This window comes from Rosa chinensis, chromosome 7 (assembly GCF_002994745.2).
Source record: "Rosa chinensis cultivar Old Blush chromosome 7, RchiOBHm-V2, whole genome shotgun sequence".
NCBI lineage: Eukaryota > Viridiplantae > Streptophyta > Magnoliopsida > Rosales > Rosaceae > Rosa > Rosa chinensis.
In genome coordinates, this window is record NC_037094.1 from 47,509,807 (window position 1) to 47,653,985 (window position 144,179).

At 40.4% G+C, this 144,179-nt stretch overlaps 8 protein-coding genes and 2 pseudogenes across 23 annotated transcripts; 2 read left to right on the top strand and 8 right to left on the bottom strand.

Moving 5' to 3' along the window:
* Positions 1–8,679: 8,679 nt before the first annotated feature.
* On the bottom strand, positions 8,680–81,598 carry LOC112175597 (disease resistance protein RGA2). 14 transcript variants are annotated; one of them, XM_040510809.1, is made up of 12 exons: positions 78,230–81,598; positions 77,996–78,116; positions 77,827–77,894; positions 77,351–77,441; positions 77,089–77,164; positions 76,731–76,816; positions 76,378–76,561; positions 76,131–76,261; positions 75,582–75,752; positions 75,321–75,440; positions 74,785–74,876; positions 74,000–74,412 (listed from the first exon to the last, which is right to left on the bottom strand). In XM_040510809.1, the coding sequence occupies exon 1, from the start codon at positions 81,096–81,098 to the stop codon at positions 78,234–78,236; it is 2,865 nt and encodes a 954-aa protein (XP_040366743.1). In that variant the 5' UTR covers positions 81,099–81,598; the 3' UTR covers positions 74,000–74,412; positions 74,785–74,876; positions 75,321–75,440; positions 75,582–75,752; positions 76,131–76,261; positions 76,378–76,561; positions 76,731–76,816; positions 77,089–77,164; positions 77,351–77,441; positions 77,827–77,894; positions 77,996–78,116; positions 78,230–78,233. The 14 variants fall into 14 exon arrangements, with proteins under 14 accessions (XP_040366744.1, XP_040366743.1, XP_024169056.1 ...); XM_024313288.2 differs by having other exon boundaries at positions 76,131–76,202; positions 77,089–77,169; XM_040510806.1 differs by having other exon boundaries at positions 76,131–76,255; positions 77,089–77,169.
* On the bottom strand, positions 12,120–15,641 carry LOC112179250 (putative disease resistance protein RGA1). Its single transcript, XM_040510805.1, has 2 exons — positions 14,686–15,641; positions 12,120–14,553 (listed from the first exon to the last, which is right to left on the bottom strand). The coding sequence occupies exons 1-2, from the start codon at positions 15,223–15,225 to the stop codon at positions 12,130–12,132; spliced, it is 2,964 nt and encodes a 987-aa protein (XP_040366739.1). The 5' UTR covers positions 15,226–15,641; the 3' UTR covers positions 12,120–12,129.
* Positions 16,556–20,325, bottom strand: LOC112179252 (annotated as a pseudogene).
* On the bottom strand, positions 22,813–23,844 carry LOC112178033 (ATP-dependent DNA helicase PIF1-like). Its single transcript, XM_024316253.1, has one exon. The coding sequence runs from the start codon at positions 23,842–23,844 to the stop codon at positions 22,813–22,815; it is 1,032 nt and encodes a 343-aa protein (XP_024172021.1).
* Positions 23,851–25,818, bottom strand: LOC112178034. Its single transcript, XM_024316254.1, has 3 exons — positions 25,064–25,818; positions 24,804–24,952; positions 23,851–24,443 (listed from the first exon to the last, which is right to left on the bottom strand). The coding sequence occupies exons 1-3, from the start codon at positions 25,816–25,818 to the stop codon at positions 23,851–23,853; spliced, it is 1,497 nt and encodes a 498-aa protein (XP_024172022.1).
* Positions 33,174–35,927, top strand: LOC112178035 (annotated as a pseudogene).
* On the bottom strand, positions 52,805–53,768 carry LOC112178036. The gene is made up of 2 exons (XM_024316255.1): positions 53,618–53,768; positions 52,805–53,502 (listed from the first exon to the last, which is right to left on the bottom strand). The coding sequence occupies exons 1-2, from the start codon at positions 53,766–53,768 to the stop codon at positions 52,805–52,807; spliced, it is 849 nt and encodes a 282-aa protein (XP_024172023.1).
* Positions 69,098–70,761, bottom strand: LOC112175598. Its single transcript, XM_024313296.2, has 3 exons — positions 70,680–70,761; positions 70,419–70,538; positions 69,098–69,510 (listed from the first exon to the last, which is right to left on the bottom strand). Exons 1-3 carry the CDS (start codon positions 70,738–70,740, stop codon positions 69,305–69,307), a joined length of 387 nt encoding a protein of 128 aa, XP_024169064.1. The 5' UTR covers positions 70,741–70,761; the 3' UTR covers positions 69,098–69,304.
* Positions 81,599–81,717: 119 nt separating the features above from the next.
* On the bottom strand, positions 81,718–86,930 carry LOC112179850 (2-(3-amino-3-carboxypropyl)histidine synthase subunit 1). 3 transcript variants are annotated; one of them, XM_040510814.1, is made up of 2 exons: positions 85,508–86,930; positions 81,718–81,732 (listed from the first exon to the last, which is right to left on the bottom strand). In XM_040510814.1, exon 1 carries the CDS (start codon positions 86,846–86,848, stop codon positions 85,508–85,510), a length of 1,341 nt encoding a protein of 446 aa, XP_040366748.1. In that variant the 5' UTR covers positions 86,849–86,930; the 3' UTR covers positions 81,718–81,732. The 3 variants fall into 3 exon arrangements, with proteins under 3 accessions (XP_040366748.1, XP_024174107.1, XP_024174106.1); XM_024318339.2 differs by lacking the exon at positions 81,718–81,732 and adding an exon at positions 82,067–82,322; XM_024318338.2 differs by lacking the exon at positions 81,718–81,732 and adding an exon at positions 82,329–82,795 and having other exon boundaries at positions 85,508–86,929.
* A 19,552-nt stretch (positions 86,931–106,482) lies between these two features.
* On the top strand, positions 106,483–108,059 carry LOC112178037. The gene is made up of 2 exons (XM_024316256.1): positions 106,483–106,659; positions 106,830–108,059. Exons 1-2 carry the CDS (start codon positions 106,483–106,485, stop codon positions 108,057–108,059), a joined length of 1,407 nt encoding a protein of 468 aa, XP_024172024.1.
* Positions 108,060–144,179: the final 36,120 nt, after the last annotated feature.

Sequence of the window (144,179 nt, forward strand, 5' to 3'; positions counted from 1 at the left end):
GATTTCCCCCCATTCCCAATCAATTTTTCTATAATTTCATCCAAATATAATAAAACTCAACTCACATGACTAGAATGAAATTTGTCCAAGTAACTTCTTAGGTGTGAAAAACACCAAACTGCATTGAAATGTCTAGCATGTCAGTCAAGCACTTGAGCTTGACAAGAAATTTGGATTGAGTTTAAAGAAAACAATGTGGTGAAGGAAGTAATTCTATTATATATTCTTCAATGCAGTTGTCTACAACTTATACACACTATGCTAATACTCGATCCACAATTCTAGGGAATCAGTATGGTAATACAACTCAGACTATCAATCTAGGATATCAGAATAACTACAATCCTAATCCAGGATATTACAATTATTCCATTCCTAATCACACGGGATTCTTTCCCTCAATACTCCCCCTCAAGTTGGAGTGTATGTTGATCACTCTCAACTTGCTCAGTAGCATAGTAAACTGGTTTGAGCTCAACGGTTTGGTAAACAAGTCAGCGGGTTGCTCCTTGGTTTGGATGTGCATTGTCTTGATCAGTCCTCTTTGCACCTTCTCACGCACAACATGACAATCTATTTCAATGTGTTTTGTACGCTCGTGGAACACAGGATTGGAAGCGATGTGGATAGCAGCTTGGTTATCACAGAATAGCTTGGCCGGTTGTGTATGTCCAACATTCAGATCCTTGAGTATGTTTCTCAGCCACGTTACTTCACAGCAAGTGGTGGCCATGGATCGATATTCTGCTTCTGCACTTGATCTTGACACTGTGCTTTGCTTCTTGGTTTTCCATGAAATGGGCACTTGTCCAAGAAAAATACAGTAACCGGTTGTGGACCTCCTTGTATCTTTACATCGAGCCCAATCTGCATCACAATATGCCTTAAGCTCTAATGTTCCCGTCGAAGGCAGGAGTATGCCTTGTCCTGGTGTTTGTTTAATATATCTCAGCACCCTATGAGCTGCCTCAAGATGGGGCTGCCTTGGTGTGCCCATGTATTGACTCAAGATATGAACAAGATACACAAGATCAGGCCTTGTAATGGTGAGATAGATGAGCCTCCCTACTAGCCTTCGGTACTATGCTAGATCCTTCAATAAGCTTCCGTCTCCTTGTGTAAGAACTAGATTTTGTTCAAGTGGGAATCGTGAAGGCTTGGCCCCCAAGAATCCAGTATCTTCAAGAATTTCCAGAGCATATTTTCTTTGACACAAGGCAATCCCTTGTTTAGATCTTGCTACCTCTATTCCAAGAAAGTATCGAAGCTGCCCCATGTCCTTGAGTTTAAATTGCTTCGAAAGAAACTCTTTAGTCTCTATGATGGCTTTCAAACTGCTTCCTGCCAAAATAACAGCATCCACATAAACTAACAAGGCTGTGAAATGACCTGATGTGTTTCGGACAAAGAGAGAATAATCTGACCAAGACTGTTGAAAACCGGCAAACTTGAGGGCTGTAGAGAGCTTCAAAAACCATTGTCTTGAGGCTTGCTTCAAGCCGTATAAGGACTTATGAAGTTTACAGACACGAGACTCCCCCTTTCGTCCGAAACCAGGTGGAAGTTGCATGTAGACATCTTCATAGAGATCGCCATTCAGGAAAGCGTTGTTGACATCTAATTGATGGAGATGCTAACCTCGTAGAGCTGCAAGACTTAACAGAACACGGACTGTAGTTCGCTTAGCAACTGGAGCGAAGGTTTCTCTATAGTCAACACCCTCAACTTGACTAAACCCTTTAGCAACGAGGCGTGCTTTATATCTCTCAACTGTGCCATCAGGATTGTATGTGATTTTGTACACCCATTTACATCCAATAGGTTTCTTGTGAGCCGGGAGAGGGACCAAACTCCATGTTTGATTTTCTGTAAGGGCTTTAATCTCATTCTGCATGGCCTCTCGCCATTTTGGTTATTGAACAGCCTGTGAAAAAGAAGTGGGTTCTCGCTGCATAGTAAGCTTGACAGTGAAGGCTTTGTGAACAGGGGAAAGCTTATCATAAGCAAGGACAGTGGAGAGAGGATGAATGGTACCTGAGGAAGGAGTCGTGACCTCGTTCGAAGAAGACGACGGGACAGTACGTGAGGGAAGAGCCGCCTCAATATGGAAGTCCTGCAACTTGGTGGAAGGCTTGGTTGGACGAGAAGAGTGGCGTGGAGGTGGTGGTGAGGTATTGGAATGGGAAGCTTCTGTACTGTGTGGGAATGAAGATGGGTTTTGAAGAATATTATCTGGTGATGGAACAAGGACGTGATCTTGTGGAAGAGGTGAGACCGTGCGATTCATGTCAACAGAAGAGGAGGATTTGTGATGAGTAATAGGTGAGAGATTAGGGAGGAGAGTGACAGATTCACATGGTGATGAGGGGCCATGTGACGCAGAGTGTGGAGGAGAGGAATGGGAGGGACCCGAAGAAGGGAAAATCTCATAATGTGGTGGAGAGAGATTTGAGGGATTAGGTAGAAGATTTGTGGGAATAATGTCAGAGTCAAATGGTGGTGAGGGACCCGAAGAAGGAAAAATCGGTGAGAGATGTGAGGGATTATTATGGATAGGATGGGAAGGAGAAAATCGTGGAGAATTGTTTTGAAAAGGAAAGTCATCTTCAAAGAAAATCACGTCTCTGGATACAAGAATTTTCTTACTGACCAAGTTGTAAACTTTGTACCCCTTTTGCCCATGTGGGTATCCAATGAATATACACTCAGTGGATCTAGGATCAAACTTGGAAGGACGAAGAGGATGAGTTGACACAAAACACCGACACCCAAAAACTCGTAAATGTGAATAGGTTGGCTCTTTGTGAAAAAGTTTTTCAAAAGGTGATTTGCCTTGAAGAAGTGGGGTTGGTGTTCTGTTAATTAAATATGCAGCAGTGAGGATAGCTTCTCCCCAAAAGGGCTTAGGTAAATTTGCTTGGAAGAGCAGCGCTCGAGCCATATTTAGCAAGTGTCTATGTTTGCGCTCAACAACACCATTTTATTGTGGCGTGTTGATGCAACTAGTTTAATGCAAAATGCCCTTGGAGGAGTAAAATTTTGTGAGTTTAAACTCAGGCCCATTGTCACTCCTAATAACCTTCACTCTTTTCCCAAATTGATTTTCGGCTAAATGAACAAAGTGTACAAGAAGAGTGCGTGTATCTGACTTGTGTTTCATTAGATAGACCCATGTGCTTCTAGAGTGATCATCAACAATAGTTAAAAAGTATTGTGCACCAGAAAATGTTGGGACATGATAGCCACCCCAGATATCAACATGTATGAGATCAAAACAAGATTCACTCAATGTAACACTTAATGGAAAAGGTTGTCTGGTTAGTTTGGCCACAGGACAAACAGAACAAGTACTTGCATCGCAAGTTTTATTTGCAAGGAAAGGAAATAATGGAAATACTTTGCTGGAGGGGTGCCCTAGTCTGCGGTGCCACAAATTTTGAGGTTTGCTGTGCACCATATTACATGCTCCCTTTTGTGGTAGATTAAGGCAGTAAAGTCCTTCACTCTCAGTTCCCGTCCCAATCGTCTTCCCCGATCGTAGGTCCTGTATGAAGCAAACTTGTCTAAGGAAAATGGTGATATAAAAGGAATCGAATGCAAGTTTGCTTACAGAGATGAGATTCAGGTAAAATAATGGTACACAAAGAACATTATGGAGGATGAAATGTTGGGAAAAAACAACAGTCCCAATGTGAGTGACAGGAGCAGATTTTCCATCAGGTAATTTTACAAGACGATTATGAACAGGCTTGAGTGATGTAAGAAAATGAGAATGGCAAACGATATGGTCGCTTGCACCACTATCTAATATCCAGGTTGGTCCATTATTAGCATGAGAAACACTAAAGCTTTTACCTGAAAGTTCCTCATAATTAGGAACATTACCAACAAGGTTGACTGCAGATGAGTTAGGCTTGTTCAAGGCTCCTAGCATTTGGTGATACTCATCTTGGTTGCTAGCAACGGTCTTAAATTTGCTTAGAAGACCAAGCATTTGATTACACTCCTCTTGGGAAAAGGGAAAGGTTGTCATTCCCTCTTTGTTGTCACTTGAAGAAGCTGCATGGTTGACCCTTGCTCGTTGCCCTCCTTCCATTGCATTTTTCCTCCTACGACAATATTCGTAGGTATGTCCTTTGCCATTACAATAGGTGCATTTGAGATGTGACCTGCAATTTTTCGTGCTATGATTTGTCATGTTGCACTTTTCACATTTCTTCTCTCCTTCTGTTGAATTAGGAGCACGATGGAACTTAGTCACAGAGAAGGCGGACGCTTCAGGTGGTGCAGCTGTCTTCCCATTAGAGACCTCTGCCTGTTTCTCATGACGCAAGGCCATGGCATAAGCCTTGTTTACATTTGGAAGTGGATCCATTCCAATTACATTACTGCGAATGGCTGCATAGCTCTCACCAAGTCCCATCAGAAACTTCATAGTCTTCTATGTTTCTAGATAGGTTTTGACTTCAGCAGCCACTTCACATTGGCATGGTGGAAAAGTACAAAGGGCATCCTTTTCATCCCAAAGACTTTTAAGTTTTGTGAAAAATGCTGTAACTGAATTGGCACCTTGTTTGCAGTCATGAATAGCATTCTCTATATTAAATAGTTGAACTGTATTCGTGTGAGAGAACCGCTCCTAAAGCTCAGTCCACATACCTCTCGCTTCTTTGCAGTGAATAACGCTGTTTGAGATTTCCTTTGACATTGCCCCAAGTAGCCAAGTCTTGACAAGGGTATTGCATCGATCCCATTGTTGCTGCTCGTCAGGATTGTGTGTTGGTCTCTTGAGAGTCCCATCAATGAAGCCTTTCTTATTCTTGATAGTTAGGGCCATGCTCATAGACTGGACCCATGTGTTGTAATTATCTTCCATCAGTGGTTGTGACACAAGAACTGCTCCAGGTTGATCTGAATGATGGAGAAACAGAGGGTGATTTGGGTTCTCCCATGATTCGGGGTTTCTCTGTGAAGCAGAGGTTGAATTCTTGTTCTGCTCTATCTTCAAAACGTCATCTCCTGCCATTGAGGAATTGGTTTTGGTTTTCTTGTTTTCAGATTATGCCTCAGAGTCGGTATGCTTTGATACCATAAAGAAAACAATGTGGTGAAGGAAGTAATTCTATTATATATTCTTCAATGCAGTTGTCTACAACTTATACACACTATGCTAATACTCGATCCACAATTCTAGGGAATCAGTATGGTAATACAACTCAGACTATCAATCTAGGATATTAGAATAACTACAATCCTAATCCAGGATATTACAATTATTCCATTCCTAATCACACGGGATTCTTTCCCTCAATAGAGTTATAGAAAAATTGACCTCAAATTGACGATAGGAGGCCAATCGCCAGAAATTTAAAATAAAAAAAAAGAGTGAAAGTTAGGAGGCGAATTGGAAAACATGGGAGAAATTAAGGGGCAATTCAGCTGGTTTTCCTTTCAAGTGTCAACCTTTTAAGTTGTAGTAAGTTAGCAACCACTAGGCCATACCTGTATAGTAAAAACTAGCTTAGGATAGAATAGTGTAAGACAGCGCATTTTGTTATGCAGTGAGTAAAGTTAGAAAGGAATTTCAAGGGATAATTTGGCATTTTACTCGCTTGAAATTAGCCAAGTTAGAAAGAAATTTCAAGTGAGTACTTACAATAGTGTACATCGTAAAATAGAGCATTTTGTCATCTCTTGACCAGAAGCTGAATAATGTGTATTCACAATTCTTCAGCCACTATAGGTGATACAATGTATACTACATATATGAAAACTAAAAACTCTCATGTCTTCTATGTGGTCTGATTGAATCGTAGCCAAATTACACATGGTTGTAGAGTCCCAAATGGGATCTGTTCAAGTATGAAGAAATTAGTCATGGGGCTAATGATAGTCATTGTGTCCAAGTTAACCATAGTCCAAGCTCCTTCACCCCCATCTCAACTTTCCCATAATCTTCTTCGTTCATCTCTACAATATGATGTTGGGGATGATCTAAAGTTGCTAAAACTTTATTCCAATTCAAACTAAAGTTGCCAAAAGTTTGAAAATTCAAAAGTTCGACTGCGCGTACGAGTCAAACAACCAACCGGGAGGATTTCCAGGACTATTACTTTACTGTTTCAGAAATTTCTTCATAGACGTGATAAATCCTTACCTCCAGAAATCCACAAAACGTTTCGAAAGAATACATGACAACATGAAGCACTCCTTTTGGTAAAGATGATACATATAACAATCCAGTTTACTGATTCTAAGTTTCCTCTATGCTAGTTGTTTCTGTCTACATAGTGATCAGCCTTCCAGATGAATGGCTTGTTTTCTTTTCTCGTTTCGTATTAACTTGTACAAATGGTATTTACATAATGATTTAAAGACACTTTTGCTATTTGTTAAGCAAAACAATAAAGGGGCCTGATTTGCAATTGGAAAATGATTTGTGGCCTCAATGAGGCCTAAGATTTGTGGCCTCAATCCTAGGTGTCATGCCATGTCACCTACACACATCACCTATTTGTCAAATCATGCCGTGTAATTCTTGAGTAAAAAGACTATCTTATCATTCCAAAATCTAATGGCTCTAAATTATTTTGGTTTCATCTAAAAATAAAATATATTATTTTAATTTTTTTTTCTTTTTTCGTTATATATATAATTATATATATATATGTTTGTGAAATATATATATATATATATAATTCGTCAAAAAAAATTATATACAAATGTGTTTGTGTGTATAAATATATATATATATTCACAAACATATATATATATAATTATATTATATATGTATATATATAATTCGTACAGAAATTTATATATGTGTATTTGATGTAGAATTAATATGGTGTGTATATATACATATATATATATATATATATATATATTAATGTCATAGTTCTAACCCACAAAATTTAAAAAAAATATTGATTAAGAAAAAAGTCAAATTTAAAATTGATTCCACAAAAATGGAAAGAAAATATATTAATATCTTAATTATAACCCATCAAATTTGATAAATTGAAGTAATATTCAACTCTTTTAATAAATGAATTTAATAAAATTAAGAGAAAAATGCACCATCAGTCCCTCAATTCTTGTGCACCGACCAGTTTGATACCCAGACTCACAAATGTATCAATGTGATACCCGAACTCAAAATTTCGTATCAGCACGATACTTCCGTCAGTATTCCGTTAATGTTCCATTAAAAATGATCACGTGTCATACATGTGACTAAAATTTTGAGGGCAAAATCGTACTTTAAACATTTAAAAAAAAAAAAAAAAACAAGAATTATTGGCCTTTTCAACTTGGACCTGACAAAAAAAGAAAAATATCCAAACGAAAAATCCTAAGCTAGGAACCCAGATTAATTCAATGAGTTCAATCCTCTCATTCTAAACTTAATTTCACAGCCAAGGCCAAATAAAAATCCATCAAAGCCGGGGAAATCAACAATAAGTTCTAGAAATAAGCTTAATGGATAGTGCCTCAAAATAGGCAACTGATTTCTCGGTGTTCTTCCTCGCCTCTTTCTCTGCATTGTTGAAGTATCTCAATTCATGAGTACTTCATACAGGTTGTGGTTCTTGTTAGATACAATCACAAGAAGCCAATCCCTCACGTACATTGTGCTTCTAGATTATTGGAACTACTAGAAATATTCATCCTTTAGAATTAGAAGGTGAATGGTTTAATACTCTCAACCTTCTCTATTCTCATGGCCAATTCCTTAGCACAATCATAAGCCCAGAATCCAAAAATATACAGATTCACATCAACATCAATTGTCTTGTCTTTTTGGAATTTTCTTTCCATCTTATGTAGAAACCTTGAGCTTTGATTGGATTCTGGAAGAAGTTGTTGATGAGTGGGTGGATGAAGATATCCTTGACTCTGGGCATCAATGTTAGTTTGTTCTTATTGAATTTGCTGACGATCCTCAAACAATGTTGCCCACTTCTTGATGAAGCAGTGGATCCAGAAATCCTTGTGCAAAGTTGCATGTTCTTGATCATGTCCAAGGTTTTAAATATCGGTATCTTCATATCTATCGGTACTTTGAAAAAGAGAGATATTGGAAATATCGGGGATACAGAGTACGAAAATATTGTTTTTGAAAAAAAACAATTTATTAGAAATTTAGAACTACATATAAATACATATGAATGTCAACTTCATCTACATCCAAAAAGAGACTCTAGGCGGTTGAAAAGCCGCTCGCTGGTCTACGAAAATGCAATAATCAGACCAAGACATATGATCCATATAGTGCGAATTCTAGTGATGAACATGATAGTTATAGATCTCTTTAGAGCTGCCAACTGTTTCCCTTATAAGGGAATAATAAGGATGAACCCAACTGGATGACTGATCATATACTTCTCCATATTGATTATATCCATAAGCATCATAACCAAATTGATTGTTGCCTTCATGAGATTCATTTGAGATCCCACTGCGCTCTGTGCCTAAACTGATAGAGTCAAAACTTACGGCAATTGAAGAAACATCAAATGGGGTACTTTGATCATCAGTTGCACTTCTAGTTCTCCTCCCATATCGGGTCTTCTCTTGAGCACCATGACCAACTGTTCTCACTCCGTGGTCTTCATCTTGGGTGGCATGATCAAAATTACCTTCACAGGTAAATTGGAATCCTCCATCCACAAAAGATTGTCCATATTCATATCTTTCACCTCCACCACCTGTTCCACTTCCACCCTCTCCACCATCGTCAAAACTATCTGGAGTTGCTGTACCACCCCAGGTATCATCACTATCTGAATTATCTTCTGGGATTTTAATAACTTATTCAGATAAGACTCTCTCTACATTGATGTCAGCATTAGTTGCAGTTTCTACAACTTGTGGAAGAGGTCTTCCAGCTTCATCATCGAGGACCTAAACAACAAAATGATTTATTTTATACTCATTATATAAATTCTACTTAACATAATTGTCCATGAAGAAATATGTAAATACAATACAACATGTAAATACAGCTGTAGTCAACATGTTTTGAAAATGTGAAGAATCAACTTTGTTAAAAGTGACAGCATCATATATGTTATTGAGCTCTTGTGATTTTACAGAATCTTGAAGAACATATTAACAATGCAAGTCAAGGATATGATCAAGGTTTTAAATCTCTACGATATTTCTGATATATCCCCCGATATCTCCTTTTTTCGACGGACTGATATATCTAGGGGGTAAATATCTTATCTTTTACCGTTTCTGTGACATTGGAGTACTATGGATCTAGACACCATATATATTTACCTTCAACGAGATGATATTGACTGAGCTTGAGTGAGACGATGCCCAACGAATCTTCAGAATACGTTTACCTTGGCTACTATTTGATAGAGATTGCACAAACAGCTTCCAACTCCCATTAACTAATCAATATCCATTCAACAAAAAGTTTCAGCCTAAGATATCAAAGCTAGTAAAATTCGATTATTTGATAATTTAGAAAGTACTTGTATTCAAGACCTAAAACCATATATTGGATTACTTAAAATGCTGATAACATTTACCTGGTTTGGGTAAGAGCCACATAAACGAGTCAAATGGATACCATCTTTTTGGTGCGTACCAACACTGCTGGATAATCCTCCTTCATACAATGTGTTCGTTTCTCCAACTGGAGTTAATGATCATTTGGTGCTTCAACAGATAAGCAACCAACGTCTGCGAGCGGCGGATTTCAGTAAAGCAAATCAATGAGTAAACAATGGCACTCTAATGATGCATAAAGTATCTGAAACCCAAATATGATACCTTAATATACTACTTGTATTCATGAGTAGAAAATAGTTATAACTAATTATCAGTCAGAATTAGACATCAGTGATTCAGCATAACATACAAAAGCTTTAAGATTTGATCTTATAAAGAGAGAAAGCAGGGGACCTTAATGATCAATAATAGTTAACACCGAAGGTCCCTAGAAATCAGTACTAGTTTCAACAAAAGAACTAAAAGTTCCTTGTGATATTCGTACAAAGAAGCAAAATAATTTAAGAGTATCAGATACACCAGGCAACAATTACAAGGAACAAAAACCACTCACCACTCAACAGAATCTTGTAGCTCCAGTTACAAAACCCCATTTAACTTCAACTGATTTTGCATCTTCAAATCCCTTGTACAAGTAAAACACTTATCAAGCTTCACACTGAACTTTTAACATGAACCTGTAACTATTACGCACACATATGTATTTACATTCATAAATTTGCAAAGTTAGGGCCATATTTCTCAATCAGGGTTAGACTATTTGCAGGTGTAGCTTAACATAATGGATCTAGACCACACTACCTTCGATGATGGTGAGGTGATAGGGTTTGGTGGGGTATCCAATAAACCTTTCAGTCTTGAGTTCACACCATTTATCGGGCTCCATGTTTATTGTTAGGATGCAGATTATACAAAATATTTCAAGTCCCATTTACCAAATCCCGATCAGCATTAACGTCCATTTCACAAAAAGCTTCCGCCTAAGACACGAAAAATCATGCCACGCAAATTAGATATCAAACCAAGTCAATTTAGTTTTACAACAAGAAAGTGCATAATTTCAAGCCTTTAAGTTTTATATATATTGGATGTGGCATTCAATCAATCAGATGCATACCAAATTTCCTTTGTGGTGAAAGTCCGCCTGATACATATTCCGTCTTGCATAGAATGTGTTCATCAAAATCAGATTCATTTCTCCACCTGGAGTTAAATTTTTAGACATTTCAACAAAATTAACAACCAACTCCTGTACCTAAGAGGCTGATAAAATGAAATCATGACATATAAAATTTGTGAATTAGCAAGTAGTTCACCCAATATTGTAAGTGCCCTTCAACTAAGTCAGTGAGTAATTTTAGTACTTTAATGTGACATTTTAGTGTGCAATTGTTCTATCTTGAAACATTACAATATAACATAATGCAACTGCTACATACCTTTGAAACATTTAAGCTACTGAAGAATTGTCCATACCTCCATACACCAACCATGTTGCATAAGCACATGAGATTGGATGAACTCTATCTAATCTCACAAGTCAATTTAGTCACTACCTTTGCTGAGAAGAAGAAACAGTTTCGATATCAATTAGTTGTAACAGTTTATGGTCGAAATTTTCTTTCTCATCTCGGAATAAGGAGTTAGAAAAGAGACATGAATAAAAAGAAGAAAAGATTTAATATCTGATCGAATGGAGAGAAAAAGCAGAGGAATGATATTGAGGTGTATCTAGCTAGAATACCTCTATCTAGAGAGCTTCATCAGCTTGACAACTCCAATGACATTCTTAGTCCTAGAAGCTTCAATGTGGTCCTCAAGTGTAACTTAAGATACTCTACAAGGAAGGAATATTTTATAAGAAAAAGATTACAAAAAACTAAAATGAGCAGAACAATGGTTCAAGGAGATGTATTAAAAAAAAAAAAAAAAAATTCAAGGAGATGCCAAGACTTCACAATGTGGTGCTTCATTAACGACTCAAAAATTGGAAGTAACTTTTGACCTTTACATAGATAGTAGCAGTCTTTTACTGAATGAATATCCAATATATCAATTGACATTTTAGATAGAAGCCAAAGCAGATTCTACACAGGTATATAAGAGGTATACTCCACTTTTCTACCACATAAACCTTAAATCATGTTTGCCTATCTAAGATGATTCTGTTTCTTTCCCAGCTTAAATTTTTTAATGAAGATGACCTCCAAAGTTGGGTTGCTTACCAGTTACCATATCCGGATTGACTGGCGCACGTACATTCCATTTGCATTTGCAAGTTCTTCAACATAAAATTTCAAAATAAAAGATTCATATTTCGATATGGACATTGCCAAAACCATGGATTCAACTCCTGACCTGAGTGCAGTGTGCATCCATCAGAGGACATGGAAGCCCATCATTCAGAAGCACGCCAAGTAATTAAAGAGAGAAAACACATCCTCATCCAAGGCAAAATTATATGTTGGTGGGATTTTCTCTGTTCCAAAAGAATACAAAATTAGAGTAGTAAATCTAAAGATTGAAAGAAAATAAATTTGATACTAAATGTAAAGGTCCGTTCAGAATTTGCATTTGGTGATCGATACCTGTTCAGCTTCATGGAGATTCAATTGTGAGGTTTGGGATGTGAGAAAAGTTGTGCCACTCCTTCCCCACGCCTTTTTGGTAATCTCGTTCCAGAATTTCACAAGACGTGATCTTCAAAGTCCGCAGTGTTGTTATCTTGTAGAGGAAGTTTGGCAGTGCTTTTAGCTTTGGACACCGAACAATTTCCAAGTTAGAAAGCCATGGCATTATTGTAATTTCAGAAGAATCCTTTATTATTCCTTCCCATTCTTCCCAGTTGGGCATGCCAATAAAAGAGAGCTCTTTCAATTTGGGGAATAGAATTCCTGAGACTTCTTCTTCTTTTTCTATTCCCAGAAATTCAACTCCCACCTTTTTCACTTTCTCCATCGCCCATATGCGCAAAATTTCAAGCGATGGCAATTTTCCAAGAGGAGGCAAAAGTTCACAAAACTCCCAATTTAAGAGATCAACTTTTCTCAAGTTGTGCAAAGACTTGATCCAATAGAGAGGCTCGGTGGTGCCATGGCAATTCCAAATGGATAAAAATTCCAAATTTTGAGGTGGTTGCAATGCATTCAGTATTTCTTCATGACCTTTTCTCTGCACTGCTGCTGCATCTCCATCTCCATCTCCATCTCCATCTCCGACCTGGAAACCTACTCCCAAATGAGAGAGGTGCTCCTTATTCCTGAACTGAGCTTTCTCAATCTCACTCGCATCATCTTTCCCCAATCTTTCTATCCAAAGGCTCCCCTGAAGCTGGTCCATGGTTCCGAGATCTCCTAATTTCAATGCTTCGTCATTACCCTCACACACATAAAAGCAATCTAGTGCTTCCAGAATTTTCAAACTCCCAATCCCTTTTGGTAAGTACCTCAGCTTATAACAATTCCGAACATATAGATGCTTCAAGTTAATCAACTTTCCCATTGCTTTGGGTAGTTTCTCAAGTTCTGAGCACCCCCCAAGGACCAGAGTTTGTAGATTGTATAAATCACACACAGCATCCGGTAATTCTTTCAAATTGCCACTGTGAGACAAATCCATGTGTCTCAAATGAATCAATTCCCCGATCTCTTTTGGAACTTCATTGAGGATTTTATGACTCAAATTCAATGTCCTAAGACATTTCATTTGCATAATTGAACCAAGGCTTACGGTTGTAATGCTTGAATCAGGGAGTGTGAGGGTACGCATATTTTTGCAATTGTAAAATGAAGTAGGAAATGAAAGTGGACCTTCGGGTAAAGTTGTTAAGGTCAAATGACGAACTTTATCACCCGATAGCTCCATTCTTTGATTAGCACCCTCAACTGCTTCTATAATAATGATTTCTTGTTCAGCTAGAGAGTGCACAAAGTCATGCACAATATCATGCATCTTACACCCTATAATATTTCCCATATCATCTTTTCTAAAATCTTGAAAGAAAGACCGCATTGCTAGACTTTCAAAATAATTTTGACCTATTCTTCTTTTTTGTTTGTTTTTCTTTGAATTAAGATAATCTTGTGACATCCAAAGCTCAATCAAATTATTTTTTCCTAACTCATAATCTTTAGGAAATATAGCACAATACAAAAGACACCTCTTAACTGCTGGGGTCAAATCAGAATAACTTAGTAATAGTGGTCTGAAAACTTGTTCCTCAACTTCTTCTAATTCCCATATCTTACTATTCAGAACCTCCCGCCATTCCTCTCTTGTTTTCTTATGCCACACTAGACTGCCTAAAGTCTTTACCGTAAGAGGCAAACCTTTACACTTTTTCACAATTTCCTCACCAATAGCTCCAAACCCATTAGCCTCATCTTCTTCCCTATCCCAAAATGCGATGCTATTGAACAATGCTAGACAATCCCTATCCCTCAACTTGTCTAAAAGGATCATGCTACTAGTTGCCCTCATCATTTTAGCAACCCCTTGTTTTCGCGTGGTTACCAGTATTGTACTGCCTTCAGCACAACTTTGCATTATTACTGGTAGTTTCAAATTTTCCCACTTGGTTTTGTCCTCTGTCCACACATCATCTAGGACGAGGAGAAACTTCTTATTCTCAACGTGTGACCTTATACATAGAAGTAGAGTTTCCAACTCATTTGAACTGCTATAGGCCCCACCCAGATTTTCAATGATCGCTTTAGAAATCTTAATCTCATCAAAAGGATCTGAGACACAAACCCAGACTTTCTTATCAAATTGGCTTGTAACCTTTTTATCGTTATAGGCTAATTGGGCAAGAGTTGTTTTCCCCATCCCTCCCATCCCTACAATAGGGATGACAAGGAACCTCCCCCCATCATGGTTACTATCTCTCAATAACTTGCTCAACAAACATTCCTTTTCTTCTTCTCGGCCAAAGATTGTAGATATATCGACCAAAGATGAAGTTTTTGGCCGTTGAATAAGCTGCTCATCAGTGCCACGTATTGTGGATAGATGAAAGTCATACTGTTCTTTTTCAGCAGCAATCACAGTTAGTTTCTCATTCAGTTTCTTTATCCTTGTAGCAATGTTATGATGATGAATTGTCTTACTGACTTGGCCAAAACAAAAGCAGTTGGCAGGAGTGGGGAAACATACCTTCTTCTTGGTAACAGAAGCACTTTCACCTTCCTCCACTTGTTGTTTGAGAATTTCAGTGTTCCACTCGTCTAGGACGTCGTCCATCTCATACGATACATCTTTGAGCTTCTCCAACCAGTCTCTCACCCTGGCCTCTGTCACTTGTTTCTTTTCTGCATCCTCCAGTACAGCTTGGATGGCATTGAGATGGCTGCTGAAACTATGAACATCTTCCTCAGCATTCAAAACGAGTGTCACCGCTTGTTTTGTGTGTTCAAAAACTACTGAAGCCAGTTGCTCCAGAAGCGCGGAGATGATTGCATCAGCCATTCTTGGCGTTGGGAATTGGTTATAATTGAAAGGGAAAAAGAACAGAGATGAATATGAAATTGTTGGATGTGTGCTCTCACCTCTCATCCAAGTATATAGGGTCGAAATTAGATTAGGGACTAAGGAATGTGCCTCAATTATTAGTTCAGCAGAGCATTTTGAATATTCCTCTTTAATAGTAGAAGCATATATGAAGAAACTAGAACCACAGGATATGAAAAGCAGCATTCTTTACCGAGGGAAAGAAAGAAAGCTTATGATGGGTCCATATATATTGTTCTTCTCTGCACTCTTTAAAGCTGCTCCATTACCAACAGTGAACCTTGGAATCCAACCAAGTGGCAGCTTCTCTTAATCTCTCATCTCTTATCATGGAATCAAATTCTTTACATGTTATCTCTGCTATTAAGATTCCAAAGTTCTGTATGGATTGAACTGTAGCTCATTTAATCTGGAAGATCCTTTCATTTAGCTCTTCTTTTCCAGGAATTAGCTGCTGTTGGCTGCAGACCAGCCGATAGGGCAGCGGATTTCATTGCTGCTTTGGCTTACAGGGGAATGTGTCCGATATATTGGGTATCCGATCCACCTTCCTCCTTTTCTGAGTCTGATGCTTCCCATACTTTTTCCCCAGGAGCTTGTTCCTGTTGGTTTTGATGGGGTTAGTTACTTTTGCATTCTTGTTCTGTTGGTTTTTATTAATTTGTTTCTAGCCAAAAAAAAAAAACACCCATGCGCAACTGTTGGAAATATCTTCACATTCCTACTCAACATAGTTATCTGACTCGTATTTGAGCTTTTGGGGGTTCAAATTGTGTTCTTATGTTTTTTAAACGATTACGGGTTTTTCTGTAGATGGTACCTTTTGGCCTCCTCGAACATTTCTACTCTTGGTTTTGAATCTTGAATCTTGAATTATTGACATAGCTAACTGAAAATAGAGTATACTTGAATAGAAACTTCGTGAAACAAATAATAATGAAACACATGAACCAACTTTGTTATTATCAGAACAAAGCCTTCAGCATTCGGTTGCTTAAGATGGCAACTCTTTCAGTATGTCCCAAGTGAGATATAAATGAGAATCAAGCAAAACCGTATCTGGGTAAATAAGACAACTGAGACAATTACCAGAAAAATTGAATTGATATAAGCAACAATTTCCAAGCATCGTCAAGCAATTTTCTTCAACTTCACATTACATCTTTCTCAAGCTCACCATCTGGAACACTGGAACAGTGTTGAGGAATTTTATAAGTTGCTGGTGGAGATGGCAATTGCAAAGAGAAAAGATTTGCTACAAATACATGTCATGAGATATTACATTGGTTCAACTCATCACATCAGAATAGCCATGTGATGCCCCGGTTATACAAAACTGAGAGCAAAACTTTTTGGTGTCATTTGCGGCATTGCTAGTAGAAAATGGAAACAAACCGATTTTAACTATCTTGGGCCTATTGGAACCTCATATCTCTCTGAACTATTTGTACTATAATTACCAAAAAATGAAAAACAGTCCTTGAAGTTTTGGTTAATTATCTGGAAACTGATATTCAAGAAATCAAGGCAGATATCAGGCTAACTTTTCTCTGCGGTTGGAAAATTGTTTCTGGTCATCTTAAATAGCTATAACGAGTCCAAGAAACTCAGTCCCTGACTGGATAAGCTTGGCAGAATCAGCTCACACTATTCTGTTGGAAAGTGCACAAAATACATAATCAGTTTCCTAGTAAAGCTAAAAGATGAATAGGTGCTAACATCCATAAAAGTCGGAACTAAAACTTGAACACAGATGTATGAATATTACAAATACATCTGCACAGGCTTAGCAATAATGTAATGACAAACAAAATAACCATCATACGCTGTGGAAGAAGGTATTTCAAGGTAACATCTTATACAAGATTCAACTAGTAATAGGCTCATCCAACCGATTTCACATGGAAGATTGTTAATGGAGTGCATTCCAAAAGTAAGAAATATAAAGTAGCTACAGCGATGCACAGAAATCTCTGTATTTCGAAACATACAAATAAGGTGTTGTGTGACTTGTGTCAACTAGTATAACGCCTGTTCCATTTGAAATAAGGGATGCTAAGAAATTGATGATAAAAGTCTGATTTCAAAATATCAATGTATTTGATGGTTCCTTTTCTAAAGTGTCAACTCCGGTGTAGTTGAATTCGATAAACTAATTATATGGGTGGCCTTGTCCTCAGGTTGACAATGCATGCAAACTAGGGTGGCATTCAGTATGATATGGATAACATGACACAAGGCACATGCAAGTTTAATAACCAAGTTGTGTTAATCAATGGAACAAGGTGACCAAGGTAACTGTTCCAAATCATGACTGTCACCACTAGACTGTGGTGTAGTCATAAAATACGAGTCCCATCCCTAAGTCCTAAGTGATGAAAATAATTGACTGGAAGCTTGTGCCAACGAAGCTTGAGTTTATAGAAACACCATCATGTTAAACTTAAGAAGCTATAAAGTATGCACTGTAGCACCTCTTAGTGGATAAAAATTGATAACATCAAAAACACCGAAAAAAGCGTTCGTGTAAACATAAGAAGCTGTACATATATTATATTTATTGACCAACACCAATACAGCAAAAAAATATATGTCGAGGTGCATGTGAGCTATTTTCTCCTTCTCGTATTTGCTACCAGAGACATTGCTATCTCCCTTCTTTATTTCACAATGTTTAGATTGGTTTGTAGTTTCCACCAAAAGCCTTGTAGCTGCACTTCATTCATTTCATTAAAGTTTAATTTATCCCAGACTATCTATTTCATACACTACAAGGAGGCACTCCCACATTCTCAAATCATATAGTCAATCACTGCTCCCACAGACCAATATGTTCTATGGTTATCATCTACCCTACCTTTAATACCCAAACTTTCCCCAGAAACCAGTTAGCTTCTGGACTCCTAAAACTCTTACAGGATCAGGATATCACCGACTCTCATGCTAACTCAGAACAATGAATTGGCACTTTTATGCTAACTCAAGAAACCTGAATTGGCGCTTTCATGCTAACTCAAGAAACCATGACATGTCACATGTCTTGTTTCTACAAGTTTATATTGGAAGTCTACAAGTTTAAATGTCAATGAACACATGGGCATCAAAGAAGCATGATCCCTTTCTTCTTTTAGTTTGTCAACTAAATACAAACCTAAGACCTTCCTACGAGAGTTGATATTTTCACAATAACTTCTCTATCCTGAGATGGGCGACAGCTACAGATAAATACCAAAGGACAGCACTTTAACTGTTTCAGTTGCCCAAGTATAGGATGTGAATTATATCAGGCAGGCTAAGTGCAAAAGAAACAAGAACTATAGTTAGAAGTTCAGGAGTTGCTTAGGCTTATGCTCTGCAAGTATGAGATTGGTAATTAATGTTGTGATGCACTTAACTTTTTCATAAACAAAGTTCACTTATTCTCAATTTTAGGTAAAAGCACAATAACTAATGAAATTTAACAACTTCAAATTGACTGTGAGTTTCTAACTCAAGGAGGGAACCAACAGAGATGGAATACAAAACTAACTTTCTCTCCAAGATGCAAATCATATCTAATCTGTGGTGGCAGTATCCTGAACACATTCGAACCTCATGGAACAATGAATTGCCGCATTTCTCATTTTTACAAGTTTATATAGCCCTACAAGCCTAATGTTGATAAACACTGAGAAATAGGTACGCATGTGCTTCTAGTTCTTTCCTTTCATCAACTAAATACTGGCCTAAGGCCTTCCTGCCAGACTTGCAGTCACAAAATCTATCCAGACGTGCAAGGAACTACAGGCTAACACCAAGGAAAAGCCGGTTGCCGAAGGCAAGGTTGGATATCAGAATAAATGCAAACAAAGTGAAAACCGCACAAGCTAAATTTGAAGTTTGAGAGTTCTTAGTTTTATGCTTCCCTAGAATTACCGTTGAATGCAGTGAAAAAAAAAATTCAAAAACAAAGATCATATGTGATCAATTCTAGGTCAAATAAACAATAGAGTCTACGTAAAACACTAAACATTAAGAGTAAAACAATAAACTTTAGCAACTTCAAACAAGATGTATTTAAATTTCTAACAGGGAATTGACCAATGGAGATTGAAAACAAGACTAACTATCTAGTACAAAAAGTCAAGAAGCAAAGCTAACCTATTCAATGTTGGCAGTTGCCAATGCGGAATCCCTGCAAACAGGGCGTGTCGGCTTGTTGACATAAGAGGAGTTCCACTCCCCTCCATCCGCAGCATAGTAATCCATGGGATAGTCCCCTACAAGGTCTTCAGCAGTCCCATTGCCATTACCACAAGCACAGCACCCCGAATCACTTTTCTTATTCCTCTCCCACCAACCAGGTATGAAGCCAAGAGCAATGTCACTTTTCTTTGGCTCTCAACACGGCGCTCTTTCTCGACTCCCTCATCCCTTTGTGATCATATTCCTCCAAAAACAGCTTCCCCATATAAGGATCATACCGAAACGCCTTAACCCCTGGATTTGCTATCATAAAAGCTTCCAGATGAAACCGGCCGTCGGCCACGAATACCAGAACAGTGTCTCCACCGTCCTCACCGCCGTGGTTTCGTGAGATTTTCGGGGCCGTACACCCCAAAACCTCGCCGGCGGACAAGGGCTTAGACTGTGGGACCAAGACCTTGAAACCCCGGGCTTCAAGCTCGGGCTTCGCCGCCCGAATCGCCGAAGCGAACTGGATTGTTCCGGCGAGGACTAGGGTTTTAGGGAGAGGGTTTTGGAGGTTGAGATGGACGGTCTGGATTAACCGGCCGACGTCGATTGAGATTTCGACGAAGACGTAGAGGCAGGGGATGGAGGTGACGTGGAGGGGGACGAGGCAGCTGTGGCCGAAGTGAATGAGGAGGTCGGCGTTGAGGGCCTTGGCGGCGAGGTCGTCGACGCAGCACGCGCCGTAAGTGGCGTCGCCGAGAGAAGCACTGGGAGGCGCCTCCGAAGGTGGAGAGAATATCGGAGAGGACGAGGGAGCACATCAGGAGGCCCTCCGGCAGCTGGAGAGCGACGCATGAGGCGTTCGCGAGCGGACGCGCCAGACGCATTTGTGGACTTCGAAGTGGTAGTTGGAGGGGAGGAGGCTTATGGCGGCGTTGAGTGCCGGGTCGTGGAGTATTGAGTCGGGGATTTGGCTCCGGACGAACCGCTTCGGTGCTTGTGGCTTTCGCTGTTCTGAGTCGCCGAGAAGCGCGAGACTAGGTTTTTGCGCCTCCTCCATCGGCGACGAGGTGGTCGTCGGAAAACTGGGTTTCTTGGTTGCAGCGGCAGGGTCCAACTCGTACTTCCTCTGATATTTGAAGCTGCTTCAGTTTCATAATAGACCAAACGAAGGAGGAAAATTACAAATGAGGCCAATTACTATTTACTGTCTAACTGCAAAATTACTGAAGTATTATTTATCATCTTTATTAATTAAACCAATTCCTGTCAGAATGGTTAAATTTTTGAAGTATCTGTAATGTCCACGGTTTATTAAACTATACAGAATATTTAAATACTGTACGAGGGATACGGTGGTAATTCTAAAAATAAAAGGCAGAACAAAAACTATGGGGACAGAATTCTACGCCAGAGAAGAGAAGAAAAAAGAAACATTGCCCGCCTTCGCACACGATCTCCAGACTTGAGGAAAACTGCCAGGCCACGATCTCAACGCAGACAGACACTCAGGGCGACGTGGGAATTGATCGCAGTACAAATGGATAAATCAACACTCATCCCTCTTCCAATTTACAGTTCATACGAAAATAGAAAACAGACAAAGAAAGAAGAGTAGAGCAGAATCAAACGCAAAAGGAGGAGAAAATTCTTAACAAATCGGCTGAGATCAGACTGGATAATTGTCATTGGTAAATTTCAAATATTGTTTTCCATTGATTTTCAATTTCACTTGGTTTTTGTTTTCCTTAGGTGTTTGAATTTTTCAGTAATATGCTCCGAGGTTCGCTGTGATCCTTGGGTAATTGATTTTATATCAAAGCAAATGTAGTTAGGTTCAAAATTTTAGTTCTCTCAGTTTCGTTCAGTTTCATTACATTTATTTATCTTTGGGTTTTGTTTTCCTCAAGTAGTGCTTCAGTTTCTGTTTCCTAATGTCGAGTGCTGTATATGTCAATACGTGTTATCTAATCATCAAAATTTATATGTGGTTTAGGCACTACATTGACTGATCTGGTCGGGAGAAATTGGTGTTTTGCATTATCATTATTTACTGAGTAAAAGTGCTTGAAGTGGAGATGGGCATGCCAAGAAGTAGGAACATTATACAGAAATATATATAAACACACCCGTCCACCAAACTCTCTCAAACCGTTTTGGAGGTTGGAAGACTCTTTCTCTTTTCTTTTTTGATTACTGTATGGTGTTGCCATTGATGTGTTTCTCAAACTTATGTAATTGTCTTTACAACGGTAAGATCTTTATTTAGTGGAATATTCAAAATGCATCAGTATTGGTATTACATATATATTTGACACAACACACACAAACACATGTGGAGCATAGTTGTAGAGAGAAGAAGGTGATACGACAATGGAGAATTAGCTGTTAAGTTTGCTAATGTGCCCACCAAGTTCTTTTGGCTATTAGATTAATCGCATCTGAGCAGGTGTTATAATCTGCAGGAATGGTTCTGGAATTTCACAAAAGAATGTTGGTGTCTTGCCTTCAAGTTGTGTTAGATCGATGTACTAATTTTATTAGATAGTTAATGTTTTTGTCTGTCATGAGCAGGTGGAATACTAACCTGGGTTTCAAATGAGGAACCAATTATGACAAAGTTTATAAGCGAGAATATTAATCATGCAAGTTTCAGAAGTGACAACCATAATAATGTTGACAATGTAATTGCACCATGACAACTTTCTGTTCTCAAAGATAGTCATTGATTCAGTTGCAAATTCACTGTCTACAACTGAACAAACATTTCCTTCCTCTTTTTTAATGTGACCAGCATATATATTGGTCTGATTACTGAGTCACTATAATGGGGTTGGGGTTTCACTTCACTTGCTCTCAGTATCAGATTCTAGATCCCATGTTGGTAGAGATGTCTCCCATGATTCTTTTGTCTTCAGTTCTGTTTCTCTCTTTTTATATGTCTAATCCTTTAATTTGTTTTCATTAATAATACAGGTGAAGGAAAAAAATCTCAGTGATCAAGCAAAACAGTCACATTATTTGGGTTCGCATTATCACAGAGGTGAGGGACAAGAATATTTATATGGTTTCTTTACACTAGCCTTCCTGCACGCGCATGGGCCGCGCTCGCGCGTGCGTATTATCCTTCCTTCTTGCTACGCATGTTTGAAAGTTACTCATGAGTGCAGTATAATTTTTGTATTGCATATCACCTAACTCTAACCCCATACAAATATTATAAAATATTGTATATGTCTTGCGCAGTGCATTAGTAAAAAACATAAAACTCTGTACAAAAACATATACATAGATTAAGAGTATTGGAATTGATTAACTACCACAAAAATAAAAACATATTTAATGGAAAAGAAACAGAGCTTAAGAGTACATACTGTGTATGCTTCTTTTTGTTCCACTCTTTCAAAATAAGTTTACTGAGACTTCAATTTTATTGATTGTTTTCATGTACCAACCGCATGAAAATATGGAAACACATCTCCTAAAGCTTTTGTCTTAACCATTCCTACAAATAGAAAAAATTACACAAAGTTACAGATTGTAATATAAAAAAATTCAATCCAATATGTACGTTTATAATCAATTAAAATATTGATGTACCTATGAAGACGATCGATCATTTGTGTTTGAATGAAGCAAAACTTCTTTAAATACGACATTCTTCGTAAATACGCCATCTTCACCAACTATGGATCCTTTTTTAACCAGAACTTTTGTGGTTGACTCTGATACTCCTCTCGACAATGCAACATATAATTGTCCATGACTAAAAACATGATCTGGGAGGTAAACACCTACATGTGGGATAGTCTGACCTTGAGATTTGTTTATGGTCAAAGAGAAGCTCAGTTTGACTGGAAATTGCTTTCTTGTTAGTTGAAATGGTAGCCCAGCATTTTCTGCACTTTTCAAAGGAATTCTTGATAGAAAAACTCTAGTCCCAGCAAACTGTCCTGTTAGTATCTCAGCATCAATCAGATTTTGGTACGAACCACGACACAACAATCTAATACCGTTACACAATCCCAATTTAGGGTCAATATTCCTTAAAAGCATGATTGGAGCACCTACTTTCAAAGTTAACTTGTGGGGTGGCAGCCCACCTACGGTTATTAAGTTCAGAAACTCTGGTTGGTACAGATTTCTCATGTCATCTTCAACAGAGTCAAATGAGTACAATGTAATTTCTTCACCTGGAAACATATTGATTATCTTTTCATTCAACACGTCCACATCATCGTTTATAGGAGTAATCAATGCTCTGTCCACCATATATCTTGCATCATTTACATGATCACCCAAATTGGGGAAAACTTCATCAATAATTTGATTGATAGATTGGTCACTTTCCCATGGAACCACCATGCATTCTGGTAATCTTATCATTTCGCCGTCAATGACTTGTTCACTCCCATCGCCAACACGAAGTAGAAATTCTGCAAATTGGTGGTCATTTATGGATCTCATATTCTGCCTCAATCTCAATATCATTGTTTGTGCCCAAAATGTTGCTTTCACAATGGAGGCTTGAATGAGTTCAGACTTCGTTCCTTTAGGAATAACAGGGAGAACTTGACGAAAATCTCCCCCAAAAATCATTATCTTTCCACCAAACGGTAATTCGACATCCATTATGTCTCAAAATGTTCGATCAAGTGCTTCAAACACATGTCGATGTGTCATAGGTGCCTGATCCCAAATAATTGCAGTGGAATCTTGTATCAGTCGTGCTAGAGCAGACTGTTTACTTATGGAACACATGGATGATGCATCTACAATGAGTGCAATCTTGAATCTAGAGTGAGCTGTCCTCCCGCCGGACAATAAATTTGCAGCAATTCCAGATGATGCTGTGGCTAAGACTATATGATTCATTCTTCTCAAGTTTGCTAGCAATGCACGATATAAGTACGTCTTCCCAGTACCTCCAGGACCATCAATAAAAAATAATGCACTTTCTCTTCCCTCAACTGCGGCCATTATGGTGTTGAATGCAATCAGTTGGTCGTTGTTAAGGTGGTCAATTGCATCAACATCTTCTTGCGGGATATTTATAGAAATTTCGTCTTCAATACATCTCGGTATTCCTAGACTATCTTCTGGCTCACTTGTCATTTCAGGCAGATCAAATTCTCCATTGCCCTTATTAAATTGTTCTAGCATTCTGTTTAGATCTCGAAGTAGCCTGTTTCTGACAGAAATATCAACAATATCACTTGAAGAAGAATAATCTTCAACCATGAAAGGATAAAATTCATCTCACAATCTTCGAACACCAGTTGGTTGACTATACACCAAAATTGTGACGAATAATCCTTTCAAAGCTGATGGCATTCTAATTGCAGAGGCCTCTAACAGACATTGTCGGATGCTATTGTCATCTTCCAGCAAACCTCATTTCTCTGCCGCTTCCTTAAAAGTAGTTTGCAGAACTCTATTAATAGTAAGCAAATCACGAAATGATCTCGGTCCTCTTATATGATTAAGAAGGTCACGTAGGTAAAATTTCACACTTTCTGAGGATGAAACACTGTATATTCTTCCAATTACCTTATAGTTGTTCCTTCTTTTCACCCAAGCTTTGTGCTTACTATCCCACCCATAGTATTGAGGGAATTCTTGATACAGATATCGTCTTGCTTTCGAATCCATACGGTTCATGGTGAAATATTCAGTAAGCATAGACTTCTGTGCATGCTCATCTGCTAGACTGTCTTCTACAGTCTCATTTGCATCGAATCTGATTTGTTGCATGTTTGGAAGATGTATTTGTAATCTGTCGACTGTTGGATATATTATGTTCATTACAAATTTAAATATCCTTCATAAAGCCTCTGGTGCACAAACCCACCTTGCATCGACAAATTGTCTTATTTCATCGAACTCCGGGTCAGATTGCACTTGAACTGCAACTCTATCAGGACCTTTGTAGACATACTTATATAAGTATTTGACACTCTTTATGCTCCCACAAATTTCAACATTGATGTGACAATCATACCGTAGCAACAACCACGGGTTATAAGGAACAACCCAACTATTATCCGCCATTGTGTCTCCAGATCTACGTAGAGGGACTGGTAAGCGACTTGCTCGTCTTCGATATATAGGATATGCATTGTTTCCTTGCACAGTGAAATTTGCAAATGATTTTGGATAACTTTTATTGCATCTCCCATTTTTCATACATGAAGACTGTTGGTTTAAGGTTCCACATAGACCGTGAATCATATGTTTCAACACCAGATCATAAAGTTGAGGCTCTTCATCTTTATCTGATATTTCTGCTCTAACAATGCTGTCATAATCTTCAGGGTTATTAAGCTTATCATTTTCATCCAACATGACCAGCATGTGTACATGTGGTAGGCCCCGTTTATGAAATTCAACGACGAAAGCATGAGCAATAACTCTTCCCAATACCCCTTTGGTGATGATGTCTTCTTTTAGTTGCTCAAGTTTTGAATGAAATACCCTGACCTCTAAATCTGGACGATCTTGTGATGTTTGTCCAGGGAGTAGCTCACTTTTAATTTCTTCCCAATTCGGGTTACATGTCATAGTGATAAACAAATCTGGTCTGCCATACTTTTGAACCAAAGCCATCGCATCTTGGTACCGTTGGTATATATCACGTGGACTTCCAACAAATGATGATGGCAGAATTGTCCTATGACCGACGTTACCTAAGAAAATGTGATCTATATTAAATATTTCTACAACTGTACAATTGAAAAACTTACATATCTGATATATAGGTGAAAGTAAAATATTAATTTTTACCTGCATTGTTTTCCCCTGCAATAAAAGAGTCTTGAAGTCCTTGATAAAATTCTTTCCTAATTGTATCTTGGCTACTGCGAAGCCATCTGAGTTTTTGTGATTCAATTTTCACGTAATTATCTACAACATACTGTTGTAGGAGCCGTCCGCCTCGAGGTAGAGGATTTTCATCACCTGGGCGCATCTGCACAATCAATTTTTTTATTTATTTAGCAGGTGTTTAAGTATGACTTTTTTTTTTCATTTAATGCAATAGGAACTAAAGTGGAAAAAAAAAATGTACTAACCTGTAACATATATGCATAATAGTCGCAACATGACATAGGTCTTCCATTCTCATCATGACTATTAATATCCCACCCATATGTTCCATAAGGTAATAACAAAGGATACTGCATGGGGTCGTAATATCCGACTGAGTCTTTAACATTCCAGAGTCTTCCACTAATTGTTTGGACAATTAAATCTCTTCCATTCGGATTGATGTCATCCCCTCCTACTATAATAGCAGCAACTTGTGATGCAGATGGTAAACAATACTGACGTTGATTAGAAGGCTGCTCTCTTATGATTAGCCTGCAATTGGGCAAGTCTTGGCGCTGTCCGAGGTTTCGAAATTGATGGACAAATGGATTATAGTGATTCAATATCTGTTGTATCTTTTCAACCAGTGCCCTATCTAAAACTACACTTTCAGACAATCGATTGTCAAGTTCATGCTCGGTGTCATATATGTAAGCTTGTAGATATCGTGGTCTCGCCCCTTCACTTGGTAAAAGCCCACCAATCTTATGATATATAGAACCTTATGCACGAAAAGTATAAATTTCACGACCTTGAAGATTAATGGATTCATCAACATGCACACCCATTGAAGTGAACGCAAACACATTATTATAGGCTCGGATATTTTGTCTGAATTTTCTACCCACATCTGTTTGGTTAGAAAAGAGCTGGATAATCTCAGGCGGAGAGGGTATTAGAGGCAGAACAATATTTCCTTTCTAACAACACAAATTGAAGGTCTCTAGATGAAATAACCGTGCATTGCAGTATGGACATGTTCTTAGTGCGGGCAATCGACAAAATGGGACACCCCATCCCTCATTAATATCTCTAGCGCAGTTGTAATTTACTACTACTCTCCTTGTACGCCGCACTGGGTCAACACTGCTGCTGCGCTGATCCTGTGGGTTATTCTCTAGCTCAGTGTTGTTGTTATGATCCTCATGATTATTCATTATATGCTCGTTGTTATTGTGGTTCTCATCGTGATTATTCATTGTGACATTAGGTATCTTTATTTATAAGTGAAAATATACAATTTTAGCAAAAACACCTAATAAAAATTCACTTATGTGAATGGGTTGGATATAAATATTTGGTAAGCTTACCGTAAGGCACAGAATTCTGAATAACCACATTGTTCGGTCGAGAAGTAGTCGAACGGGCTAATTGTCTTATGTGGGTCAAGCACACCCTTGTAGCATCTTGGCCATGGTTTTGGGAATAGGATGAAATTCTTGAACTTATGCTCTTGTTGTCGGAGGGTACTATTAACATAATAATAAGCAATTGTCAATTATTTTAATTCCAACTATTAAGTTTAGAATTTTTGTTTCATGTTATTAATACACATATCCATATATCATGTAACGGTAAAGTTTAGCGATGTAGCTTGTAAGTATTAAGAGAAAAAAATAAAAATAAAAACTCGTAACAGTGGCATAGTTAAGAAATACAAAAGTACCTGGAGCTAGCCTATTCCTATTACTTGGGCCCGCCTCTTGTCCATGGTCACTTACATTTTCCACGGCTAGTCGCTTTCCCCTAGCATGAGCTCGCCGCCGTGCCAAATAGGCTTCATGTTGTGTAGAACTCATCGATTGTCGCCATTCTTGATGGCTAGCACGTGCACGCTCTCTATGATCCATTTGTGTCGTGCCTGTTCCTATAAAAATATAATAAAATATTAATATTTTTCCAAAGGTGTTGCTCCGTTCATCTCTCTTTCTATACTTTTCAGTGGAAGATAACAAAAAGATCTTTAGCAAAAAGGGCTTAAAGTAGATTATTAATTTTCATATTATGTTATTTTCTTTAGTTTTTTTTTTTTTTTTTTGATGACTTGTTATTTTCTTTAGTTTGAATTGTGTTGATACTTGACATTTTATTTTTATTTTGTATTATAATAGTATCTTTTTTTTTTTTCGATTTTTAGTTTGAAAATAGTAATGCTTGAAAAATATATTGTCCTTCCTCTTCACCCACTCAATTTCACTGTGCCGAGCAAGTTAAACCCCTTGTTAGGTTGGCACAAAAACTCTTCTAAAAGTAACATTTAAAAGCTCCATATTTTTGAAAGCTCCATATTGTTGCCACTGCATCTAGTGTGCAATCATGGATTGCAATCCAAGTACATTTTTCAAATTCATGCCTTCTTGCCACGAATGAAACATAAGTCATTCTGAACAACATGACATTATCCCTATCGGTGATTGAATCTGGTAGGTTCCTCTAAACTGTCATGAAGCATAACATCACATCTTCAGGAACTCTATTTGAAGATCGAAGATAATTAACCTGCGCTGCGTCTATGCCTCCTTAAATGACTGTGTAGTTATCATCTTCCAAGCAATATTTATGTGTAATTCTCCCAGAGAACCTAGGTGAAAAGAACAATATAAAGTAAGTTAAGAGAACGACAAAGCTGTGGAGCAGTATTTTTTTTTTTTTTTTTTTGAATTTGTTTCTCACCTGTGTGAGCCACCAAGAAACCCTGTGTAGAGAGAAAGAAATCAAATTTTTTCTGGTTGAATTCACGTACAGAACTGATGAGCTTGAACCTGTGTAAAAGGAAAACATGAAGTAAGTAAGTGGTAGAACATTAGTGTGTATTCTGGTTGGAGATACTTTCTGTTTCTGTGTACGGAACCATAGAAATAACTTTTCCTTTTTCCTTCACCTCTGTGATTGTTTCTTTGCGACCAAACTAATGTTATTGATGTTGTTGACCTCTGTGATTGTTTTCCTCCAACTCTATGGTTGGTTTCGTGTACCTGCCCCTGCTTTCCTGCACCTATATTGAAAATAAAATAAAGGGAAACAAACTGATGTGAAAAAAAGTGTTTGACCTGTGTAAAGACCCAAAGAAATAAGTTAACAGTCAAATAACTTCACACAATCAAAGAAAGAACAACAATTAATGTTAATCTTCAACAGAATAATGCTAAATAAGGATTCAACAATTTAAAAACATAATAAGGCTAATAGTAAAAATCTTGTAACTTAAAAACAATATTTTTTGCATAACTTAAACTGAAGCAATAGTTTGATAGCATTGCTATTGAATAAGGATCACACAATCTAACACAGAGAGACTCAAAACAGAACCCTCTTAAGCAAGATTTATCTTTATTTTGCTTTCACTAAGCTTCCTTCTCGGGACACAGGAAATTGGACAATGAAACTTTCAAGTCTGGACCTGCAGCTTTAAAGCAATAGTTTGATAGCATTGCTATTGAATGAAGATCACACAATCTGACACAGAGAGACTCAAAAAAAAAAAGAACCTTAAGCGAGATTTATCTTTATTTTCCTTTGGGAAAAATTCACCAACGGTGTCTGGACACTTAAGGGACTTTCAGAATGATACCTGAACTTACAAAGTTATCAATGTGATACCTGGACTCATTTTTTCGTATCAATGTCGTACCTATGACCAATTTTCGTAACGGCTCCGTGACGGAAATTGGCCGTAGGTATCAAATGTCGTACCTATGACCAATTTTCGTAACGGCTCCGTGACGGAAATTGGCCGTAGGTATCACATTGATACGAAAAAATGAGTCCAGGTATCACATTGATAACTTTGTAAGTTCAGGTATCATTCTGAAAGTCCCTAAGTGTCCAGACACCGTTGGTGAATTTTTCCCAATTTTGCACGTGAGTCACTTAATGAAGACAAAATGACCGATTTACCCTCAAATTCTTTCTTTCTTTTCTTTTCTTTTTTTCTTTATTCTTCTTTCTTTCTTTCTTCTTCTTCTTTTCTGGTTTCTTCTTCCCCTGATTTGAATCATCAAGATTCAAATCATCTTGCTCGTCCGATTCCCACCGCCGCTGCGTCTCAATCCACCTTCATGCACCACAGATGTTTCTGGTTCCCCCAACTTCAAATCCTATAGCAAATTGAAATTGTGCATTGAGGCTTCACCGCACACTCCGAGTTCATCCCCGCCGCCGTCGCCAATGACTTGACCACAACAACCTCCACCACCGCACAACAACGTCATCCTCCACTGCTTCTCGATTGGGTTTGGGGATAAGGACTGCTTCTTCCTCCACCGCTAGCGAAATCGTGGAGGCTCAAGGCCACATTCTAAAGGCCACCGGCCGGAAGGACAGCCACAGAAAGGTTTGCACCACCAAAGGCCCCAGGGATCGCAGCATCAGGCTCGTCGCCCACACCGCCATTCAATTCTACGACATGCAGGACCGGCTTGGATACGACCAGCCTAGCAAGGTCGTCGATTGGCCGCGCAGGACACGCAGAACGTGAGCCTCAATTTCTCGATGGTGGAGGCTCCGAGTCCTTTGTTTACTAATCGGCGAGGCACAATGGTGGGTAGCAGCGGAGTGGCAAAGCTAGTGAATAAGAACAGCTCGAGTTTTCTGCAGGTGAGGATGGTGTTGAGGCCGAAGTTGTTAATCTTTGTCTGCCTAAAATTGCCTCTGATCGAAGTTCGGCTAGAGGCCGAAGTTGTTGGCTAAACCGATGAAGTTGCAGGTGAGGATGGTGTGGAGGTGGTGTTGCATGTCGGGAAGAAGGAGAGGATGGAGGGGTGTGATTGGAGCTGTGATTTGAGAGTGCAGGGCTGGCGGGGTCTGAGTTTCTGATCAATGGTGTATAAAAGGGGGTCGGAGGAGAGAACGAGAGTGGTGGTGGTCAAGTCATTGGCGGCGGCGGTGGGGATGAACTCGGAGTGAACGGTGAAGCCTCAATCCACAATCTCAATTTGCTATAGGATTTGAAGTTTGGGGAACCAGAAACATCTGTGGTGCATGAAGGTGGATTGAGACGCAGCGGCGGTGTTTGATCAGCGATCGGCGGTGGGAATCAGACGAGCAAGATGATTTGAATCTTGATGATTCAAATCAGGGGAAGAAGAAACCAGAAAAGAAGAAGAAGAAGAAAGAAAGAAAGAAAGAAGAATAAAGAAAAAAGAAAAGAAAAGAAAGAAAGAATTTGAGGGTAAATCGGTCATTTTGTCTTCATTAAGTGACTCACGTGCAAAATTGGGAAAAATTCACCAACGGTGTCTGGACTCTTAGGGACTTTCAGAATGATACCTGAACTTACAAAGTTATCAATGTGATACCTGGACTCATTTTTTCGTATCAATGTGATACCTAAGGCCAATTTCCGTCACGGAGCATCCCTTAAGTGTCCAGACACCGTTGGTGAATTTTTCCCTTTTCCTTTAACTGAACTACCTTTTCGGGACACAGGAAATTGGACAATGAAACTTTTCAAGTCTGGACCTCCAGCTATACCTATACACAGAACGTATAAGTATTACAGTAAGGTGCCGATGGAGAACCACAAAGTAAATTTTTTTTTTCCGCCGTATTTGTCTCTCACCCATGTAAAGAAACCATATAAATATTGCAATGCACGGTTATTTCATGTCCATACTGCAATGCACGGTTATTTCATCTAGAGACCTTCAATTTGTGTTGTTCGAAAGGAAATATTGTTCTGCCTCTAATACCCTCTCTGCCTGAGATGATCCAGCTCTTTTCTGACCAAACAGATGTGGGTAGAAAATTCAGACAAAATATCCGAGCTTATAATAATGTGTTTGCGTTCACTTCAATTGGTGTGCATGTTGATGAATCCATTAATCTTCAAGGTCGTGGAATTTATACTTTCCGTGCATAAGGTTCTATATATCATAAGATTGGTGGGCTTTTACCAAGTGAAGGGGCGAGACCACGATATCTACAAGCTTACATCTATGACACCGAGCATGAACTTGACAATCGATTGTCTGAAAGTGTAGTTTTAGATAGGGCACTGGTTGAAAAGATACAACAGATATTGAATCACTATAATCCATTTGTCCATCAATTTCGAAACCTCGGACAGCGCCAAGACTTGCCCAATTGCAGGCTAATCATAAGAGAGCAGCCTTCTAATCAACGTCAGTATTGTTTACCATCTGCATCACAAGTTGCTGCTATTATAGTAGGAGGGGGCGACATCAATCTGAATGGAAGAGATTTAATTGTCCAAACAATTAGTGGAAGACTCTGGAATGTTAAAGACTCAGTCGAATATTACGACCCCATGCAGTATCCTTTGTTATTACCTTATGGAACATATGGGTGGGATATTAATAGTCATGATGAGAATGGAATACCTATGTCATGTTGCGACTATTATGCATATATGTTACAGGTTAGTACATTTTTTTTTCCACTTTAGTTCCTGTTGCATTAAATGAAAAAAAAAAGTCATACTTAAACACCTGCTAAATAAATTAAAAAATTGATTGTGCAGATGCGCCCAGGTGATGAAAATCCTCTACTTCGAGGCGGACGGCTCCTACAACAGTATGTTGTAGATAATTACGTGAAAATTGAATCACAAAAACTCAGATGGCTTTGCAGTAGCCAAGATACAATTAGGAAAGAATTTTATCAAGGACTTCAAGACTCTTTTATTGCAGGGGAAAACAATGCAGGTAAGAATTAATATTTTACTTTCACCTATATATCAGATATGTAAGTTTTTCAATTGTACAGTTGTAGAAATATTTAATATAGATCACATTTTCTTAGGTAACGTCGGTCATAGGACAATTCTGCCATCATCATTTGTTGGAAGTCCACGTGATATGTACCAACGGTACCAAGATGCGATGGCTTTGGTTCAAAAGTATGGCAGACCAGATTTGTTTATCACTATGACATGTAACCCGAATTGGGAAGAAATTAAAAGTGAGCTACTCCCTGGACAAACATCACAAGATCGTCCAGATTTAGAGGTCAGGGTATTTCATTCAAAACTTGAGCAACTAAAAGAAGACATCATCACCAAAGGGGTATTGGGAAGAGTTATTGCTCATGCTTTCGTCGTTGAATTTCATAAACGAGGCCTACCACATGTACACATGCTGGTCATGTTGGATGAAAATGATAAGCTTAATAACCCTGAAGATTATGACAGCATTGTTAGAGCAGAAATACCAGATAAAGATGAAGAGCCTCAACTTTATGATCTGGTGTTGAAACATATGATTCACGGTCCATGTGGAACCTTAAACCAACAGTCTTCATGTATGAAAAATGGGAGATGCAATAAAAGTTATCCAAAATCATTTGCAAATTTCACTGTGCAAGGAAACAATGCATATCCTATATATCGAAGACGAGCAAGTCGCTTACCAGTCCCTCTACGTAGATCTGGAGACACAATGGCGGATAATAGTTGGGTTGTTCCTTATAACCCGTGGTTGTTGCTACGGTATGATTGTCACATCAATGTTGAAATTTGTGGGAGCATAAAGAGTGTCAAATACTTATATAAGTATGTCTACAAAGGTCCTGATAGAGTTGCAGTTCAAGTGCAATCTGACCCGGAGTTCGATGAAATAAGACAATTTGTCGATGCAAGGTGGGTTTGTGCACCAGAGGCTTTATGGAGGATATTTAAATTTGTAATGAACATAATATATCCAACAGTCGACAGATTACAAATACATCTTCCAAACATGCAACAAATCAGATTCGATGCAAAGGAGACTGTAGAAGACATTCTAGCAGATGAGCATGCACAGAAGTCTATGCTTACTGAATATTTCACCATGAACCGTATGGATTCGAAAGCAAGACGATATCTGTATCGAGAATTCCCTCAATACTATGGGTGGGATAGTAAGCACAAAGCTTGGGTGAAAAGAAGGAACAACTACAAGGTAATTGGAAGAATATACAGTGTTTCATCCTCAAAAAGTGTGAAATTTTACCTACGTGACCTTCTTAATCATATAAGAGGACCGAGATCATTTCGTGATTTGCTTCCTATTAATGGAGTTCTGCAAACTACTTTTAAGGAAGCGGCAGAGAAACGAGGTTTGCTGGAAGATGACAATAGCATCCGACAATGTCTGTTAGAGGCCTCTGCAATTAGAATGCCATCAGCTTTGAAAAGATTATTCGTCACAATTTTGGTGTATAGTCAACCAACTGGTGTTCGAAGATTGTGAGATGAATTTTATCCTTTCATGGTTGAAGATTATTCTTCTTCAAGTGATATTGTCGATATTTCTGTCAGAAACAGGGTACTTCGAGATCTAAACAGAATGCTAGAACAATGTAATAAGGGCAATGGAGAATTTGATCTGCCTGAAATGACAAGTGAGCCAGAAGATAGTCTAGGAATACCGAGATGTATTGAAGACGAAATTTCTATAAATATCCCGCAAGAACATATTGATGCAATTGACCACCTTAACAACGACCAAATGATTGCATTCAACACCATAATGGCCGCAGTTGAGGGAAGATAAAGTGCATTATTTTTTATTGATGGTCCTGGAGGTACTGGGAAGACGTACTTATATCGTGCATTGCTAGCAAACTTGAGAAGAATGAATCATATAGTCTTAGCCACAGCATCATCTGGAATTGCTGCAAATTTATTGTCCGGCGGGAGGACAGCTCACTCTAGATTCAAGATTCCACTCAATGTAGATGCATCATCCATGTGTTCCATAAGTAAACAGTCTGCACTAGCACGACTGATACAAGATTCCACTGCAATTATTTGGGATGAGGCACCTATGACACATCGACATGTGTTTGAAGCACTTGATCGAACATTTCGAGACATAATGGATGTCGAATTACCATTTGGTGGAAAGATAATGATTTTTGGGGGAGATTTTCGTCAAGTTCTCCCTATTATTCCTAAAGGAACGAAGTCTGAACTCATTCAAGCCTCCATTGTGAAAGCAACATTTTGGGCACAAACAAAGATATTGAGATTGAGGCAGAATATGAGATCCATAAATGACCACCAATTTGCAGAATTTCTACTTCGTGTTGGCGATGGGAGTGAACAAGTCATTGACGGCAAAATGATAAGATTACCAGAATGCATGGTGGTTCCATGGGAAAGTGACCAATCTATCAATCAAATTATTGATGAAGTTTTCCCCAATTTGGGTGATCATGTAAATGATGCAAGATATATGGTGGACAGAGCATTGATTACTCCTATAAACGATGATGTGGACGTGTTGAATGAAAAGATAATCAATATGTTTCCAGGTGAAGAAATTACATTGTACTCATTTGACTCTGTTGAAGATGACATGAGAAATTTGTACCAACCTGAGTTTCTGAACTTAATAACCGCAGGTGGGCTGCCACCCCACAAGTTAACTTTGAAAGTAGGTGCTCCAATCATGCTTTTAAGGAATATTGACCCTAAATTGGGATTGTGTAACGGTATTAGATTGTTGTGTCGTGGTTCGTACCAAAATCTGATTGATGCTGAGATACTAACAGGACAGTTTGCTGGGACTAGAGTTTTTCTATCAAGAATTCCTTTGAAAAGTGCAGAAAATGCTGGGCTACCATTTCAACTAACAAGAAAGCAATTTCCAGTCAAACTGAGCTTCTCTTTGACCATAAACAAATCTCAAGGTCAGACTATCCCACATGTAGGTGTTTACCTCCCAGATCATGTTTTTAGTCATGGACAATTATATGTTGCATTGTCGAGAGGAGTATCAGAGTCAACCACAAAAGTTCTGGTTAAAAAAGGATCCATAGTTGGTGAAGATGGCGTATTTACGAAGAATGTCGTATTTAAAGAAGTTTTGCTTCATTCAAACATAAATGATCGATCGTCTTCATAGGTACATCAATATTTTAATTGATTATAAACATACATATTGGATTGAATTTTTTTATATTACAATCTGTAACTTTGTGTAATTTTTTCTATTTGTAGGAATGGTTAAGACAAAAGCTTTAGGAGATGTGTTTCCATATTTTCATGCGGTTGGTACATGAAAACAATCAATAAAATTGAACACTTCTTATCTCAGTAAACTTATTTTGAAAGAGTGGAACAAAAAGAAGCATACACAGTATGTACTCTTAAGCTCTGTTTCTTTTCCATTAAATATGTTTTTATTTTTGTGGTAGTTAATCAATTCCAATACTTTTAATCTATGTATATGTTTTTGTACAGAGTTTTATGTTTTTTACTAATGCACTGCGCAAGACATATACAATATTTTATAATATTTGTATGGGGTTAGAGTTGGTGATATGCCATACAAAAATTATACTGCACTCATGAGTAACTTTCAAACATGCGTAGCAAGAAAGGAAAGATAATACGCACGCGCGAGCGCGGCCCTTCCACACGCGCATCGCGCGTGCAGGAAGGCTAGTCTTATATAATTAAGTTCATTCTTGAGGGAATGGTTAAATTTTTGAACTACCATATATGCCCTCATATAATATAGAGATTAATAAATAAATTATTTCTATACGGGGATAAGATAGTCAATTGACTATATCATATTTAAAAAAATTGCAATACTTCTCATGAAAAAATGAGAAATTTTCCCAACATTAGAACTTCAAAAGAGAAACTATTGTAACTTTTTAAATTTTAAAAAATAAAAATCTTATATAATTAAGTAAATTCTTGAGGGAATGGTTAAATTTTTGAACTACCATATATGCCCTCACATAATATAGATATTAATAAATAAATTATTTCTATACGGGGACAAGATAGTCAATTGACTATATCATATTTCAAAAAATTGCAATACTTCTTATGAAAAAATGAGAAATTTTCCCAACATCAGAACTTCAAAAGAGAAACTATTGTAACTTTTTAAATTTTAAAAACTAAAAATAAAAGCCAATTGACATGTGCGGAGCACATGTTAAGGGGCTAGTAGAAAATTATGCGCAAGTGTTATTCTAAGGTTTTAATTGTTCATTAAGCCGCGTTATTTTTTTGTGCTCGTAAGGTCATTTTAGACTCAAAACTCGTTCGATTCTGATATTCATTTTCTCAGAGGTGACAATTTTTCTCTTTTTAGTGAAATGAAGTTGATACTACTTTATATTTAAATTTGATGGTCGTGCTCTCTCTCTCTCTCTCTCTCTCTCTCTAGTTTACCCTAACTTAGCTAGCTTCCCAATTTTCTTCCATCGATGATTTTCTAGATTGTTGAAGTTCGTTTCTCTGAGTTTGAAATTTGAATTTCATCATCGAGGTTTGATTTCATCTCTTAAAGTTGTTTTCGACATGTAATCCAATTGCTCCGCTTTTTTTTTTTTATGATTGTTGATGTGTATGATTTATGTTTAAAACGATTGATTGAATTGAGTAGCTTATAGTTTTTGAACTTTTTAATTCAATTTGAATTTGAGTATTCTGTTTCTTTGTTGGCTTCTCAAGCTATTGCTTCTCTGCAAATTGCTCGAGGCAATTATTTTCCAACTCCGAGAACCACTTCATCATATTCTTGGTGTTGGTCAAGATACAGGTGAAACACAAAATCTGCCATAGTGATAATAGACGAAGTAACTTGGGTTATTATCAGAACAAGATCTTCACTATTCAGCAACTTTAAAAGCAGTTTACATCCCAACTCCCAAGTGACATAAATGAGAAATAGAATAAAGCAAAATAGTTGCTAGGAAAATTACATAATAGAGAAATTTACAGAAAAAAAGAACAAAAAAAAAAAAGAACACATACACACATATATTAGAATTGATGTAAACAATGATTTTCCAGCAGCAAGGAAGGTAAAAGACTGTCAAACAATTTTCTTCAACTTTATATTATAACATGATTCTCATGCATCTTTTGGAGCTGTTGTATGTATAAGTCATAGGCATTTTATCATATGACACCTTCATCTCAGCTCTTGAGAAGGCATCTCTGATTGCGGTGAAGACAATGCTAGTGATGGAGAAGAGGGAGATGGGGAATGGAGTAGCGGAAGCAACGGAATATTTAGTGAGTTCCATATTGTTACAGTTAGAACCGAAGGCTCTTGTTAGCTTTTGAGTGAGAGAGAGAGAGAGAGTGAGAGTGAGAGACGTACACGATTTATAGTGGTTTGTCTCCCGCCTTAATTAGTGGGAGACTACGTCCACTTGAAGTGTTGCACTATATGAGATTGGGTCTTATGGCCCAAATGGATTATAAAGTATGTAATGAGATGTTGAGTAAGTAGGATGGAGTCTCCTTTTCTAGGGAAGGGAGGCTCCTTCCTTTAAATTTTCTTCTATGTGGGACACAAAATGCCTATTCTAGTGTAGAAAGCTTCATTGTGAAACATATTGGCAAGGCCGAGAAGGTTGCTTCCCGATGAGTTCTTGGCCGCTTCCAAGTACCACGGGGTAGGTTGAATGTCAAACTGCGGAATGCATGTCGCGGTTAGGCCCCACCGTGGCTTGTGAGACCCCTAAGAGGCTAGTGTGTTACTTATGCTTAGTAAGATAGCAAACTAGTCATGCTAGTGGGAGGTATTTACAAGTCCCCGAAGTCCCTAAGTAAGCGGAGCCCCCGAAGTCCCTAAGTAAGCGGAGCTTCTTGGTTGGGGTGTTATACACATGATGTCATCAAACATAAGTGACGTCCAGGCGGCGCTTACCCCCTACAAGCCTCCGAAATCTGTAAGCAAGAAGGGACTTTATTTTAACCTCCAAAACAAAGATAGAAGCATGCGTGTGTAGAATGCTTGTTGTATTGGGCAACATATGTGAGTTGCTCCGATATATCATGTACGAATGTATGAGGTGCATTATACATCATGATGTATATATGTGAATGGCGCCGAGTGTGATTGGTTAAGACATATAAGTGCGAGAATGCACATGGTTGTGTGAGCATACTAAGAATGAGCATATGAAGTGCATATGATGCATAAATGAATGATGTGCGCAAGAAAATGAACAAGGTCAAATTGACGATGTTACGCCCGTGAGGCTTAAGTTGCATGAGTGTCGTGAAGGTAAGAGTTTGTGACTCATGAACAATGAACATGCAAACGTTTGTGTTAGCTAGGTATTCGCTTGTATTAATGGAACGTGAAAAGAATTCGATTGTTGCAAACAACAAATGGTAGAAGAATTCAATGTTTCATTAATGTGTATTATGTTGAGGAGATATGAGTGTAAAGCTCAGAAATGCCAAGAAGGTGTGAGCATAATACATGGGGTGCTGGGAAGGCAAAAACGTTAAAGCTTGGGGTTGCCGGGAAGGCAAGAGCATTAAAGCTCGGGGATGCCATGAGGCATTAATGGATAGCTCGAAGGTGATACCATGAGGCATGAGCATAACCGTTGCTAATTATGTTGCGCTGTATGCACGACTCCCGAAGTCCCCAATCAAAGAGGGTTTTCTTGCGGGGGTTTGATAACAAAGCGTGGCCTCGCTCCTGGCTATAGACCTCTTTACAGTTGGAAAATTATAGACCTCCGTATGGTCAGAAAATTGTTTGATGAGGGGAGCTACGTTTAAGCAATGGGCGTTAGGTAGCGAACCTAATCTTTGATACCTAAGCGTCAGGGGTTAACTACCAGATCAATGGCTGTCGTGGGCTGCGTTAACCTGTCACTTTATTCTTTCTTGGTGGAGAAATGCTTGACTGCATTGCCGCATAGCAATCATCGTCATTACGAGGCTTGATACAACATTGAACCACAAGAATTGTTTCTAGATCTGGGCAATATAATAAACCTTCTTATATAACATTTACTGTGGTCAACTTATAAAGCTCATCACCCTTACTGTAATAACCATCAATCAACTAGCACTCTTATAAATCATGACACCTAGCTACCCACTGCCACATTGAACCACAAGAAAGAGACTTATCAAGGATATACTAAAATTAAGAAAAATATTTTGGACACAATTTTTACCATAAGGCGCATGAAACAACTTGAAGATGAACTATCAAACGAATCTGCTATATATCGAATCTTATGATGTTGGATTTATGCATTGAAGGTCTGCTCCCACATGAAAAATTTGTCAAACTTTATCAATTGTATTAGCTTAGATAAATAAGTTTGAACGATTATGTTTCAGATGATAAAAATGATTATAAGTTCTAAAAAGATTAAAACTGATTTACAACAAGAACTTGACACAGAGAAGAACTTGACGCAGAGAGAAACGTTGACGAGAAATCACCAATATATATATATATATATATATATATATTTTCTGGAGCTAATAGACAAGTTATTTGGCCTAATCCCGTATTTATATAAAAAAATTAATAAACAAATAAAGTTGGACTTCAGCGTGATTTTTGTGATTAGAATTGTGTAATTTTTGTGAATTTTGGATTTTGTGGCTGGCTTGGATGGGTAATTTTGCGGGGAAATGATCATTTACCCAATTTCAGCTTCAAAATTGCCCACTTGCTCCACTAACAGTTTTTCTTAGGGATTATTTCCCTAATACTCGATTAATTCTTTTTTATTCTTTTTATTTATTTTTGTGACTTTTTTGCCCTCTCCTTCTTTCTCACTTAGAGAGAGAAGTCGTCGGATACCTTGCCGGACTCCGGTGACCAGTGGACTGCCGCCGACTCCGGTGATCGGAATCCGGCGGCCGATGACCGGAATCCAGCGACCAATGACCGAAATCATATTATTGCCCTCTCAATGAATTGCATAATCTCCCAAAACCAAAATGAATACACTACAGGCACAATTGATCAATTATTATGCATATTATTGCCCCCTAAGAATCATATTATTGCATTGTTGAACAGATAGTAGATCATTGGCCTCCAATACAAAGTCCAATGTCTCTACTGCCCCCCAATAGACCACCAAAAATGCACTATTTTGTAGGATTCACAGATAATTTGACTTTAATACACAAAACAACAGGTAACTTATCAAAACACCACACAATAGTGATCCCTGTCCCTCATTTCAAAGTCTACTGGGGGCCAATAATGTGTCTACTGCCCCCCAGTAGACCATCAAACAAACCCCACAGTTACATTGCAATGTCAGACTACTCACATTGTTGAACAGATAGTAGATCATTGGCCTCCAATCCAATAGACATTCAAAAAAAAAAAATGCTATTCCTTGCCAAAAACAAGAACTGAACAACAATACGAACAACGCAGCAACCGGAGTAATCCATATCACTCCTCCGGAGACACCAGCATGACCAACAACGAAGGCCCACAAACGAGCTCCACAATATCGCTGGGAACGAGCTCATTGGCCCCCTAATTTTTCATCTTCTTCCCATCCCTAACCACCGCCGCTGCTGTGATTGAATCTCCTTCAAGGCCTCCGGCAGTTTCTTGGCATTGCTCTCCTGCCAGATTCAGATGATCGCGTCGACGATCAAGATGAGGAAGATGACTAACCCGCTGGCCGAACGTCTGTGTTGGATGAGGAGGCAGAGATTCGGTGCGGCATCGACGCCAGGGTGAACAAGGAAGAGAGAGAGAGGCAGTCAAACGAACGTATGCGTTGGATGAGAAGGCGGAGATCCAGTGCGGCATCGATGCTTGCGTGATCAAGGATGGGAGAGGGAGCTGGTCGAACGTCTACGTTGGATGAGGAGGCGGAGATCCGGTGCGGCATCGACGCCGGCGTGAACAAGGACAGGAGAGGAAGAGATAGAGAAAGAGAGAGAGAGAGAGGGAGATAGAGTCTGGGATGAGAAGGGGAGTCGAGAGAGAGAGAGAGAGAGAGTGTGTGTGTGTGTGTGTATGAGGGTAATACTGCCACACACTGTTGGATTGGGTAGATGGGGTGAAAAAACTCTTAGTGGAGTAAGTGGGCAATTTTGAGTCTAAAATTGGGTAAGTGGTCACGGCCCCGTAATTTTGCTGGTTTGAATTAGACAATCCACATGTTTAAATTTGCGCTTTTTGGATTTGTGTAGTTGTGTATTAGATAAAGCAGAAAGAGGATATATTTAGTGTACATTTGATGGAAAAACATATAGTTTTGAAATATGTTGAGAATTTATATAGTGTACATTTATGGTAAATGATGAGAATTTTTTTTTTTGAAAGAAGCGCTGGTGCAGCTGCCCTCAAGCCTTGATTAGTGAAACTGTTGAATACAACGGGGGGACATTGAGCCTAAACCCCTGATTACAATAAGCAACTAAAGTATGTCCTGAAATAATATCAGGAATCTCTACACAATTCTTGTATTCTAACAAGCACCAACTAGCAAAGAGCGCTCTACTGGCTGCTCCATTTGCTTTGAAATAGCAGTGACATAACGGAAAGAAAACTCGATATGTAACACGATTACAACGTAGCATAATTGCCAGCTTTAGCACAGCTTTCCTACTATGTTGCCGCCAGATGATAAATCCGACGACACTTAGCTTCATCCTGCCACTAGGAGGTTGTGACCATTTGACAAAGTAAGGAACTAGCCGCCAACCTAGAGCAGACAAGGCACTCTGAGTGCACACACATGCAAATAGCCCGACTAGCCCTATGCAACACAAATAGGGACTTATTGCTCGCAAAATGCGCAAAACAACTGAAAAACATAAAATAATAAAAACAATAAATAAAATAACAGCCTGGGCAAGGCCCACAAAGTGAGTCCAAACCCAATTTACTGCCCAGCTCAGGCCCACAGGCAGCACCCAAGCCCAGACAACCAAAAATGAAAGGGATCCAGCCCTCCCGGCCCAAATCAGTAGCTGCAGCGCCATGCTACCATAACCGCCTCCCCCCCAACACGCCTCTGTCGCCTTCTGACATTCGCCGGACAACTGCAAACATCTCAGTCCACCCACCACCCGCCATGGCATGGAAATTCTGCAACCTGAATCGGAATGAACGTCCGAGCACCGCCAGCCAACCCAACCGGCTGTCGATCCAACCAGCCTTTAATCTGATCCAGCCCACCGATCATTGATTGCCACCAAAAGCCGCTCCGACCCTGCAAATCCCCATTTCCCCTCCGATCCTAGCCCACATCCTCGAGACAACCACTCCCGTCGACTGAGAGAGACAAAGGTTGACGGAGCAGAACTCCTTTCGATCCAATCCTCCGAGCTTGAGGCACCTCTCTAACACAAACCACCCGTCCGACCTCACCCACCATGTGCCGGTTAGGCCAGAGGCCATCGCCGGCGCCGGGGCGCAGCCGGACAGGCACTCGTACAACAAGCGGCGTCCTCTAGGGTTTTTTCTAGAGAGAGAATTTAGAGAGTATTCAGTTTTTTTTTTAAACTTTATTTTGAGATAATAAAGTGGGGGTAAATGATGAGAATTTATATGTTGAGATATTGTTAGTGATCTAGTAATTATTTACATATTTTCCAGTTATGGCACCAAAAAGTCGGATGAGTAGGAAAAACAAAATTGTTGGAAAGTTTTGAATGTGATGAGAATCTGAATGTGTTGCACAGATTTGCATCTTCATGTTCAGAATTGTGCAAACACATTCAAAACTTTCCAACAATCTTTTTTTTCCTACTCATCCAACTTTTTGGTGCCATAACTGGAAAATATGTAAATAATTACTAGATCGATCACTAACAATATCTCAACATATAAATTCTCATCATTTACCACAAATGTACACTATATAAATTCTTAACATATTTCAAAACTAGGATGGAACATCAACAAATTTGCATGTGATGGAACATGAAGATGCAAATTTGAATTGTGCAAATATACAACTAAGATTAATCTTATGAATCCTACCTTTCCAGATTGTATCAATGAGCCAAAAAACACAATAGTAGAATCATGAAAAAAAAAAAAGATTGTTGGAAAGTTTTGAATGTGATGGAACATCAATAGATTTGCACAATTTTGATCATGAAGATGCAAATCTGTGCAACACAATCAAAACTTTCCAACAATCTTTTTTTTTTTTCCTACTCATCCGACTTTTTGGTGCCATAACTGGGAAATATGTAAATAATTACTAGATTACTAACAATATCTCAACATATAAATTCTCATCATTTACCACAAATGTACACTATATAAATTCTCAACATATTTCAAAACTATATGCTTTTCCATCAAATGTACACTAAATATATCCTCTTTCTGCTTTATCTAAATACACAACTACACAAATCCAAAACAACGCAAATTTAAACATGTGAATTGTCTAATTCAAACCAGCAAAATTACCCATCCAAGCCAGCCACAAAATCCAAAATTCACAAAAATTACACAACTCTAATTACAAAAATCATGCTGAAGCTCCAAACTTGAAGCTCAGACAAATTCCAAATTCCTAAAACGGCAATGCATGACGTGAAAAATGTACATGCAAGCAGCCAATCGGAACAGAGATCATGTAAGAAGAGCACGTACGAGTGAGGCCACCTGAGAGAGAATCGGAGCTCCAAAATCCACTGCAAGAGACAACAAAGAAGAATGAGTCGCATTCACTCTAACCTGGAAACAAGGAATACTAGGTTTTAACCGAGGGAGAATTAGGTTGTGGTGGACAAAGAATCCCAAAAGCCACCTGATAATATTGTGCACTTTTGCAGAGTGAAGGAAGACGACAATTGTGTAGCAGTTTGAGAGCTTCAACGACAGTGATATGACATGATTATAGCTTTGGTCTAATTTTGGCAATTGACACCTCACTCAAACTAATTTTTATTTTTTGTCTGAATTCCGATTTTATTTATTTATTTATTTTATTTTTTATATAAATACGGGATTAGGCCAGTTAACATGCCTATTAGCTCCAGAAAAAAAAAAAAAATTGGGGATTTCTCGTCAACGTTTCTCTCTGCGTCAAGTTCTTCTCTGTGTCAAGTTCTTCTTGTAAATCAGTTTTAATCTTTTTAGAACTTGTAATCATTTTTATCATCTGAAGTATAATCGTTCAAACTTATTTATCTAAGCTAATACGTTTGATAAAGTTTGACAAATTTTTCATGTGCGAGCAGACCTTCAATGCAAAAAGGCAACATCATAAGATTCGATAAATAGCAGATTCATTTGATATATCATCTTCAAGTTTTTTCATGTGCCTTACGATAAAAATTGTATCCAAACAATTTTTCTTAATTTTAGTATATCCTTGATAAGTCTCTTTCTTGTGGTTCAATGTGGCAGTGGGTAGCTAGGTATCATGATGTATGTGATACCCCAGAAATTCGTTATTAATTCATAAATGTTTCTTGGAATTAATAAAGTGTTCATTTGTACGATTTCGTGGTTCGAGGGTGGAGTGGAATTATTTCAGACGAATAATTATTCAAAGTGCACGTTTTAGGGGGTTACGAAGTTTGACTTTTTATATGTTTAGATTCTGTGAGAACTTCCTTCACGAAAGTCATAGAGCGCGTCGATACGAGTTCGTGGATATGCGGAACGCGAGAATTGGAGTTTGTATGAAGAATTTATGGTCATCAGAACATTTTGGGATATATAGGAAAAATCTGAAAAAAATTATCAGAAAATCAGAATTTCCGAAAAGGGAAACTTTTTCTCTCTCTTCGGTCCCGAGCCCAGTTTCGCCTCCTCCCTTCGCCGGCCGATTTCTCGCTCTTCCGGCCACCTTTTGCTTCTATTCCAAAGGGAATCCTGCTCTCCTCAGTCCCATCTACATGTCTGTGGTGGTGATTCGTCGTGGGAAGCACCGTAGACGACGCTACAAGGCCGAGACGTTGCACGGTGGAGCTGCAAATCGCCTCAAATCGCCGGCCTTGGTTCTCCCAGTTCCGGCTACTATAGCTCGAGTTCTTTGAGGGATTTTCTAGCCCAGAGGAAGTAGAAGCTATATCCAAGAAGGCTTGCAGCGATTTGATCTGTGGTGATCGAATTTTGGAGTTTTTGAAACTAGGGTTTTTCGAATCCTTCAGCTTGCGAGGTAAAATTCTACTTTAAGGGTCATAATCTGATTGTGGTGTAGTTATGAAAGTTTCAATTGGAGTTGAGATGAAGAACTTTGGTGTTGGAAGTTTTGTCAAATTCTGACTTTGGGCCGGTGGCGGTGCCGCCACTATGGTGGTGTTTTCCGGAGATTTCTGGCCACCTCAGGGATGGTTTCTGTTCCTGATTTCGATCTACTCATCGATACGAGCATTTCGATATATAGTTTGTAATTTTTGGAAATCGTATGAGCAAGTTGTGAATTTTCAAAGTTTTAGGGTTTTCGGTTAGATCGATGTTCGATCCGTGAGGTTTCGGCCGTTCGATCGGCTTGTAATTTTGTTTTATTGATCGTAGAAGTATTCCGAAGACATTGGATGGTCTCGGATGACGATCTGACTATTGGATCGTCATATAATTGTGTTTTGTGGTTTGTGTGCTTTGTGTTATATTGAGTGTGACCTTGATGTGATTAGGTGATTGACTGAATTGTGTGAGTGGAGTATGGATGATTTTGTGCTGGTCTTGGTTTGTGTGAAGACACAGCAAGATTTGGAGGTGACTAAATCTCACGGTGTTTCGGTCGATAAATTAGTTATGTTTTAATTTAGTATATTTAATTGTTAGCATGAAAAATCGTATTTATCGAAACAAATTATTTGTTTTAAAATATATGAACTTGATCAACAATGGTTCATGGTTAAGTTAAAACAATGTTTTGATATAAAATGATTTTCAAGAAGTATAATTTATAAAACTATAGTTGGTATTAAGGCATCTCTGAGTGGATGATTACGTATATATATATATATATATATATATATATTTACGTGAAATATATATATATCTTGGTGGAATTAAGTGTGTAGTTTACTATTTTGTGCAATGTGATGTTGAGGAAAATATATGGTTTTGGAAATAAAAGATGATTTTGTGATATGAGTGAATTGTGATTTATTCAGAATATCGTTTTGAACTGTTGCTTATTGTGTTGAATGAGTAGTCGAGTTCGGTAAAGTTTTGAGTCACGTGGGACTTTAAATGTTTTCGGGTCTACGGATCCGAGTCACAAGTAGTGACAGAGGCAATCATTATCGTAGGTTTGAACCACGGCCGAGGTGACAGGCTACGATTCAGTTAGAGCTCTAGTCTGTCTGCCATTATATATTCAGGGGAGTAACACGAGGGTTACATGAAGCCTTTGAATACATGTTTTTAATTGAGAGTGTCGTGTGGGTTCTTTCTTTTATTGTCCAAGAGGGACTTGATTTTCATATTATGGGTGAGTTGGGATAATATGATTTTTTTTATCACTTTTGTGATGTATGTTACCTTAAGGGGTAAGGATGTCAAGTTTTGAAAACGAGTCATATTGTGAGATGATTTATTTGGAGTTGATGGGTGATCATCGACTTTGGTGTTGATGGGTGATCATCGACTCTGGTGTGAGTTGTTTGACTTCTTTATCTATTTTCTGTGTCATTCTAATTGTTTGATTTTAAATGTAATCTCCTGAACTAAGTCATATGCAGGGATTACTGCCTTTTGTATTGTTTGTTTTAATGTAATCTCCTGAACTAAACTATATGCAAGGATTACTATGGTTTCTTTGTTTGATTTTTAAGTAATCTCCTGAACTAAAATATATGCAGGGATTACTATGAATTCTTTTGTTTGTTTTCATGTGATCTCCTGAACTAAGTTTCTATGCAGGGATTACTGATTTTGCTTAATTCTTATTGTGGGTACAGTTGTGGGTTGTGATCTGTAGTGATTGGAAAATGAGTTGGGATGACATGATTTTGGCAACCGCGTTATGTTGAGGGAAATGAGCCGCGTTATGTTGAGGGAAATGAGTATGATTTCCTGGTTATGCCTTTGAGGCAAGGGAATGGTGATCTGATAGATTGTGGGGACGTAAAATGTTTAAAATATTGGGAGTTATTTGTATAATTGGAGATTGTGGGAAGTAAGATAAAATGAATTGAGAGACAGAGCATGTGGGTTTGTAGTTGGGTTGAAATTATTGAGCATGTTATCGTTTAATTTGAACTTGACGTTTTTGTGGTGATAAATGCTTTATGTTGTGAGGAAAGAAGTGTGATTTCGTGGTTGTATTTTGTGGAGTTAAATGTTGTTGCTTTAATTTATCTCACGAATTTAGAAATTATAAGCCTGAGTGACGTGAGTCATTTTAATTGAGTTTACTCATACGAGCTTAAAAAGCTTACCGGGTTTGTTTTGTTTAACCCGGTGCACTATTCTATGGTGTAGGGTTTATTGTGCAGGTTAGAATATCGATTAATCGTCGTCGAAACTGAGAGGTACGTTCGGTAGCGTGGACGTCAAAGGGTAATCTTAATTTTAAGTATTCCGTTGTGTAGTGAGTTGTGGTGGGTGTGTTTACTTATTGAATTATCATCCATTTTAATTTGTAAACTATCTGTAATGTAATATGTGACTCTAAAGAACGAGTCGGTATTGACATTGTGAGCTCAGTTTGTTTAGTTGCTTAATTTAAATGAAAAAGTTTTTATTTGTTTTTCTTGTGCTTGTTAAGTTATCGCGTTTCAGATTTAAATTCTTTTATTCAAAATTCGGGACATGACAATGTATAAGTGCTAGTTGATTGATGGTTATTGCAATAAGGGTGATGAGCTTTATCAATTGACCACAATAAATGTTGTATAAGAGGGTTTATTATATAACAAATTACATATAAGTTATTGACAAAAGATGACTTAACAAATACATCATCTAAAGATTGAATTAAACATATAAGGACTAAATCTTACAAATAAGGACAATGTGCTCTCCACTTGCCACATGTCATGAGTTAATTTACCTTTTTATCCTTATCTACTTCTTTTGACTTCTAATCCCTTTATAAGGTTAAATATTACAAATAAGGACAATCTGCTCTCCACTTGCCACATGTCATGAATTAATTTACTTTTTTACCCTTAACTACTTTTTTTGACTTTTTTTTTTTACTTCTAATTCCTTTTATGTTACCTTTTTTTATTTTTTAGAATAATCACTTTATATTACTTTTTTTTTATGTTACTTTTTTTCGTAACTTAGCTTTATCGATATTTTAAACTCTCCAAAATATCTTCAAAACTAGTTTTAGATACGAATATTTACCACATATATCAAAACTTCCATCAAATTTTCTAAATTTTAATTTAAGCAAAATATCCATTGAAATTTCCACAATTTTGAGGTACCAAAATTTTCTAAACTTCGTCTCACTAGTACATTTCCCAACACAAATCCCCTCTTCCGGTAATGCACTCATCATCGCGTAATCCTGCTACTACACTTGTACTCGTGTTCTGCTACTGCACTCGTCATCGCCTAATCCTGCTACTGCACTTGTCATCACCTAATCCTGCTACTGCACTCATACTCGTCCAGTTCTGCTACTGCACTTGTCATTGCCTAATCTTGCTACTGCACTCGTTGCACTTGTACTCATGTTCTGCTACTGCACTCGTCATCGCCTAATCCTGCTACTGCACTCGTCAAATCCTGCTACTGCACTTGTCATCACCTAATCCTGCTACTGCACTCATACTCGTCCAGTTCTGCTACTGCACTTGTATTCGTGTTCTGCTACTGCACTTGTACTCGTGTTCTGCTACTGCACTCGTCATCGCCTATTCCTGCTCCTGTACTCGTCCAATCCTGCTACTGTACTCGTCCAATCCTGCTACTGTACTCGTCCAATCCTGCTACTGCACTTATACTCGTGTTGTCCAGTTCTACTACTGCACTTGTACTCATGTAATTTCACGAAAAAATAAGTCTTGGGCACATCTCATTGACAATATATTATTATTACTTTGAAACAATTGCCCCATTCAATTTATAATTACTTATCATTTATCACTATTCTTTTTAATAATGTATCAACCTAAAGTATTGCTAAAGCAATCACAAATTGGATCATTTCAGATTCTTCATACAAAAGATATTCACATGCCACACTCCACTACTTCACCTAATAACTAAGAAAATAACAACATCATAGGTTCTACAAATCCAAGTCCTATTCTTTGATCTATATCCTGCACTCAAAATTTGAATCCCAAACTTGATCCCAACATAACACAACAATTATTGCACATTTCACTACCAATCTCACTAATAATCATCGAAACAACATAGCACAGAAGCAGAAATGACAGAAATGAACCGAAAAAAATGAATTACCTGAAGGCAATAGCAATGTCGTTGCCGAATTTCTCAAGCGCCTTGTCATGATCTCAAGAAGAAAAGCACTCTCAAGCTCCTTAGCCAATTGCTCATAGTCCTCTGCCTCCACTTTCTCAACATCCTCTGCAAAATTCAACCCAAACATAGCACAAAACACTAACACAACCTCTCAAAAAGCAATTATCAAAATAAAAAACCAAGACAAGAAGCACTAAGCAAGTAAACGACGGGGCAATGCAGGTGAAATCGGAAGAGAGAGAGGACTGACCGCTCGCCCTTCGTCTTATTCAATATATTCTTACTCCCCAAATAGATATTATAGCAAGTCCTCACTATCTGAAGCAAGCAATCGTCGTGAATCTGCAGCGAAATCGATGCCACTACTGACAGCAACTTCTTCAGCACCAGCAGGTCCATCTGAACATCCTTCAAATCGTGGCATTTACAAACGGACTTGATTAATTTCGTCAGCAACTTTGCTTCGCCGCGCAGGTAGCCATGTGCGATTAGCTTTTGGATGCAATCGACGGCGGGATCGGTGATCTTCACCACTCCCGATGTGGCGGCGCTGATGATAAGGCTGAGAATCGACTCGACGTCGGCGAGGAAGTACTGATCGGAGCCTTCGTCGTGGAGCGAGCCGGGCTCGGAGGCACGTCGAGTTCGGAATGATTTGAGGCGTTATGGAGCTGGTCGTGCTACTGCTTCAGAGAACTGCAAATTGGGTTTTGGGATTTCAGTTTTTGCGTTTTGGGATTTTGTCAATGGCATGCGCGTAAATTGTTATAAAAACTGTGCATTTTAGTCATTTTTCATCAAAATAGGAAGCCAGGCTTGCTTTATTTGGTTTTGGGCTTGGGCTTGTGTCCTTATTTGTATAAAACTATTTGAATGTGAGTTTTTTGTGTTTATATCTTTGGTCAGCTGCTACTGTGTAATTTTCTATTTATTATATTGCCCAGCTCTAGAAACAATTCTTGTGGTTCAATGTTGTATCAAGCCTCGTAATGGCGATGATTGCTATGCAGTAATGTAGTCAAGCATTTCTCCACCAAGAAAGAATAAAGTGACGGGTTAACGCAACCCACGGCAGCCATTGATCTGCCTAATGCTTGGGTATCAAAGATTAGGTTCGCTACCTAACGCCCACTGCTTAAACGCAGCTCCCCTCATCAAACAATTTTTCGACCGTACGGAGGTCTATAATTTTCCAACCATAAGGAGTTCTATAGCCAATAGCGGGGGATTCCCTAGAGGGCATAGCAGGGGCCCACCAGAAAGGGCAAAAGCGTTCGCTCCAACAAAATCATAGGTGGATAAGGCACTCGCAATATTTATGTTCGCTATACGGCACAAAGCCACGAATTGGTATCAACCCCGCAAGAAAACCCTCTTTGACTGGGGGCTTCGGGGAGTCGTGCATATGGCCTAACATAATTAGCAACGGTTATGCTCATGCCTCATGGCATCACCTTCGAGCTATCCGTTAATGTCTCATGGCATCCCCTAGTTTTAATGCTCTTGCCTTCCCGGCACCCCCGGGCTTCACGCTCTTGCCTTCCTGGCACCCCAAGTTTTATGCTCACGCCTTCCCAGCATTTTGAGCTTTACACTCATGTCTCCTTGGCATGATACAAATTAATGGAACATTGAATTCTTCTACCATTTGTTGTTTGCAACAATTGAATTCTTTTCACATTCCATTAATATAAGCGAATACCTAACTAACAGAAACGTTTGCATGTTCATTGTTAACGAGTCACAAACTCTTGCCTTCACGGCACTCATGCAACTTACAAAGAGAAAGGGAAAAAAGTCGGCAGAAAATCGAAGCTCCTAGCAATCTGGAGCTCCCCTCTATTGAAGACTGTGCTCAATGACTAAGAATGAGCATTTGCACTACCTCCGGTTGCGTAGACCTTAGCAGAGAACGAAGAGAGAAAAAAGACCAGCTCTATCAGTTCAGCACCCTTTTGATCACATCGTAACTAAGGCAACAAACGAAGGGTAAAATAGTCATTTAATAGCACCGGCTCGGCTTGAGCTGGCACTGTTACTAAGCTGATGAACAGTTAACCCACAAATAATATATATATATATATATATATATATCTTAAATTAAGTTTGAAAAATGCCTAACAAATTAGTATAAATAAAAAGTTAATCATCAAATATTAAACATGGAATTCATTAAAATTTATTCATTACAATATAATTAAAATCAGGACCGAAACCCGCTCAAGCTAGGAGGCCGTCCTGGTGTCTATTTTATTTAAAGAAACATAACACAACTAAGACAATAGAAACAATAACACACTTAAAAAAATGAGAACTGCTTAAGGCCGACTGCCCCTAAGATTCCATAAATGATCAATAAGATCTTGTTTGAGTTCATCATGGTGTCGGCTACTCCAAATCTTAGTACAACGAGCTAAGAAAACATCGAAGTCCGCTGGAAGTCTATGTATATCTTCAACATCGGGTAGAGATTTGTACTCATCTTCTTTATTCCTTCTCGTACTATTTTCGGGCACATCACGTAATGATACTTCCTCTGATGAATGTTCATCTTCAACAATCATGTTGTGTCTTCATTATCTTGCCAAGAAAATCTAACTGCCAAGTTCGAGCAGCCCCTTTATAATAGCAAATCGAGCTTAGAGAACCCCAAAAGCTCTCTCCACGTCCTTGCGATATTTTTCTTGTTTAGTAGCAAAGTACTTGAGCTTTCTAATTTGAGGCCGAGATATTGATTTCACAATCGTACCCCATAAGGGATGTATACCATCTGTAAGATAATATCCGATTATATGTGGCTTTTGATTAAGAAAATAGTTAACAGTAGGACCATGACCTTCAGCAAGTTCATCAAACAAGAGAGCAATCCAGGACAAATATATCATTGTGGGACCAGGTATTCCAAAGAATGCATGCCAAATCCAAGTGTCATATGAGGCTACTGCCTCGAGGACAATAGTTAGACAGTGGTAATGGCCAACAAATTGTCCTTGCCAACCACTAGGACAATTTTTCCATTCCCAATGCATACAATCTAATGAACCAAGCATACCAGGAAAGCCACGAGACACACCTTTTCGCAGGAGCCAGTCAATGTCCTCTTGTGTTGGTTTTCTAAGAAATCCTGCTTCGTAGATGCGCATGATAGTGTCACAGAATTTCTTCAAACACTCCCTTGTAGTGCTCTCTCCCATTCGAAGGTATTCATCAAGCGTGTCAGCAGCATTGCCATACACCAACATCCTCATTTCTGCTGTAACCTTTTGATGAGGAGTAAACCCTGGTTGACTTCTGCAATCTACTCTCTGTTGAAAGTAATTGTTAGCATTAGTTACCTCTTCGAGAATGCAATCAAAGAAAGAGCGTCTCATTCGAAATCTTCTACGACACTTTTCTAGGGGATACAAACAACCAGGATTGAAGTAGTCAGCCATCAATTGACGATGACCTACCTCGTGATCTAGAAGGTAACGACGGCTGGAAGAGGTACCACCGTGCTTTTTGATTCCTTGTCTGACTTTGATGAGTCTCGTTCATTATGCCGACAACTATTCTTTGGCCTTCATTTTCCTCATTAGAACTGCTGTTGAAATCACCACGCATGTACGCATCAGACAATTCTTTCAAATCAATGTTGAATACACAAAATTATACGAGAATTGATGAAATGAGAGATTAGCTTTGATAAAGATATTATAAGAAAGGGTGTTCTGATATGGTATGGGGATGATTGATTTTATAGAAACTACATGAAGATATCGATTAGAATAAGATGGTTTTGATTTATTGTACTTTATTTGATCCAATGGTTATTATTTTACAAAATCTTATCTTGTTGGGATTTTGAAATGTGTGCAGATTCAAGATAATGTTCCTTATCTTGTCAAATTATTGAGCTCTTTTTCAAATTATTGAGCTTCTACAAATTTTATATAAAATTTCACAATAAAAATTAATTTATCTTTCAGCCAAAATGAACCATTTATTTAATTCATAAATAAGCATTAAAAATAAACAACACATAATTGGTACAAATTTATAACACACAATAAAAATAAAAGCCGTAAGGTTAAGACTCAATATGGACCAGTATTCGGATCAACATGATAGTCCGATGACGTATCGAAGTTTGAGGTTACCGATGGGTTACCGGAGCTTGAGGAATCGAAGCGGAGCCACGAAATCTCATTTTATTATAAATCTCAGTTTTCTTATGCTCGAAGAATTCCCTCTGTTCTTGAGGCATATAGGTCGTATCTATTTTCAAATACTCCAAATCTGCCTTTTCTTCTTCCCGTCGTGTGAACTCTTGAAATACTCGTAGCATATGTTTATCCTTCTCTTTCTTTCTAATAGCTTCAGCTTCCATGATGTTGTTATATCACCGAAGTTCTTGAGCCATATCAGAAGCTTGACCCTCTTCAATAATCTTCCTCTTTGCAGCCTTTTTCCCGATGGGCCTTTGATTGGGGTTAGTGGCCGGAATACTAACTGGCTCTCTTCATCTCCATCTCCATCTCCATCTCCATCAAGTGAAGTGTGTGTTTCTTGTGTTTTGGTAAACTACGACGATGAATTGCAGTTGTTTGAGTCGTTGTTGGTTCCCACGGGAATTTTTCATGTAATAGCGTCTTTCAAATATCTCCAACAATGATGATAAGCAAACACAGTTTTCTCCTTATTTTTGAAGCTTATATTCGCTCTTGTTCCATCTACCAAAAAAATATAGACACATATCAACACTAATTATACTAACAAAAAAAAAAACAATGTACGATAATTTAAATTATTGTGGATGAACAAAACTCACAATGCCGGCTTCAGTAAAACCACTAATCCTTCTTTGTTTTATCTCTGTCACTTTTTGATAGTTTTGAATTGATCATGGAGGCTACCTAGATTTCTCTTTGGAGTAAGCCCTGCTTCTGCAACATATAATTCTTCCCATTTTGCATGAATTCTTTGCCAAAATACAACCTTTTTTTTTGCCCAGTCCCAATAGCGGAATCTTGACTTACATACAAAAGTCCCTTGCATAGTGCGTCGTCTTCTGAATCGGAGAATGCATCCCCTCTTATTGGCTTTTCAGAATTCTCCATATTGAAAAATCTTAAAGAACAATAGAGTGAGAGTAGGGAATGAAAGAGGCAATGAAAATGAATTGAAGAAGTGAAAGTGAGGTGAGAAAAATGGTGAAGTAAAATGAATTCATATAGAAAAAGTAGTTAATATATATATATATATATATATATATATTCTAAATATAACCGTTGGAAATTTTGAAAAAATAAAATAAAAATGGCAAGACAAAGCTGTTGAGAAACGACAATATTTACTGACAAAACCAAAAGTTTACATCTCTCAAAAAAAAAAAAAAAAAAAAATCTTAAAACGATTGTTATAATTGGTTTAATTAATTTCTGGCTGTCAAATTGAATGATGAATTCAATCATGGCCCTTGATTCCGCTAGGATTTTAAACTTATGGGACCCACGCCATTTCTGATATCAATCTCACTTGCATGCGTCAGTAACCCCATGTGGTGGGTCCCACCAATTTTGAGTCCTCGTTGGACCAGATTTGAGCCAACAATTGGTTCTCCGGCATATTTGGATCCATTTTATTCCGACCCACTGCAATTCTATTCGTATGCCTTTGGACTCAAATTATTTATTTAGACCCAATTTTGGGTCTCCATTGTTGGTGCTCTAAGTTGGCGTTGACCATCCTTGAATTGATGTTAACCGAGTGTTGACTTGACGCAAACGGGCCAAAGTTCATGGTACGTAACGAAGCTTTTGTGTGTGTCGGCTTCCCACAGACGACGTCAATGTTACCGTTAGAACCGAAGGATTTAGTTAGCTTTAGAGAAGAAAAGACAAGAGACACGATATATAGTGGTTCGTCTCCCGCTAAGTCTCCCACCTTAGAGGGAGACTACGTCCACTTGAAGTATTGCACTATATGAATTTGGGTCTTACGGCCCAAATGGATTACAAAGTATGTAATGAGATGTTGAGTAAGTGGGATGGAGGCATTCCTTTACATTTTTCTTCTATGCGGGACACAAATGCCTATTCTAGTGTAGAAAGCTACATTGTGAAGCATATTGGCAAGGCCGAGAAGGCTGCTTCCCGACGAGGTCTTGGCCGCTTCTGACTACCCGTGAATGTAGGGTTATGGAATGCATGTTGCGGTTGGGCCAAGTCTTACCTATGCTTGGTGAGATAGCAAAGTAGTCGTGCTAGTGGGAGGTATCTATTGCATTAGTCTGTTTTCAGGCAACAGGATCTCATTCCAGTAGATCGAAGTGAGGATGGTAAACTCTTACTCATCCGCAAATGCAATTGGAAGTGGAAGTGCTACTCAATCGGATATAGCTCAGTTCCTCCTGTCATCAGGTTGTCATTGATTATGGTGGCTTAAGTTGCTTTTGTGCGCTGCTGGGTCGTGATTGGGTCTGATCCTCCTTTCAAGATGAAGGGCATGTGGCCGTTCCGCGGGCAAGAGGTTCCCCAGTTCATAATGAATGAATGTTATGACATGGAACTCTATGACTGGAGTAAGGTTGATATCATTGATGAGGATCAAAAGGAGCGCGTGAACCAGATGATTGAAGATCACGAGCCTTTTCAGGGGAGGCTTTGTTGGATGACAAAGGTGTTTGAAGAGGTTGCTGTAACGTATCAGGGTTTTCTTTAGAGTCGTTCCTTCTGGTTAATTGTGTTTCAGACATTATCTTTTACTTGTCCTAGCACTCTAATGTATGACATTGGTAGGATCTTGTATTTTTTGTTCTTATATGATACAATGTTGCCCGTTACATTAGGAATATCAATTGAATTACATGGTGATGAGTGTTTAAGTATATTGGTATTGAGAGAGATTGATGAGAGAAGTGTATTTCATTATAGAGAATAGGAGCCCTATATATAGGGATTACAAAGTGCATAATCTAATGTTACAAGGAATACCAATCCGTGTAGGATTGGGAAATCTAGAACCTTCTCTCCTATTCCTATTCCTAGTTTGATAAGGCACACTAAACTTGATTTTCCTTCAACACTCCCCCTTGTGCCGCTCAAACTTGGTGGTGACGCTTCATCCGTTGCCTCGTTAAAAACCTTGCCAGGTAACAAAAACCCTGTGGGACAAAAATAATCCTGGTCGAAGGACAAAAAGAGCACAACACGTCCTTCACTCTTCGAGATCGAACATGTAGACATCATAACTCCCCCTGATGTCGATATCTCCCCCTGATTGCTACAATCGTGGGAGTTCGGATAACTTTCTCAATCCGATGCTCTTCACATGTTTCTCGAAGGTGGATTTAGGTAACGACTTAGTGAATAAGTCCGCTACATTATCCTCTGATCGGATTTGATTCACTTCAATCTTTAGAAGTGATTGTTGTTGCTGATTATAAAAGAACTTAGGCGATATATGCTTGGTGTTGTCACCCTTGATGAAACCTAACTTCATTTGTTCAATACAAGCTGCATTATCCTCATAAATGCATGTAGGTTCATCTGTGGTAGACTTCAAACCACAACTTCCTTGAATGTGTCGAATTACAGACCTTAGCCATACACATTCACGTACAGCTTCATGTAGAGCAATAATCTCTGCATGATTTGAGGAAGTAGCAACAAGGGTCTGTTTTGTAGACCTCCAAGATATAGCAGTGCTTCCCATGGTAAAGACATAACCAGTTTGGGAGCGACCTTTGTGAGGGTCAGAGAGGTACCCTGCATCAGCAAAACCCATCAAGACATCATTGTCGTTTTGATGGAGGGAGATAGGAGAACGCCGGCCACCATGAGCGGTGGCGGCGCCGGTGGCGGCAACATGGCCGGCGGCCATTCCATGGACGGGGGCGTTTTGCCTTTTGGGGTCCAATCCCAAATTTCCGTCATTCCTTTTCTCTCTGTAGGGATAGAATAAGCCCATATCAATCGTACCTCTTAGGTATCGAAAGATTGTCTTTATACCAATCCAATGGCGGCGTGTTGGCGCAGAGCTATGTCGAGCTAACAAGTTCACTGCGAATGAGATATCCGGTCTTGTGCATTGAGCTAAGTACAATAATGCGCCTATTGCACTCAAATAGGGCACTTCGGCCTCTAGGGGTTCTTCGTCCTCATCCCTTGGACGAAACGGATCTTTTCCGGGCTCAAGACTACGGCCGATCATGGGAGTACTCGCAGGCTTTGCTTTATCTTCATTAAAGCGCCTTAGAATTTTCTGAGTATATGCAGACTGATGGATCAAAATCCCATCACTACGGTGCTCGAGTTCTAAACCGAGACAAAACCGTGTTTTCCCAAGATCTTTCATCTCAAATTCGGATTTCAAGTATTTAGCAGTTTCCTTCAACTCATCTAGAGTTCCAATTAGGTTCATGTCATCGACATAAACTGCTACGATTGCAAATCCGGAACTTGTTCTTTTAATGAACACGCATGGGCATATTTCATTGTTAATATATCCCTTCCCAATCAAGTAGTCACTTAGACGGTTATACCACATCCGTCCAGATTGTTTTAATCCATATAGTGAGCGTTTTAATCTTATTGAAAACGCGCTCCGTGGTTTAGAGCCACTTGATTTGGGTAATTGAAGTCCATCTGGAACCTTCATATATATCTCTGAATCTAGATCCCCATAGAGATATGCTGTAACCACATCCATAAGCTGCATGTCAAGTTTTTCGGAAACTACCAAACTGACAAGGTAGCGGAACGTTATAACGTCCATTACGGGAGAATATGTCTCTTCGTAGTCAATTCCAGGGCGTTGTGAGAAACCTTGCGCCACAAGGCGGGCTTTATATCTTACCACCTCATTTTTCTCATTACGCTTTCTAACAAAGACCCATTTATGGCCAACAGGCTTTACACTTGGGGGTGTCTGCGTTACAGGCCCAAATACCTGTCTCTTTGTTAGTGAATCCAATTCAACCTGGATCGCATCTTTCCATTTAGGCCAATCTGCTCTTCGTTGACATTCTTCAACAGAGCGAGGTTCGATATCATCATATTCTATAATTCCTTTTGCAATATGATATGCAAATGCATCATCAATCGCCATAGAATTTCTATCCATCATCTCATGTACACTAGTGTAATTTATGGAGATCTCTCTATTCTCTGGAGTTGGTTCTGACATTGGAGCGTCCCCCAATGATGTCTCTTGGACATAACCATAATCCGGAATATTCTCATGAGATGGATTATTTATATCGATGAATAATGGATTATTCTGTGCCAAACTCGCTTTCTTTCTTGGGCGAGAATCCATCGAACCTATAGGCCTCCCGCGCTTCCTGGTAGGAGCCATGGGCCTAGCCACAACGTCACCATCACTGTGAGAGGGGACGTTGGCGCCATGCTCAAATCCTCTTGAGTTAGCGTCATGTCCTCTAGTTTTAGGGACATCAATCCTTGCAGGCACGTTTGCAGCAGGTATGTGTGATCTCGTCACTTTAGCGATATCAGAAAACGCATCAGGCATCGATTCTGCTACGTTCTGAAGATCGAGAATTCTTCGCACTTCAATTTCAGACTGTGCGGTTCGGGGATCAAGATGAGACAGAGTGGGGACAGACCACGACAATTCCGGTCGTTCCTGTTGAACATTGATGTTCTTATCTCCCCCTAACGATGGGAAGACTGTCTCATCGAAGTGACAATCCGCAAATCTAGCGGTAAAGAGATCGCCTGTCAAGGGTTCTATGTAGCGGATAATCGTTGGAGAATCATATCCAACATAAAGGCCTAATCGTCTTTGAGGACCCATTTTGGTGCGCTGTGGCGGCGCAATAGGCACATAGACTGCACACCCAAATATGCGTAAGTGTGAGACATCAGGCTCATACCCAGTAACCATCTGGGACGCAGAGAAGGGTTGAGTGGCAGTGGGCCTCAGACGAATAAGCACGGCTGCATGCAATATTGCATAGCCCCAAGCAGAAATAGGGAGATTGGTGCGCATCACCAATGCTCGAGCAACCATTTGAAGTCGTTTAATGGTGGCTTCTGCGAGACCATTTTGGGTATGAACATGAGGAACAGGATGTTCAACATCAATCCCAATGGACATGCAATAATCATCAAAAGTCTTTGATGTAAACTCCCCAGCATTGTCTAATCTTATAGACTTAATGGGATGATCAGGGTGGTGAGCCCGTAACTTAATTATTTGTGCTAGGAGTTTAGCAAATGCAGCGTTCCTTGTGGACAATAGCATGACATGTGACCAGCGTGTCGATGCATCAACCAACACCATAAAATATCTAAATGGTCCGCATGGTGGTTGAATAGGTCCACAAATATCACCTTGAATTCTTTGCAAGAATGGTATATTTTCCTTGGTGTCCTTTGCATAGGATGGTCTTGATCCTAACTTTGCTAAAGAGCAGGCTTTGCAGAACGAATGATGGGCTTTAGAAACAACCAATGAGGATTTTGGTTGAGCCACAAAGTCACAAGTGACTTTAGAAGTAAAAGTTGGAGACAAAGGACCCTTGGTGGCGTCAATGCCACCCTGAGGCCGCAGGGGGAAGGCGGCGCCGGCCAAGGATGGCCGGATTTGGGGGTGAACGGCGCCGTGAGGCGCAGGGGCTCCTTCGGTGTCCAAAAACCGAGTTTTACTTCTTTTCGTTCTGAAAAAGGGATGTCCGTGTGAAGTCTTTAATATACGGATCATCATGTCACGACCTGGGTGTCCCAAACGGTCGTGCCAAAGCCTATACGTGTCGGAATCCCATAAATCATCTCTCATGACATGGTTGGATTCAATGACTCGAATAGTGGTTGCATACAACCCACTAGAGCGACACATAAGTTTCTCTAATACTCGTTTATGTCCGTAGTAATTAGAGGTGATGCAAAGGAACTCTTGTCCATTCTCACAATGTGTTTCCACATGAAAACCATTGGCTCTTATATCTTTGAAGCTCAATAGGGTTCTTCCTGCCCTAGGAGCATAAAGAGCTTCGGTGACATTCAAGGTAGTGCCATTAGGCAACATAAATTGAGCTGGTCCTCGACCATGAATCAATTGAGATGGTCCAGCCATCGTAGTCACAGAAGATCGAGTAGGCGCCATCCATAGGAATAGCTGCCTGTTTCGAAGGATGGTATGTGTAGTAGCACTATCCACGAGGCATTCGAGCTCTCCGGGAAACATACTGAAAAATAATAAAGTTCGAATTTAGAATATGTCCAAGACATTTGAATAAAATAAATCGATACTTTATTAATAATAGCCAATGATTACATCAAAGTTTCTTGACCAAAATCTAATCCAATATAAAAATCAAACCGTAGACAAATCGTAGTCACTCAATCCTTTCGGTAATTTCAATTTAGTTGTGACCAGGTAAGGTAAGGCGAGATTTTGGTGGAGCGTTGCTCACTTTTAAAACCGTTCTCTCAGATCAAACCTTGCCTAGACATCACAAGTACTCTTGAGTACGCCTAGAGGGAAAAAAGTGAATACAATAAGTCATTTTATTGATTTAAGGCATAATAGCCATTACATAATTCTTGGAAAAGTAAAGGACTATACTAATCAAAATCTGCAGCATCCTTGTGCAATTCTTTGTCAGATTTGAAGTCCGCTATGGTGAGATTGACGTTGACATCATCACCATCTTCTTCTATATTTTCGGCAAAGTTGGCTTCATGCTCTCTGAAGTCTCTAAATGCCTTGTAATGCGCAGCCAATTGTTTGCTTGCGTTGCATTGTTTGAACAGTGCTCACTAGATCCACATCGATGACACATGTCATTGTGATTTCCTCCCTTTAATTGAGGTGCATTGTTTGCACTTGGGTGGCGTCCCCCATAGGAGTTGGCGCCATTCCCACGGCCCTGGGTGGTTCCTCCATGTCCTGGAGCCCCACGGCCTCCTCTCCCACGTTGCCATGTATTGCCACGTGATCGTCCTTCATTCTGACGAGTACCTTCCTTTGTAGGGCGGTTATATGGACCAGAACGTCCGTTGTGTCCCTTATTCTTAGGGTTCCGCTCCTTGCGCCCTCCTTTGGGTGCATTATTATAATTCGCCTCTTGAACGCTCTTAGTTCCGATAGGCCTTGAATTATAATTCTTCACGAGGATATTATCATGCTTTTCAGCTACAGACATAATAGTAATGAGCTGATGAAATCTCGTGATCCGTCTAGTATCGAACTCCGTTCGATATTGTTTTGAGAGCAAAATTGCTGAGACGGGGAAGGTGGAGAGAGTTTTCTCAATTAGTTCTTGCTCTGTGACTGGTTGTCCACAGAACCCCAACATGGTTTTGAGGCGTAGAACTTCTGAATTATATTCAGCTACAGACTTGAAGTCGGCGAATCGTAGATTGCCCCATTGAACTTTCAAGTCAGGGAGGAGGGTATCCTTGATATTACCAAATCGCTCTTCTAGCGCGACCCATAATTCTCTAGCATCCTTGATTGCCATGTACTCCAGTCGGAGTGATTTATCCATGTGGCGCCTCATCAAGATGAGGGCGGTGGCATTGTTCGTAGCCGTACGCTCAAATATGAGAGTAGGATTAGGAGCTTGAATTAAGGGTAGGATCCCTTTTGAAGTGAGATGGTGCTCAACATCCGTGGCCCAACTATGATATTCCGAGCCAGTTGAGGTAAGTGCAGGGAAGTCAAGTTTCGACATCCTGAAATAAGGAGAAGAAATATATTAGTTTCGGAGTTTAAAACTTCCACGACAACTAAATATTAAGATTTCCGAGCTATGCTACCAAGAAATCGATTTCCAAGAAAATTGGATTAGACCGAAACAATGATGTTTATAAGGTCATAAATCGATGCTTGCGGACGCTCTTAGTCCGAAGTCTTACGAACGCTCTTAGTTCGTTAATTGCGTGAATCCCCACGATTCCGCATTGAATCGAACCCACGTTCTATGAAAGGTGGGATGAAGAAGAAGGGAGGTTTTTAAGTCCCCGAGAAAAAGAAGAAATATTTAACTTCGAATTATAGGAACTTTAAAACTTACTCTTTTGAATACCTACTTGTATTTGGATCACGCGCGTGTCGATGCAGGCGTGATGGAGCGAAGCAAGTTGTGTAGAAGTTTGCAGCGACGTGGGGTAGCAGGGGCTGCAGAGATGCTGCAGTGGCAGCGAGTTGCAGCAGAAGAAAAGAGGAGCTGCAGAGGCAGTAGCGCTGCAGGGGCAGCAGCGTGCGCAGGTGTGCGCGGTAGGAGCAGATGCGCTGCAGGGGCTACGGGGCAGCAGGGGCTGCGGAGGTGCGCTGCAGGGGCAGGTGCGCAGCGGGGGCTGCGGGGCAGCAGGGGCTGCGGAGGTGCGCTGCAGGGGCAGGTGCGCAGCGAGGCTATCGAGGGCTAGGAGCTTGCGCAGATTTTTGAGGAGAAGAAATTCTTTTCGGGTTTTTGGGTTTTAGCTTTTGTGGTTTAGGGCTCGTGCTGATAACGTGTTTAAGTATATTGGTATTGAGAGAGATTGATGAGAGAAGTGTATTTCATTATAGAGAATAGGAGCCCTATATATAGGGATTACAAAGTGCATAATCTAATGTTACAAGGAATACCAATCCGTGTAGGATTGGGAAATCTAGAACCTTCTCTCCTATTCCTATTCCTAGTTTGATAAGGCACACTAAACTTGATTTTCCTTCAACAATGAGGTTAATATTTATTTGCAAGTTATATTAGATTATTCAAACAGGTGTGTTTGGTGAAATTTTGCATATCACAATTTCTCAGTTTCTTTCAGTCTCATGTAATATGCACTCTGTGACCATAAGTGATATGTTAATTGCTTTTGACTCCTGGGAGGCTTCGCTATATGTTTGGTTGGGTTATCAATTGCGCATCTAAGACTTCATTGTGGTCAATCAAAACCCCAGAGAGCCTTCCAGCAGGGTAGCATGTGGCATATAGCATAATATCACATATGTGAAGCAATGAAGTAAAGAAACTAGAACATCAAGAATGAGGTTTGGCCAAAATCTGTGCGACTGTGCCTATGTCCTCGGGAGAGATCCTTCGAAAGATTTCATTAGCTTGTGATACAAAAAATCCGCCAAGATTTCTCTCACAACACTTTTCCCAGCCCTAGAATCTTTCTCTCTTGCCCTTAGGCTACCATTATTCTATAGGCAGCTTATAACTGATACTCTTAATGTAGTACTTGGAAAACTCATGTTTTATAGGCTTCCCAACGCCTATTTATATACTATAGGCGGTGGGTAACAAGTTTGGCCCAATTCAGATTCCTCAAAAATGGGAAGGAATGATGATTAACACTTAATTGGCACGCAGTCAGCTGCTGACTGGTCACGAAATGCCGGATCTGTAATTCATCCTCTTTTCTTAGTCCAATTGCACCAGTACTTGAATCCATGACGCCAATGGCGAGCCAATCGCAACAAGCTCTTAGTACTGCATAAGGAGATTTAACAGTCACAAGCCTGATAATCTTTATCTAATCAATGGACGAAAATCGAATTCATTATGCTAGAGGCTAGAATATGCAATCTGTATTTTGACAGGACTCTAGAGGCTGACGAAATTCATGAAGTCATAAGATATAGTAATAAGCATTGTAAATTAGCAAGTAGTTCACGAAATAGCTGCCCTTCAACTAAAATTAATGTAGCTTTCTACTTTTACCATAATATATGACATTTCAGTGTACGTATTGATAAAATTCTTCTATCTCGAAACATAACGATATACCATAATGCAACAATTATATACTCCTAAATCATTTATTAAGCACATGAAGAAAAGCAGTAGTCCATAGCTCCATACCCTGGCCATGCTGCATCGGAAAATCAGCTTGGATGAACTCGGGCTTAGGAAGTTCAATTAACTATAACATTTTTGGAGGAGTTTTTTTTCTTCTGCATAAGGAGTAATAATGGTTAAGTTACTAAAGGAACTTTGAATCCGGTGGAATATATGGAACAAAAGAAATTTTTTTATGGGAACTTGACTGAAGAAGTTAATATGAGGAAAAAAAGCTGTTAACAAAAGAATATGAAACACACTCCAGACATGAATTACAAGGAAATGAAGTAATTTACCATTCTAACATAATCCTGCACCTCCAATTACTGAACCATGCATCTTTTACCTTCAATTTTTTGTATCCTCAAATCCCTTATCCTAGTATAAATACACTCATCAAGCTTTAGAAACTAAACTTTAAACATGAACCCGTAAGTAAATATATATTGAACGCTATTTTGCAATCTTATGGCCACTGATTTCGATCAAGGACAGAATATATGGGCATGTAGCTTAACACATTGGAGTACTATGGATCTGGACACTATATATATTTACCTTCAACGAGATGATGTTGGTCGAGTTTGAGTGAGACGATGCCCAACGAATCTTTCAGAATACATTTACCTTGGCTACTATTTGATACAGATTGCACAAACAGCTTCCAACTCCCGTTAACTAATCAATATCCATTCAACAAAAAGTTTCACCTAAGATATCAAAGCTAGTAAAATTCGATTATTTGATAATTTAGAAAGTACTTGTATTCAAGACCTAAAACAATATATTGGATTACTTAAAATGCTGATATCATTTACCTGGATTACTTAAAATGCTGATATCTTTTACCCAGCAGTGGTGGTACGCACCAAAAAGATGGTTTTAGGTGCGTACCACCACTGCTGGGTAAAAGATATCAGCATTTTAAGTAAATATTGACCACTGCTGGGTAAAAGATATCATAATTGGTACAAATTTATAACACACAATAAAAATAAAAGCCGTAAGGTTAAGACTCAATATGGACCAGTATTCGGATCAACATGATAGTCCGATGACGTATCGAAGTTTGAGGTTACCGATGGGTTACCGGAGCTTGAGGAATCGAAGCGGAGCCACGAAATCTCATTTTATTATAAATCTCAGTTTTCTTATGCTCGAAGAATTCCCTCTGTTCTTGAGGCATATAGGTCGTATCTATTTTCAAATACTCCAAATCTGCCTTTTCTTCTTCCCGTCGTGTGAACTCTTGAAATACTCGTAGCATATGTTTATCCTTCTCTTTCTTTCTAATAGCTTCAGCTTCCATGATGTTGTTATATCACCGAAGTTCTTGAGCCATATCAGAAGCTTGACCCTCTTCAATAATCTTCCTCTTTGCAGCCTTTTTCCCGATGGGCCTTTGATTGGGGTTAGTGGCCGGAATACTAACTGGCTCTCTTCATCTCCATCTCCATCTCCATCTCCATCAAGTGAAGTGTGTGTTTCTTGTGTTTTGGTAAACTACGACGATGAATTGCAGTTGTTTGAGTCGTTGTTGGTTCCCACGGGAATTTTTCATGTAATAGCGTCTTTCAAATATCTCCAACAATGATGATAAGCAAACACAGTTTTCTCCTTATTTTTGAAGCTTATATTCGCTCTTGTTCCATCTACCAAAAAAATATAGACACATATCAACACTAATTATACTAACAAAAAAAAAAACAATGTACGATAATTTAAATTATTGTGGATGAACAAAACTCACAATGCCGGCTTCAGTAAAACCACTAATCCTTCTTTGTTTTATCTCTGTCACTTTTTGATAGTTTTGAATTGATCATGGAGGCTACCTAGATTTCTCTTTGGAGTAAGCCCTGCTTCTGCAACATATAATTCTTCCCATTTTGCATGAATTCTTTGCCAAAATACAACCTTTTTTTTTGCCCAGTCCCAATAGCGGAATCTTGACTTACATACAAAAGTCCCTTGCATAGTGCGTCGTCTTCTGAATCGGAGAATGCATCCCCTCTTATTGGCTTTTCAGAATTCTCCATATTGAAAAATCTTAAAGAACAATAGAGTGAGAGTAGGGAATGAAAGAGGCAATGAAAAATGAATTGAAGAAGTGAAAGTGAGGTGAGAAAAATGGTGAAGTAAAATGAATTCATATAGAAAAAGTAGTTAATATATATATATATATATATATATATATATATATATTCTAAATATAACCGTTGGAAATTTTGAAAAATAAAATAAAAATGGCAAGACAAAGCTGTTGAGAAACGACAATATTTACTGACAAAACCAAAAGTTTACATCTCTCAAAAAAAAAAAAAAAAAAAAATCTTAAAACGATTGTTATAATTGGTTTAATTAATTTCTGGCTGTCAAATTGAATGATGAATTCAATCATGGCCCTTGATTCCGCTAGGATTTTAAACTTATGGGACCCACGCCATTTCTGATATCAATCTCACTTGCATGCGTCAGTAACCCCATGTGGTGGGTCCCACCAATTTTGAGTCCTCGTTGGACCAGATTTGAGCCAACAATTGGTTCTCCGGCATATTTGGATCCATTTTATTCCGACCCACTGCAATTCTATTCGTATGCCTTTGGACTCAAATTATTTATTTAGACCCAATTTTGGGTCTCCATTGTTGGTGCTCTAAGTTGGCGTTGACCATCCTTGAATTGATGTTAACCGAGTGTTGACTTGACGCAAACGGGCCAAAGTTCATGGTACGTAACGAAGCTTTTGTGTGTGTCGGCTTCCCACAGACGACGTCAATGTTACCGTTAGAACCGAAGGATTTAGTTAGCTTTAGAGAAGAAAAGACAAGAGACACGATATATAGTGGTTCGTCTCCCGCTAAGTCTCCCACCTTAGAGGGAGACTACGTCCACTTGAAGTATTGCACTATATGAATTTGGGTCTTACGGCCCAAATGGATTACAAAGTATGTAATGAGATGTTGAGTAAGTGGGATGGAGGCATTCCTTTACATTTTTCTTCTATGCGGGACACAAATGCCTATTCTAGTGTAGAAAGCTACATTGTGAAGCATATTGGCAAGGCCGAGAAGGCTGCTTCCCGACGAGGTCTTGGCCGCTTCTGACTACCCGTGAATGTAGGGTTATGGAATGCATGTTGCGGTTGGGCCAAGTCTTACCTATGCTTGGTGAGATAGCAAAGTAGTCGTGCTAGTGGGAGGTATCTATTGCATTAGTCTGTTTTCAGGCAACAGGATCTCATTCCAGTAGATCGAAGTGAGGATGGTAAACTCTTACTCATCCGCAAATGCAATTGGAAGTGGAAGTGCTACTCAATCGGATATAGCTCAGTTCCTCCTGTCATCAGGTTGTCATTGATTATGGTGGCTTAAGTTGCTTTTGTGCGCTGCTGGGTCGTGATTGGGTCTGATCCTCCTTTCAAGATGAAGGGCATGTGGCCGTTCCGCGGGCAAGAGGTTCCCCAGTTCATAATGAATGAATGTTATGACATGGAACTCTATGACTGGAGTAAGGTTGATATCATTGATGAGGATCAAAAGGAGCGCGTGAACCAGATGATTGAAGATCACGAGCCTTTTCAGGGGAGGCTTTGTTGGATGACAAAGGTGTTTGAAGAGGTTGCTGTAACGTATCAGGGTTTTCTTTAGAGTCGTTCCTTCTGGTTAATTGTGTTTCAGACATTATCTTTTACTTGTCCTAGCACTCTAATGTATGACATTGGTAGGATCTTGTATTTTTTGTTCTTATATGATACAATGTTGCCCGTTACATTAGGAATATCAATTGAATTACATGGTGATGAGGTTAATATTTATTTGCAAGTTATATTAGATTATTCAAACAGGTGTGTTTGGTGAAATTTTGCATATCACAATTTCTCAGTTTCTTTCAGTCTCATGTAATATGCACTCTGTGACCATAAGTGATATGTTAATTGCTTTTGACTCCTGGGAGGCTTCGCTATATGTTTGGTTGGGTTATCAATTGCGCATCTAAGACTTCATTGTGGTCAATCAAAACCCCAGAGAGCCTTCCAGCAGGGTAGCATGTGGCATATAGCATAATATCACATATGTGAAGCAATGAAGTAAAGAAACTAGAACATCAAGAATGAGGTTTGGCCAAAATCTGTGCGACTGTGCCTATGTCCTCGGGAGAGATCCTTCGAAAGATTTCATTAGCTTGTGATACAAAAAATCCGCCAAGATTTCTCTCACAACACTTTTCCCAGCCCTAGAATCTTTCTCTCTTGCCCTTAGGCTACCATTATTCTATAGGCAGCTTATAACTGATACTCTTAATGTAGTACTTGGAAAACTCATGTTTTATAGGCTTCCCAACGCCTATTTATATACTATAGGCGGTGGGTAACAAGTTTGGCCCAATTCAGATTCCTCAAAAATGGGAAGGAATGATGATTAACACTTAATTGGCACGCAGTCAGCTGCTGACTGGTCACGAAATGCCGGATCTGTAATTCATCCTCTTTTCTTAGTCCAATTGCACCAGTACTTGAATCCATGACGCCAATGGCGAGCCAATCGCAACAAGCTCTTAGTACTGCATAAGGAGATTTAACAGTCACAAGCCTGATAATCTTTATCTAATCAATGGACGAAAATCGAATTCATTATGCTAGAGGCTAGAATATGCAATCTGTATTTTGACAGGACTCTAGAGGCTGACGAAATTCATGAAGTCATAAGATATAGTAATAAGCATTGTAAATTAGCAAGTAGTTCACGAAATAGCTGCCCTTCAACTAAAATTAATGTAGCTTTCTACTTTTACCATAATATATGACATTTCAGTGTACGTATTGATAAAATTCTTCTATCTCGAAACATAACGATATACCATAATGCAACAATTATATACTCCTAAATCATTTATTAAGCACATGAAGAAAAGCAGTAGTCCATAGCTCCATACCCTGGCCATGCTGCATCGGAAAATCAGCTTGGATGAACTCGGGCTTAGGAAGTTCAATTAACTATAACATTTTTGGAGGAGTTTTTTTTCTTCTGCATAAGGAGTAATAATGGTTAAGTTACTAAAGGAACTTTGAATCCGGTGGAATATATGGAACAAAAGAAATTTTTTTATGGGAACTTGACTGAAGAAGTTAATATGAGGAAAAAAGCTGTTAACAAAAGAATATGAAACACACTCCAGACATGAATTACAAGGAAATGAAGTAATTTACCATTCTAACATAATCCTGCACCTCCAATTACTGAACCATGCATCTTTTACCTTCAATTTTTTGTATCCTCAAATCCCTTATCCTAGTATAAATACACTCATCAAGCTTTAGAAACTAAACTTTAAACATGAACCCGTAAGTAAATATATATTGAACGCTATTTTGCAATCTTATGGCCACTGATTTCGATCAAGGACAGAATATATGGGCATGTAGCTTAACACATTGGAGTACTATGGATCTGGACACTATATATATTTACCTTCAACGAGATGATGTTGGTCGAGTTTGAGTGAGACGATGCCCAACGAATCTTTCAGAATACATTTACCTTGGCTACTATTTGATACAGATTGCACAAACAGCTTCCAACTCCCGTTAACTAATCAATATCCATTCAACAAAAAGTTTCAGCCTAAGATATCAAAGCTAGTAAAATTCGATTATTTGATAATTTAGAAAGTACTTGTATTCAAGACCTAAAACAATATATTGGATTACTTAAAATGCTGATATCATTTACCTGGATTACTTAAAATGCTGATATCTTTTACCCAGCAGTGGTGGTACGCACCTAAAACCATCTTTTTGGTGCGTACCACCACTGCTGGGTAAAAGATATCAGCATTTTAAGTAAATATTGACCACTGCTGGGTAAAAGATATCATAATTGGTACAAATTTATAACACACAATAAAAATAAAAGCCGTAAGGTTAAGACTCAATATGGACCAGTATTCGGATCAACATGATAGTCCGATGACGTATCGAAGTTTGAGGTTACCGATGGGTTACCGGAGCTTGAGGAATCGAAGCGGAGCCACGAAATCTCATTTTATTATAAATCTCAGTTTTCTTATGCTCGAAGAATTCCTCTGTTCTTGAGGCATATAGGTCGTATCTATTTTCAAATACTCCAAATCTGCCTTTTCTTCTTCCCGTCGTGTGAACTCTTGAAATACTCGTAGCATATGTTTATCCTTCTCTTTCTTTCTAATAGCTTCAGCTTCCATGATGTTGTTATATCACCGAAGTTCTTGAGCCATATCAGAAGCTTGACCCTCTTCAATAATCTTCCTCTTTGCAGCCTTTTTCCCGATGGGCCTTTGATTGGGGTTAGTGGCCAGAATACTAACTGGCTCTCTTCATCTCCATCTCCATCTCCATCTCCATCAAGTGAAGTGTGTGTTTCTTGTGTTTTGGTAAACTACGACGATGAATTGCAGTTGTTTGAGTCGTTGTTGGTTCCCACGGGAATTTTTCATGTAATAGCGTCTTTCAAATATCTCCAACAATGATGATAAGCAAACACAGTTTTCTCCTTATTTTTGAAGCTTATATTCGCTCTTGTTCCATCTACCAAAAAAATATAGACACATATCAACACTAATTATACTAACAAAAAAAAAAAACAATGTACGATAATTTAAATTATTGTGGATGAACAAAACTCACAATGCCGGCTTCAGTAAAACCACTAATCCTTCTTTGTTTTATCTCTGTCACTTTTTGATAGTTTTGAATTGATCATGGAGGCTACCTAGATTTCTCTTTGGAGTAAGCCCTGCTTCTGCAACATATAATTCTTCCCATTTTGCATGAATTCTTTGCCAAAATACAACCTTTTTTTTTGCCCAGTCCCAATAGCGGAATCTTGACTTACATACAAAAGTCCCTTGCATAGTGCGTCGTCTTCTGAATCGGAGAATGCATCCCCTCTTATTGGCTTTTCAGAATTCTCCATATTGAAAAATCTTAAAGAACAATAGAGTGAGAGTAGGGAATGAAAGAGGCAATGAAAAATGAATTGAAGAAGTGAAAGTGAGGTGAGAAAAATGGTGAAGTAAAATGAATTCATATAGAAAAAGTAGTTAATATATATATATATATATATATATTCTAAATATAACCGTTGGAAATTTTGAAAAAATAAAATAAAAATGGCAAGACAAAGCTGTTGAGAAACGACAATATTTACTGACAAAACCAAAAGTTTACATCTCTCAAAAAAAAAAAAAAAAAAAAATCTTAAAACGATTGTTATAATTGGTTTAATTAATTTCTGGCTGTCAAATTGAATGATGAATTCAATCATGGCCCTTGATTCCGCTAGGATTTTAAACTTATGGGACCCACGCCATTTCTGATATCAATCTCACTTGCATGCGTCAGTAACCCCATGTGGTGGGTCCCACCAATTTTGAGTCCTCGTTGGACCAGATTTGAGCCAACAATTGGTTCTCCGGCATATTTGGATCCATTTTATTCCGACCCACTGCAATTCTATTCGTATGCCTTTGGACTCAAATTATTTATTTAGACCCAATTTTGGGTCTCCATTGTTGGTGCTCTAAGTTGGCGTTGACCATCCTTGAATTGATGTTAACCGAGTGTTGACTTGACGCAAACGGGCCAAAGTTCATGGTACGTAACGAAGCTTTTGTGTGTGTCGGCTTCCCACAGACGACGTCAATGTTACCGTTAGAACCGAAGGATTTAGTTAGCTTTAGAGAAGAAAAGACAAGAGACACGATATATAGTGGTTCGTCTCCCGCTAAGTCTCCCACCTTAGAGGGAGACTACGTCCACTTGAAGTATTGCACTATATGAATTTGGGTCTTACGGCCCAAATGGATTACAAAGTATGTAATGAGATGTTGAGTAAGTGGGATGGAGGCATTCCTTTACATTTTTCTTCTATGCGGGACACAAATGCCTATTCTAGTGTAGAAAGCTACATTGTGAAGCATATTGGCAAGGCCGAGAAGGCTGCTTCCCGACGAGGTCTTGGCCGCTTCTGACTACCCGTGAATGTAGGGTTATGGAATGCATGTTGCGGTTGGGCCAAGTCTTACCTATGCTTGGTGAGATAGCAAAGTAGTCGTGCTAGTGGGAGGTATCTATTGCATTAGTCTGTTTTCAGGCAACAGGATCTCATTCCAGTAGATCGAAGTGAGGATGGTAAACTCTTACTCATCCGCAAATGCAATTGGAAGTGGAAGTGCTACTCAATCGGATATAGCTCAGTTCCTCCTGTCATCAGGTTGTCATTGATTATGGTGGCTTAAGTTGCTTTTGTGCGCTGCTGGGTCGTGATTGGGTCTGATCCTCCTTTCAAGATGAAGGGCATGTGGCCGTTCCGCGGGCAAGAGGTTCCCAGTTCATAATGAATGAATGTTATGACATGGAACTCTATGACTGGAGTAAGGTTGATATCATTGATGAGGATCAAAAGGAGCGCGTGAACCAGATGATTGAAGATCACGAGCCTTTTCAGGGGAGGCTTTGTTGGATGACAAAGGTGTTTGAAGAGGTTGCTGTAACGTATCAGGGTTTTCTTTAGAGTCGTTCCTTCTGGTTAATTGTGTTTCAGACATTATCTTTTACTTGTCCTAGCACTCTAATGTATGACATTGGTAGGATCTTGTATTTTTTGTTCTTATATGATACAATGTTGCCCGTTACATTAGGAATATCAATTGAATTACATGGTGATGAGGTTAATATTTATTTGCAAGTTATATTAGATTATTCAAACAGGTGTGTTTGGTGAAATTTTGCATATCACAATTTCTCAGTTTCTTTCAGTCTCATGTAATATGCACTCTGTGACCATAAGTGATATGTTAATTGCTTTTGACTCCTGGGAGGCTTCGCTATATGTTTGGTTGGGTTATCAATTGCGCATCTAAGACTTCATTGTGGTCAATCAAAACCCCAGAGAGCCTTCCAGCAGGGTAGCATGTGGCATATAGCATAATATCACATATGTGAAGCAATGAAGTAAAGAAACTAGAACATCAAGAATGAGGTTTGGCCAAAATCTGTGCGACTGTGCCTATGTCCTCGGGAGAGATCCTTCGAAAGATTTCATTAGCTTGTGATACAAAAAATCCGCCAAGATTTCTCTCACAACACTTTTCCCAGCCCTAGAATCTTTCTCTCTTGCCCTTAGGCTACCATTATTCTATAGGCAGCTTATAACTGATACTCTTAATGTAGTACTTGGAAAACTCATGTTTTATAGGCTTCCCAACGCCTATTTATATACTATAGGCGGTGGGTAACAAGTTTGGCCCAATTCAGATTCCTCAAAAATGGGAAGGAATGATGATTAACACTTAATTGGCACGCAGTCAGCTGCTGACTGGTCACGAAATGCCGGATCTGTAATTCATCCTCTTTTCTTAGTCCAATTGCACCAGTACTTGAATCCATGACGCCAATGGCGAGCCAATCGCAACAAGCTCTTAGTACTGCATAAGGAGATTTAACAGTCACAAGCCTGATAATCTTTATCTAATCAATGGACGAAAATCGAATTCATTATGCTAGAGGCTAGAATATGCAATCTGTATTTTGACAGGACTCTAGAGGCTGACGAAATTCATGAAGTCATAAGATATAGTAATAAGCATTGTAAATTAGCAAGTAGTTCACGAAATAGCTGCCCTTCAACTAAAATTAATGTAGCTTTCTACTTTTACCATAATATATGACATTTCAGTGTACGTATTGATAAAATTCTTCTATCTCGAAACATAACGATATACCATAATGCAACAATTATATACTCCTAAATCATTTATTAAGCACATGAAGAAAAGCAGTAGTCCATAGCTCCATACCCTGGCCATGCTGCATCGGAAAATCAGCTTGGATGAACTCGGGCTTAGGAAGTTCAATTAACTATAACATTTTTGGAGGAGTTTTTTTTCTTCTGCATAAGGAGTAATAATGGTTAAGTTACTAAAGGAACTTTGAATCCGGTGGAATATATGGAACAAAAGAAATTTTTTTATGGGAACTTGACTGAAGAAGTTAATATGAGGAAAAAAAGCTGTTAACAAAAGAATATGAAACACACTCCAGACATGAATTACAAGGAAATGAAGTAATTTACCATTCTAACATAATCCTGCACCTCCAATTACTGAACCATGCATCTTTTACCTTCAATTTTTGTATCCTCAAATCCCTTATCCTAGTATAAATACACTCATCAAGCTTTAGAAACTAAACTTTAAACATGAACCCGTAAGTAAATATATATTGAACGCTATTTTGCAATCTTATGGCCACTGATTTCGATCAAGGACAGAATATATGGGCATGTAGCTTAACACATTGGAGTACTATGGATCTGGACACTATATATATTTACCTTCAACGAGATGATGTTGGTCGAGTTTGAGTGAGACGATGCCCAACGAATCTTTCAGAATACATTTACCTTGGCTACTATTTGATACAGATTGCACAAACAGCTTCCAACTCCCGTTAACTAATCAATATCCATTCAACAAAAAGTTTCAGCCTAAGATATCAAAGCTAGTAAAATTCGATTATTTGATAATTTAGAAAGTACTTGTATTCAAGACCTAAAACAATATATTGGATTACTTAAAATGCTGATATCATTTACCTGGATTACTTAAAATGCTGATATCTTTTACCCAGCAGTGGTGGTACGCACCTAAAACCATCTTTTTGGTGCGTACCACCACTGCTAGATAATCCTCCTTCGTACAATGTGTTCGTTTCTCCAGCGGGAGTTAATGATCATTTGGTGCCTCAACAGATAAGCAACCAATGTCTGCCAGCGGCGGATTTCAGTAAAACAAATCAATGAGTAAACAATGGCACTCTTATGATGCACAAAGTATGTGAAACCCAAATATGATACCTTAATATACTACTTGTATTCATGAATAGAAAATAGTTAACTAATTATCAGTAAGAAATAGACATCAGTGATTCAGTATAACATGCAAAAGATTTAAGATTTGATCTTATGGAGAGAGAAAGCAGGGGACCTTAACGACCAATAATAGTTAACACCAGGTCCCTAGAAATCAGTACCAGTTTCAACAAAAGAACTAAAACTTCCTTGTGATATTCATACAAAGAAGCAAAATCATTTAAGAGTATCAGATACACCAGGCAACATTTACAAGGAACAAAAACCACTCACCACTCAACAGAATCCTGTAGCTCCAGTTACAAAACCACCATTTAACTTCAACTGATTTTGCATCTTCAAATCCTTTATCCAAGTAAAACACTTATCAAGCTTCACACTGAACTTTTAACATGAACCTGTAACTATTACACACACATATGTATATACATGCGTAAATTTGCAAAGTTAGGGCCATATTTCTCAATCAGGGTTAGACTATTTGCAGGTGTAGCTTAACATAATGGATCTAGACCACTACCTTCAATGATGGTGAAGTGATAGGGTTTGGTTCTAGAGGATATCCAATAAATCTTTCAGTCTTGAGTTCACACCATTTACCGGGCTCCATGTTTATTGTTAGGATGCAGATTATACAAAATCTTTCAAGTCCCATTTACCAAATCCCGATCAGCATTAATGTCCATTTCACAAAAAGCTTCCACCTAAGACACGAAAACCCATGCCACGCAAATTAGATATCAAACCTAGTCAATTTAGTTTTACAACAAGAAAGTGCATAATTTCAAGCCTTTAAGTTTTATATATATTGGATTGCTTAAGATACTGATAACATATAGAGTTAAGGGCCACTTCAATCAATCAGATTCATACCAAATTTCCTTTGTGGTGAAAGTCCGCCTGATACATATTCCGTCTTGCATAGAATGTGTTCATCAAAATCAGATTCATTTCTCCACCTGGAGTTAAATTTTTAGACCGTTCAACAAATTAACAACCAACTCCTGTACCTAAGAGGCTGATAAAATGAAATCATGACATATAAAATTTGTGAATTAGCAAGTAGTTCACCCAATATTGTAAGTGCCCTTCAACTAAGTCAGTGAGCAATTTTAGTACTTTAATGTGACATTTTAGTGTGCAATTGTTCTATCTTGAAACATTACAATATAACATAATGCAACTGCTATATACCTTTGAAACATTTAAGCTACTGAAGAATAGTCCATACCTCCATACCCCCAGCATGTTGCATAAGCAGATCAGATTGGATGAACTCTAACTTCACAAGTTAATTCAGTCACTACCTTTTCTGAGAAGAACGAACAGTTTCGATATCAATTAGTTAACAGTGTATGGTTGATATTTTCTTTCTCATCTCGGCATAAGGAGTTAGAAAAGAGACATGAATAAAAAGAAGAAAAGATTTAATATCTGATCGAATGGAGAGAAAAAGCAGAGGAATGATATTGAGGTGTATCTAGCTAGCATACCTATCTAGAGAGCTTCATCAGCTTGACAACTCCAATGACATTATTAGTCCTAGAAGCTTCAATGTGGTCCTCAAGTGTAACTTAAGATTCTCTACAAGGAAGGAATATTTTATAAGAAAAAGATTACAAAAAACTAAAATGAGCAGAACAATGGTTCAAGGAGATGTATTAAAAAAAAAAAAAAAAAATCAAGGAGATGCTAAGACTTCACAATGTGGTGCTGCATTAGCGACTCAAAAATTGGAAGTGACTTTTGACCTGTACATAGATAGTAGCAGTCTTTTACTGAATGAATATCCAATATATCAATTGACATTTCAGATCGCAGCCAAAGCAGATTCTACACAGGTATAAGAGGTTTACTCCACTTTTCTACCACATAAACCTTAAATCATGTTTGCCTATCTGAGATGCTTGTGTTTCTTTCCCAGCTTAAATTTTTTAATGAAGATGACCTCCAAAGTTGGGTTGCTTACCAGTTACCATATCCGGATTGACTGGCGCACATTCCATTTGCATTTGCAAGTTCTTCCTGATGAAGATCCTGAAAAACACTCATAAAGTTAGAACACAACATAACTTTTCAAAATAAACGATTTGTATTTCGATATGGACATTGCCAAAACCATGGATTCAACTCCTGACCTGAGTGCAGTGTGCATCCATGAGAGGACATGGAAGCCCATCATTCAGAAGCACGCCAAGTAATTAAAGAGAGAAAACACATCCTCATCCACGGAAAAATTATAGGTTGGTGGGATTTTCTCTGTTCCAAAAGAAAACAAAATTAGAGTAGTACGTAAATGTAAATCTTGAAAGAAAATAAATTTGATACTAAATGTAAAGATTCGTTCAGAATTTGCATTTGGTGATCGATACCTGTTCAATTCCATGGAGATTCAATTGTGAGGTTTGGGATATGAGAAATGTTGTGCCACTCCTTCCCCACATCTTTTTGATAATCTCTTTCCAGAATTTCACAAGACGTGATCTTCAAAGTCCGCAGTGTTGTTATCTTGTAGAGCAAGTCTGGCAGTGCTTTTAGCTTTGGGCACCGAGTAATTTCCAAGTAAGAAAGGCATGGCATTATTTGAATTTCAGAAGAATTCTTTATTATTCCTTCCCATTCTTCCCAGTTGGGCATGCCAATAAAAGAGAGTTGTTTCAATCTGGGAAATAGAATTCCTGAGACTTGTTCTTCTTCTTTTTCTATTCCCAGAAATTCTACTCCCACCTTTTTCACTTTCTCTATCACCCATATGTCCAAAATTTCAAGCGATGGCAATTTTCCAAGAGGAGGCAAAAGTTCACAAAACTCCCAATTTAAGAGATCAACTTTTCTCAAGTTGTGTAAAGACTTGATCCAATAGAGAGACTTGGTGGTGCCATGGCAATTCCAAATGGATAAATGTTCCAAATTTTGATGTGGTTGCAATGCATTCAGTATTTCTTCATCACCTTTTCTCTGCACTGCATCATCATCTCCATCTCCATCTCCAACCTGGAAACCTACTCCCAAATGAGAGAGGTGCTCCTTATTCCCGAACTGGGCTTTCTCAATCTCACTCGCATCATCTTTCCCCAATCTTTCTATCCAAAGGCTCCCCTGAAGCTGGTCCATGGTTCCGAGATCTCCTAATCTCAATGCTTCGTCATTACCCTCACACACATAAAAGCAATCTAGTGCTTCCAGAATTTTCAAACTCCGAATCCCTTTTGGTAAGTACCTCAGCTTATAACAATTCCGAACATATAGATGCTTTAAGTTAATCAACTTTCCCATTGCTTTGGGTAGTTTCTGAAGTTCTGAGCACCCCTCAAGGACCAGAGTTTGTAGATTGTATAAATCACACACAGCATCCGGTAATTCTTTCAAATTGCCACTGTGAGACAAATCCATGCATCTCAAATGAATCAATTCCCCGATCTCTTTTGGAACTTCATTGAGGATTTTATGACTCAAATTCAATGTCCTAAGACATTTCATTTGCATAATTGAACCGAGGCTTATGGTTGTAATGCTTGAATAAGGGAGTGTGAGGGTACGCATATTTTTGCAATTGTAAAATGAAGTAGGAAATGAAAGTGGACCTTCGGGTAAACTTGTTAAGGTCAAATGACGAACTTTATCACCCGATAGCTCCATTCTTTGATTAGCACCCTCAACTGCTTCTATAATAATGATTTCTTTTTTAGTAAGAGAGTGCACAAAGTCATGCACAATATCATGCATCTTACACCCTCTAATATTTCCCGTATCATCTTTTCTAAAATCTTGAAAGAAAGACCGCATTGCTAGACTTTCAAAATAATTTTGACCTATTCTTCTCTTTTGTTTGTTTTTCTTTGAATTAAGATAATCTTGTGACATCCAAAGCTCAATCAAATTATCTTTTCGTAACTCATAATCTTTAGGAAATATAGCACAATACAAAAGACACCTCTTGACTGCTGGGGTCAAATCGTAATAACTTAGTAATAGTGGTCGGAAAACTTGTTCCTCAACTTCTTCTAATTCCCATACCTTACTGTTCAGAACCTCCCGCCATTCCTCTCTTGTTTTCTTATGCCACACTAAACTGCCTAAAGTCTTTAACGCAAGAGGCAAACCTTTACACTTTTTCACAATTTCCTCACCAATAACTCCAAACCCATTAGCCTCATCTTCTTCCCTATCCAAAAATGCAATGCTATTGAACAATGCTAGACAATCCCTATCCCTCAACTTGTCTAAAAGGATCATGTTACTAGTTGCCTTCATCATTTTAGCAACCCCTTGTTTTCGCGTGGTCACCAGTATCGTACTGCCTTTAGCACAACTTTGCATTATTACCGGTAGTTTCAAATTTTCCCACTTGGTTTTGTCCTCTGTCCACACATCATCTAGGACGAGGAGAAACTTCTTATTCTCAACGTGTGACTTTATACATAGAATTAGAGTTTCCAACTCATTTGAACTACTTTGGGCCCCACCCAGATTTTCAGTGATCGCTTTAGAAATCTTAATCTCATCAAAAGGATCTGAGACACAAACCCAGACTTTCTTATCAAATTGGGTTGTAACTTTTTCATCGTTATAGGCTAATTGGGCAAGAGTTGTTTTCCCCATCCCTCCCATCCCTACAATAGGGATGACAAGGAACCTCCCCCCATCCTGGTTACTCTCTCTCAATAACTTGCTTAACAAACATTCTTTTTCTTCTTCTCGGCCAAAGATTGTAGATATATCGACCAAAGATGAAGTTTTTGGCCGTTGAATAAGCTGCTCATCAGAGCCACGTATTGTGGATAGATGAAAGTCATACTGTTCTTTTTCAGCAGCAATCACAGTTAGTTTCTCATTCAGTTTCTTTATCCTTGTAGCAATGTTATGATGATGGATTGCCTTACTGACTTGGCCAAAACAAAAGCAATTGGCGGGAGTGGGGAAACATACCTTCTTCTTGGTAACAGAAGCACTTTCACCTTCCTCCAGTTGTTGTTTGAGAATTTCAGTGTTCCACTCGTCTAGGACGTCATCCATCTCGTACGATACATCTTTGAGCTTCTCCAACCAGTCTCTCACCCTGGCCTCCATCACTTGTTTCTCTTCTGCATCCTCCAGCACAGCTTGGATGGCATTGAGATGGCTGCTGAAACTATGAACATCTTCCTCAGCATTCAAAACGAGTGTCACCGCTTGTTTTGTGTGTTCAAAAACTACTGAAGCCAGTTGCTCCAGAAGCGCGGAGATGAATGCATCAGCCATTCTTGGCGTTGGGAATTGGTTATAATTGCAAGGGAAAAATAACAGAGATGAATATGAAATTGTTTGATGAGTGTGCTCTCACCTCTCATCTAAGTATATAGGGTCGAAATTAGATTAGGGACTAAGGAAGGTGCCTCAATTATTAGTTCAGCAGAGCATTTTGAATATTCCTCTTTAATAGTAGAAGCATATATGAAGAAACTAGAACCACAGGATATGAAAAGCAGCATTCTTTACCGAAGGAAGGAAGGAAAGAAAGAAACCTAGATTATGATGGGTCCATATATATTGTTCTTCTCTGCAGTCTTTACAGCTGCTCCATTACCAACAGTGAACCTTGGAATCCAACCAAGTGGCAGCTTCTCTTATCATGGAATCAAATTCTTTACATGTTATCTCTGCTTTTTTAAGATTTAGTTCTGTATGGATTGAACCGTAGCTCATTTAATCTGGAAGATCCTTTCATTTAGCTATTCTTTTCCAGGAATTAGCTGCTGTTGGCTGCAGCGGATTCCATTGCTACTTTGGCTTACAGGCGGATGTGTCTGATAGATTGGGTATCCGATCCACCTTCCTCCTTTTCTGAGTTGTTGTATTCTGATGCTTCCCATACTTTTTCCCCAGGAGCTTGTTCCTGTTGGTTTTGATGGGGTTAGTTACTTTTGCATTCTTTTTCTGTTGGTTTTTATTAATTTGTTTCTAGCCAAGAAAAAAAAAAAAAACCCTGCGCAACTGTTGGAAATATCTTCACATTCCTACTCAACATAGTTATCCAACTAGTATTTGAGCTTTTCGAGGTTCAAATTGTGTTCTGTTTTTTAAACGATTACGGGTTTTTCTGTAGATGGTACCTTTTGGCCTCCTAGAACATTTCTACTCTTGGTTTTGAATCTTGAATCTTGAATTATTGACCTAGCTAACTGAAAGTAGAGTATACTCGAATAGAAACTTCGTTAAACAAATAATAATGAAACACATGAACTAACTTTGTTATTATCAGAACAAAGTCTTCAGCATTCGGTTGCTTAAGATGGCAACTCGGGAAAAGTGAGATATAAATGAGAATCAAGCAAAACCGTAACTGGGTAAATAAGACAACAGAGGCAATTACCAGAAAAATAGAATTGATATAAACAACAATTTCCAAGCAGGAAAGGAAGATGACCGTCAAGCAATTTTCTTCAACTTCAAATTACATCTTTCTCAAGCTCACCATCTGGAACACTGGAACAGTGTTGAGGAATTTTATAAGTTGCTGGTGGAGATGGCAATTGCAAAGAGAAAAGATTTGCTACAAATACATGTCATGAGATATTACATTGGTTCAACTCATCACATCAGAATAGCCATGCGATGAACCGGTAATACCAAACTGAGAGCAAAACATTTTGGTGTCATTTGTGGCATTGCATGTAGAAAATGGAAGCAAACCGATTTTAACTATCTTGGGCCTCTTGGAACCTCCTGTCTCTCTAAACTATTTGCACTATAATTACCAAAAAATGGAAAACAGTCCTTGAAGTTTTGGTTCAAGTTGCCAATTATCTGGAAACTGATATTCATGAAATCAAGGCAGATATCAGGCTAACTTTTCTCCACAGTTGGAAAATTGTTTCTGGTCATCTTTAATAGCTATAACGAGTCCAAGAAACTCAGTCCCTGACTGGATAAGCCTGGCAGAGTCAGCTCACACTATTCTGTTGGAAAGTGTACAAAATGCATAATCAGTTTCCTAGTAATGCTAAAAGATGAATAGGTGCTAACATCCACAAAAGTCAGAACTAAAACTTGAACACAAATGTATGAATATTACAAATACATCTGCACAGGCTTAGCATTAATGTAATGACAAACAAAATAACCATCATACGCTGTGGAAGAAGGTATTTCAAGGTAACATCTTATACAAGATTCAACTAGTAATAGGCTCATCCTACCAATTTCACATAGAGGATTGTTAATTGAGTACATTCCAAAAGTAAGAAATATAAAGTAGCTACAGCAATGCACTGAAATCTCTGTATTTTGAAACATACAAATAAGGTGTTGTGTGACTTGTGTCAACTAGTATAAACACCTGTTCCATTTGAAATAAGGGATGCTAAGAAATTGGTGATTTAAGTCTGATTTCAAAATGTCAATGTATTTGATGGTTCCTTTACTAAAGTGTCAATACACTCTGGTGTAGTTGAATTCGATAAGCTAATTAGATGGGTGGCCTTGTCCTCAGGTTGACAATGCATGCAAACTAGGGGTGGTGTTCAGTATGATACGGATAACATAACACAAGGCACATGCAAGTTTAATAACCAAGATGTGTTAATCAATGGAACAAGGTGACCAAGGTAACTGTTCCAAATCATTACTGTCACCACTAAACTGTGGTGTAGTTATAAAATAGGAATCCCGTCCTTAAGTGATGAAAATAATTGACTGGAAGCTTGAGTTTATGGAAACACCATCATGTTAAACTTAAGAAGCTATAAAGTATGCACTGTAGCACCCTCTTACTGGATAAAAATAGATAACATCAAAACACCGAAAAAAGCGTTCATGTAAACATAACAAGCCGTGCATATATTATATTTATTGACCAACACCAATACAGCAAAAAAAAAAATGTCTAGGTGCATGTGAGCTATTTTCTCCTTCTCTTATTTGCTACCAAAGACATTGCTATCTCCCTTCTTTATTTCACAATGTTTAGATTGGTTTGTAGTTTCCACCAAAATTCTTGTAGCTCACTTCATTCATTTCATTAAATTTTAATTTATCCCAGAATATCTATTTCATACGCTACAAGGAGGCATTCCCACATTCTCAAATCATATAGTCAACCTCTGCTCCCACAGACCAATATGTTTTATGGTTATCATCTACCCTATTACCTTTAATACCCAAACTTTTCCCAGATACCAGTTAGCTTTGCTGGACTCCTAAAACTCTTACAGGATCAGGATATCACCAACTCTCATGCTAACTCAAAGAACAATGAATTGGCACTTTTATGCTAACTCAAGAAACCTGAATTGGCGCTTTCATGTCACATGTCTTGTTTCTACAAGTTTATTTTGGAAGTCTACAAGTCTAAATGTCAATGAACACATGGGCATTAAAGAAGCACGGTCCCCTTCTTTTAGTTAATCAACTAAATACAAACCTAAGACCTTCCTACGAGAGTTGATATTTTCACAATAACTTCTCTATCCTGAGATGGGCGACAGCTACAGATAAATACCAAAGGACAGCACTTTAACTGTTTCAGTTGTCCAAGTATAGGATGTGAATTATATCAGGCAGGTCAAGTGTAAAATAAACAAGAACTACAATTAGAAGTTAATGAGTTTCTTAGGCTTATGCTTCTCAAGTATGAGACAGGTCAATTAATGTTTTAATGCACTTAAGTTTTTCAGAAACAAAGTTCACTTATTCTCAATTCTAGGTAAAAGTAAAATAAGTAATGAATTTTAACAACTTCAAAGTTCAAATTGACTGTGAGTTTCTAACTCAAGGAGGGAACCAACAGAGATGGAATACAAAACTAACTTTCTTTCCAAGATGAATCATACCTAATCTGTGGTGGCAGTATCCTGAATACATTCGTAGAGAGTATGTTGGTTTGCTGGCATAACAGGAGTTTCATTTCTCTCCATCGAAAGCGTAGTAAGGGATAATCACCTATAAGGTCTTCAGCAGTCTCATTGCCATTAGCACAACCACACCCATTCCACGGAGACACTCCCACATAATCAACAAACTACTATGATCTACCCTGTTACCTTCAAAGCCTAAACTTTCCCAGGAGACCAGTTAGCAGTTTCTGAAATCTTATAACTACTAGTAACTTTCTCTCAGGCTAACTCATGGAACAATGAATTGCCGCATTTCTCATTTTTACAAGTTTATATAGCCCTACAAGCCTAATGTTGATAAACACTGAGAAATAGGTACGCATGTGCTTCTAGTTCTTTCCTTTCATCAACTAAATACTGGCCTAAGGCCTTCCTGCCAGACTTGCAGTCACAAAATCTATCCAGACGTGCAAGGAACTACAGGCTAACACCAAGGAAAAGCCGGTTGCCGAAGGCAAGGTTGGATATCAGAATAAATGCAAACAAAGTGAAAACCGCACAAGCTAAATTTGAAGTTTGAGAGTTCTTAGTTTTATGCTTCCCTAGAATTACCGTTGAATGCAGTGAAAAAAAAAATTCAAAAACAAAGCTCATATGTGATCAATTCTAGGTCAAATAAACAATAGAGTCTACGTAAAACACTAAACATTAAGAGTAAAACAATAAACTTTAGCAACTTCAAACAAGATGTATTTAAATTTCTAACAGGGAATTGACCAATGGAGATTGAAAACAAGACTAACTATCTAGTACAAAAAGTCAAGAAGCAAAGCTAACCTATTCAATGTTGGCAGTTGCCAATGCGGAATCCCTGCAAACAGGGCGTGTCGGCTTGTTGACATAAGAGGAGTTCCACTCCCCTCCATCCGCAGCATAGTAATCCATGGGATAGTCCCCTACAAGGTCTTCAGCAGTCCCATTGCCATTACCACAAGCACAGCACCCCGAATCACTTTTCTTATTCCTCTCCCACCAACCAGGTATGAAGCCAAGAGCAATGTCAGTCTCGAAAGGATTCAAAAGGGGCTTCGTAAATGCATCGCCCCAATCAATTGACAAGCGAGGACAAGCAATCTGTATCCAAGCATCCACAGAGTCCTCAAACAAAGCAATTCTCGCCGGACTAATCTCCGACATTAAAACCACAGTATAATCAAACCCCTTCTCCCTCATCTTCTTCTCCAATCTCTGTAGAATCCTCGGATTCCCTTGCCTTCCTAAAGTCCCAAGCACAATGCCCCAATTGGAGGCCTCTTTGGCTCTCAACACGGCACTCTTTCTCGACTCCCTCATCCCTTTGTGATCATATTCCTCCAGAAACAGCTTCCCCATATAAGGATCGTACCGAAACGCCTTAACCCCTGGATTTGCTATCATAAAAGCTTCCAGATGAAACCGGCCGTCAGCCACGAATACCAGTGCAGTGTCACCACCGTCCTCAACGCCGTGGTTTCGTGAGATTTTCGGGGCTGTACAGCCCAAAACCTCGCCGGCTGACAAGGGCTTAGACTGTGGGACCAAGACCTTGAAACCCCGGGCTTCAAGCTCCGGCTTGGCCGCTCGAATCGCCGAAGCGAACTGGATTGTTCCGGCGAGGACTAGGGTTTTAGGGAGAGGGTTTTGGAGGTTGAGATGGACGGTCTGGATTAACCGGCCGACGTCGATGGAGATTTCGACGAAGACGTAGAGGCAGGGGATGGAGGTGACGTGGAGGGGGACGAGGCAGCTGTGGCCGAAGTGAATGAGGAGGTCGGCGTTGAGGGCCTTGGCGGCGAGGTCGTCGACGCAGCACGCGCCGTAAGTGGCGTCGCCGAGAACGAAGCACTGGGAGGCGCCTCCGAAGGTGGAGAGAATATCGGAGAGGACGAGGGAGTACATCAGGAGGCCCTCCGGTAGCTGGAGAGCGACGCGCGAGGCGTTCGTGGAGCGGACGCGCCAGACGCATTTGTGGACTTCGAAGTGATAGTTGGAGGGGAGGAGGCTTATGGCGGCGTTGAGAGCCGGGTCGTGGAGTATTGAGTCCGGGATTTGGCTCCGGACGAACCGTTTCGGCGCTTGTGGCTTTCGCTTTTCTGAGTCGTCGAGAAGAGCGAGACTTGGCTTTTGCGCCTCCTCCATCGGCGGTGAGCTGGTCGTCGGAAAACTGGGTTTCTTGTTTAAACTCCAGAGCAGCGGCAGTCCAAGCGTATTTCCTCTGTTATTTGAAGCTGTTTCACAGTTTCACAATAGACCAAAAGGAGGAGGAAAATTACAAATGAGGCCAAGTTCTTTTTTAAAAGAAAAGAAACAAAGGAAAATGATGGAAAATGTTATTTTAGAGAGTGAAATGATAATAAGGTCACATAGTGTTCCGCTTGATAAAAAGGTCCACTGTGAATTGTTATTAATATTAGTTTAGTCCTAATGAATAATGAGGTCATGTTACAAAAGGTTAGTTTTTAATTTTTATCATTCCGATTCTGCCCCTACGGTAATAAACCTTTATAACCTTCCATTTCAAAATCTGCGAGCTCAAATTTTCTCTCTCCTTTGATCAGAAACCTTCCGATTCGATTTGTTCGGAGATCTCTTTCCGAGATTCTTTCTTCTCCGCCCTCTCCGTCGGAAGCTTCCGATTTAGTTTTGTGCCTCTGCGACGATCTGAAATCTCAGTTTTGAGTGGTTTTGGAGCTTCCGCGGCTCTTCTCTTTTTCTGGATCTTTGGCTTCGTCGGTGTTCGTCTTGATCATGTTATTGTGTTCTTCTTCTTCGTCGACTCAGTGCTTAGTTATAGTCTCTGTATTTCTTCCTCTATCTGGTTTTCTCTGATTTGATCTGTAAGCCTTCTATCTGTGAATTTGTTCGTTTTGGATTTTGCAGTGTTTTTTTGTTGTTTGTGTTAAATTGTTGAATTGTTCGTTTTGGATTACTTTGTTCTTCTCCTTCGTCGACTCAATTCTATGTTGAATTGTTGATGATGTTTTGTGCTATTGCGGTACTATATTTGTTCTATACTGTGTTTTTTTTATCAGTGACATGGCCAGTTACATTTTTAATACTGCTGTTTTGTTCAGGCTTTAACAGTTACTTTGGCAGTGACTTGTTTGTGTTGATTCTGTTGATTTTCTTAGTAGTGACATGGATAGTGATTTTGTTTTATTCTTGTGCAGTTGTTATGGATACTAGCTATGTTGTCAAGTTTATTTATTCTGGTGAAGCAGCGACAGTTCCATTGTTGCATAATTGGTCGTTTGTTGACCTATGCAATTCAATACGCTCTCGTTTTCTGGATTTGATTCAAGGAAATTTCATGTTGAGGTACATTATTCCTCCGGATTCTAGTTCATGTTTTCTAGAGAGTGAAGTTGATATGAGAATGATTTTTAGGAATTTGGTTCGTTACAATTCTGATTTCGTTGAAGTGTTTGTGACTGATTTGCCTTCTATTAGTGAAAGCGTGGTGAGTAATACAGTGTGTGAGGATTCTAGTACCATGCTTGAGGAGAATGATTATTTGGGGTGTTATAGGGCACAGGCACCGAAGAGTTATATGACGAAAGGTTGGGAGAGTTATATTCATTCTGAAGGCCAAAAGTTTGAGGGTGGGATTGTTGAGTTTAGAGATAAGCTGCGTAAGTATGCCATAGAAAATGATTTTCATATGAGTTTGTTAGAAATGACAAGGTTCGTGTTATTGCTCAGTGTTCTAAGAAACATTCTCAGGGATGCAATTGGCTTGTGAAGGCTTATTTATGCAGGGTTAATGGTTTCTTTATGATTAAAAGGTTGGTTAATGTTCACCCTTGTGATGGTGTGATTCGTTTGCAGAAGAGTAAGATGATGGGATCCAAGGTTGTCAAGTCTATTGTGCTTGATAAGATTCGTGCGAATCCAAACAAAAAGCCAATTGATATAGCTGATGAGATCAAGAGTGATTATGGTTTGGATGTTCCTTATCGTACAGTTTGGTACGGTACGGAGTTGGCAAAAACAGCCCCGCATGGTGATGAAGCTGAGTCTTATTCTAAGCTACTTTGGTTCAGTGAGTCTGTTATGAAGTCAAACCCAGACTCTAAGATAGTGGTTGAGTTTCATCGAGAAACACACATGTTTCAGCGTATGTTTGTGACCTATGGTGCATGGATGAAGGGTTTCCAATTTTGTAGACCTATTCTTTTCATTGATGCTACATTCATTACCAACAAGTACAAGGGGCAGATTATTGCTGCATCGGCAAAGGATGCCAATCAAGGTTGAATCTCCTTCATTATTTCTAGTTTTTTTATTGTTCTTGCTACTGACATTGTCAGTTACATGTTCATTGACAGTTACATGTCCAATGACTTAAATGTTCTGTGATTTGAATGACATGTCTCTGGCCATGTCACTGTCAAGTAATATGCAGTTATGTCAGCGACATGGTCAGTGACATTAACAGTTACATGACAGTGACATCATTTTGTTTTTCTGTTCAGGCTTGTATCCAGTTGCTTATGCTATTGTCGATTCTGAAAATGAGAGTAATTGGAGATTTTTTCTTGAGGTTTTGGCTGTAGAGTTTGCAAAACACCCTATGAGGAGGGTGATGTTCATTTCTGATCGTCATGTTGGGCTTGTTAGTGCTTTCCCTAGGGCGTTTCCCAATAATCCACATGGGTTTTGTTTTAGACATCTAATGGCTAACCTTTTTGACAAATTTCCAACTGGTTCTTACCTTAAGGATCAGATTCCTTACTTGTTTATGTGTTGTGCTTATTCTCGCACACCGGAGATGTATGAGTTCAACATGGAAATCTTGAGGAGTGAAGGTGGCGACATAGTTGCTCAATTTATGGAGGATCTTCCGAAGGAGAACTGGTGTATGGCGTACTTTAACGGCGAAAGATTTGGTGAAATGACAAATAACTTGCCTGAGTCTTTCAATAATTGGGTGTTGCCTTTGAAGAGTCTTCCTATTCTTGATATTAATGATGGGATTAGAGTGAAGTCCATGGCTTCAATTGCTGCTCGGAAGCAGGATGCTCAAGAATGGTTCTCTGAGTTGTGCCCGGTGATTGAAAAGAAGCTGAAGGAGAATTTGGAAGTTGGAAGGCATTGGAGAGTGAGCAGGTCTGATACCTATGTGTATGAAGTTCACTGCCAGAAGTACAATAGCATGGTAAATTTGGAAACTCACTTTTGTTCGTGTGGAGAATGGCAGCTGTATGGCTTCCCATGTTCCCATGCCCTCGTAGTGATCCAACAACATGGTTCTTCCCCGTATTTGTATGTCAATGAGCTGTACAAGGTGGAGAAATATCGAGAAACTTATTCTTTCCCAATTAATCCTCTTCCCTCTATTTCGAAGCAAGTGCATGATTTTGCTAGAGATGCGGTGATATTGCAGCCTCCTTTGACTAGAAGACCATCGGGAAGGCCTAGAAAGAAGAGGTTCAGAAAAAGGAGCGAGCAAACCAGGGTGATCAAGTGTGGTAGGTGCGGAAAATGTGATGGTCACAACAGAAAGAGTTGTACAGCTCTGATATAGGTTCTATTCTGCTTACATGCCTTTAACAGTGACATGGCAAGTGACATAGCAAGTGACTCCAATACAGTTTGAAGTTTTGTTTTGATTTTTCATTTTTTTCAATAAATGATAAGAAGTGCTTACTCATTGGAATTTTTTTTGACTATGAGACAGTGTATCTGCTTTCTTCTTTTATAAATTCTTCAGTATTCTTTGTCCTACAGGTTTTTAATAGTTACATGTACAGTGACATAACCATTTTCTTTAGATTTACATTGACTTGTCTATTGACATTAGTTTTTAGTTATCTTGGCAGTTTCTTGTTCAATGACTTGTAGTTGGATCACTGCTTATAGATTTGGTTATTGGCAGTGGAACCCTGCAGTTGCGGTGCAGCGGCACGCTGCAAATATTAATGACAATTAAAAAATGAAGTATCTACACCAACTTTGGTTTGTTAATTGGTAGCGGAACGCTGCCGTTGCATTGCAGCGGCACGCTGCAAACTGAAATAGAAATATCATTTTGGTTGTGACTTCTCTAGTGACTTAGAGTTTTAATATCATTTTGGTGTAGCGGGAGAGGATACCGAGTCGCTGTGGGTGTTCGAGGACGGCACCCCTGTTGACGAGGCGGGAGGTAGGATGACCGTTGTTGCCGTCAACCGGCTGAAGCGGGTGTTTCAGTTGCCCGGCTTGGTGAAGTTGCGTCTGCCGACGTTAGAGGAGAAGGCTTTGATCCTGCCAGTGGGCCATGCCGCGGTGCACGAGGCTATATTCCGCGAGGGAGTGACCCTCCCGCTGGTGACTAATCTGCAGATCCTGCTGTGCGAGTTCGGCATCGCCTTCGGGCAAGTGTGCCCCAACATGTGGCGGTTACTGCTGGCGCTGAACTCGTTGTGGCGGTTGTCTGGTTGCGAAGGACCGACCGTGGCGGAGGTATTACATTTCTATGAACTGGTGTACGTGAAGCGCCAGGGTTGTAGAGGGCAAGTAAACCTCAGTCGTCGTCAAGGAGCGCCCAAGCTGATCGAGAACCTGAGGGACTCAATGTCCTACTGGCGGGGGACTTTCTGCATTGCCACGGCTGGGTGGGAGTACCAAGCGGGGTCCAACGAGGGGGAGCCGACGTTTAGGATTAAGTCGGAGTTTCAGCCCATCCGAGGTTGTTTGCCGTTTCCGCCGAACACAATTGGCGGGGTTTTTTTGTTTTTTGTTTTTTGTTTTTGTGCTCGTACTTGTACTGATAATGACCTTTCTTGTGCAGCGGGGTTGCGGTACAACCTAACTCGTGAGGAAGAGTGCCGCGTAGCACGCATCAGGGGCTGCTGGCGGAATTGCAACTTATTGGACTTCCGTCTCTTGACCGGGTGGGAGTTGCTGGTAGCTCAACAACTGACGCGTGCCGTTGGTAAGTAATCTCCGCTGTATCGCACCTTTTGTGAAGTTGCCTCATGCTAACTGGCCTGCCACTATATCTTTGCAGAGACTCCGCCGGGAAACAAGGCTAGCTTTTGCAAAAGCCATGGACCGCGTTGAAATCAACAACTTCCTGGAAGCCATGTATGCTTCAGGGATGGCGGCGCAGAAGGCGGTGGTGGACCCAGAGACTCTGGTGCTGAGCCAGTCAAAGGTTCCTGTGGTGCTACCAATGCTGCACCACTCTCATCTTGGTGGTGACGGGCTGCCTGCCGTTCAGGCAGGGACCAGCATGGTGAGTGAGGCGGCTCAGCGGAAAGAGAGAGCGCCGGCCTTGCGGCGCGGAGTGCCGAAGAAAGCAGTGCGGCCCACCGAGGGTGTTACCATAGCCGGGTCGGAGCCGCCAACGGGGGGTTCGAGGCCTGCCGTTGCTGGAAGCACGCGGGTGCTTCAGCGAAAACGTCGTCAGCCGGACTCGGGCGGGGAAGAGGAGGAAGTGGAGGTGACAGGGGCCCGCAGCAGCCGAAGAAGTCCAGGCAGGCTCCGCCCGAGGCTGTCGCTGACGTGGCGAAAGAGGTGGGTACAAGCGGCTTGGACTCATTTGCCGCCTACGCCGAGTTCCTCAACGACGGTGAGCGGGACTTCCTGTATCACCTTTGCGAGCGGCTGGGGTTCGGCGGCTTGGAAGGGATTGTTCGGTCGACCGCCGTCAGCGAGTCGCCCTTCAGCACAGCCTTTGGGCACATCACCGTTGGGCTTCATGAGATGTTCCAGGCGGCGTCAAAACAACCCCTGGTTGAGCGGGAGCTCAGGGAGGAGGTGGCGGGGCTACAGAGGGACTTGGGGAAGACCCGGGAACAGTTGCCTGACGTCGAGCGACGCTTGACAAAGGCCGACTGAGATGCGGCAGACGCCCGTGGCAAGCTAAACGTTGCCATTGAGCGGCACCTGGAGCGGAACGAACATGTCGCCAAGTTGGAGCAAGACATGTCCCTGCTGCGGGATCGGGTGGCCGCTAAGGATAAGAAGGTTGAGATCCTTCAGCGGGAGTCCGCCACCAAATAGGCTGAGGTCAAGCGGCTAGAGGGTGAAGTCACTCGCCTGGAGGCTGAGGGGAGCCGTGCTGCAGCCGCTGCTGTTGAGTCATACAAGCAGTCAGCGGAGTATAAGAAGGCGTTGACCGAAGCAGCGAAGCCCGGTGCCCTGGCCAATGTAGAGATGTTGCAGCAGAAAGGGACCATCGACTGGGCGAAAGCATTGATGCCCGTCGTGTAGGCAACCAAGGGAGCTCCGCCGTCAACAAGTACCGCTCCTCCTGCTGCCCCTGGTCGTGTTGGAGTCTGTTCGGGTAGCAGGGAGAGTGGCGAGCTTCCAGAAGGCGACTCTCAGCGGACGCCTACGCAGTCCGAGGTGTCCCGCGCTGGGTTCTTGGCCGCCCACACCCGGGTGGATGGCACAATAGAGACTCCCAGTCCCACAGCCCGCGGGTCATACCAGACGAGCCGCTCCCATCCGCCGCAGGCCGCCGGTGGAAATGCCAAAGGTAGCGGGGCCGATCTCGCCAACCCTGCCAACCCCGCCAACCCCTGAATAGGAGTAGGAAAGTTTTTGTAGCCTCTGAGGCATAAATACTTGATGTAATTCAGTTTGGGATATATATAAAATTTTTTTGGCACCCAAATTCCTATACTGTGTTTCTTTTTGTTTGTGATAATGTGTGTGCCGCTAGAGGTCTTGATGCTTGCATTTGGTCATGAATGAAACATTAAAGGAATTAAAATTGGTCCAAGTGCACAATGTAGCCGACGTAGTCCGCTGACTGGCGTTGCCAGTTGCCCTCGGTGCTAGACTTGGTAACAATGGTTTGAATAATTCCTCGTTTCATTGATAGCTGTCTGAACAGCGTTTACAAAAGCGGGGTCGTACCCGTTGGGTAGCTTCCCTTAGCTAAATATTGAACAAAAATTTAGCTAAGTCAAGATGCTCTTAGGTAGCGGTATGACTATTTGTAGTAATACCGAAGGTGTTCGGTATTACAAGGGTGGGCCATTGTGACGCCATCCTTGTCCATTAAGTAGAAGGTGCCTGGGCTAACGACCTCTACAATTTTGTATGGGCCTTCCCAAGTTGGGCGGAGTTTTGTTGGCGGGGGTATGACTTCTTTCATTACCCAGTCCCTAGTTGGAGGTTGCGGGCTTTGACCCTAGCGTTGTAGAAACGTGATATCCGCCGCTTATTCTGGAGATTGCGCAAATGGGCTGTGTCTCGCTTTTCCTCTAGTAGATCCCTGTCGAGGTTAACGCCGTCGCTGTTGGTCTCGGGGCAGTACCCTTCGACCCTAGCGGTTGGTTGGGTTACCTCGATAGGCAGGACAGCCTCAGTTCCGAACATCATACAAAAGGGGGTTTCACCTGTGGCGGAGGTTGGGGTTGTTCTGATGGCCCATAGAACCTCCGGGAGCTTCTCCGCCCACAAACCCTTGGCCTCTTCGAGCCTCTTCTGCAACAGTTTCTTGATTATCTTGTTTGCCGCTTCGACCTGGCTGTTGGTTTGGGGATGGGCGACCGATGCAAAACGCATCTTGGTGCCCAGATTGGCGGTGAAAAAGATGAGTTCCTTATTGTTGAACTGTGTGCCGTTGTCTGTGATGATTGCATGCGGGACACCGTGGCGGCAGTAGATGTTCTTCCAGAGGAAGTGGATTACCTTGGCAGTAGTTATTGCCGTCAGGGGCTCTGCTTCTATCCATTTGCTGCTGTAGTCGATGGCGACAATGATGTATTTGAATTGACCTTTGGCGGTTTGGAATTTTCCCATCAAGTCCAGGCCCCACGTTGAGTGAATCCAGGGGCTGACGATAGCCGACAGAGGTCCTGCAGGAGCATGTGGAAGATCAGCATATTGTTGGCATTTGTGACAAGATCTTGATATCCGCCAGGCGTCATCACCAAGATAGGCCAAAAGTAGCCTTGTCGCATTGTGCGATTAGCCAAGGATCTGGCGCCTGAATGATTTCCGCATTCCCCGCCATGTATTGTTGCCAGCACGACCTTTCCCTCCTCTGGGGTTAGACAGCGGAGGTTGGGGTGAGTGAATCCTTGGCGGTAAAGTTTGCCGCTCTGCATGTTGTAACGGGTTGCTCTCCGCTGGAGCTGTCGCGCCTTGATCTTGTCCTCTGGCAACGTCCCGTTGCGCTTGTACTGGATAATCTCATCCATCCAACTAGGATTGGCCTCAATGTTAAAGATCTCCGCCAGGGTTTTTGTGATACTTGGCCTGTCCAGAGACTCTACCCTTGTATCCGTTGGGCTCTGGTGTGGTTGGGCGGTTGCCAGTCTTGCCAGTGAATCAGCCTTGGCGTTCTTTTCCTTGGGGATTTGTGTGATGGTGTGGAATGTACTTGAATTTTTTTAGCAGCGTTTTGGCGTACCCTAAGTATGCCGCTAACTGCTGGTCCTTAGTCTGAAAGCTGTCGTTGACCTGGTTAACGACCAACTGAGAGTCGCTGAAGATGTTGACACTGTCTGCCCCTGAATCAATGGCGAGGAGTAGGCCGGCAATGAGTGCCTCATATTCCGCCATGTTGTTAGAAGCTTTGAAGTTGAATTTCAACGCATACTAGACGCTAAGCCCCCCTGGTCCTGTTAAGATGATTCCGGCGCCGCTTGCCTTGGCGGAAGCGGAACCATCCACGTGTAGGTTCCAGTCTGATTGTTGGGGGGCCGGCTCCACGGCCGTAGCAATTTCCGTTCTGGGCGGTACATCGATCTTGGTTTCGGGCTGACGCTCGGTGAGCTCAGCAATGAAGTCAACCACCGCCTGGCCCTTCATGGCGGTTCGTGGTTTGTAATCAATGTCAAACTCGCTGAGCTCAATGGCCTACTTGCTGAGGCGCCTCGAATGTTCAGGGTTCTGCATTACTTGTCTCTGCAGTTGATTGGTTGACACATGTATTGTATGGGCTTGGAAGTACTGGCGGAGGCGCCTGGCTGCAACGATGAGTGCGAGAGCAAGCTGCTCTAATGGAGAATACCGTGTTTCTGCTCCATTCATGCCCTGCCGGCATAGAAAACTGGGAGCTCGTCCTGGCCTTCCCTTCGGACGATGGCGCAGCTCACCGCTGATTGAGATACCGCTAGGTAAATGTACAATGTTTCTCCTTGGACAGGAATGGAGAGGAGTGGAACTGCCGCCAAGTATTCCTTCAGGCCCTGGAACGCCGCCTGGCACTCTGGGTTCCAATCGATGACCTTCTTGTGGGTTGTTTTAAGGACTTTGAAAAATGGGGCACACCTGTCGGTCAGTCTGGAGATGAATCGAGACAGGGCGGTTAGCTTGCCCTGGAGGCATTGGACGTGCACCTTCCATTCCGGGTCCTTCAGGTTGAGGATGGCCTGTACCTTGTCAGGGTTAACCTCGATGCCCCGCTCACTGACAATATTCCCCAGAAATTTGCTGGCGGTGACGCCAAAGAAACATTTCTCCAGGTTGAGGCGCATGCCGTAGGCCAAGAGGATGGTTATTATGATTTTCAGGTTTGCCACATGTCCGCTGGCCTTTATACTCTTGACCAACATGTCGTCTACGTAGACCTCGATTATCTTGCCCAGATGTTCCGCGAACATGGCGTTCATCAGCCGCTGATAAGTTGCCCCTGCATTCTTCAAACAGAAAGGCATCACCTTGTAACAATACAGGCCTTTGTCGGTGGTGAAGGTGGTGCATTCCTGGTCGTCTGGATGCATCATGATCTGGTTATAACCGGAAAAAGCATCCATCATGCTGAGAAGCTCGTGTCCAGCGGTTACATCGACGAGTTGATCGATGCGGGGTAATGGGAAACTATCTTTCGGGCATGCCTTGTTAAGGTTTTTGAAGTCGACGCACATCCTCCACTTGCCGCTAGCCTTTTTGACCATAACCAGGTTGGAAATCCATTGGGGATAGATGACCTGGCGGATGAACCCAATGCCCGGAGCTTGTCAACCTCCTCCCTTATAGCACGGTACTTCTCTTCGTCGAAGGCTCTGCGTTTCTGTTTGATAGGGTAGAAGGATGGTTTGATGCTAAACTTGTGTGAGATGATTTCAGGGGAGATATCTGGCATGTCTGCATATGACCAGGCAAAGACCGTAGCGTTGTCACGTAGGAACTGAGTGAGCTCCGCCGCCAGCTCTGGCTCCAATTGGGCGCCTATGAGGACCGTCAGCTCATGGTGCTCGTCCGAGATGCTGACAACCCTCAGTGATGTTTCTGGGTTGACCGGCTCCTTCCTTACGTACTTTTCGTCCTCCCTGGGGTCCTCAAAAATGTTTGGTGGCGGTGCCTGACTGCCTATCGCTAGGATCTCGTGGCGGCTGGTTGATTGTGCTATGGTAGTAGAATAACACTCGCGTGCCAATTGTTGACTTCCCCTGACACATCCTGTGTCGTTGGGCGTGGAGAACTTCATGAGCAACATGTACCCGGCGATGATGCACTTGAGTTTGTTGAGCGTTGGCCGACCAATGATGGCGTTGTATGAACTGAAACAATCGACAACTATGAACTCCGTATGTATTTCAGCCATACATGGACTAGTACCAATAACTAGCTGCATATAGTCAGAGCCCAGCGGTTGCGTGACGTCACCGGAGAACCTGAGCAGTGGTTCATGATCTTGGAGCAATTTTCTGTTCCGCTTAAGGTTGTTGTAACAACTACTGAATATAACGTTGACAGCGGAGCCGCTATCAACCAGGATTCTTCCCACCGACATTTTGCCGAGAATAGCGTCGATCAAGAAAGGATCGTAGTGGGGCAGATGTACTCCGCGTTCCTCCTCCTCTGAGAAGGTAATAGGCTCCCAACCAGACCTTGGGAGTTTGGCGGATCGCTCGTAGAGGATGTTGCAGACTTCCTTTGGGTGATTAGCTCGCGCATAACGCTTTCTAGCTCTGTGAGACATGCTGGTGATTGGAGCACCTCCGTCGATTGTGTTGATGCGGCCCATGGGCTCAATATCGGCGATCACCGGTGGCGGTTGGCGCACCTTGAACTGCTCAAGCTTGCCATCACGGTACAAGGTCTCAATGGCTGTTTTGAGGGCGTTGCAACTGTTGGTATTATGACCGCTGTCCTCGTGGTATTTGCACCACCTGCCGGTGTTTCTTGGCTTTCCTATTTTTGGGTATTTTCCCAGGGGCGGTGGTGGGATCTGATCCTTGCACTGATTGTATATTTCTTCATGCGAAGTCGTGAGGACTGTAAATACTGCATACTGCTGGGAAGACTCCGTATGTTTGTTGCGGTTGTCCCCATGGGATGGGCGGTTTCCCTTGTAGTGCTGGTCCTTTTGCCCCTTATTTTGGTACTGACCTTGTTGCCACTCCCTCTTCTTGTCAGTTGGCGGTGTGGAGGTTTTATTAGCGGTCCCCTGCTGACTGGAGGAGGGTTGTGTCGACTTTGCCAATGCCGCTGGTGGCGGTGGGGTCTCTCCATATGTGATGAATTCTACTTGGGCATGAATGACCGCCTCACTCATGAGGTGGTCTTATACTGCATTTGGATGATTGTAGTTGAGGTGATAGAGAAATGGCCCTTTGAGGAGTCCCTGCTTAAAAGCCGCCGAAGCCATTGTTTTATAAGATCACGGCACTGAGATGCCGCTGATCGCCACCTTGTGATGAATGCCTTTAGTGTCTCCTCCGTACCCTGCTTGATGTTGAACAGTTGGCTTGTGTTGTGGTGCCCGGCGGACAGTAGGATGAACCGAGAAAGGAAAGCGTGCGATAATGCCTGAAATGAGTCAATGGATCCCGACGGGCATTCGAAGAACCAATTCATTGCCTCATTGTCCAGCGTTTCACTGAACAAGTGGCACAGGGTGGCGTCATCGAATCCCTTGTTGTTGGTGACTTTCTTGAAGGTGTCCATATGGACGAAGGGATCAGTCTTACCGCTGTAATGTGACATTTTAGGGGTCTTTGCATACGCCGGTCTGACGGCCAGCAAAATTGCAGCAGTAAATGGTCCTGGCCTGGATGCGAAAAGTGGATTTGAAGCTGGTGCTGGGGTGCCTGATTCCGCCCGGATTAACCTTTGTTCCAGCTGCTGCATCCTTTCCAGTATTTGAACGGTTACGTCGCCGGCGGGGTCTAGCCGGGTACTCCGCTGAATTGATCCTCGCCTGGGAGCGGGTGGGTTTCCCTCTGTTCTTGCCCGGGGTCTCGAGCGGTGGGTGTGTAGTGATGATTCTGCCTCCTGTTCCAACATTAGCTGGGGTACAGGGGGTGGTCCCATTCCTGCTAGCTCTGGTGGGTGCAGCGGGACCTGAAGATGCACGACTGGTGCTGGTATCAATGCTCCGATACCAGGTCGGCTGTGCCTGGTGCTTCGTGACTGCTCGCTTCGCGCCGGGTTGGCGGTGGCCTCCAGCGTTTTCTTTAACTCATCAAAGCGGGACACAAGCGTGGCCACCTGCCTCTGGGCCTCTGCCTTCTCCTTGCGTTCTTGTTCATGCTCCCTGTTAGCTTTGTGAAGATCCGCCAGTGCCAGCTCATATAGAGAGGCGAGGTCTTGGCCTGGCGGGCGGCTGCTACTTGGGTTTGTCTCAACGCCGGGGTTGACCGGGGTGGTGAATAAAGCGCGGTTGATGCCTACCGCTGGGTTGGTGGGTTGGGGAATGGCGGATTGATCTGCCTGCTCTTCAGCGTTCCCCCCGTTGTCGTTAGTCATGGTGATTGTGGCAGGATGACCTTTTGTTCAAGGGTTCCCACAGACAGCGCCAATGTTAATGCTCAAGTCCGGCAGTAGCCGATTCCTTGCTTAATGCGGGTCCGGTGGGCGGACAGCTACTCCTGGGATTAGGTGGCTCCTGTTTGCTGCAACACGATAGACAGGGCGTCAGAGGGAGACCGCGTTGGGCGGTCTGCACTTCTCCGATGCCTAAGTCAGTCACTGTATATGCGCAGCATAACAATAAATGAGTAGTAATTGCGTAATTAATGAGGAGAGAGGAGAGAACCTTTTACAGTTGAGGAAGAGGTTGATCTTCTTCTTGTTTCCGATGTGGGACTGATGTGCTTCGGTTCCTAGCGTCTGGAGCTTCTGATGTTATCTTGACGCGGCGCGTGGCGGCGCGTCAGCGGTGATCTGGGGGCGGTCTAGGGCTTAAGCGGTAGCCTGCCTGGCTGTGCCTTCGCAGGTTATCCCTCTGGTGGGATTCTGTACCTCTGGTGGTACAATGAGCGTGGCTCATTATAGCTAATTATGCTCGTTCTGGCACATGTAGGTACAGCATCAGTGAGGCAGTGGTGGATTCTGAGAATGCTGTAACTACCGTAAATGTAAGTACTTGGAGCACCAAATGAGAATATTTGGCTGCTGTATAATTAACACAACAACTTCCTGTATTTGGAGCACTGCAACATCCTAGAACTCTTTCAATGAGGAAGCCCCATTACTGTTCTTTAGGCCATGGAGAGTGCCAATGTTATGAAGTGAAGCCTAATTTTGAAGACAAAAGCTAAGAAGAGCAGGAGATCAGTGAATTAGAACTTGACTTAGATTTTTTTCCTGTTCTCCTATTTTGTAGATACAATTAGCATTATCAGACCCATTTAGATTGCTATGGGATTATAACAACTATCTATTATGATTAATTTGCTGTTCTTTTGGTCATTTTTCATTCCAAAATCTAAATCTTGCCATTACAACAACAATATATGGAAAAATATGTCGTCTGATGAGGATAATAGGGTGGAATCAAATAAAATTTCTACAATTCACACGACGGTTCCTATTGATATCATTGTTGGATGCACACAAAGACAACAAGTATTAGCAAAAACTATTGTCTCAAATGTCACAATACAACGGTTAGAGTTATATACGTCGTGTGAAAGCACACATACACTGAATTTTTAAGTCATCACAACACATTTATTCTTAAAAACCGTGGTATGAATAGAAGTCACACCACGGAAAATTTCTAAAATCTGTGGTATGAATAGAGGTTACACCACGGAAAATTTCTAAAAACTGTGGTAGGAACGGAAGTCACAACGCAGCAAACTTCTGTCGACAGCATGTCGGCAGATCTGCGGATCCATCAGACGACGGATTTAGTTGCACACCGTCGACCCAATGATCGGTATACGACGGTTGAAAACCGTCGTCTGATAGCATTTCATCAGACGATGCCTCGATAGACCACGGAAATGCAAAACGTGAGACGACAGTTTTAAACCGTCATGTGAGGCTTTTTGTGTAGTAGTGTCATGGTTTCGGTTTTACACATAAGAGAATCAAAACAGAAATTACAACTACAAGAACACTAAACCGTGAAGTAGGCATATGGAAGGTGGTAAGAACAACCCTTGATCATGCCCCAAAGACCCAAAGCAGCTCCAAGGTGGTGGCACAAGGTGAAGATCACGGCAAAGATGGAGGATGGCACGGCTAGAACTTGCAAGATGCGAAAACCTGAAACTCAAGAGCAAACCGGTGAGAAACGAAATTGTGGAGAATAATGTGTAACCCCTGAATGTCTAATACACAAGGTATATATAGAAGAACATCCCAAGGCACTCTCAATTCGTTTCTACTTGGTTTCCCTCAGTTTGTGTTGATTTAGGACTTCTTTGTTACAAGACAGATTTCTGGCAGGATTGACCTCAGTCCACTAAAACGGCCATAACTTTCTCTAGAAAATAGTTATTGATGAACCATAAAAATATCTAGAAACTAGAAATCCGTAGCTTTCCAAACATATAAAGATGATAATTTTCTGAGCTCTGAGCGATTTTTGACACTCCTTTGAAGTTGACTGATCTGCACAGGAAGATTTCCGAATCTGTATTGGTTTCGACTTTTAAAGCACAAGTTGAGTCCAATTCGATTTTCCTTTGCATCACATGCCGCTCACATGTCTTCCATGCCTATTCGGAAGTAGAAAGGTCAAGAACTCCCTAGAACCTTCAAGAATCTCACGGAAATTTCAATCCTTACTCAACAAGAAGTCCAAATACCACATTGCTTTGTAATCCAAATTTCTTGAGACTTCCTCCTCATGTGCATGGCATATGACCTTATTGAGACTTCTAGATGCTTCTTGTACGTTCCATAGACTTTTCCTAGCTTCCACAAATCTCCTAGTATGAGTAGAACTCCATATGCAAGTAGGTTTCCTAGTTGAATACAAACTTCTTTTCTGCGATTCTTCTACACTCTTCCAGAACCTTCTTGAGTAATCCTTATCCAACAGGGACTCCTTATCACACTAGGATGCCTTATCTGAGTAGAATTAGGTTTCCTTGTCCAAGTAGAACTTCTAATTTCCACGACTTAAGAGTTTGAATCCAAGTCAGCTTCTGATTCCTACTCCAACTAGGATTTCTTTCCCTAGTCAAACTGGGAGAACTTCCATTTCTTCATTTCTTTCCATTTCTGCGCCACTTGTGCATTCCTTAGCCATTTTCAGACCTTGAGATTCCATTTTCACCTGTAAAACACTAACTAAGTTAAATTAATCAAGATAAAGGAAATAACTTAGCAAAATATAGGGTTTAAACATTATAAATGTCGCATTTTATGCTCCTATCAAAGCTACTGCCGCGTCAGCGAAGAGTAAAGAAAAAGCCCTAGTCATTGGCGGCAAAGACAAAGCCGTGCCATCTGCCGCCCAGAAGAGCAGAACTCTGAAAATAAGTCAAGGTACCCTCGCTGATCCTATCGTGTTCACTTAATACTATAGTGATAGAGCAGAGAACATATACCAAGAGCTATCGGGCAATTATTTTGGGATTGACCAAGCGGGCAATCCAGTCAAGATAACGGCGTTGGCAAAGGACGTGTCTGCACCAGCGATTACTCTTCAGCAGCCCAGTTTCTCCAGGACCATTCGCCTTGGGGAGGGAACGGTGACGCCTAACCAGGCTGCAACCCCTTTGCAAGCCGCCCACCAGACTATGGCTACACCTCCTCCTCCTCTTGGTCCAAATTATGTGAGAAGCGAAGAGGTAGAGGAGATGATCAGGTTGGCTAACTCTAGGGCCCACCTCGATGGAGTATATGAGGGGCCTTTCCCGCCATATATCATGCTCGCACCTTTCCCTAGAGGCTACAAAAATATCATATTTTCTACTTTTTTAGGGGAAAACACCGAGAACATGGCAACCTACCTGGCCAGGTTCAAGGTACAATGTGGCCAGTACCAGAAAGATGACAGTCTCAAGTGCAAGATATTTGGTACTTCTTTGTCCGGGGACTCCTTTACTTAGTTCTCTAAACTTCGGCCAGGGCCAGTTGCAAATTGGCTCGCGATGGAGAAGCTTTTTAGGGAAACCTTTGGAGCTATAGAGCCTGAGGTTGATTTGGCTTCCCTTACTCAAATGGCCCAACAACCCACTGAGTCTTCTGTTGTATACCTCCAGAGATTCTAGATTCAGAAGGCTAAACTGAACATGGTTCTGCTAGAAAGAGAATTAGTTAAGCTGGCGATCAAGGGCTTGGAATTGCCCTAGCGAAAGAAACAACATGGCAGCACGTTCTAGTCAATGAGAGATCTCATTATGGAAGTGGGTAGCTTTGAGTACCTTCTCAGAGAGACGGATGCTAGGAAGAATGCATCCAAGGGAACCTATGTGTATGGGAAGCACCAGACAGTGGCTGCTATAAACTATCAGCTAACCACATATGACCCTTACTATCACGGTGAGGAGGCTTTCCCAGATGAATATGAAGAGGAGGAGAATGAGGTTTCTACCTTCGAGCTAACCGGTAGGAAAAACTCAGCCTTGAAGCAGCTAAGTTAACTAAGGAACCCGTCATGCTCAAGTCTGTAGCCTTCACCAAGCTTGAGTTCGCGACATATACATATGATGCCAATAAGGCGCATGAGATTTTAGATGAGATGATAGCTGCAAAGATGATGAAGACAGACTTTGGACCCTTCCCTTGACCAGATCAGTTGAAAGGGAAAAAGTACTGCAAATTTCATAATCTGTGGAATCATAACACAACTGAGTGTGTCAAACAGAAGGATCAAATCCAGGTATGGCTTAATAATGGAAGTTTGCAGGTCAAGACTCCAGTGACCGGGGCGGCGTTTGTGGATCTAAATCCTTTCCCTGACACCAGCGTGAACATGGTTGATGTGGCCTGGAATAGGAAAACTCAAAGGAAGCCAACTTTGGATTTGACCACCAGTGGTCAAAAGCGAGACGGTAAGGAAGAAAAGGAAGAGGCTGCAGCTCAGAAGAAAGCTAAGCCTATTAGCGAAGCCTCACCGGTGGTCCTATGCTAGCGATGCAAAAAAGAATGAGGCATCCAAGTGTCACATGAAGAGGTCAAGCAGACGTTCCGCTTTGGTTCGTTCCCGCCAATCAAGTGGGCTTCGCCTGCACGAAATTTTCAACCCACTAGTCCTAGAATAAAAGACGGTACAGAAGCACCGCAATCCCCAAGGGATTCCAACTTGTTCAGGAAACTGAAATCTGCCGCGGATGAAAAGAGACAAGGCGAGAAGAGCAAAGGTGAGCGTAAAGATATTCTGACCAAACCATACATACCGCCTTCTTCAACATGCTCTATCAAGGAGCTTAAATGATACACTAGAGAGAAGGGGAAGGCTGTAGAGACCAGCCCTTCAAAGGAAAGGAAGTTGCAGCGCAGGTTTGGGGAAGCTAAGCGAACACTAGAGCCTTCGCATCTGGTTAAGTCCCCCGAGCAATATCAGAGAGAGATGGAGGCATTGGCAGCTAAGCCTTTAGTGGCTCCCCGTAGCTTCCGGAAACAGCAAGTTCATCACCAGATGTGCCCACGCCCAGCGTTTTTTGTAGGATTACTAAGGAGAAGACGCCAGCTAGAAAGGAAAGCTCGTCGACCAGGCAACCATCTGTCCGTCGAAGTCTTTTTCGCGATGAACCTGAAGCTAAATCCTCAGTTTTTGAGAGATTGGGAGGCAAAGATAATACCCTGAACACCTGCAATGGAGGCCCAAGAAAATCCAGAGAATAGTGGTCGGGGTCCCAAAAGAGGTATCGGTTGCTGAACAGAAGTCGAACCAGCCGAAACAGGTTTCCAGAGCGCAAAAACACTAGCTGGATGAGGTGATGACCCCCGCAGAAGAGTGGTTGGTTGCCTTGGTGGTTAAACAATTAAGCACTGGGATTCCATTGGATAAACCCAAGCTCAACTTCGACAACGACGACATGGGCGAGACGGAAGTGGCTGACACTTCCTGCAACATGGTCTATGTGCTGCCTGCCAAGTACACTTTACCAGTCGTCGCGTAGGAATGCGTAGAAGCTGACGCGACTAGATAGCAGCAGTTACAGATCACTTCAGCCGCAACAACGTCTGTGGAAGAGGCGATGTTCCTAGAAACCTAGGATGCTAATAGCAGGGGTTTCTTCATGAGTTTCACAAGACCAACACCCACCATGGTGCAGCACATGCGGCCTTTGTATATCACAGCAGAGTTCAATAGTGCTAAGGTCAGCAAGATAATGGTTGATACCAGCGCGGTTGTGAATGTCATCACTACAAGGACCATGCAGTTGTTGGGAATCAAGAGGGAGAAGATCTAGTCTACCTCTCTCACACTGAAGAAGTTCGCGGGTACAGTGACTAAGACACTGGGCCTACTTTTTCTGCAGATCAAGGTTGGTCCTGCGGAGGGAGTATACATGTTCTTCGTCACGGATTGCTCCTACAGTGCCATGCTGGGCAAAGATTGGATTCATCTGAGCTATTATGTTTCGTCGACTCCCCATCAAGAACTAATCATGTGGAACAGGGTGACAGATAAAGCAGAGGTGATTAAAGCAGACCCACGACCCTTCCCTATCTCTGCGAAATATGTAGATGGTAGGTACTATTTAGAGCCCATAACTCTATTGCAGGTCAGTGGCATCGACAACAAGGGCCACCCAACAGGGGTGACGACCTCTGAATTGGCACAGTGGGGGCTCACGCTGGCAAAAGAGGACCTAGAGAGGCTAGGCCACGCTGTGCCCAACACAATGGGTAATTAATGGATTACGACCTTCCAGAGGAAGAGATAGAGGCCTTTCACTCTTTGTACGACAGGGTATCCTCGTACTTAGTAGAGAAAAAGGCCTACGAGCTAGTCGCGACATTATAAATAGTTAATGAAGAACTATCTGATCAGGAAGAGGAAGAAGAGGAAATCCAGCTCGCGCCAGCAGCGCTGAACGACACCCCTCCAAAGGTTAGGGACCCAACTGAGAAAATTAATCTGAGAACGACCGATGAGCCAATGGAAGTGGTTATTAGTTCGTACTTGGAGCCTAGCGAGAAATAGAGGCTCATTGACCAGCTAAGGGAATTCAAGGATTGCTTCGTCGAAAAATACTAAGACATGCCAGGCCTATCTCCTGACTTAGTTTGCCACCAGCTGCCAACGTTACCTAATAAGAGGCCAGTGAAGCAAGAGTCGCGGAGAATGAACTCGGAGACTTAAGTTTTGGCCAAAGAAGTGGTTGAAAAGATGCACAAGTCAGGCATCATCTAAGTGGCCAAATATAATCAGTGGCTATCCAACGTACATAGTGCCTGTCCGCAAGAAAAATGGTAAAATGAGGGTCTACGTGGATTACAGAGACCTTAATTTAGCTACCCCCAAAGACGTCTATCCTATTCTGGTGGCAGATATGTTGGTAGATGCAGTAGTGGGGCATGAATTGTCATCCTTTATGGATGGGACCGCGGGATATCACCAGATTCCGGTCGTAGAAGAGGACAGACACAAGACCGCATTCCTTTGCCCTGGCTTCACGAGTGTTTTTTAGCATGTGGTTATGCCCTTTAGCCTGAAGAATGCTGGGGCCACCTATCAAAGAACCATGAACCTAATCTTCCATAATATACTCGGAAAGATTTTAGAGGTTTACATAGATGGCATGGTTGTGAAGTCCAAGAAGCGAGGAGACCACATTGTGGTTCTCAAAAAGGTCTTGGAGCGCATGCGGCTACACAAACTTAAGATGAATCCCACCAAGTACATTTTTAGGTTCAAGCAGGTGACTTTCTAGGTTTTATTGTCCACCAAAGGGGAATTGAGGTCCCTGAAGATAAGGCAAACACAGTCATCAACTCATCTCCCCTGCGAACAAAGAAAGAGTTGCATCGGCTACTGGGCAAAATCAATTTCCTGCATTGGCTCATCTCTAACTCTGCCTGCAAAATCCAGCCCTTTTCCCAGTTACTGAAGATGCAAGGACAGAACCAATTCGTTTGGGAGCCTAAACATCAAGAGGCCTTTGACAAGATCAAGGTCTATTTAGCGAGCCCGCTAGTACTGGTTCCTCCCAGGCATAGATTCCCACTGAAGTTGTATATCTCAGCAGCTGAGGCTTCCATTGGCAACCTACTCGCTCAAGACAATGAGGATGGTGTCGAGCATGCTATATTTTACCTCAGCAGGACACTTACAGACTGTGAAACTCGTTATACTCTAATGGAAAAGCTATGCCTCACGCTATACTTCTCGACATGCAAGTTGCGGCATTACATGTTATCCTTTACTACTTGCATCATCGCTCAGACTGATCTTGTCAAATATATGTGGTCGCGGCCTATTCTGAGAGGCTGCATTGGTAAGTGGGTGCTCGCCTTGTCAGAATTTTCCCTACAATATGTTCCACAGAAGGCAGTTAAGGGGCAAGCCATCGCAGACTTTTTGGCCCATCACCCTATGTTGGATATTCCTGCGGTGCGAGATTTAGAGGTTGCTGCTGAAGCAACAGATCTGCCAGACCTGGGGTGCTTGCCAGAATACGTGACGTTGTACCAGGCCACAATCTCACTCCAATCCTGGGTGCTATATTTTGACGGTTCGAGGACAGATACACTGGCAGGAGCTGGGGTCGTTTTGGAGAACCCAGTAGGCGATCGATTTTTCTATTCTTTCCAGTTGGAGTTCTGGTGCACTAATAATCAAGCTGAGTATAAGGCCCTCATTATAGACCTAGAGGTGTTACTGGAGCTAGGGGTCAGAGACATCCAAGTCCGCGGAGACTCGTTACTCGTTATTAATCAGTTTCACAAGAAGTTCAGATGCACGAGCGATTTGATCGCCCCATACTTGGATCGTGCACTTGAGCTCCAAGTCCAGTTTGAGGACGTGGACTTAGAACATATTCCTCGTGAGTGCAATTTTGCTGCCAATGAACTCGCTCATTTGGTTACAGGCATTACTTTGAAGTACGAAGTCTACGAGCGAATTCTGAAAGTTGACATGCCTTCATCGATCGCACACCATGACCCACCAGAGGAACCAACAGTGGCCGCTTTAGATACTATTGACGTGGACTGGTGCATCCCTTTGATCACTTACCTTAAGCAGCTAGATCTCTTAGCTGACAAAAAGATCCGTTTCCTCGCGCTCAATTATTTTCTCAGGAACTATGAGCTGCGATGACGCGACAAAGATGGCATAGATTTTAGGTGTGTTTATGGCCGCGAAGCAAAGGGTTTAATGCGAGAAGCTCATGTAGGCGTGTGTAGGGCCCATCAGGTAGGCCCGAAAGTACGCTGGCTCATTAGGAGGCATAGATACTATTGGCCAAGTATTTTGAAGGATTGCATAGCATCCGTGAAAGGTTGCCAGGCCCATGGACCTGTCAAGCACATTCCAAATATACCCATGCAGCCTATTATTAAGCCCTGGCCTGCGCGCGGTTTTGGTTATTGGACTTAATTGGAATGATTCACCCTCATTCTTCTCTTCAGCACAAGTTCATCATCGTCACTACGGATTTCTTCACAAAATGAGTAGAGGCTAAGCCTTTGAAAGAGGCTTCCGGTGCCACGATACGCCAATTTATTTTTAATCATATTATTTGTAGGTTCGGCATACCAGGAGTTTTGGTTTCCGACAAGGGGACAGCCTTTATGGGGTGCGACGTGGAATAGCTTATAGCTAACTTGGGTATCCAGTTCCTTCATTCTACCCCATATTATGCTCAGTCTAACAGCCAAGATGAGGTCAGTAACAAGATTATAATCACCCTTCTGAAAAAGATGCTCGCGGAGAATCCTCGCCAGTGGCACAAATTGCTGTACGAGACACTCTGGGCTTATCGCACTTCCAAGCGTAGCCCTACCTCCACAACACCCTATGCTATGATGATTGGACATGATGCGGTGTTACATTGGAAATCAATGTTCAATCTCTGCGAGTCCAGGATTAACGTCATCTGATTAGTAAAGATTATGTCCAGGCCATGTGGTAAGAGCACGAGGACCTGAGTGAGTAGCGCCTGGTGGCCCTGGATAGCTTAGTGATGGAAAAACAACAAGTTGCTCGAGCCTATGATAAGAGGACACCCAGCCTCAGCTACAAGGAGGGTGAACTCGTCTGGAAGGCTATACTTCCACTAGGTGAGAAATTAACTAGCCGCGGCAAATAGACTCCATGCTAGGAGGGCCCCTTTGTCATTCACAAAATTTTGGAAAGAGGAGCATTCCATCTTAAAGATTTGGACAGCGATATTCATCGCAACACCATCAACGGCAGATTGCTGAAGAAATATTACCCCCAGTGTTTGGGAGTTTGAAGAACTGCCAGTCTCCTCGACTGGGGGCCACACATAGTCTTCTTTTGTTTGCGTCCTCATCTCCATTTGGGCTTACTCAGTGGCTCCACTCTAATGTACTCACGTCACCTAGTAAGACTAGGGAAACCCTCTATGCATATGGGCTTTGCTTTCGTGGCCTTTCATTTTGCAGCACTACTTTGATTTTTATCTATATTTTTTGCAAATTTTCAATGTAATTTCTTTGTTCTTCTGACAAAAAGTGTGAAGAAATATGTGTAACAAGGCCTATACCAGAGGCTTTATTATATGATAAGAGATTGAAAGTAGCAAAATACTATTGTATTCATAAAGTGGCTTTGCGGCCAAAAGCAGTACGGTACAATCGTGAAAATTACATTTGCAAGATTACAAAGCCAAAAGTGGCTGAAAATTGCAAGATTTCAAATCTTCTAAGAGCTTCTGGGTTTTCTTTCAGGAGGGAGTCAGTGAGATGATTGCTCTTACTTTTCCTATTTCCACCCTACTCACTTGAATCTTGGCCGCATCTGCTATCGTCTGTACTGCAAGGAGAGGGAAGGAAATAATCATCCCAACCCTTCTAGTTGTCTATCCTCTGGGATGGAGGTGGACATCACAGGACAGTGTAGCCAAGTTGCCCTATTCATCTTGAGGACAAAACGGAAGTTTGGTCCGTTAAGCCCAGGAGGTAGGGCGCCGAAGAAGAGCGTAAGGCCATGGGTAGCCTCCCACCCTTCCTCGGTTTGCTCCATGCAAGGGAACTTGAGGAGGAGGACTCCTCAGGATATGGTATCCCGCGCAAGGAGCTCTGCATGTTCTTCAACCTCTCAGAAGCCTAGGAATTCCATCCAGACTTTCTGAGACCAAAGACATGCAACTGGCTTGAGATTAAGCCATAAGGCTTACCCAGGGACTGAGATTTCACCATAAGGCTTAAGATTTAGAGGCTAGAGGTAACGTTGTGAGGGGAAAATTTCAGGAAAAGAAGGAAGAGAAGTAAGGCCTGCAAGGTTATTTCTGGGTAAGCCATGATTGCGTGTACTTTCGCCTCTCCAAGTACAGATATTTATAGGGTCAATTCAAGTGGCCTCAACCCTTTGATGGGTGCACAATTGGGATTAATTCAATGCCATAAATAGAAGTAAATGCTATGATCTCAGAAATGAGAGAAAATTGAGGACGCGTGGGTAACGGAACGGTTTTCAAGGAGGCAACTGCTCAGTTTCGAGATTATCTTTTTGGAACTGCTTTAATTTGCAGTTAAGGAAAATTTGAATGCTTTGTTGCCCACGAAGACGTATTTGGGCCAGTAAAGTGGACTAAATAACTTAATAATAAAATAAAGTATTCATATTACAAAACTTATGGGCCTAGTACTAGAGGCCTAAAGACCTCGGCCCTCATAAGATAAGCGAAGAAAATGTTCATCTAGACAAAAGCTAGCGTTAGCAGCATCTTGTTCGGTCTGTCGGGCCGCGTTGCGGGCCTGGGCCAAGTTTTGAGATAGCGTCTCAGAAGCTATTAAGGGTTGCTCCAATTGGGCTACCGCATGGGCAATCCTGGCCCTCACAACCGTTAGTTAGGCCTGAAGATCCTGGATTTGGGATTGAAGGTGTTTCTTCGCAAGCTCCATCGCTCTGATTTGAGAGGCCAAGTCACCCAGAAAATCTCGCCGGGTGTCCATATGTTGGGAAAGGGCTTGATGGTGTGTCTGGGCTTGTCTGGCGCCCGCCGTCACGACCGCTCTCTGATCGTACAAGTCAGTTTGTCTATCATAAGGAACTGCGCTTAAGTGATAACGTGTTCGCGGCAGAGTACTCTGAGATATTTTACAGCTCTCACAGTCATGCCGGGCGTCAAAATGTTAGGGCCCAGGAGTTGATGAAGGCCTTCCCTGGCGTCATTTACAACTCCAGGAGGAGTTACTTCAAGTACCCGAGACAGACGATCTAGCCTGGAGGGCTCGGCGGGAGGTGCTTAAGCAGCAACAACTGGAGCCTCAAGAGGCTCCACGATAGGAATTGCAGCCGGCGCAGGCTGTGTGATCACCTATTCTTCTGCTTGGTGCACTTGGGGGGCAGGTTCATGGATAACTTCATCCACAACATCTAGTTCAGCAAGATTTTCGCTAGCAATCTTCTCGACGGCAAGTACCACCTCTTCTAAGCTGGGAGAATTTTGACCCTGAAAAGGAAAGTCAGAATGTCAAGAATGGTCAAAATCAATATAAGAGTTGCTTAAAGGAGGAGTACCTCTTCAGTATGTTGCTCGTAGAGGATGTCCGGAGAGTCTTGGGCTGTTACTGGGGAAACTGACGTTTCTGTTGCCGCTTTTGCTTCGTCACCCCCAACAGCATTTGGAATCGAATCAGGCGCAACTTGTTCCAGGATGTTAATTGTGGCTGGTTCCTCGTGTGGGGTGTTAGGAGGGACATTCTCCTCTCGGTCTCAGGTAAGCTATCATCTTATATTTGAATCGGCACCTGCGATAGGGGTGGATTGCCTACAGTGCTGACCAAAGGCAAAGAAGTGGTCGAGTCTGGTGGCGCTTGGGCCTGAGAAGAGGATGCTTCACTGCCAGCGGCGGATGGGCCTTCCCCCCTTTGCCTAGAGATATCCATAGTCCTGTGGCGAACCTGCAAATGAGGAACCTTACAAAGAGAAAGTTGAAGTAGAGCGAGATTTTATTACTAATTAAGTGCTACCAGTCGATCGGCGATTGGTTCATCATCCGCCCAGGGGTCAGTCCAAGGGTCAGAACGACTGCGTTTGTGGGCTAGAGCAGCAGCGGCCTATTGAAAGTAAGAGAATCAGGTTGGAGTTCAAAAGGTGTCAGGACTTTGAAATTTAGCAATAAGGAAAGACTTACTTCCTGTGGGTCTTCATCCTCGGAAGAATCTGTGACCTCTGGTTTTGTCACCACAGCCTTTTGTTTTGCGGCTTGGCCTGTGGCCGGAGGAGTAGTGGTTGGTTGGCCGCCGGGCGATGGTGCCCTGGGATTTCTGGCGGTGCCCTGAAATAACATACGAGTTAAGAAAATAGAGCGAAAGGAGTGAACTGGTGAAAACACGAAGAAAATTACATCCTGCGTTGGTTCGCGAATTATAATTCCTGCTTGAGCAGGACGTGGGACTGGCGCGGGTGGCGGAGCCTGCACCGGTCGTGGGGATTGTGCCCCGTCCTTAGGGAAGTGCGCGAGCAATTCGGAGTCGATGTCATAAAGGTACCTCAAGTCTTGGAAGAGGGTCGCGAAGAGCTCGTCATCCCTTTGCTTCTAGCAGTTAACAGAGACTTAGGACCACTAGCGGTCGTAGTCCTCAGCGACTCCGTCAACAGGGACAATTTCGTTGGCCCAGTTGGGGAGGTTGATAAGAAAAAGCATGCTTTGGGCTGGTGGAGGTTCGGTTGCGGGGCCAATTCTGTGCTAGGAGGTATTGTAATTCCATGCATCATATATGAAGAATGGCACTAATTGGGCTAACCAGAGTTGGTGAGTGAAGTGGTTGGGAGCATAGAGTTCGTAGCCGATGTCATCAGCCGCGAGCCTGATATCCAAGCAGGAAATCGCATTGCGAAAAGCCAAGCGCGCGCGATCGCTATATCTAGATCCCCAGGAAAGAACCCATGTTCAAGTGGGGGCGGGAATCTTCTACTAAGTACCGGGTGTGGGTGTGGGTATGGTATCTCATCCAGGAGGTATAAATATGAGAAACATTCAAAGTATGGTGGGGAAGTGTACCTTGCCTCATGGCAAAGCCATTGACCCAAGAGCTCGTCAGCCGAGGGAAGCGGCAGAATGTCTTGCTGGCAGAAGTGCAGGAAATAGACTTTTATCCAAAAGTCTAGGATCCAGAAGGGACCAAAAATGCTAGTCTCGAAGGGACGCATCGTGGCCTGGTAGAGAGTGCGATATAGTGCACCTAATACGGGTTGTTCGAGGCCTACGCGGCGGCTGTTGTAAGGGGCCGTGGCTAGAGAGGTCCAGGTTCGTTGGAAGAGGTGCAAAAAATGAATGCAAAGCCAGTATTCCAAAAAGGCAATACCACTAGTTGCATTCTGCTCCTTGAGATAATGGGTCATCCATTGCGGGTAGGAACTGCTGTGGATGCCACGACTAGTCTGAACCATAGGCGAAGAGAATTTAACGGAGTCAAATTGGCCATGCACGTAAGGTTCGTCGTCAATAGGTAGGCCGGTGATGGCGAGGATATCTAGCAATGTTATAATCATTTGGCCAAACCGGAAACGAAGGTGTTGCTGGAGGTGTTGTAGAAGCAAAGAATGGCGGCCAAAGGTGAACAATTACCACCGAGCGGAAGACGGAAATACAAATCGATGGTGTGGGTAATACTTGTCGTGTCCCAACGAGCCAGATCCCTTGCTCGAACTTCATGATACCAGGCGAGTTCCGTCGCGTTGATCGTAGGCCAATACCCTATCTTGACTCTATACTGATGCACGCCCCAACTAATGAAATCACCAGGGGCCCTTTGGAGGACTGGAATGGGTTAGCGGATGGGTAAACCGTAAAGGGCGATGGTGTCCTCTGGGATAGAATCTCACGGAGTAGGACCCAGTCCAGCTTGACAGTTGGGGAGACTGAGTAGTAGAGGCCTATGGATGGAGGTGTGAGTGAAGTAGCGAGCACTGACGTTGGTTCCCCAGTTATGAGCAGCCTTCTCGTTGATTTCTTCCTCTTGATCGATGACGATTTTCTTGGGTGGAGCCATTTATGGGGTTTTAAAGAAGATGGTGTGAAGCGAGAAGTGTTTTTCTGGGTTTAGGAGACTGCGAGAGTTTCTGATGTGACGGGTCAGCAGAGGCAACGAGATTTAAATAAGGGGTTTTGTCAGGGAAACGGTGCGACGAAAAGACATTTAACAATCGAATGGACGCAAACCTTCATTAATGGCCTCGTTTCCATGATAGGTCGTGTCGCTCAAGTCCTCTTCGACCAGTTACAATTTCGTGGACCTGATCTCGAGGCCTGGGGGGCAATGTTTGAGCCCAAAAGTATTTTTGGCAAGATCCCTTGAGGGGGTTTAGAGTAGCGGGCCAATACCTGTGGCCCAAAATTAAGCCTACTAGGGTTTGGGTTATGGCTTCGTCCATTCCAAATTCCATAAGGAAAACGAGCCCTTATTGGAATCAAGTAGCGGAGATTGGATAGGAAACTTCAATCAATAATCCTTCTATGTAAAGGAACAGTCAGAACCTTAAGGTATAAATACCAGGTTTCAAGTGCAAAAAAAAAACACAACTCTCAATCAATCAATCTCAACGATTATCAAAGTCTCTCCAGAGCAAACCTACCTTCAACTTAGTTGAAAACTAGTGAAGCAAGAGTAACGCCCTCGCAACCTAGCGAAGCTAAAGTCACGCTTTAGCAAACCCCGTTCTTTCTCCTACTTCCCGGTGATTTCTCTGCTCAATCTACAACATTGAGTATCGACTCGGTGACACAAGAGATCACAACACAAGTCCTTACCCGTAAGGTAAGAAGTCCTTTTCCGAAAGGCATAGAAAAGAACCTCGTGACGAGGTTGGTGCTCTCCTCGTCCATTGCGTTTGAGAAGAAGTCAGGTCAAGGGACTTCCCGATGACTGCACCCCATGGTGTTGGCACGCCAAACAAGATTTACCCTAAACTTGCGTACCCAAAAAAAAAAAAGTACTTGTGTGCTAATAGTATCAAGGATTTTCTTGTGTTTAGTGACGATGTGAGATTTTTCTTTCGTTTTGGGTAATGGGAATCAAAACTTTTACATAGTTTATTAATTTAAAGGATTAGGTGTTAAACATATTAATTTATAGAATCCATAGGTTAAATCTTGGTACTTTCAATCAGTTTTAAGGTTTCATTCAACATATTTTAGCAACATATATGAAAAACAAGCCTGGATTTGATACAAATTGGACAATACTTATCCTAAATCCTAGTCCCATATATAAGATATTTTAGTATTTTCTTATTAGTTTCTCTTATACATACTAAACAAGGTGACAATGCACAATAGTCTAAACCGAGGGAAAATTATCATGGAAAAATATGCAATTGAATCGATGAGTAGCCAAATTTCATGAACAGCACAATGAAATCAAACCAATGGAAAATTTTACGATTAACAAGACCATAAACCTCACTTTACAAAAATAACAAGAAAAAAGAAGAAGAAGAGGAAATAGAAGGTAACTAGAGAAATAACTCGATGAATAATTGGAAGAACAAACCAGTGACTCATCAGCTTGGAGATTTCTTCCATTCTTTTCCTCCTTTCCTGCATTTTTCGAAGCTGGGTCACTAGTCCATGTTGTACTTGGGAGTTTCTTTCCTGCTGTGGGCTCACTAGCGTTGGGTACGTATATGGGCTCAAGCCCAAGTTTTGTGTTCTATCAAGAATCAGGTACTTGTCCACAATGTGTCATGGTTCGTTGAACTTCATTCCATTAACTCATTACACACACACAGACACAAACATTTGACTATAATTAAGGATTAGACCAACTATTGTGAATTTAAATTGTTGAGATCGACTATTATAGCGGGCGGTGCGACTATTTCATTGGAGTTTTCTTATTTGGGTATTCAGGTTGGCTTATGAGATATTAGTAGCTGGCTCATCAAATACTTTGAAGGTGTTTGAAGCCTGTTTTGAATTGTTTGTTAAGCTGTTATTAGCATTTCTTTGGATTGTTTTTCACATAGACTTTTCTAGTTATTTGCTTTGTATTATTTGGTGACAAAAATTTTGGTCTCATCTCTCTTTCTCTTTTGTAATATTTCTTTTCCATTCAATAAAACTTCAAGTTAGGGGATAGATTTACCCTAAACTCGCCTACCCAAAAAAAAAAAGGTACTTTTGTGCTAATATTATCAAGGATTTTCCTGTGGTTAGTGACGATGTGAGAATTTTCTTTTGTTTTTAGTTAATGGAAATCAAAACATTTACATTGTTTATTAGTTTAAATGATTAGGTGTTAAACATAGTAATTTATAGAATCCATAGATTAAATCTTAGTATTTTCAATCCGTTTTTAGGTTTTATTCAACATATTTTAGCAACATATATGCAAAACAAGCCTAGATTTGATACAAATTGGACAATACTTATCCTAAATCCTAGTCCCATATATGACATATTTTAGTATTTTCTTATTAGTTTCTCTTATACATACTAAACGAGGTGACAATACACAATAGTCTAAACCGAGGGAAAATTATTATGGAAAGAGTTGGAAATGAATCGATGAGTAGCCAAATTTCATGAACTTCTCAATGGAATCGAACCAAATTGAAGATTTTACGATTAACAAGACCATAAACCTCACTTTACAAAAAATAACAGGAAAAAAAAAAGAGGAAATAGAATGTAACTAGAGAAATAACTCGATGAATAATTGGAAGAACAAACCAGTGACTCATCGACTTGGAGATTTCTTCCACACTTTTACTCCATTCCTGCCTTCTTGGAAGCTAGGCCGCTTGCCCATGTAGTACTAGGGAGTTTCTTTCCTGCGGTGGGCTAACTAGCTTTGGGTACGTATATGGTTTTAGGCCCAAGTTTTGAGTTCTATCAAGAATCAGGTACTTGTTCACAACGTGTCATGGTTCGTTGAACTTCTTTCCATTAACTCATTACACACACACACAAACATTTGACTATAATTAAGGATTAGGCCAACTATTGTGAATTTAAATTGTTGAGTATATCATAGAAGGCGGAACGACTATTCTTGGTAGAGAAGTTGGGACCTCCCCCTTCTCTTTCTGGTCATAATGAGGAGATGGGACTTCCCCCCTCTCTCTAGTCATAATGGTGGCGCTACTATTCTTGGTAAAGAAGATGGGACTTGCCCCTCTCTCTTTCCAGTCATAGTGGTGGCACTACTATTCTTGGTAAAGAAGATGCATGGGACTTCCCCTTCTCTCTTTCTAGTCATAATGGTGATGAAAGTTTTCATTGGCTTGAGTTTTGTAACAGTGAGACTTTGTTTTGACATTATGCTTTTTTCATGGTTTCAAATATCTCCGTAACTACTGAAATTTCCATTAAAATTTCCGTAATTTGGAAGTATCGAAGCGAAATTCATACGCTATATCATTTCTGTAAGAAGTTTCCCAAAATTTTTTGAAATTTTCCTTACATTTTCACAAAATTCTTAATTTCTGAAATATCTACAGACACAAAAAAATATTTAAAAATTCACACCAAAATTTTATCCGAAATTTCTATGAAATTTGTATGCCACAGACAACAAAGTTTTTTACTCATATTTTCATAGAGAAAAAATGAAATTTTACTTTTTTTTTTTCCCAATAAAGTTGAATACAACAAAAAACCTTTTTGCTTTTATCTACCACCCAAATCATTTTCAAAATTCATGTACTTTGGAGCAGTATTATATGATACTATATGGATGCAGTTCAACCATATGGATTGAACCACATCGTAGTAACACTTATTCTAAATACTTTATATTGCTTTTGTTGTACTTGTTTTTTTTTCATTCACTAGTGTGTGTGTGTGACCAAAAAAAAAAGAAAAAACTCTTCCATTGGAGTTTTCTTATTTGGGTATTCAAGTTGGATTATGAGTTATTAGTAGCTGGCTCATCAAATACTTTGAAGGTGTTTGGAGCCTGTTTTGAATTGTTTTTTACAATGACTAAAATATCGAATATCGAGGATATATCGACAATCCCAAAAACGGAAATTTCAATAGAAATATCGATAAATATTCGAGAAAAATGATGGAAATTTAGATAAAACCCGAAAATTTTAAATAAGACTTTTGGAAATGTTATTTAATCAATTATCTACTATAGTTCAAAAGAAAATGTTGAATAAACATTGTAATATATTGACTTATATTAATTTAAGATAAATTAGTATATGCTGAATCATTTGACATTTTATGAAATTTATCTCAATATTCTCAATATTTTTTTATACTAGATGGAAAAATAGATATGATTATTTCAAATCAACAAAATAGAGTATAGAAACCAAATACTTAGTAATATTAAATAATAGTATACCTAATTTTGTATTACTGAAATAAGATTATAAGAAATATATCTATCTGAAGCATGAATCTACAAAAAATGAATTGTGTGAAGAAAATATTCTTGTTTTTAAAGTAATAAAGATTATTTCAGATTGGGAATTGTTGGTAAATTTTTATTTATTGTAAATTGGCTATTAATTAAATATTTCTTGTAAAAGTAAAATGGAATTGGAATTGGTCTACTCATTTCATTTCATAGTCCCTTTATATAGGGAGAGGATTACAACGGAAATATGCATTACATTAAATACATTGAATGTTGATTGATCTTTAATTGTGCTAATTGATGGTAATCGTTGATTCCTTGATTCCCTCTCCGTCAGTTGCTTTGACGAAGACACATAATCTGTTTTTCCTTTAACACTCCCCCTTGTGCCAAGTCAAAGACGAAATGGTGCATGAGTTGTTGCCTCACTAAAAACCTTGCCAAGTAACAAAAAACCCTATGGGACAAAAAATATACCTTGGTCGAAGGAAAAGAGCACAACGCACCTTTTACATTTGAGTATGACATTAGTGTGTTAGACTCCCCCTAATGTCTACACCTCCCCCTGATACTTACATTAATCAGGGGAGCTTGGAAAGTCTTCACATTCCTATGCTTTTCACATGTTTCTCAAATATGGCCTTAGGCAATGATTTGGTGAACAAATCTGCCACATTCTCCTCAGACCTTACCTGATTCACTTGAATCTTGAGGAGGGCCTGTTGTTGCTGATTGCAGAAAAACTTTGGCGATATGTGTTTTGTATTATCACCCTTGATATATCCTAGCTTCATCTGTTCGATGCAAGTTGCATTATCTTCATAAATGCAAGTAGGCTCTTCAGTGGTAGAACTCAAACCACTAGTCTCTCGAATATGTGTGATGATAGCTCTTAACCATACACACTCACGAACCGCCTCATGTAGAGCGATGATCTCTGAGTGGTTCGAGGAGGTAGCCACAAGGGTTTGCTTGGTTGATCTCCAAGATATCGTCGTGTTCCCAATGGTAAATACATAACCAGTTTGGGAACGACCTTTATGTGGGTCAGAGAGATACCCAGCATCAGCAAAACCAACCAAAACATCATTTGGCGTTTCGGTGTAGTGAGTGGCACTTTCGCCATATTTCCTTCAGGGATTGCAGTTCCATCTGCGGTCCCTCTTGTCTCTCTGTAGGGAAAGAACAGTCCCAAGTCAATGGTTCCTTTTAGGTATTGGAAAATGTTCTTGATACCATTCCAGTGACGCTGCGTTGGCGCTAAGCTAAATCTAGCTAACAAGTTCATTGAGAATGCAATGTCTAGTCGAGTACATTGGGCGAAATACAATAATGCGCCTATTGCACTTAGATAGGGAATTTTAGCTCCCAACACCTCTTCGTCATCTTCCTTTGGACAAAATGGATCTTTCCTTGCATCCAGACTTCGACCGATCATGGGAGTGCTAGCAGGATGCGCTTTGTCCATGTTAAATCGCCTGAGCATCTTTTGGACATACGCAGACTGGTGGATTAGTATTCCACAAACTCGGTGTTCTAGTTCAAGGCCTAGACAGAATCGAGTTTTCCCAAGATCCTTTATCTCAAATTTGGATTTCAAATAGCTCGCGGTTTCTCTTATTTCATCAAGAGTGTGATGCCCCAGAAATTTGTATTTATTTTCCGAGGATTTTCCGGAATTAATTTTATAACTATTGGACGGTTTCGTGGCTCGTGGATGGAGCGGAAGTGTTTCGGGCGAATAATTAATTGAAGAATATGGTTTTACAGGGGTTGCCAAAGGTTGACTTTTTATTCGTTGGGATTCTCCAAAAACTTCCTTCACGAAAGTTGTAGAGCGCGTCGATACGAGTTCGTGAACATGTGGAACGCGAGAATCAGAGTTCATATGAGAAAGTTATGGCCATTGGAAGGAATTTCCATTTTGGTATAAATAGAAGTTTCCCAAGTTGGAAACTTACTATTTTCATTTCTTCCATTTTCGGAAGTTACTTTCTCTCTCTCTTCTCTCTCGGCTGCTACCTTCAGTATCGAAATAATCCGACTGACCCGACCCGGACCCGGTCGATCCGACCCGACTTTTCCGGCTAACTGCGGCCGTCTCCGGCGACGAAACTTTCCAGATAGGATCGTCTCCTCCGTCTGGTCGTCCCTCTGGTGTCCTCTAGCACCGATTCTCCTCCACGGCGGCGCTGCAAGGCGGTGCAGGTTGGTGTTTTCGGACCCGATCGGAATTCCTTGTTCCGACGTCGGTGAGGCTTCAAGTCTTCTTGGTTGAGCTAAGAACAGCCTCGTTGATCGATCCTTGGTGGTTGTTTGGATCGATTCACGTGAAACTTCGATCAACTCGGATTGGATTACTGTTCACGGCTTGTGAGGTAGTTTTCGACCCCTTATGCTTGTTTTTTGACTTCGAGCTAGTTATGAGGATTCACAAGCATGCTTAGATGAAGAACTTTGATGTTGGGAGTTTTGTGAAATAATGAGTTTTTGGCCGGCGGCGGTGCACCACCGTCTGTGGTGGCGTTCCGGCGGTGTTTCGGCCACTTAAGGAACTGTTTTTGGTATTATATATGTTCTACGTGTTGATACGAGCGTTTTGATATATAATATGCAAATTTTGGAGTTCGTATGGAATTGTTATGATTTTTGCAGTTTCATACCGATCGATTATTCTATCAGTGAGGATTTGAGCGTCCGATCGACTTGTGGTTTGGTCACATCGATCGTGGACGTATTCCGGGGACTTTGGGAGGTCTCGGATGTGGTTTCGCCTCATTTGGCGTCACCTTGGGAATTTTGGTTCGATTTAGGATTTCGAACGTTATCCCTTGTGATTCGTTGACTGAATGAGAGCTGTAATTCCTTAGGTACGTGACGTAGTACTCCTTGGACGGCTATTTTGTGGATTGGCTACCTTGTCCTGAATTGAAGACGCAGCGGGAGTTTCGAGGTGAGTAATCTCACAAGGTTCATTAGTGAACGAATTACCTTTATCGTTTGTTTGGGAAATCTCACGATAATTGTTATGAGTATGATCGATATGTGTTATGAGCAGGATCGATGTTTGTTATGAGTAGAATCGATATTTTTTATGAACATGATTGATATTTGTTATGAGCAGGATCAATATTTGTTATGAATATGATCGATATTTGTTATGAGCATGACTACCCTATTGTCTTGGAGTTATTAGGTTAACTACGACTGTAGTTGGTATTAGTGGCATTTCTGAGTGGATGACTATGTGTGTCTATATATATATATTATGGGGTATATATATATACATATATATTCATGTATTAGTGACTTCGTGGTGAATCTTTGTGATGATTGTCATGAAAAGCTTATGTAGGAATATTTGTGTAATGAATCGATGACATCAGTATGGTGAATCTTTGTGATGATTGTCATGTAAAGCTTGTATAGAAATATCTGTGTAGCTTGTGTAGGAATATGAGTAGGATGGTTGATATCTATGTGATGACCAGCGAAATCTATGTGATGATCGCTATCTCTGTGATGACCAGCGAAATCTATGTGATGATCGCTATCTATGTGATGACCAGCGAAATCTATGTGATGATCGCTATCTCTGTGATGACCAGCGAAATCTATGTGATGACCAGTGAAATCTTTGTGATGATCGCTATCTATGTGATAACCAGCGAAATCTATGTGATGATCGCTATCTATGTGATGACCAGTGAAATCTATGTGATGACCGCTATCTATGTGATGACCAGCGAAATCTATGTGATGATCGCTATCTATGTGATGACCAGCGAAATCTATGTGATGATCGCTATCTATGTGATGACCAGCGAAATCTATGTGATGATCGCTATCTGTGCGATGATTGGCGATATCTGCGTGAATCTATGTGATGATCCTTGAAATCTAGGTGATGATCAGTTGGACGATGAATATCTGGGTGATGATCGGTGGAAATCTAGGTGATGATCAGTGTCATGATTGCTCGGTAGCGGAGCTGAGTTGTTATTAAGTTAACAAAGATCGAGAGGAATGCTGTGATAGTTGGGGTTACCTACAGACGTCAGAGTGTAGGATTACTACGATTTGAATTGCTTGACTTAATGTGACCTCCTGAACTAAATTATATGCAGGGGTTACTATGATTTTTTTGGCTTGTTTTGATATGTGATTGCCTTGTTTCTTCTTGATTGTGTTGATTGATGGTTTGATTTATCTTAAGAGCATAGTGGTGACGAATTGTACTCTGTGTTGAGGATAGGAATGTGACTCTTTGATTTTCACCTTTGATGTCATGTTGATGACAAAAGGTCCTAGGGGGGAAAATGGGAAATGAGTGTGATTATGGAATTCGCCGTAGTGCGTTAGGATGGCGTCAAACATTGCTTGAAGAAGTCTTGTTTGACCTAAATTTGTGTAATTGGATGCTAGGATTGAGGTTATGAGCAGGAGGCCTTTGTGAAATTTGTGTAATTGGTTTTTGAGTTACTCATATGAGCTTCATAAGCTTACCGGGTTTTGTTGTGTGGAAACCCGGTGCACTATTCAATGGAATGGTCTAGGGGTTAATCCTGCAGGTCAGGGAAATCGTGGCTGAAGCTGAGGTGGCGCTGTTGCAGCTTTACGGTAGGAAGCCATCTTTGTGACTTTACCGTTGATAAGGACTTCCGTTGTATAGTTACTCTGAGCTGCATTTACGTTTTATTTTGTTGTTGACAATTTAATTCGTAAGCATTGTAATATATAACTCTATGGAGCGAGTGTATATTAACTTTGAGGGTTCAGGGCATCAATATCTGTGTAAGTTAAAGGAAAAAAAAAAAGATTTCAGGTATTTTGTATTGATGACTAAACGTTCACGCATGTATAATTATGGGATTATATATATCGATTTTCATGTGTGTAAAATCAGGGGCGTGACAAAGAGTACCTATTATGTTCATATCATCGACATATACTGCTACAATTGCAAATCCGGAACTTGTTTTCTTTATGAATACGCAGGGGCATAATTCATCATTCTTATATCCCTTCCCAATCAAGTAGTCACTTAGACGGGTATACCACATCAGCCCAGATTGTTTTAATCCGTAAAGTGAGCATTTCAACCTAATTGCAAACGCACTCCGTGGTTTAGAGTCACTTGACTTGGGTAATGTAAGGCCATCAAGCACTTTCATATATATCTCTAAATCTAGATCCCCATAGAGATATGCAGTCACCACATCCATGAGCTGCATTTCTAGTCCTTCGAAAACTACTAGGCTAACTAAGTAGCGGAACGTTATAACGTCCATTACGAGAGAGTATGTCTCTTGGTAGTCAATTCCAGGGGGTTGGGAGAAACCTTGTGCGACAAGGCGAGCCTTGTACCTGAGGACTTCATTCTTCTCATTACGCTTTCTAACACAGACCCATTTATGTCCTACAGGCTTTACACTTGGTGGGGTTAGCACGACTGGACCAAATACCTGTCTCTTTGTCAGAGAATCTAATTCTGCTTGGATTGCTTCTTTTCATTTAGGCCAATCTGCTCTTTGTTGACATTCTGCAACCGAGCGTGGTTCGATATCATCGTGCTCTATGATTTCTTGAGCAACAGTGCATGCAAATACATCATCAATGTGTATGGAAGATCTTTCTATCAACTCATACACACTCTCCCATTGAGATTTCTTTGTTCTCTGGAATCATTTCAAACATCGGAGCGTCCTCCAGTATTGATTCATAGACATAACTATAATCAAAGAAAATCTCATGAGAGGGATTCTCTACATTGATGATTAATGGATCGGTTTGTGCCTTACTCGCCCTCTTCTTCCTTGGGTGAGTATCAATCAAACCAAGTGGCCTCCCCCTCTTCCTTTGAGGAGCCACGGCCTCAACCATACCTCTACTAAGTGTGGTTGTAGTGCCTCTATCTACGGCACTGTGCCCCTTGTTGGGGACTTCTAACCTTGCAGGCACATTTGCAAGTGGTATATGTTATCTCGTCACTTTCCGATATCAGTAAACGTATCAGGCATCGAATCTGTTACGTTCTGAGGATCGATTATTCTTTTCACTTCACTTTCACATTGTGAAGTGCGGGGATCAAAATGAGACAGAGTGGGAACAAACCACGACAATTCCTGTCATTCCCTTGGAAAATCCTTTTTCCTATCTCCCCCTAACGACGGGAAGACTGTCTCATCAAAGTGACAATCCGCAAATCTAGCGGTAAAGAGATCACCTGTCAAGGGTTCCAAATAGCGAATAATCGTTGGAGATTCGTATCCAACATAAATACTTAATCGTCTCTAAGGACCCATTTTAGTGCGCTGTGGAGGCGCAATAGGCACATATACTGCGCAACCAAATATACGTAAGTGTGAAATGTCAGGCTCATATCCAGTTACCAACTGGTACGCAGAAAATGGTTGGCTAGCAGTGGGTCTGAAACGAATGAGTAAAGCTGCGTGCAATATTGCATAACCCCATGCAGATATAGGCAGGTTGGTGCGTATAACCAATGCCCTAGCCACCATCTGTAGCCTTTTAATGGTGGTTTCTGTGAGACCATTTTGTGTATGCACATGGGGTACAGGATGCTCTACATCGATCCTAATAGACATGCAATAATCATCAAATATTTTTGATGTAAACTCTCCAGCATTATCAAGCCTTATAGACTTGATAGAGTGATCAGGGTGGTGAGCCCTTAAGCGTATAATCTGTGCTAGGAGTTTTGCAAATGCAGCATTTCTTGTGGACAATAAAATGACATGTGATCACCGTGTCGAGGCATCCACCAGAACCATAAAGTACTTGAATGGTCCGCATTCTAGATGGATAGGTCCACAGATATCTCCTTGTATCCTTTGTAAGAATGGAATGTTTTGTTTTGTATCTTTAGCATAGGAAGGTCTCGATCCTGTTTTTGCTAAAGAGCAGGCTTTGCAAAACGAGTGATGTGCCTTTGAAATAGTCAATGAGGCATAATGGGAGGGAGGTAGTGCTTCTGGTACTTCAAAAGGTAATGGCTGCATTTGAGCAATACGAGGACCGACACCTTTCAGTGTGGCGGATTTTTCTCCCATTTTATTTTTCACTCGAAAGAAAGGATGTCCGTGTGAGTTCTTCAAAATACGGATCATCATGTCACGACCAGGGTGCCCTAGGCGGTCATGCCAAAGCCTGTATGAGTCAGCGTCCCATATTTCATTGTTGGTGACAACATATGATTCAATGATCCAAATCGTAGTGAGGTACAGTCCACTAGATTGACTCATAAGTTTCTCTAAAATGCGTTTCCTTCCACATTCATTAGAGGTAATATAAAGGTATTCAATTCTATTCTCACAGTGTGTTTCTACATGATAGCCGTGGCACGAATATCTTTGAAACTTAACAAGGTTCGATTAGCTCTTGGTGCATATAGAGTATCTGTGACTTTAAATGTTGTGCCATTAGGCAGCAAAAATTTGGCAGTTCCTCGCCCTTTTATTACTTGTGATGATCCAATCATCGTAGTCACAGAGGAATTATAGGCTATTAATTCTATAAATAATTACCTATTCCTTAATATGGTGTGGGTAGTCCCACTATCAACTAAGCACTCAAGTTCTCCTCGATTCATTCCTACAAATAAATGGGAGGTATTATTACTTTTGAAAATATAACTCATATTCTTTAGAGCATGTCTATTTTAGTAGGATGATAATTTTTTTTCATTCTAATAATTTTTCTCTAGATGTATTGCTTTACATCTTTATAGTGCTTTTTCGAACCATGTAAATATGTGTAGTACATAAAAATCGAATAAATTCAATGCTTCAGAATAAAATCCAAAATTTATTAATAAGCCAACGATAATCAAATCAAGGTCTTGTTCTTAAATCTAATTCAGCAAACGATTATTGAAATAAACTTTAAGACTACGTAATAGTCTAATTAAAAATGAGGCGTTATGCCTTCACAACTGTTTTTGGAAAATAAAATAAATAAAGCAGATCAGTCAAAATCTGAAGCATCCATTGACTGAGCAAGTTCCTTGTTGCCATTGAAGTCTGTAATTGTGAGGTTGACGTCTGGGTCATTGCCTCCTTCTTCCATATAGTGAGCCTCTTGTTCTTTAGACTCCTTATACCTCTTGTAATTGGTTGCTACTTTGTTGCTTGCTTGACAGTTCTTGTACCAATGCCCCATGACTCTACACCTATAGGATGGTTCATTGCCAACTCTACCATGTTTGACTGAAGGGTTCTTAGGTGCCCTTTGCACCTTGTTTCCATGACCACTAGGGCCAGCACCACCATCTCTGCGCCATACATTAGGAGGGCCTCCACGACCCCCACGTCCCTTGCCACGTGGTGCATTGTTGCCACGTGGGTAGGGATCAGCACGTCCAACCCCCTTTGCATTGGGGTTCTTTCCACCTTTGACTTTGCCATAATTAGCTTCAGGAATTTTCTTTGTCCCAACGGGCCTGGCATTGTTGCTCAAAAGAACCTCATTATGCCTCTCAGCCACTTGCAGTAGGTTGATCAGCTTATTAAAAGTTGTGATTCTTTTGTTATCATACTCCACCCTATACTGGTTCGCTAGTATAATTGCTGAAGTAGGAAAAGTGGAAAGAGTCTTCTGGATCATATCATCTTCTGTGAGTTCCTTTCCACAGAAATTTAGACGTGCCTTTAGGAGCAACATGTCCTTGTTGAAGTCATTGACCTTTTTGTAGTCAAGCAAGCGGATTTCATTCCACTGAACGGTCAGTACTGGGAGCAAGGTGTCATGAATGTTCCCAAAACGTCCCTTAAGGGCATCCCACAGTTCTTTGGGTGTCTTCAACTGAAGGTATTCCCAGCGTAAGCTAGGATCAATATGTCGCCTCAGAAACATTAAGGCATTTGCTTTCACCTTATGAGACGGTCCATCGTCTTTGGGGTCAGTGGGAGTTTGGATGGTGGCAGTGTAGTCTTTTGCCACAAAGGCAGTTTCTACATCGGAAACCCAACGGTGGTACTCAAGTCCTTCTGAGTCCAAAATGTCAAATTCAAGTCGAGTCGGATCAGCCATCTACATAAACAAGAGAGAAGAAATAAATTACGCAGTCATAAAGACATCCACGTGAATTATTTTCCAAAAAATATGAATTAGATTTCAAGACCAAGATTTGTAATGGTCACATTTTTCCGATGCTATGTGAAAATACTTTATCACAGTAAGTGTGTATTTATAATGCGCATGAACTTTCATTATCATGGCAAAACGCAATTCTTTTTGTATAACATTCTAAACTAGTAATAATTGTAGCACGTAATAAATAATAAAAACATAGCATATATTAAAATAAATTACATGGCATGCTCAAATTTCACAAATGTATACCAAAATATATGTTACACATAATAATAGCAATAATATATCATGCGTAAAATAAAATATAAATAATAGCATAATATAAAGGCATGTTGAGGAATAATTATATAAACGTAAATAAAAATCACAAAACATGCTCAAAATTTCATAAATAATATATAACAAAAAATATAAACAATAAAATATATAATCATGCTTAAAGATAATCATATAAAGCATAAATAACATGGCATGCTTTAAAAGGATAAAAAATTATCTAACTAAACATGCTCAATAACAAAATATAATAAAGGTATAAAGCATAGAAAATATAAATAAAATTCACATGCTTGGCTAAAATCATAAAATAAAATAAAATAAAGAAAACATACTTAATTTCGAGAAAACAAAACGATCCTACTGCACTCGCTTGTTGATGCAGACGTGCGTAGCGATGTTTTCCTTTTTTTTTTTTGTTCGTTCTTTTCTAGGCCTGGATTCCTTTTCTTCTGGGCAGCAAAGCCTGTATCTTTGGGCCAAGATTTTTTTTTCTGTTTTTTTTTTGTTTTTTGTTCTGGGCCTTCTGTTCTTTGGGCCCTTTTTTTTTGGAATTGGGATTTTTTCTTTTTGGGCCGGGTCCTTACTTCGGCCTGAGTTACCTTTTTTTTTTTTTTTTTTTCCTCTTCTCTTCTTCCTCCTCCTGCTTTCCTTCCTTCTGGTTTGCAGAATTGCAGGTACTGCTAGGGGCGCGCCAAGCAGGGATCGGGGATGCGCGCGGGGGCTGGAGCGCGCTGGGCTGGGATCTGCAGGTGTCGGGGAGGGCGCTTGGCTATTGGCGCGGGGCAGTGGGCTGCTGGGCAGGGCTTGCTACGTCGTGGTCGATGTGGGTGCTGCGACGGTGGACTGATGCGGTGATGCGGGCTGGTGTCCGAATCGATCTAGAAATGTAGCAGGCGCGGACATCCGGTGGGTTGCAGGAATCGATCGGTGCTGGGGCTGGGTTGCAACGTTGGGATCGGGCTGCGATCGGTGCTGGGTTGCAGGGATCTGCAGGTGGGAGGCAGCAGTGATGGGTGGAGGCTGGGCTGTGGTTGTGGCCAGATGCGGGGCTGTGGTCCTGCTGTTGGGTGCGGAGATCAAATGCTCTTGGCTCGGTGCAGTGAGGCCGCGAAGGGGTGGAGGCGGGATTTCTTGATGCTTCACGGTGCAAGGCATGCTGGGCTGCGCTGCAGGAGGCTAGAGGCGCGGCCTGGTAAGGTGGTGATGGTAGAGGGTGGGGCTGCTGCACGAGGAAGAAGAATTTTTTTTTTTAAATCTTTGGTGGCGGCAAAATAAGAAGAAAAGGTTTTTTTTTTTCCTAGGGTTTTGATTTTTTCTTTGGCTATTGGCTCTGAGTGTGCTGATAACGTGTAAAAGTAAAATGGAATTGGAATTGGTCTACTCATTTCATTTCATAGTCCCTTTATATAGGGAGAGGATTACAACGGAAATATGCATTACATTAAATACATTGAATGCTGATTGATCTTTAATTGTGCTGATTGATGGTAATCGTTGATTCCTTGATTCAGTTGCTTTGACGAAGATACATAATCTGTTTTTCCTTTAACATTTCTCTTAATTTGTATATACTAGCTTATGGCGTCTGGTTTAATTCAAAACAACAAATATGTATATATATTAGTTTAGGTATCGTGTATGTGTGTCCATATATATATAGAATGCACTAAATAACCAAAAGGCATTGCAGCGGCAATGGTTGAGTCGCTTTAATGCTCCATTCGCAAGCAAGGTTCGAATCTTGTACATTGCATGCGAGTTGCATTTTTATGTACAATTTCAAATCTCAGTGGGCGTGTGGGCCCCAGGTTATCTGAAATTTCACTCGTGTGGGCTCCATACTGTTTGAAATTTTGCGATATTGCTGTTAATATCGATGATTTTGGGAAATATGGCAAAATATCGGACCCTTAAAAAAATGAAAATTTCTCCGATATTTCGGCGATTTTTTTGAATTTTTAGTCCTTGGTTTGTTAAGCTGTTATTAGCATTTCTTTGGATTGTTTTTCATAGAGACTTTTCTAGTTATTTTGTCACGCCCCTGATTTTACACACATGAAAATCGATATATATAATCCCATAATTATACATGCGTGAACGTTCAGTCATCAATACAAAATACCTGAAATCTTTTTTTTTTCCTTTAACTTACACAGATATTGATGCCCTGAACCCTCAAAGTTAATATACACTCGCTCCATAGAGTTATATATTACAATGCTTACGAATTAAATTGTCAACAACAAAATAAAACGTAAATGCAGCTCAGAGTAACTATACAACGGAAGTCCTTATCAACGGTAAAGTCACAAAGATGGCTTCCTACCGTAAAGCTGCAACAGCGCCACCTCAGCTTCAGCCACGATTTCCCTGACCTGCAGGATTAACCCCAACACCATTCCATTGAATAGTGCACCGGGTTTCCACACAACAAAACCCGGTAAGCTTATGAAGCTCGTATGAGTAACTCAAAAACCAATTACACAAATTTCACAAAGGCCTCCTGCTCATAACCTCAATCCTAGCATCCAATTACACAAATTTAGGTCAAACAAGACTTCTTCAAGCAATGTTTGACGCCATCCTAACGCACTACGACGAATTCCATAATCACACTCATTTCCCATTTTCCCCCCTAGGAGCTTTTGTCATCAACATGACATCAAAGGTGAAAATCAAAGAGTCACCTTCCTATCCTCAACACAGAGTACAATTCATCACCACTATGCTCTTAAGATAAATCAAACCATCAATCAACACAATCAAGAAGAAACAAGGCAATCACATATCAAAACAAGCCAAACAAATCATAGTAACCCCTGCATATAATTTAGTTCAGGAGGTCACATTAAGTCAAGCAATTCAAATCGTAGTAATCCTACACTCTGACGTCTGTAGGTAACCCCAACTATCACAGCAGTCCTCTCGATCTTTGTTAACTTAATAACAACTCAGCTCTGCTACCGAGCAATCATGACACTGATCATCACCTAGATTTCAAGGATCATCACATAGATTCACGTAGATATCGCCAATCATCGCACAGATAGCGATCATCACATAGATTTCGCTGGTCATCACATAGATAGCGATCATCACATAGATTTCGCTGGTCATCACATAGATAGCGATCATCACATAGATTTCGCTGGTCATCACATAGATAGCGATCATCATATAGATTTCGCTGGTCATCACATAGATAGCGATCATCACAAAGATTTCACTGGTCATCACATAGATAGCGATCATCACATAGATTTCGCTAGTCATCACATAGATAGCGATCATCACATAGATTTCGCTGGTCATCACATCATAGATTTCGCTGGTCATCACATAGATAGCGATCATCACATAGATTTCACTGGTCATCACATAGATAGCGATCATCACATAGATTTCGCTGGTCATCACATAGATTTCGCTGGTCATCACATAGATAGCGATCATCACATAGATTTCGCTGGTCATCACATAGATAGCGATCATCACATAGATATCAACCATCCTACTCATATTCCTACACAAGCTACACAAATATTTCTATACAAGCTTTACATGACAATCATCACAAAGATTCACCATACTGATGTCATCGATTCATTACACAAATATTCCTACATAAGCTTTTCATGACAATCATCACAAAGATTCACCACGAAGTCACTAATACATGAATATATATGTATATATATATACCCCATAATATATATATATAGACACACATAGTCATCCACTCAGAAATGCCATTAATACCAACTACAGTCGTAGTTAACCTAATAACTCCAAGACAATAGGGTAGTCATGCTCATAACAAATATCGATCATATTCATAACAAATATTGATCCTGCTCATAACAAATATCAATCATGTTCATAAAAAATATCGATTCTACTCATAACAAACATCGATCCTGCTCATAACACATATCGATCATACTCATAACAATTATCGTGAGATTTCCCAAACAAACGATAAAGGTAATTCGTTCACTAATGAACCTTGTGAGATTACTCACCTCGAAACTCCCGCTGCGTCTTCAATTCAGGACAAGGTAGCCAATCCACAAAATAGCCGTCCAAGGAGTACTACGTCACGTACCTAAGGAATTACAGCTCTCATTCAGTCAACGAATCACAAGGGATAACGTTCGAAACCCTAAATCGAACCAAAATTCCCAAGGTGACGCCAAATGAGGCGAAACCACATCCGAGACCTCCCAAAGTCCCCGGAATACGTCCACGATCGATGTGACCAAACCACAAGTCGATCGAACGCTCAAATCCTCACTGATAGAATAATCGATCGGTATGAAACTGCAAAAATCATAACAATTCCATACGAACTCCAAAATTTGCATATTATATATCGAAACGCTCGTATCAACACGTAGAACATATATAATACCAAAAACAGTTCCTTAAGTGACCGAAACACCGCCGGAACGCCACCACAGACGGTGGTGCACCGCCGCCGGCCAAAAACTCATTATTTCACAAAACTCCCAACATCAAAGTTTTTCATCTAAGCATGCTTGTGAATCCTCATAGCTAGCTCGAAGTCAGAAAACAAGCATAAGAGGTCGAAAACTACCTCACAAGCCGTGAACAGTAATCTAATCCGAGTTGATCGAAGTTTCACGTGAATCGATCCAAACAACCACCAAGGATCGATCAACGAGGCTGTTCTTAGCTCAACCAAGAAGACTTGAAGCCTCACCAACGTCGGAACAAGGAATTCCGATCGGGTCCGAAAACACCAACCTGCACCACCTTGCAGCGCCGCCGTGGAGGAGAATCGGTGCTAGAGGACACCAGAGGGACGACCAGACGGAGGAGACGATCCTATTTGAAAAGTTTCGTCGCCGGAGACCGCTGCAGTTCGCTGGAAAAGTCGGGTCGAATCGACCGGGTCCGGGTCTGGTCAGTCAGATTATTTCGATACTGAAGGTAGCAGCCGAGAGAGAAGAGAGAGAGAAAGTAACTTCCGAAAATGGAAGAAATGAAAATAGTAAGTTTCCAACTTGGGAAACTTCTATTTATACCAAAATGGAAATTCCTTCCAATGGCCATAACTTTCTCATATGAACTCCGATTCTCGCGTTCCACATGTCCACGAACTCATATCGACGCGCTCTACAACTTTCATGAAGGAAGTTTTCGGAGAATCCCAACGAATAAAAAGTCAACCTTTGGCAACCCCCCTAAAACCATATTCTTCAATTAATTATTCGCCCGAAACACTTCCGCTCCATCCACGAGCCACGAAACCGTCCAATAGTTATAAAATTAATTCCGGAAAATCCTCGGAAAATAAATACGAATTTCTGGGGCATCACATATTTGCTTTGTATTATTTGGTGACAAAGATTTTGGTTTCATCTCTCTTTCTCTTTTGTAATATTTCTTTTCCATTCAATAAAACTTCAAGTAAGGGGATAGATTTACCCTTAACTAGCTTGCCCAAAAAAAAATGTACTTGTGTGCTAATAGTATCAAGGATTTTCATGTGGTTAGTGACGATGTAAGAATTTTCTTTCGTTTTTGGTTAATGGGAATCAAAACTTTTACATTGTTGATTAGTTTAAAGGATTAGGTGTTAAACATAGTAATTTATAGAATCCATAGATTAAATCTTGGTACTTTCAATCAGTTTTAAGGTTTCATTCAACATATTTTAGCAACATATTTGAAAAACAAGCCTAGATTTGATACAAATTGGACAATACTTATCCTAAATCCTAGTCCCATATATGAGATATTTTAGTATTTTCTTATTAGTTTCTCTTATACATACTAAACAAGGTGACAATGCACAATAGTCTAAACCAAGGGAAATTATCATGGAAAAATATGCAAATGAATCGATGAGTAGCCAAACTTCATGAACAGCTCAATGGAATCAACCCAAATGGAAGATTTTACGATTAACAAGACTATAAACCTCACTTTACAAAAATAACATAAAACAAGAAAAGAAAAGGAAATAGATAGAATGTAACTAGAGAAATAACTCAATGAATAATTGGAAGAACAAACCAGTGACTCATCGGCTTGGAGATTTCTTCCACTCTTTTCCTCCTTTCCTGCATTCTTCGAAGCTAGGTCGCTGGCCCATGTTGTACTTGGAAGTTTCTTTCTTGCTGTGGGCTCACTAGCGTTAGGTAGGTATATGGGCTCAAGCCCAAGTTTTGTGTTCTATCAAGAATCAGGTACTTGTCCACAACGTGTCATGGTTCGTTGAACTTCATTCCATTAACTCATTACACATTGTGAATTTAAATTGTTGAGAATATCATAGCGGGCAGTGCGACTATTCTTGCTAGAGAAGATGGGACTTCCCCCCTCTCTTTCTGGTCATAATGAGGATATGGGACTTCCCCCCTCTATTTCTAGTCATAATGGTGGTGCTACTATTCTTGGTAAAGAAGATGGGACTTCCCCCCTCTATTTCTTGTCATAGTTATGGCGCTACTATTCTTGGTAAAGAAGATGAGACTTCCCCCTCTCTCTTTCTAGTCATAATGGTGACGAAAGTTTTCATTGGCTTGAGTTTTGTAACAGTGAGAATTAGTTCTGACGTTATGCTTTTTCCAAGGTTTCAAATTTCTCCGAAACTACAGGAAGTTCCATTGAAATTTTTGTATTTTGGAAGTATCGAAGTGAAATTCATATGCTATATCATTTCCGTCTGGAGTTTCCCGCCACTTTTTGAAATTTTCCGTACATTTAATGAAATTCTTAATTTCTGAAATATCTATAGACACAAAAAATATTTAAAAATTCACGCTGAAATTTTGTCTGAAATTTCTATGAAACTTATATGCCACCGACAACAAAGGTTTTTACTCATATTTTCATGGTGAAAAATTGAAATTTTGAATTTTTTTTTTTCCAATCAAGTTGAATACAACAAAAAACCTTTTTGCATTTATCTGCTACCCAAAACATTTCCAAAATTCATGTACCTGGGAGCAGTATTGTATGATACTAAATGGCAGTAGATCAATTATATGAACTCAACCACATTATTGTAACACTTATTCTTAATACTCTATATTGCTTTCGTTGTACTTGTTTATTTTCATTCACGGGGTTTTAGTATTGCCTTCCCCCCAAATTTCATGAACAGCTCAATGGAATCAACCCAAATGGAAGATTTTACGATTAACAAGACTATAAACCTCACTTTACAAAAATAATAGAAAAAAGAAAGAAAGAAGAGGAAATAGAATGTAACTAGAGAAATAACTCAATAAATAAATGGAAGGAAAAACAAGTGACTCATTGGCTTGGAGATTTCTTCCACTCTTTTCCTCCTTTCCTGCCTTCTTCGAAGCTAGGTCACTAGCCCATGTTGTACTTGGGAGTTTCTTTCCTGTTGTGGAATCACTAGTGTTGGGTACGTATATGGGCTCAAGCCCAAGTTTTGTGTTCTATTAAGAATCAGGTACTTGTCCACAACGTGTCATGATTCGTTGAACTTCATTCCATTAACTCATTACACACACACAAACATTTGACTATAATTAAGGATTAGGCCAACTATTGTGAATTTAAATTGTTGAGAATATCATAGCAGGCTGTGTGACTATTCTTGCTAGAGAATATGAGACTTCCCCCCTCTCTTTCTAGTCATAATGAGGATATGGGACTTCCTCTCTCTCTTTCTAGTCATAATGGTGGCGCTACTATTCTTGGTGAAGAAGATGGGACTTCTGTTAGCCAAGTTATAGTGTAGGGATTGTGAGTATGGGATATTGTACCCAAGGGATTGGAAAACCCACTCTAGCTTGGGAAAATCTAAAGGGTGCTAGATGAATATGCAAATGTACAAGTCATAAACAAGGGCTCACAAATGAACCAAAGTTCATGGTGAATATATGCAAGATGGTGTAGTGGTTTGATTTTTAGCTTTGGAGATGGTGTAAACTCAAATTAACACACAATAAAAACTTGAAATGTAAACTAGGCTATGCTAAACTAGATGTGATAGATTGGATGGAAGTTAGAGCTTTAGATTGTTCACCATAGCCTCCCTTGCATGCATTGATGTTCAAACTATAAGTAAAACAATCCCAAGTATCCAATTACCCTCTTAGCATCCGGATAAGGCTACTAAGGCCTAAATTCATTTGATTTTATCAATTCCCACTGGATAAGTGCGAAACTAACTACCCAAGAACAAGTTATATTACCGGATAAGTATCAATTCCTTACTCCTAGATGCATAAAGTTTTGAGTTTAGATAATCAAGCAAGCAAACCAATCTTAGGTCTAGGTGATTTTAACTCACTACCCTCACATACACACCTAATGTGCTATCATGCTATTAATATTCAAAGCGAGCTACTCTCTAAACATTGTTCATGTAATGACAAATGCAAAGTATTCAAATTAGCTAGATTCACTTGAGAATAAGAACGTATTTGAGAGAATGATGAGATAATTTTATTCTTCTCACAAGGAGGTATTTATACGCCAAGGTTACATATACTAACTAGGTAAGTGCTAATTACAATTAAAGGGATAATTACATTCCTAATTACATACAATAATTACATTCCTAATAGAATAATAATATTCTAAATAAGATACATTGACTCACGCTAACACTCCCCCTCAAGTTGGAGCATACAAGTCACGGATGCCCAACTTGTCAAGTGAGTCATGGAACACCTTGGTGGAAACTCCTTTAGTCAACACATCTGCTAATTGCTCTTCAGTTGGAACAAATGGAAAGTCAATCAACTTCGCATCTAGCTTCTCCTTAATAAAGTGTCTATCAACTTCCACATGCTTGGTACGATCATGTTGTACCGGATTCTGTGATATATCGATTGCTGCCTTATTGTCACAGTGTAACTTCATGGCTTGCTTAGGTTTGAACCCTAAGTCACGCAATAAATTACGCAGCCATAGTAGCTCACAAACTCCATGAGCCATCCCTCTATACTTTGCTTCAGCACTAGACCTTGCTACCACCTTTTGTTTCTTACTTCTCCAAGTAACCAAGTTTCCTCCTACAAATGTAAAGTATCCTGAAGTAGATCTCCGGTCAGTAATACAGCCAGCCCAATCTGCATTAGTAAAGCCACTCACCTCTAGGTGATTATGTTTAGAAAACATCAGACCTTTCCCTGGTGCAGTCTTTAAGTTTCTTAAAATTCTCACAACGACATCCATATGAGCCTCACTTAGGTTGTGCATGAACTGACTCACTACACTGACTACATATGCTACATCTGGTTTGGTATGAAACAAGTAAATTAATTTGCCAACTAATCTTTGATTTCTAGCCCTATCTATAGAAACTTGATCAGGATACTCTGCCAACTTGTGATTTTGCTCAATGGGTGTGTCAATGGGTCTGCAATCTCAATGGCCAGAAAATACTTTAGGTATCCAAGATCTTTCATCTCAAACTCAGAAGCGAATTGCTGTTGCAAGCTTCCAATCTCATTACTATCATCACCTGTAATCACCATATCATCCACAAAGATTATCAACACATTTATCTTACCCTTCTGACGCTTGAGAAAAAGAGTGTGATCTGAGTTACTTTGTTTATAACCAAAGCGGCGCATTGATTGAGTAAACCTCCCAAATCATGCACGAGGTGATTGCTTCAAACCATACAAGGACTTTTTCAATCTGCAAACCACATCAATATTTGTAGTAGTTTCATATCCAGGAGGAAGGCTCATGTAAACTTCTTCAACTAAATCCCCATGAAGGAATGCATTCTTCACATCAAACTTCCGAAGTGGCCAATCTAGGTTTACAGCCAAAGACAATAGCACCCTGATGGTATTGATCTTTGCTACAGGGGCAAACGTCTCATCATAGTCCACACCATAAGCCTGTGTGAACCCCTTGGCCACCAATCTTGCCTTGTATCTATTTATTGAACCATCTGCATTGTGCTTCACTGTATAAATCCATCTACACCCCACAGTCTTCTTTCCACTTGGAAGTGGTACTAACTCCCATGTATTATTCTTTTGAAATGCTTCCATCTCTTCCTCCATTGCCTTAGACCACTTGGGATCTCTAAAAGCATCCTGCACTTTGTTAGGAACATATACAGAAGATATCTGGTGCACAAAAGATTCATATGACTTAGATAACCTATGGGTTCACACATAATTGGCAACGGGATACTTTGACTTGGCACTAATGGTAGGTTCATATCTTTTTGAAGGTTTACCACGATTGACTCGATTAGGCAAAGTATATTTGGTAGGTTCAGACTCTTCATCTTGATTAACAACATTAAGAGGATTAGACACATGTTCAGGATTTACCTCAGAATGATCTTCAAAACCTTGGGAACCTTGGTCGAAGTTGGGTAATGGAGGAAGGGGAGTTGCTGTAGAAACCTCTTCATTCGATTGATCAAAAGGAACGAAAGGAATGCTAACTCGTTCTTCAAGAACGACAGGAACACTTGACCGTTCTTCAGGAGGTACAGGAACGACTTCAGGAACGAGAGGAACGCTCGACCGTTCTTCAAGAATGATAGGAACGATCGAACGTTCTTCAGGAATGAGAGTTCAGGAATGAGAGGAATGCTTGACTGTTCTTCAAGAATGACCGACCGTTCTTCAGAAACAATTGGAACGAACGACCGTTCTTCAGCTTTTTCATCCCGTTCTTCATATTTTCATCATCTTGGCTTCCACTGACCATCTCTTCAAAATAGCTAAACTTCTCCCCCTGAAGAGAAGTGTCGGTGGGAGAAAAATAGCAGGCATCCTCGAAGAAAGTAACATCCATAGTAACATAAAACTTTTTTGTGGGAGGATGAAAACACTTATACCCTTTCTGATGAGTCCCATACCCGACAAAGACACATTTTAAGGCATGAGCCTCCAACTTAGATCGCTGGTTCTTGGGAACATGAACAAAGGCTACACACCCAAAGACTCTAGCAGGTAGGTTATGAAAGGAAAGAAGGAAGACATGTGTGGAGAGTACCTCAAATGGAATTTGGCCCTGAAGGACACTAGAAGGCTTACGATTGATAAGATGAGAAGCAGTGAGAACAGCTTCTCCCCACAAGTACTTGGGCATATGTGCACTAAAGAGGATGGAGCGGGCAACATCCAGGAGATGACGGTTTTTACGCTCAGACACACCATTTTGCTCAGGTGTTTGTGGGCAAGTTGTTTGGTGGACAATGCCTTGTGCCTAGAGGTAATCTTGAAACTCATGACTCATGTACTCCCCCCCATTATCTGAACGAAAGACCTTAATTTGACCATTATATTGAGTTTTAATCATGGCTTGAAAGGCTGAGAAGACAGCAGATTTAGACTTAAGTAATACCACCCAGGAAACTCGGGTACAATCATCAATAAATAAAACAAACCAACACATGCCAGTAGGAGTAAGATCACGGGAAGGTCCCCAAACATCTAAATGAATCAACTCAAAAGGGGTAGTACTTTTATTAGAAATACTTAAAGGATAACTGACACGATGGCTCTTGGCCAAGACACAAGTTTCACATCTAAGAGAAGAATCATTAATGCCCAAAAACAAAGAAGGCATAGTCTTTTTCATGTTACTAAATGAAGGATGTCCTAAGCGACGGTGCCATAACCACAGCTCACTCAACTGCTCAGAACTCGAAATCAAAGCGACTGGGGCCATCTTCCTTGGTTTCTCCCCTGCATACATCTGGTCCAGATGGAACAACCTCCCCCTCAGATCTCCCCGACCAATAGTCTCCCTGGTAAGAAGATCTCAAAACAAAACATCCATAGGAAAAAAGGTCACAGAGCACTTAGCTTCAGCATTTAATTGTGGTATAGATATCAAGTGGTGAGATAAAGCAGGAACATATAAGACATTATGGAGCTCTAATGTAGGTGTAAGTCTAACCGAACCAGTTCCTAACACAGGGAAAGCTTCACCATTTGCATTGGTAACTTTGGACATAGGTGGTGGTGACAAGTGGGTAAAATAGGATTTATCATAAGTCATATGGTCCGATGCCCCAGAATCAATGATCTAGGTATCTTCCCCAACAAAATCAGAAATATGTAAAGCAACACCAATCTTACCACGTCCAACCATGGATACAAAAGGATTACCAGCAACAGTTGTGTGATATCGCCCCTCCACACCATAGTAATCAGGATTTTGGACTAAATGAGTACGTCCTTGTTGATTAGGTGATGGTTTTCCCCAAGATGCAGGTTATCCATTTAGCTTGTGACATTTAGCTTTAATGTGCCCTAACTGTTTGCAGTAGTTGCAGAAAGGACGATTGCCATTAGGTGATGTAAAGCTAGACTGAGGACGCAACTGTTGAGTATGTGGTGGCACATATTTTGGTGGTGTAGGATTAGACTGAACTGTGAGACTAGAAAATTCAGAGTGAATTGCCTTAGCACTCTCTAGTTGAGCCTCATCCTTGTGAATATAAGCAAAGGCTCCATCAAGGGAAGGAGGAGTAGCAAGCCTTAGCAACTCACCTTTTGCACTAGCATGCTTGGAATCAAGTCCATTCAAAAATATATGCACCCGCAACAAATCTTTCTCCTCATTGTGCAGCTTGATATCATCAGCATTCTTCATCTTATTATGGCGCCTCTGATCAATCTCCAACCAGATGTTCTTCAAAGCAGCAAAATAAAGGGATACACGTTGTCCATTCTGAGTCATATTGAATGCCTTGGTGTGGAGTTCATGAATTTGAGCAAAGTCAGAATCATTGAGATACAACTCTTTCAAAGTCTTCAATATCTCAGCAGCTGTCTCGCATCCAATGATCAATTGAACTACCTCATCGGTCATTGATTTGTAGAGGATAGACATCACAGACCCATTTGAGTTCTCCCACTTTCCGAACCCTAGGTCCTTCCCATCTAGTGCTTCAATTGTGTCATTCACATATCCCATCTTGTCAAGCCCACACAGATGGGCAGTCATCATCTTCCTCCAAGTACGGTAATTGGTGCCATTCAACTTAGCACCACCAAAACCCCTAGAGGAGTCTTGATTCAGAGATACCTCCACCTTTTGAACAGCGACATCATCATCCTTGCCTGACCCTTGTCCTCCCATTGCAGTAATAGAGCACAGCGGAATAAAAAGATGAAATTGGGTAGGCCGAAAAAAAAGAACAATAGAGGCTTGAAGAAAAAACCCTAAAACCCAAATTCTAGGTTTAAAGGTTTGAATACTCTCAATCACAAGAACATAGACAAACAAAATCCTGATTACTGGATAGAAGAAAATTTAAGAGAAATTAAATTGAGAGAATTGAGAGCAATGAGAGAACAAAGAGACAAAGTCCAATACGGATCTTTGCTCTGATACCAACTTGAGAATAAGAACGTATTTGAGAGAATGATGAAATAATTTTATTCTTCTCACAAGGAGGTATTTATACACCAAGGTTACATATACTAACTAGGTAAGTGCTAATTACAATTAAAGGGATAATTACATTCCTAATTACATATAATAAGTACATTCCTAATAGAATAAGAATATTCTAAATAAGATACATTGACTCACGCTAATAGATTCAAATACAAGCATTCACTTCTTAAATTAGCATGTGAAGATGATCATGGAAAATGCATCAAATAAGACTCAAACATCCATTCATTACAAGTTTGGCTAAGGCTTTCAACCCTAGACCCAAAAAATTAACTACTCACTCATAATCAAATACATAAACTTCAACATGTTTATGAACATCAAACTAAAAAGTAGGGATATAGAAGGGACTAGTGATAATCAAGTTGAGAATGGTGTAGATGAACTCATGAAGGCATTGACATGGTGAAAATGGTAATGGTGATGATGATTCCTCAAGTAATGCTAGACTCCTCTCCTTCTTCTTCAAAGGTTGATGATGGAATATGAGATGTAGAGATGATCAAGTGGTGAAATGGTAGAGTGGTGAAGCTTTTTGTCTATGAAATGGAATGGGTTGATGGAAAAGATTATGAAAGTTGTGGTGGTGGTAATGGAGGTTATGAATTGATGGTGGTGGTGATGGAGGTTTTGTGGAAGAGATGATAGTGGATTGTGTAGAGAATATGGAGAGAAAAACATGCCATGGAGTGGTATATGGGTGATGCTTTATATAGAGAAGAAAAAGAGGGAAGTAATGATGAATAAAAACAAAGCATGAAGGTGGAGCATGGGAGTAATGATGAATAAAAACAAAGCATGAAGGTGGAGTGTGGAAGTAATGATGATCTATTAAAGAGATTGGAGTAGAAAAATATATCCAAGGTAAAAGAGAAAAGCGTCTAGCTTCTTTATGTGGGTGGGAAACATGAACATGATGAATGTTGAGCTGGTTTTAGGTCACTTTCTGCCCCTTAATTCCTTCAATTAATTCTCCACTAAGACTTCAGAATGGGCCTCTGACTTCTTCATATAAAATGTTCCTCCATGAGTCTAGATCATCTTGGTAAAATTTCAGAGTTAAATTCACGGTAGTTTGGCCGTAAATTCTTCTGAAATATGTACAGTTCAGGTTTTCCAGTTTTCTTCTTTTAGAAAATTGGACTGACTGTTTGAAGACTTTCCACTCAAAACTAGCTCTGGAACCCTTCATAAAAAATGATCCTTGAGGTGTCTAGGATGAAACTAGAAAGTTTCAACTTATTCGGAGTTCGTTTGATCAGGCAGCTACCCCTCCTTTCTTGTCTAACTCACTTTCTCTTAGCCAGAGTAGGAAAATGTCTAGCTCATCACTTTCTCTTCTCTATTATTTCCTAACATGATAAGGAAAATAAATATATATAAATAAACACAAAGATTAAGTAAAGTACAAGATTAGGAAAATAATGAAATTGGATTAGTCAACATCAAATTGGACTTTAGAACAATTAATTTTCATGTTTTAGGGCACAAATATGTATATGAATTATGATCCAACAACTTCCCCCCTCTATTTATAGTCATAGTTCCGGTAATACTATTCTTGGTAAAGAAGATGAGACATCCTCCTCTCTCTTTCTAGTCATAATGGTGATGAAAGTTTTCATTGGCTTGAGTTTTGTAACAGTGAGAATTAGTTCTGACGTTATGCTTTTTCCAAGGTTTCAAATTTCTCCGAAATTACCGAAAGTTCCATAGAAATTTTTGTAATTTGGAAGTATCGAAGTGAAATTCATATGTTATATCTTTTTCGTCGGGAGTTTCCCACAATTTTTTAAAATTTTCCGTACATTTTCACGAAATTCTTAATTTCTGAAATATCTACATACACAAAATATATTTAAAAATTCACTCCGAAATTTTGTCCGAAATTTCTAGGAAACTTATATGCCACCGACAACGAAGGTTTTTACTCATATTTTCATAGTGAAAAATTGAAACTTTAATTTTTTATTTTTTCCAATCAAGTTGAGTACAACAAAAAACCTTTTTTCTTTTATCTGCTACCCAAATCATTTCCAAAATTCATGTACTTTGGAGCAGTATTGTATGATACTAAATGGAAGCAGTTCAACTATAGGACTGAACCACATTGTAGTAACACTTATTCTTAATACTTTATATTGCTTTCGTTGTACTTGTTTATTTTCATTCATGGAGTTTTAGTATTACCTTCAACCCCCTCCCCCCCCCCTCCCCCGGCGGTTGTATTTTTCTAATTATTAGTGAAAAAGTTGTGATGGCCAAACCTCCCATGTACTGGGTTCCAGCCATTAAAAAAAAAAGTAAATCACATTTACATTTTCAATATACAGCGCAATTATAATTACATATAGAAAAAAACACTAGTTTAGCAACATACTGCAATACTAGTTAATTACTCGTACATATTAAACATCACAATTCTATTATAAATATATAATTTTAGAGAGGCTACGTTGTAAATAGGTTAGTTTAGTCTATGTAAAAGTTTCATTCAAAAATATCATTTTATAAATGCAATTAATTTGATTTCTTTATTTTTAACCGAAATTTCCACTGAAATCGAAACATTTTCTGAAATTTCCTTAAATTTGAAGTACTGAAATCGAAATTTGAAACCTTGATCCCAACCATACAATCAATAATGACATTATTGCCAAACTGGCCATAGTGCTCAAGCTCAAAGTTGGTTCAAAGCGCTAGCTCTTTTTGCTTGTCAGGCTTTTCTTTTGGATAATTTTTTCTTTTCTTTTCTGAAAGGTCTTCTGGATAATATAGGTTGGATGTTGTAGAGATTTTAGCTTGTAGTTTTCCTTTGGGTTATTATCACAAATGGTACCTGAACTTATCCTCTATTTTATCGATGGTACCTGAACTTCAATTTTGATCACAACCAGTACCTGAACTTTTCGATTTCAATGGTACCTAAGGCCACCTTCGGTCACTATTCCGGCCAAATCTAAGAAAACAAAAAACAAAAAAACAAGGTCAAGGCAAGTCTATTACCAAAAACTATATATGATTGCAACCCTCGAAATCATCAAAAATCATCACTATGATGGCCTCCCATGCCGTTTTTAGTCGGAATAGTGACCGGAGGTGGCTCTAGGTACCATTTAAAATGAAATTAAAAAGT

What these genes read in the sequence shown, in the direction of transcription:
- LOC112175597 (XM_040510810.1), bottom strand. Translation starts at nt 81,098, where the DNA reads ATGGCTGATGCATTCATCTCCGCGCTTCTGGAGCAACTGGCTTCAGTA.
- LOC112175598 (XM_024313296.2), bottom strand. Translation starts at nt 70,740, where the DNA reads ATGGTTTTAGGTGCGTACCACCACTGCTGGGTAAAAGATATCAGCATT. An exon ending in CAGCATTTTAAGTAATCCAG is followed by an intron (nt 70,539 to 70,679) that starts GTAAATGATATC and finishes GATATTGATTAG; the next exon opens with TTAACGGGAGTTGGAAGCTG. An exon ending in CCAACATCATCTCGTTGAAG is followed by an intron (nt 69,511 to 70,418) that starts GTAAATATATAT and finishes CTCCTTATGCAG; the next exon opens with TACTAAGAGCTTGTTGCGAT.
- LOC112179850 (XM_040510814.1), bottom strand. Translation starts at nt 86,848, where the DNA reads ATGGAGGAGGCGCAAAAGCCAAGTCTCGCTCTTCTCGACGACTCAGAA.
- LOC112178037 (XM_024316256.1), top strand. Translation starts at nt 106,483, where the DNA reads ATGAACCTAATCTTCCATAATATACTCGGAAAGATTTTAGAGGTTTAC. An exon ending in ACATTTTTAGGTTCAAGCAG is followed by an intron (nt 106,660 to 106,829) that starts GTGACTTTCTAG and finishes TGCAAAATCCAG; the next exon opens with CCCTTTTCCCAGTTACTGAA.
- LOC112178033 (XM_024316253.1), bottom strand. Translation starts at nt 23,844, where the DNA reads ATGGATGTCGAATTACCGTTTGGTGGAAAGATAATGATTTTTGGGGGA.
- LOC112178034 (XM_024316254.1), bottom strand. Translation starts at nt 25,818, where the DNA reads ATGGCTTTGGTTCAAAAGTATGGCAGACCAGATTTGTTTATCACTATG. An exon ending in AGACAATTTGTCGATGCAAG is followed by an intron (nt 24,953 to 25,063) that starts GTGGGTTTGTGC and finishes GCAACAAATCAG; the next exon opens with ATTCGATGCAAATGAGACTG. An exon ending in TCAATACTATGGGTGGGATA is followed by an intron (nt 24,444 to 24,803) that starts GTAAGCACAAAG and finishes TCATGGTTGAAG; the next exon opens with ATTATTCTTCTTCAAGTGAT.
- LOC112179250 (XM_040510805.1), bottom strand. Translation starts at nt 15,225, where the DNA reads ATGCTGCTTTTCATATCCTGTGGTTCTAGTTTCTTCATATATGCTTCT. An exon ending in CTTCTGTTACCAAGAAGAAG is followed by an intron (nt 14,554 to 14,685) that starts GTATGTTTCCCC and finishes GAAAAAGAACAG; the next exon opens with TATGACTTTCATCTATCCAC.
- LOC112178036 (XM_024316255.1), bottom strand. Translation starts at nt 53,768, where the DNA reads ATGCGTGGTGATTTCAACAGCAGTTCTAATGAGGAAAATGAAGGCCAA. An exon ending in GTTACCTTCTAGATCACGAG is followed by an intron (nt 53,503 to 53,617) that starts GTAGGTCATCGT and finishes GCATTCTCGAAG; the next exon opens with AGGTAACTAATGCTAACAAT.